The following is a 127,298-nucleotide window of genomic DNA, read 5'->3' as shown; positions in this document are numbered from 1 at the left end:
GCCCTCGCTATCCCTCACTCTCCAAATGGCGTAACAGAAGAAAGGGCCTCAGAAGCACGAGGCTCTCCCTGCTCCTCGGGCTCTGCCATCGGGGGAAGGGGACGGAGGGACGGCCCCTCGGTGCCTGTGGGGCCGCGCTGGCTGCCGCGGCTGGCGCCGTGTGAGATCCGCGCGGCTCCCCGCCCTCAGAGGTCCCACTGATCGCCGCTGCCCAGTGCGAGCCGGCCTCAAATTCCATCTTCCCATTTCATCCCTCTCCCGGGTCCGCCTTGTGAACCCCAGAAACCAACCCTCCCCTCAGACCCCAGAGCAGGGCTGGAGGTTGTGCAGGCCCCGGCAAGGTGGGGCCCGGGTAGGTGCCTTTGCAGAGCGCTTCACCTGCGGTATTTCGGATTCCTGCCAGGTGAGGATCAGCCCGGATTTGGGACCGAGTTGTACACCTCGTGGATTTTTCTAGTTATCCAGCCAAGGTCTCTAAAGGCAAGGAGGGCTCCTCTCCGTTTCGGTAGTCTGCTGCTGATCTGTCAAAGAGCAAGACTCGCATCCGTGGCAGAGATGTATTCAAGGCACTAAATGGCTTCTGCAATTATTAGATGCCTTTATCAGCTTTGCTTTGGCACTTAATCAGCCGCAAAAGCTATTTATTGCCTCATAAACTCCTCTGCAGCAAACATTATCCTTTAATTAATCCCTGAAAATTACAAAGGCTGATGAGGTAACCCCTTTTTCACACCACCCAGTTAAACTGAGGAGAATTTGTTGCTGTTTTCCCCTTTCATTTTGTTTTTAGACGTTTGTCAGCTGTCTCAGTCAGAGAGCTTGTTAGGACAGGTAGTAGCAATTTAGCAGCATGTTCCAGGTAACAAATACCAGCCAAATCACTGAGCTGTGAGGATTATTCACAGCTGAGAAAGTTAGGAGATGAGTAAAAGTTAAACCTTAATTTAACTCACATTAAAATAGGAAAGGCAATCTGAACAGCATGTGGCTGCAGAGTTAAAGGATGTTACAGACTCATTAAAAGATTGGACTGGTTGCTAATTAGGATTTTTTGAAGCTAAGGACACAATGGCAAAAGTAGATCTCTTGCATATTGAGACTTCAGATGCATTCTTGCTTTGTATATCATTAACTTTTGTATATCAGCACTCAGAGGAATTCAAAGTAACTGAAGAGCATCAAGATCTGTCTGTGTCTGCAACAACTCAATACCTTAAGATTTCCACTAGAATAGAGTTTTGTAATCTGGATACAAGTTTTCTATACATCACAGGCATAAAATTTTGCTATTTCCACTAAACCCAACCCATACCCTCACCAAACTCAGACATTGGTTTTAAAATAAAGCAGTTCACAAAATAACAAAATATGTTAGGCATCACTATTTCAAACTTTTATCTAACCTTATAAGAACTAGAATTAAAATTCAATGCTCTTATGTAAGTGTGTAGATCTACTTTACAGGGGGGTGGAGAGGAACAAGAAACATTCTCCTAAATATTTGGGAGTTGGTAATGCTGAGTCCTATCTCTTTGCTTCTCATGGATGACTGATAATTGTTGTGGAATTACCATTGGCTGCTCAGAAACATGATTTCAAGAGAGAAGGTGTTTTATCCAGGTCAGTTGCTGGGTTGCAAAAAGGTTTTGGGACCATGTACTCAGCCAGTTCTCTGCAGAAGTGCAGAAAATGTTTCATGAACTGTAAATTGTATTTTAGGAAGTACCTAATGATGCAGGTAGTTAAGGTAGAATAAATTTGGTAGGGGACTTGAAGTATAGGAAGGGAGGTTGCTCAAAAAATTATTGCAACAAATTTCCCCATCAGCATTTCCAAAGCAAATTCTGAAAGGGAAAAAAGAAAATCTCTTGTGTTTGGGAAATGGGAAAAGAGAAAGAGAAAACTGGAAAAAAAATTTGTCTTCCATGTCTCTTAAAGCTCTTTATTTTTCCTCATCATTGAAAGAAAAAGCACAATCTAAACCCACAAAAACCTCAACCTTGTTCTAATCCTAGCTCACAGCTGCTAGGGAATTTACATCTCCTGTGGCAGGTGTTAATCATGGTGAGACTAAAGAGCAGTTCCACTTCAGTGAGTCTAACTGTGTGTTAGTAGGTGGTAACATAGTCAGGACTCAAATTATAAGAGATTATGTTTTCAGAGATGTGTTGAAAACCCTAACCCAGCAATTATGTTTTCCAAAGTAGTCCATTTGTTACTGCTGGAGACATCCTGCATTGGTGAGTGGTGTGTTCGTGCTGCCTGAGTTTCTGAGACAAAAATAGGGGGAAAAAGATGAAGTAGGCTGTTGAAGCAAAATTTTGGAAGCTAGAAAGTCTGAGGCTTTACATTCCAGGAGGAGGTGTGGTGAGGTGCAGCTGATGCAGCTTTTTGCAGGGTTAGATGGTCCAACAGCTGCCTTGCTGTACTGCTGGAGAGTGGAGGACGGTGCTCTGCAGCAGCCCAGCAACAGTCCAGTTACCTACTCTGGCCCCAGGAAGTCACACAGGCAGTGGGACACATCCCATGCACAGGAGCACCTCGGTACCTGCAGTCCACAGCTTCTTGAAGTGATAGGAGCCACAGTAACAATCTTGAGTTCATTGGGAGTCGAAGTGTTAGTTCTGACTCAAGATGCTTCTCAATTAACTGTGGTAGTGAGAACACATGCTCAGGAGCAGTGACATTCAAGACTCCCAGGTCTGGATCTTGGCCTTTACCTAAAGACTAGGCCAAAGGTCCAGACCTGTGAGTAACCTCACCTGAGGAAATGCCAGCAGAGGTCCCTCAGTGCAACAGGTTTGGTGTTTCTATGCATTAAGTTGCAGCTTTCTCATACGCTTGTAACTTCCTTTCTGAGTAGTTTGGTATTTTTGTCATGCCTAAACTAAAGGGTTTGGACTCAGGAATAATGTTCCTCATCCTGGTTGCGTAACAGAGCACAAATGCCAGCTGCTGTCCTTATCTTTTAGAGCACAGCTGGAACACCAGGGGGAAATGGAAGTCCCAGTCCTATTTCCATTTTTATGGACTAGAGTGATTGTTCAGTGATGTTAGTGTAAAGGCTTGCAACCCACTAGGATATGAGTGGATTTGTGTGGGATTCCTTTCACCCTGAAACTTTTCCACAATGCAACACAATCTGAAGTATCATGGGGAGTAATGAATGTTACAGTGAATGTGTAAGGATATCAGACTGCTTGCTCTAGTCTGGGTTTTAGGTGCTTCCCTATGGAAGAGAGACTGTGATTGTGTCTCTGCATCACAGACTGTTCATTTTATATATATTAAAGCAAAACTTCCTTTGGCTAAAGTGCAAAAAAAAGTCCTGGTAATGTAATTTCTACTTACCTACACAACTTGAAAAACATCCTCTTGACTCTCTAAGGGATACAGAAAAAAAAAAACCAAAGAGAAGGGATTTTGTTTCCCCCAAATTACATAGCATCACACAATTTCTATTAATCTTCTTTTCAGTGTAAAGAATATCCCTGTCATTTCAAAAAGATGACAGCATGCTGCTCAGTGGGCCCAAGGAATGATAATGCACTCTTAGAGCATGAGGAAATAAGCCTTGTTAGCTCTTCTTCCAAGAAAAAAGCTGAGCAAAAAGGTTACTGCAGGGTTGAATCCTTTAGAGTAATTCATCAGATCTGTTTATGAGAGCACCACTTTGTTATCATTTCTAAAGAAGAGTGGTTGGATCAGAGCAACTTGAAAGTAGAAACAATTTCAGCATATTGACTCTAGGCCTTGGTAAGAGACTCAGAGCTTGCCTTAAGAGTCCTCTGCATCACTGAGCCCAGTCTTGCCCCACCAGAAAATCTACCAGCAGGAAGCTGAAGTTTCTGTGAGTGTCATGGGCAGGGGTGGGGGGGCATTGTCTCCTACAGCTCCAGCAGCAGTGAGGTGCAAGAGGCAGACAAAGGCAGAGCTGCTATTCATGCTTTATTTGGTACTAACAATGCATTTTAACCTGCCTAACAGAAACTGAGCCCGACTGAGTCAGAACGGTTGTGAACTTGGATGCCTGAGTTGTTCCTAATGTCTGAGCAAACCTTTTCTTCCAGCTTCTGCCAATCTGATTTGCAATCCAAAGGGGTTTGTGGAGTTAACCTAAGTGCATTGAATAGGTTTTGACTAATTCAGTCTCAGTTGGAAATGAGTATGTATGTAATGTGATATTGCTGAGAAGCAGCTTCTATTGTGCTCTTTTGAGTACAAGTTTAGTTTGAATGCTGCCACAGTCCCTATTGGACATCACAGCCATGTCTTTGGAACACTGACCTAATAAAATCTACTGCTGGGGATGGAGACCAGTGAAATGTGAAATGTTCATAAGCTCTACACAACACGGTCCTTTCAAACAGACATCAGACTTTCAACCTCAGTGAGAAAGAACCAGCAATTAAAGCTCCTTAGATCCTTGTAGTTGTTAAGCATAGGAATTAAATGATGCCAACATGTGTTCTCTACAATGGAGATGGAGGCAGAAAGAGATCATCATATTAATTAGTTTTTTTCTTTTTGAAAAAAGACTGACTTTATTGAGTATTACAAGTAAGACCAGTGCATTCCTGACTGGCTGTAAGATCTCAGACAAATAATTTCTTTTCAGTCCTTCTGTTACTTTCATGTGCTCATTTTGTTTTTTGTGCTCAGACTGAAAGCACTTCAAGACAGAATCTTACTCTGCCTTATGTAATGTCAGGCCTAACAAAGCTGTGCTTTGCTTTAGACACTGATGAAACATAAGTACTTTAAAAGATGATTAACTACACTGACTTTGAATGGAAAGTTATGGTCTGGTCTGAGAAAGAGGAATCTTTATTGCTCTGCCCTATCTGCTGATGAGTATTCTCTTGGAAAGGAGGAGACTGGAATTTTTTGCAAACATTCTAAATGTTCAAGATGCTTTCAGAGTTGTGGCTGTATCTGAAAGAGATGGAATGTGAGAGGTTAAATTGTATTTGGCTGAAAATCAAATTAGCTTGAAACCTGCATTCTCACTACCACCTAAAGCCTACAAGAGGTTTAGTGAAAATTAAAGAACTCCTTGTCCTAAGCAGACAACTGTGATTGGTTACAAAACTTAACCATCAAATGTCTTAAGGGGCACAGGCTTGACAGTGTGGTAATATTAATGCTGTAAAACAAATCAAATTAAAATAGGCTTGCCTTTGAAGAATTATATAAATTATCCATTCATTCTTTTTTCCCCTATTATTTTTTCATAACAGCACCTGAGAGTCCAGTCAGCATAAAGAGCAAGGCAACATACAAACCCTGCCATAAAATTCTGCTCTTCCTCTGAAGCACAGTTAATCTTAGGGCACAGTGAGAGGGGCAAATTAAGTTGCTTAAGAGATGCTTGGTCTGACTACATTTTATGACCTTTTCTTCTCCAGAAGTTCTTGTCATGTCAGTTCTACCAGCTGATCTACATTATTAATATTTTTCCAACTTGAGTTTTTTGTAGAGTGAGATTGCATTCTGTTGTAATTGGATAGATAAGAGCTGAGATAGCTGGAACTCTGTTGGAGACATAGGATTAAGTGTCCAGGGAGTGGAAACTTCTTAACCATGATAAACAGCAGAAGACACAGCAAATGAACATGTTGATTAGATTAAGTCAGCCCTGGTGGCACAGGTGTGGGAAATAAGTGCAGTCAGAAATTCCTTTTCACTGAGTTAGTACCAGTTCTGATGAGGAGCACCTGCAAAGACAGTTGCTGATGCAATTACTCTGGCCTTTAATTTCTTTGTTTTAAAAGCTAAAGGAAGTCCCCCCAAAAATATTTTAATAAACAGAGTGACTGATGTAATCATAGGACGGCACATTTAAATATAGGTAGAGTATACAATTTGCTTCACCCCACTTCTTCTGTACAAAGCACTTTAAACATAGGAAGTGTCACTAATTAGTCCACAGATGCAACACAAAAATTGTGGTCTGTGTGTTTTTCCTCAGAAGATTTGTGACTGCCAGAATGTCTTCTGTAATCAGAGAAAATACTTCTGTCATGGGAGTGGTCCAGGTTTAGATACTCTGTTGGTATCATCATGTTGGACTATTCTGATTTGCCTTCTAGTTGACTAACAAGCATTCCTAGTAATTTCAAGTTTCTGAGAAGTAACACCAGGTCACTGGACCTGCTAATCCTCAAGGCAGGCTCATAATTCACTTACCTTCACTTACCTTTACTGCATACAGGGGCAGCCAATAATATATCATAAACCCAGTAGGTCAGGCGCATCTTTACAGGCTGTTGGATGCCCATTGGGTGGTTGGGAAATTCTGAACCTGCCTGGTGTTGAGGGCAGTTAATGCTTTCATACTCAGCAATGCAACTTCACCAGCACTAGCTAAGAGGAAGTGGTGTGCACAGCAGCACACCTGAGATCTTGCCCTTCTTTAGCATGTGGGAATGTCACGTGGAATTCATACCTGTGTGTCCTTGCAGTCATCTAATTTTTCTTTCTTCTTTAATATGTTATTGCAACTGAAGTTCTTCTTATGAATTGTGAGAAAAGATGGAGGCTTGGTGGTGGGAAGTGAAAGTGTGCAAGGCAGGTCCGCAAAAGCTCTTGCTCTTCAGATTTTGGTACTCTTCAGGCAGCTACTATACAGTGACCTACTCTGCTTTGCCAGTGCAGGTAGTTCTGGGTCTGTGCAGAGGCACCTTTAGGCAACTCAGCCAGAGCATTCAGACAGCTTCAAGGTCATGCAGCAGTCAAGCAGGAGCTTTCAGGAACAGTTTTGGACTTCAATTTTTAATTACATCCCTTTGTTATTTTTTTCAGTTTGGTTCTACAGTGAAATTTGATTAAGACAGTACTAAAGGCTTTTTTCCACATCAACAATTTCACCTTCAAAGGCATTTGCAGCTGTGACCTCAGATATTGTCACTGTTACATGTATTTCTCCTCTGCTGACAGAAGGAGGAATTCATGTTCACTGTTCATAAATAGGATCATGCCAGAGAACATCCTGACTCTGTGTGCAATCTCTGCCTGCAGTCTGTCTGCTTGATCTGCCAACCCTGAATTTTCAGCTCCCCACCTGATTTGAAAAGGGACAGATATTAGTTTTTCTCTGAAATGAACTGCTGAATTAACAACTCTCTCATCTAAGGGCCACAAATGGAAATGAAGGGCTAATTCCCTGTGCTGTGGTGTTTAGCTCTGAGTTATGTGGCAGGCGCTCTGAGCAATACGCATGATATTCTTAGAAACCATTTTGATGAGGTGTCGTTACATCAGCTGGGAGCAAATGCATATGAAAGGCTCAACAGAGAAATTTCCTTCAGTCTGAGGTTCATGTCCTCACTCAGAAGTGGAATTTGGAATCTGCTTTTCCTGGGTGTCATCAGAGTACATTTTGAAAGCACGCACACAGTTGTCCAGAAATCTGAGAGGATTGCTGGCCAGCTCATTTGTCTTTATAGGTTACATCTGGCTTTGATGAGCTGCACATGCATGCATATTATCTTTGTCCAGGTGGACAAATATCTAGTTTAATGTTTAGCAATAGGTCCTTCATAGCCTTTCAGTCAAGGGCTTCAGTTAGATATTAATGGCACAGGTCTTTGTACAGTTTCAAGAGCAGGAACATTGGTACATGCTGGGGTAGGGAATGTTTTGGCTCACCATGTCAGATATAGCTGTTGGCCCCAGTTTGGCAATTACTTCAGTGTCCATGTAATTTTAAGCACATAAGTAATTCCAGTCAGTCAGGCTTGTGTTTAATTGCTGACTGGGGAATTTCTGGCTTATATAGCTGTTCGAATATTGGCTCCCAGGAGTCTTCCTCCAAATTTAACAACGTTTCTGCTTTACTCTCTCATGGTAGAAAACTGGTAGCCTGCTTTGCTCTGTCAGCACAGACAGCAAATCTGCTTTAGCTTCCATCCTGCAACACTCTGTCATTTATGCATTGGACAGATACCTTGATTGGAATAAATGTGGGATGGTTTACTTGAGAGGCCACACAATGTGGATGGCTGAAGCTGAGATTTGTTATTTAGGTTGCATGAAAGAGGAACACAGACAACTGGCAAAAATTTTACACACACTTTTACAAAGTTGGTGTTTGTTCCACAAAGTTTAGAAGTAGGGCAGTACAGAATAAGAGCCAGGAGATGTATTGGAAACAGAATTGCTTTTGCACCAGGACTGGGAGAGAAATGTGTAAGCTCCTTTGAACTAGTACATGAAGCTACATCAGCTCCATGCTATACATGAGATAAATATTGTTCAGGGCAGTGTGGGGAAGCTATAGAAGCTTAAATCTTGAGGAAGAGGAAGGACTGTTTGGGACATTTGTAAGTAAGAGAAATATATTTAAATCTAAGGTGCTAATCCTTGTCCTGATTTTTTTTTAAAAAAATGATCTTTCACTGTATTGCACCATAACCTGTATGTGAGGGGGTTTCTTCTTTCCTCTGGGCAGTGATTTTTTTTTGTATCTTTTTTTTTTTTATTTATTTACTTGTACTAAGAAATGTCTGCAGGCCATCAGCCATTTCCCCCTTGGCTGTGGAAGAATGAGCCTATAATAGGAAGACAGTGCTGCCCTACAGTGTAGTCCTCTCTCATCCTTTTTAATCACATCTTTTCCTTGAAGAGCAGAGCCTGTCCTGTCTGGCCTAGGTCAAAATGGGAGAAAGGCAAGATTTCCCTTGGAAGCTTTTTTTCCATTTACAGCTAAGTGTGTAACTTCACATCAGAATTGGTCTGGCTAAATGAGTGCCTTGGACACCACCCTCCCCACTGCATCCTAGCTGACTTCCTCCTCTTCAGCTCTTCCTCCAGCTGGAAAAAGCACAAGTAGCTGGGGCCTTCTGTCAGCTGTACTGACAGAACTACGGTCAGCAAATCCACAGCTGTTCCCAGGTGCACCTCAAATATCTCCAAGCAAAGCAGCAAGAAGTGAGGTTCAGTTTATGACACATTTTCCTGGCTACTGTAGAATAAATGGGAGCATGCAGCTCAGTGGGTTGCATCAGACAGCCCAGTGAGGTTTTGCTCTGTCCCTTCCTCAGCTGTGCACTTGAGGCTTATGTTCATACTTCAGAGCAAGGATGGCCTGAGGAGATGTGTGAGGGTCTAGAGTATGTCTAGGACTCTGCTTGTGGGGAGAGGTGGAACTGAAAGAGGGGTGATACCAGCACCTTCTAAAGCCTCAGAAAGGATATAATGTTCTATAGATCTAGAGAGAACCAGCATCTTCCCTGATTGCTTTGTCCCCCTGCCAGGGTGAGGCTATTACAAGTAAATGGCTCGGTAATAGGAGGAGCTGCAGAAGGGCCCCAGGAGCCCAAGCAGGTGGTGCAGCTGGTGATGACAGGCTCGGTCTGTGGGAACAGTATGTGTGCTGGAGTTAGCCAGGGAGAACCCATTTTAGCAAGAGCTGGGTAGACTCACAGTCACATGGGCTCTGGCTCAGCTGTGCAGCCTGAGCTTTAGAAAGCTGAGAGAACCAAGTTTTCAGAATTTGCATATTGCAGCTGAGTGACTCCACTGACTCCATTTCCTGGGGCCAATGAGTTGTTCTCACAGTCCTGTTTCTGCAAGAATCACAAAATGGATGACAACTACCCCCAAAATTGCTAATCTGATAGCACATTTGGAATTGGTGTGGAAATTGGGCAAAGATTCAGCTTGAGTATTTGATATGAAGCGTACACTTCTGGCTAATGCTATTTCTGTTATATCTCTCCTTCAGAGCATGATTTAAGAGGACTGTCTGAGAGAAGGGCACTGCGACTTGCTGACTCTGCGTTACCTCCTGCAGCATTTTGAATGCAGCTTAATTCCCCTGTGAAAAGAACTGATACAACCAATCCCCATGAACTCTTCACACTTGACAGAAACACAAGTGAAGAGGGTGATCCATGATTAGGGAATTGGGATCAAAAGCGGACAGGCTTAGCCCAAACTGTTTTGCTCGGGGGCAATACTGCAGCTTATAATACACAAGTTAATTACTAGAGAACATCCTTTCTGCAAGTGAAGGCAGTTTCCAGAGTGGAAAAGCTGCTATAAATATAGTTCTAAATTCTACTCAAACTAGGTTAGGAGTGCATAAGCTTGAGTAGTACTTAGAAGAGTAAAAGGAGAATGTCATGTAGTGTTGTCCTATTCCTGGCATCACTTCTCAGTGGAATGGCCATTGTCACCTATCTGCCCTCATATGTCATTCAGAAACTACAAAGAAATCAAGCACAAGACAGAAATGATGGTCCTTAAGATCCTTTTCCAAACAAAAGTGGTTGTCCTACTTAAAGGCAGTGGCAGACATCTTCAGCTCAGGGCTTCAGTTGCTCTGTCAAAGGCAGACTGAGCTATGTTTGTGTGAAGAGTCCTTTTGTGTGTCACAGCTACTGTGTTAATAAAAGTCTAAACTGCAGAAGCAGTTCATCCCCACACTTTCCTGCTTTTCCTCTTACTTTATACATGTACTCTACACTCTATAGGCTCTATTCAGTGGAGCAAAGACTCAGAGGATGGAGGTAAATTTAAGGGTTTCTTCTAATAAGTTGTGTAAGAATAGTCTGACAAATGCAGAGGATATCACATATCTTAGCATTCATTTTCCTTTGTCTCATACAACCCCCAGTTTCATTTAGGATTATATGTCAACAACCATTACACAGCAGGGAGTTAATTACAGAAGTTACTGGGTTATATAACAGTGTAAAGATTTCCAGACTCAGTAAGTCATATCTCCTCATGACCAGGTTTTTTTCTGGCCTTCTGGCTATATAGTCTATACTAAACTTTTTATCAGGGCAGTGATTGAAGTAGTTTTACTGAAGGAATTGTAGCACTGAAGTTCCCTGGTATCTGATGGATTTTTCCAGAACAAAACATTAGCAAGAGACCGCCACAGTTTGTCATGTTTATATCCTATTCTGCTCTGAGGGTAGTGCTTTCATTGCATGGCCATAAAGTAATGGTACTTCTCTGTCTCTAAATTTTCTCAACAGAAAAGCGCTAGAACATTTTATTTCTGGATTTGCTTTTTTGTCCTTTGTAGGATTGGGGTGAGGGCATGGAGGGGTGTGAGGGGGTGTGATTGCATTATCAGTTGTTCTATGTTTTGCCTCATATAGTGCAGGTTCTTCAGCACTTCAAGACTAGAGACGTTTTTCTCTGTATGGCAGATAATTTTTTTTCAGTGCTTGTTAATGTATTTTCTGCTGTTTGGCATTAATATTTAGCATCTTTGAATAGAACCTAATATAAGCACCTAATGTACACATTTAAAGAAAAAAAGAACTGAGAAAAGGAAAAACAAATCAAGGTCTCAAAGCTGAATCTACAAATTATGCTGGTGATGGTGAATTTGAGCATCACTGTGTTTAATTGTTTAGCTTGTGGTGGCCACAGCATAATCCTGGTCCTTGAGTTAGGCACCTGTAAGTAAATGTGATGCAGAGATACTCAAGCTGCTTTAACATGGGTGTATTTAGTTGCTTTTCAGGGTGGTTTATCACAGAGAGTGTTTTATACTCATGTTTTCAAACCAAGACAACTCACAACAGTAGTACTTACTTGCATTACTACATGCCTGTGACTGGAGTAAGGCTTTTGCTTTCTGTTCCACTTTATATAAAACAAATCAAGTTTCTCTGGACGAAGAGGGTGGAACATAGGAATTACTTACTAACTGAAAGGCTTGGACACACACTTGGGAGGGAGGAGCTGTTGGTTCTGGTTTCTGTCCTGAGTTCAATGTAATCAAATACTCTTGCTTATTTCTGTCAGTGACTAAAATTTTCCCATTTACAAATGGTAGCATGCAGGTCCAGTCAGAGTAAGAAAGGTAGAGGCAGATTGCTCAGCAGGACATTTCTGGCACATGGATCTATGCTGTGATTCTGTGGGCCCCCAGTACAACAATATGCACAAGGCACGGCTGGAGGTTTTAGCTACATTTTGAACAGGATTTTGCCCATCTCCTAGAATTTCACAGTTGTTATTTGACTCCGACTATATTCTGTAGTCTGAAAATGAGATTAGAGGGGTTTTTGTAACTCTAAAAGGCAAAGATTTTGGAGGACAGAGGAGGTCATATATCTTTGCCATGACTTCTGGCAGTGTTTTCCAGAATTATTTTGCATATGAACTGTACCAGATCTATCTATCTCTCTTTCAGACTTTCATTTCAGTGGATACACATTGAAGCTGGCAAGGAAGTCAGGAAGGTGTATCAGAGGGCACGATCTTGTTATATATAATTTTATGAACAACCACTTTGATTATTTACCTTAATGGTGATGTTTATGCTCTTCCAGAGACCATTCTTCTTCACTTGGTAGATAGAAAAATACGTATCACAAAATAGTTAAGAGTAGTTGCCACAACCATGAGTAAATAGGTTTAGTTCTTGTTCCATAGTGCAGGAAATTTTGAAAAAGAAAATAGTAAAAAATAAAGATATCCCCAAGTGTTTTAACCACTCAGGCTATTGGATAGAGAAGTAGAAATACACCTCTGTTCTCCAGTGTGTCAAATATGATAAATACATTTGCAAGTGCTTTCTGTATTTAGGCCTGCAGGCAAAAAAAAAAAAAAACAACAAAAAAACAGGGAATACCCTGAGAATCTAGGTAGATCTTGGGTTATTGAACAATTGAGAAGTATTATAGCCCAAGTAGTTTTATATATTCCTGTTCACAAAAACATAGGCCCAAGCAATGCTAGGGCAGCAGCTCAAAGGGGATTTCAGGAAGCTGGTAGCAAATAAACATCACTCAAGCTCCTAAATGGAGACCTGGTTTTACTGATTTAGCCCTGGGTGCCTCCCATGGTACTCAAGTAATGGTAGGCATAGACATGGGGAAGCTACTAAGCTCTGGCTGGGACAGCACGAATTCTGTCCCAGCTGTTGCCAAGGGCCTGCCTTTATTGACTTTATACTTGCTGATAGTTTATTTCTCCTTCAAAAACAGGAAAAGGGTGAGGTTTCTGGATATTTATCATGTTTCCTTCTTTAATTGCCGTATGAGCAGTTTGTCGCCCAAAATGAACTGCAAAAACTTGCTTGCCCTGGGGGAGAGGGGACTCATTTGAACAGGCATCGTTTGTGTAGCTGGTGCATCCAACTTCATCCTGTGCTCATAATGCAATTGTGTGCTATAAGGGTTTTGCAAGTAGCTTGTAACATTTTTATGAAAATAGGTTACATAGGTTCCTTGTTTTAAAACCCATTTCTTAGTTCAACCCTGGGAGAGAACATAGCAATTCTCCCCCTGAGTGCATGGTGTTTATCTTTTGGTAAACAGAAGAAAGCAGATTATGGTTTTTAAGAGCTAAGCTACAGCTTTTCTGCAGGTCTGTGTGAGGGGGGGCACATTGCTTTGGTGCTTTGAGTGCAAAAATGTTTAGCTTGTCTAAATAGGCTTAATACACTTCTGTAGTCACATAGGTGACTATTTTAGTTCAGTTTAAGTTTGCCAAAATAATATATATCAAGCAGAAGCAAAAAAGGCCATGCAGCCTTTTGTACTTCAGTCCTCTGGTTTAAATTAAGTCACTGCAGCCTTTTTTTAGTGCAGCCAAAGGCTGAGGTAAATGCTGTTATCAGCTGGAGAAGGGAGTTGTCAGTATCAGTGTACCTTGCCAACAGCAGGGCTGACTTTATCAAGAAGGGAAGGATTGGGGATTAGAAGGTCTAGAGGAGCTGCACTTCTTCTCACAGCTGTCCTCTTTAATTGAGGTGGGGCTAAACTCAGACTGCTTTTTGTCCAGATGGTCTTGGAATATTGTACAGTGAGAGGCTATACTTAATTAAGCAGTTAATTGGAAGGTGTTTTTAAGAACTCCCTTCTCAAATTTAGTTCTGAAGTAAGGAGAAGTTCACAGCTACTCATACATTCATTCAGTCCAGGAATGAATAGTACAGATCACTGCCTTGTAAAAGCACTTCTCCTGGCAGAGCAGGCAGACCATTTTCCTGAAAGTTACCATTATTCAGTACCAGTTTGAAAACAAGTCAGCCTGTAATTTCTAGTGCTGATAGTTTCAGCAGGGCTCTTGAGTTGCATTTATGTAGACATTGAAAGAAAGCAGTGACAGACCATGCACTATTCTTGAGGCCTTCACTTGCCCTGACATAGAATTCACATTTTTTCAAGGAAGTGTCCTGTGGCATTCCAAAGAGCTGTATTGCTGACCTTTAACTGTCTCCTATTCTTAAAAAATAAACTTTTACAAACTTCTATTGCAGTGCTTTTTTTCTTTTTTTTTTTAACTGATCAGTCTAATTTCTGCCTGTAACCATTGTTAAATTGCTAATAAAAGAGTGCAATGTTAGCCAGCAACTTTTCTTTAGCTCAGAGAAAATATTTCAACAATTCCTTTTCCCAAGGCACTTGATTCTACATTCCCAGAAATATTTCTATGATATATGTATTTGTATTTACATTCAGTTTACCATAAATACCTCTTTAAGGTGGCTTTTCCATTTTTGAAAGAACACATAAGTGGACCATATACTTGCATTATTAAGTAACTAGAAAAGACAGTTTGTGTGCATATAAGGTGTGTCTTTGCTTAACCTTATCTAGTAAACAGTTTTCCACTACAAGACTTGGGTCTTTTCTATCTAGTTTACATTCCCATAATGCATATCCCAAGATTTCCTTAGCATGTGCAAAGGATGACAAATATCAGTACTTCATACAACTATATTTAATAAGTTATTACAGAAAAAAATAAAGTCCAAACTACAAAGTTTAAGCAGTTGTAAGCAATAGCAGCATTGAGCTCCATGTTTAGTCACAGTACTGCAGTTCCATACAAGCATTAGTCCAAGCCAAAAAGGAAGAAGCCTTGTTAGAATTACTAGCAAAAAACAATCTAAGAGAACATGTAATAAAAGATACAGTACATTTAAAATTAGTTGAAAAACAAGTACAGAGATCTTAGCTGTGAATGCTCTAAAAGTTATGTCCATTAGTTTGACAGTAAAATTACAAATATCTAATACTTTATACCCCAACAGAACTACATCCAGGAAAGAAAGAAGAGCAAAAATTATCTCTTGTTAGCACCCTGGTTTTCTACTTACTGATGAACTTTTTGTCATGTAAATTTGAGTGTGTCAGAATTATGCGACCAATGTGATTTCTGACCAGCTACCCATTTGGGGTATAGAGTAGTCACTAACATGAATATAAAATACTCCGTGGTATGATAGAACACTATAGCAGCAGAGATTAAGAAGTTTGTCTGTTTAAAAAAAAAAACAAAGAAAGGAAGGAAAAGAAAAAGGGTTTAGCTGACATCATACAAAGTAGCATAAAAGCAACTACATACAAGCCAGATTAAACAAAAGAGACATTTCTACAAATCTGTGACTAATCTTTCACTCATACCTTGCAAGTAGAGATGTCACAATACTGAAATATTAACATGGGAGCTTTTCCCAGTTAAGCGCCTTTTTTTTCTTTTTTTTTTCTTTTTTTTTTTTTTTTTTTTTTTTTACTACTCTAACAGATAGTGAAATCAGCAAAGTTATTTGCTAACTGCATATTTGCAATACAATTTGTTTTAGCCCATGCCTTGCTAGCAGGCTATAAAATACAAGCATGTTGGCAGAAATATAAGCATAAACTTTGTACCACTTAGCAGGAATTTTTTTATTCCCTCTTCATTCCTTAATCTCCTTTGTTTGCAATTTGTGTACATTCCAACCAGTAGTACCTAATTTGAGTCTAAATTTTACTTCACTATTTGATCTAGTCTATACATTACTTACAGAACTGAACACACAGAGGATACACAATAGACCAACTCTGGGCACGTTTCTTCCCACAAGTCACGGACGAGCCACTCTAACACTCGAGCAGAAGTCTAAAAGGTCATCAGCAACTTGTGGAAGCGAGAGTTTTGTCTAGAGAAAGTCATTGTATGCCCTGTTTACGCAACACCAGTTTTAGTCTGGATTGTGTCAGGTGCCAGAACAGAGTCACTGGCTTCAGGAAGGGGTTTCTTCTGGCTGCATAGGGAAACAAAGGTGATGGAAATGGAGGTGAAAAGTGTTTTGATACTGGCCCTTGGTATTGCCAATACAAAAGAAAAAAAGGACAAAGACACAAGAGAGGCAGAGAAGAACGGAGAAAGACAAAGAAGCTGAACAGATGTTCAGACGTGGTGGCAATATGAGTTACTGCATTGCTACCAGGGGATGGACAGAGTATTTTGCATTAACTTGGCAGCTGCCACCCACGTGGGGTGGCTGGGTTAGGAAATGCTGTGGGCATTGACAGTCTGCTCCACGCTGCCACTGAGAAACGCATGCAGAGAGGGACTTGTGCAGGAAAGGGGCAATTTTGTTAAATAAATAACACAGTGGCAAAATACAATGAAGAATATATATTTTAGGAGGTTCAGTCTAAGGCTATCGAAAAGAGAGTTTACTGAGTTCATGACAGGAAAAGTAATGAAGAATTATGCTGAATGGGCAGGGTCAAAAACCCATTGTTCAATAGATTTAGTTCCTTATAACGGCAATAGTATTTCATCAACACTGGTGGTGTATAAATCTAGACAGCGAACTGGTACTGTGACATCCCTATTATCTCCCTAAATCATTTTGATAAAGGAAAAGGCTTTTCAAAATATCACGTTTTTTCTGCTTCATTCTGTCATTTTATTGCCCAATTCTTTGTTACAATTTTCCAATCACTTTACATAACCAACCATTTTCATCATTGCCACACTATTGTAAACCACATCAGCAAGTTAATACATAAAGCTTTGCATTTCAAAAAACTAGACACTTTAGTAACAATATTACAAAGATTTTAGCTTCAAAAATAACTGAAAATGAAAAAAATAAACTTTTAAAGAATCAGCATCATAAAATTAATTTATTCCAAGTAAAAATACAAAATAATATTAATGACATTGACCAGATATGAAAGTCTCTCCCAGAAACAACTATATTAATGGTTGAGAAAGCACTCCTTAAAGAAAATACGAAATAAAAATGAAAAATATGTAAATATGTTTAATTTTTTTCTTAGCAAAAAATCTTTCTAAAAATAACAATGAAAATTTGTCTCAGTACAAAGGCTACATTACTATTGAAAAAATACCAGCATGAAGAAAAGGTACATATTTGACAGTAGAAAAATGATTTTAGTGAATCACAATGTCTAAAGTCTGCAATGAAAATAAATCTGCAATAAAGATTTATGCCTTTTTTCTTTTCATTTTTCTTTTTTTTTATACAAACAGTACAAACAGTATTGCACATAACAACAAATAGTCGAGGTTAGGTTAGCCTTCAAAAAAATCGACTAGTTCAAGTCTCACATCAGAAAAGGCCACAATAGGACCTGTTGTACCCAGGGGCTTCTTAGTCAAGTTGCAGTTCAGAACTCCATATTTTAAAAAATAACTTTTTTTGAAGGACCCTCTTTTAATATAACATATTAACAACTCAGGGGCACACTCATTTACAAAACAAAAGGGAGCATGTCATAATTTAATAAACTAAAAAAAGTTCTCTTTAAAAAAATACAAACAGAAGAACTCTCACAATTCTGGTCAGTCGTGCATAATCACACTTGATTATAAATATACAAATTAAGGGAAAATATTTTTTCACCTTCTATTCACAACTTTCAGCACCAAATGGAGTTTGTGTTTACACCTGTTCTTTATGATGATTTTGTTTCAGATTTTATCCAACATTATGCTATACTGTACATTTTCCAGCTTCTCTCGCTCTCACTCTCTTTCTCTCTGGGAGTATTTTTCTACATGAAAGAGGGGTATTTCTTCAAAAAGTTTTACTTCTTTCACATAATTAGGTAGACTTCTGTAGGTTAGCTATGATCTTTAATATTACAGTTATAAAGCTCTAACTTCTTCATTTTCAAAAAAACTCAAATAAGCATGAAAAAAATAAAGTTACCCATCTGTTAAATCATTTTTCTTGCAGAATTAAATTAATATATATTTTTCTGAATAAACTTACTTAGAAAATATCATTTTCTTTCCTATATTTCAAAATTGAGGTATTGCAAAAGATCATGTCAGTCAGAAAGCATGCCTTTTTCTTTAAAAAAAATCATCAGCCAACTGTTGAAAACTGTCTAGATACAAAAAGTAGTGCATAACAAAATGTCTTGTACAGATGAAAAAAAAACAGAAAAGACACCTGGGCTGGGAAAAGCAATATCACAAAACCGCCCAGAAGTAACTTCAAAAGGGATAATTATAATAAGCATTTTAAACCAGTAAAAAACTATTTTTTCTTTTTTTTTTTCTCCAAAAACAGAAAAAATCCTTTCAAAGCCAATACTTGCAACTAAACATTGGGAAAACCAACTTACTAAATTAGACACAACGAAGGACATCACAACAAACAAAACCCAGAACATTTAAATCTACTATGCGGTGTCATATCCAGTCAGATTGTCCCCAGAACTGCAAAAACAAAGGAGGAAAAAGAAAAAAAAAAATAGTGTACACATTCTCACAATCATTAGTATACCAAGTGTATTTATATTTATATGCTATCTGCAGCCCCATAGCTCATGCTAAAAAAATGTCCACTGTGTTAGCAGGTCTTAATTGTATTCAAGCTTCACAGGATACATCCAGGGATTAGAGAGATAACGCCACGTCCACAGAGCAGACATCTCATGTTACTTTTATATGCAGACATTTCTTTAGCACCACTTTGTTTCCTAACTTTCTTAAATGTGCCTAGGTTATTAGTTTGACAGACTATCTAATTGGTAGTGTATGTACGCCAGCATGAGCTCTTTGGTATTCTGGACAAGGTCTGCAGCTACATAAATGATGCAAGCATTAGGAGAGAGGTTTTAACTAAGAGCTCATTTCTGTTTATGTACCTGTTATGAACTGTCAAAAATGTGTAATGTCAGATACAGAGGCTTTAACAGTTAAGTTTGATCACAGTACTAGACATAATCACTTTACTATATAAAATAAATTGCACGATATATAACAGAGCACCGCAAAGTACTTCATCTACCATCCACAAATTTTTTTTAAGAATATCCTACAGCTAGTTTTTATATTTGTTGTAATATAGGTCATTCTGTAATGGGCTGATCCTAATTTCAGAAGCATTACATTTACTGAGGCATGCCTTCCTCCAGTCAGTAATCAATTTTTTTTTCTTACTGAGCATTTTGTAGCCTACGTAGATTCATAATTTGTGCATTGTGGGCAGGTTTTATATTAGACATATATAAAATTTATTGCATGCAGCAACCTGATTAAGTAAACATGCAGTCAAAAAATATTGACCTTCCTTGGAAGCTTTTCTGTATGCTATACTGATCTCCTTTCAGCAGCCATCACTATTTTAATCACATATTCATTTTTAATTGATACCCTAGCCTGAATAGAGTATTATGGTATTAGTAATACCATTTTAATAGCAGCAAAAGCTATTGCAGCATACATTTACATAACACTAAAAGACCTAACAGAACAAAACAAAAAAACCCAACAAAACAGAACAAACAAACAAAAAAAAACCCTCAGCAAAACAAAAGAAAAACGTCTGATCCAGCTTATGAGGTATCATCCTTACAAGTCAAAATCGAGAGCAACTAAAGGCTTATTTTCTTTAAGGGTTATTACTATTCTAAATGACCCAAACTAATGATTGCTGAATATCTGTTTAAGTTTTTGCTACATCTGCCACCTACTTGTGAATATTACCTTTGGTAAGTCATCTGCTAGGGGCAAGTCTAAATTTCTGAAAATAAGTGCATGCTCCAGTTTAAAAATAAAAATAATTATAATTACAATAAAAAAATCTTCATCACATACACATCAGCCCAGTGAAGACTGATGAGAATGGCAGTCTACATAATGTCACTAGTGACAAGTCTTGTGTAGGAAATTAAGGTACCAAGCAGATGTTTGTGTGAATCAAAGTGCAAAATCAGTACAGTTACACTCTGCCGGTTTGTATTATACTGGACACTGAGTTCAGTAATGTGACTGTAAATAATAATAATAGTAATAAAAAGACCCATCTTCATTTAAGTCGAGGACGAATGCACAGATTTCCAGAACACTAAGCCCTGAGGCAGCGCTCTCTTTTCACTCAATTTTATTGACTCCAGTACTTCTTGCTGGGTGCGGCCAGGGTTCAGCTCCAGCGGAATGGGACGTGGCGGGGCCGGTCACCTCCCTCCTTTACCAGTGGTTTGTGGAACTCCCGCCCAGCACGAGAGTGTATGCTGGCCCAGCAGTATTCACAGTAATACTGCAAGCAGGTAACGTTGGCACAAAAGAATGGAGCAAATTTTCCACCACAGCGAGTGCCCTGGCATTCGTCACACATCTGATCATCCAGCACGTATGGCTTCACTTCCACCTGCACCAGGGACAAGAAAACAACTGTAAAAATATTTACAGTTTTGCTAAGCAGGAACACAAACCCCAATATTTTCATTATTTCTGGCTCTACTGCAGGGTTTCAACTGATGCAGTATAACCCAAGAGGTCGGTAGTTACATTTTCATATCATGCACCTTACCTGTCAGAAAATCTCAAGTAAGAAGGGTGTGCTTTCATAACTATTCAACATTCCTTGGAAAAGTTGGGTGTGGCAAAGTACTAAAATGGAAGTACAGTAATTTTTTTTTTGGCAGAAATCACCATCTAAAGATTATTAGCTCTTGAGGTGCAATAAAATTTCACTGTAGTTCCAACTAGGGCCTTGCTATCAATTACAAAAAGTCTGGAGAGCTGCTGACTTTTGTCCTACACTCATTTGTAAACAACTTGGGGCTGGAATGCCTTTTGTTTTTAAAGCATTTGTGCCAAACACAGCAGGACTGATTCATGATTAGGCATTTGCAATAATGCTATTACAGATGTTGAATATGTTCCTATGAATTGTGCCTACACATTTAAATTGAGTGTTCATTCATTCTAGGGAAATCATGAGTTCATGCATGTCTAATTCTTATGGCTCTATGATGCTGTTTATAAAGTGGTTTAAGTACAGTCAACTGCACTAGAAAAGACAGAAAAACTTGAAGTATACATATATTATAAATAATTTTGCTGTAACTGTACAAGTGCCACTCCGGCACAATTTGTATATTGCAAGGAAAACCTGACTCTAGTAACAACACTTAAATACATAGAGATTTAAAGAAACATAGAATGAGATGTTAAGCTGAAAGATGAAACACATTCTACAAGAAAGCTTTATGCCGAATTTACTTCAGCTTATCCTGATCACACTTCAACAAATGTTACTCCTTTGAAGTAAAGCTTATATAGCGAGTTACATTTCTTGCCTGAAGAACAGCTAGGGCTGCCAATCTATTTTTTTTAATTACACCCTGCTACTAGTATTGCATGGAACAAGGCTGAGTAACTGCCATTTTGAATATCATATGCCATATCACTAAAATTAGAAGCATCATGTAAAATAAAACAGAACTGTCTCAAATGAAATTGGAAGAAAGCAGGTCCAATGTCCAGCACAGCTCTAGATCCCCACCTACTCAGATTTCCCAAGCATGAATTGTGAAATAATTTTAAGAATGTCTGCTGTACAGTTCAGGGATTTCAATTTATTAGATTTAAAAATTACAATTTAAGGATTCATTAAGAGACTTCATACATGTTCTTCAAACTCACACATAAATCTGTTTTTAAAACAGATAAAAGATATTTAAATGACCCTAAATTATCGGTCCACCAAGTGAAAAAAGAACAGATGAAAAAAATTACTAGCTAGTCACCTTTGGTGGCTTTAACCTAAAGCTTAGAAAGTACCCTCTAGCAAGCATGGCTCATTTACAAATCTCAAAGGGTTCAACATGTGGTTGACTCCAAAAGTAATCTTCTCAATATCTCTGTAAGATTTGTCAGAATCTAATGCATAAGGAATGTTTAGGAATAGCCTTGTCTTAGTTAATGTAATATGGTGTAAAGCACCATACACAAATTATTTGAGAACTTACAACTCTATGACCTCCTTGAAACTGAAAAAAGTACAATTCAGACTTGTAAAGACAGTCAAAATAGTTTGAACTTTGCAGCTGTGTGGCTTTATATGCATATTGCACATAACAGACACACCCAATACCTGTTAAACTGACTTCTGAAGAAACCATTTACACACCATTTACACATGGATTAAGGAAAAAACAAGCCATCCCTGTCAGAAAAATACATAGCAGTAGTGTATGCTGTGTGTCCTTTTGAATATTCTAAATGTAGAGCCCTCAAAAATAATGGGTGTTGTTTGTATGTGTAATCAAGAGGTGAAGACAGAAGGTCTAAAGGAAAAAACTAATTTTGGAAAATAAAATAATGCTTTCTTTTAATGTGTTCAAGTCAAATTTCAGTGACTACTGTAACTTTACACTTGAAAAGCCCTTTAGGGTTATCATATGGACTGAACAAAACCATCTCATTTCACCCCCTTCTGCCTACCAAGCATCTCTTGGCATTTGGTTTTAGTTAAATAATTCTCGAGACTTTTGAGGTCAGCATTACCTATTTTACTTACAATAAACCTGTGCTTTAGGGACCTCAACTCCAGACCTACACTACTGACAGAAAATGGCCTAATAGCAAAATTGTCAGAAGCTACACAAGTAGTCACTAAACTAAAAGCCACTGATGCACAATGAGCAAACATCTAAAGGAGGAGAAAGAAGCTGGGAAATGCTATGGAATTTGACATATGGAATTCAAAAGAGAACCAAGGACAAATGAGCTTACAATCAAGTATTTTCTGGGTTTAGCACTATTAAGATGTTTAAAGTATTTTTTCACTCTGCTTTAGATGCTTAAATAAGCTTTTAAAAGACTGACAAATGTCATCTGAGGAACAGAATTTACAGCGCTAATAAGGGTTTTTTTAAATACCTGTACAGTTTGATAACAACCATTCTGCTCCAAGCTATTTTACTTACCCGTTTATCAATGTCATTGTGTTGGAGCTGGACAAAGCGAGCACTGATAGCAGCAATATAGCTCTGCTGATTGGAGAAAGCCACTCTGCCAGCACCTTTTGGGTACTTCAGCTCTGGGTCTGTATCAATGCCAGCATAGCAGACACCTCCATATAAACGGTCCATAATCATTGCCAATTCAACTGCAAGAAGTCAATTGTTAAATATAATAGATTTAACATAAATAACAGTGTTGCATTTGGATTGTTGCATTTAAAAAAGCAACATTTGCCTTATCAGACGTGTCTTCCAAAGTCTAAAATTGCAAAATGAAACGCAGATTGAATCAACCTTATATGAATTATAGTAAAATATAAAGGAAAAAAACCAGAATCTGTAAAAAGCTGATGTGGCTGAAGTATAAAAAAAATGCAGTTATGCTGTTAAAGTAGGTATCAGAGGAACAAGAATTTACAATATTGGATATTAAAACCCTGGTACTTGGTAGCCTTTTTAATGCTAGTTTGCATGTAAGATCACTTAGGGATATTCCTGGTTTTAGAATCTGATATTTTGCCCTAAGTACTAAGGTCCAAAAGATATCAAAGATGTGCCTCACATTTGAAACAAAAATCTGTGAAACATCTGAATTTCCTACAGCTAAAGCAAGCCTGCATTTTAGGTGCAATTTAAATTAGTATTTTGGTAGAACATTATCTTGGTTATGGATCTTTTAAAATGGTTTGTTGCTTTTTATGATATCAACAACTCTACAGAAGTTAAAAATATCATTGATAAAATCAGACAGTGCATGGCTGAGGACACATAGAGAAGGAAAGTTAAGGGAAAGAACTGAAGGAAGTAGTAAAGAGGCTGAAGAAAGCAGGGAAGAGCCATGTAAATTGTGCAAGGTTGTATGGCCACTGAGCCAAGCTCTCTGTAAAACCTCACAGGCCAACAGATTTGTCAGATGGCCAGTGCAAGAACTGAGACCTGTACAGGCCCTGCCAAGTCAGCCATTTTCTAGTGCTAATGTGTGAAAACACTTTCTGTAGCAAGTTACCATTTAACTACCCAAAATAAAATTAAAACCCACAATATACTAAATATTTAACTTCTCATAGTTCTCACAAAATGCTCATTAGTAAATCAAATAGGTATATGTGTTTATATAAATATGTGTGCAGGGAAGACCATATGCTGATTTGTCCATTTCCAACAAGCAAGCAAATGTCTGACTCATTCTACCAAACCAGGTAATACTTTTGCTCCAAAGAGTAAGGAAAAACTACCAGCATAATGTAGTGATTAATAAATTCTTCTGCTTTCTAATGATTTGGAATCATCACTTGGGTAGTGATCTCAAAAACTGATAGTACGGAACAAATGTAATGAACACAATTGCAATAGTAGTCCCACTAAGTTATGCTTGCCAATTGAGAAAAAATATATAGGATTCCAGGGCAAAGAAACCAGGCAGTGTTCAAATATCTTAGGGAAAACTTCTGTATCCAATCTTTAAAGCTGCAAACAAGAAGAAATGGAAACTGTTGGTCTGCTTTGGAGAAATTTCCTATTTAGAGGCATCAGTTTTCAAATGTAATGCATTTCAAATGTGATCTATGACAGGCCAAATGGCATACAGTTTTATAAAGGCTATCATTAGGAATGAGCTAATGTTTAATTACATAATTACCACCTTACAATTGGGCCTTATTTTAAGGTGGTGAGGAAAGTGAAAGCTGCCAAAGGAACCTGGAATAAGAGAAATCTTACTGTCAGCAATGGCTACAGGATGTTGGTACAGCTTCCCAAAATATTTAGGATTAGGCAAAAGATAAAGTGAGGAGCTGAATTCCAGTGGGCTGGAAAGTGGCTGCTGAAGGAAACTGAGGGCTACAAGGGAAGTCTTTCTTCCAGACAGTGACTGAGAGGCCTTGTCTACCACAGTTTCCCAGGATTAGGATTAGGGTTGAGAGGATGAGAAAGACAAACCATGCAGCTGCCTCGGAGTGAGGAGGAAAGGGAGTATAAACAGAAGTGAGGGCTGCCAAAAGATCTAGCTAGGAGAAATGTTTAAAATTGCTTCATGACCTTGTTGTTGGCTCCCCAAGAATGTCAGGATTAGAAGAAAGAAATGAGGGTTGAGCTACGACTGGGAGCAGTGCTCAAATGGGGCCTTCAAAACAAAATGAGGACTGCTAGGAGTCCTGGGCTGGGATAAATCTTTCCTCTGGCCCAAAGTTAAGGAGTCTTGTCTATGGCTCTGCAAATAAAAGTAAAGAAAAAGAGCTAATGGTGAAGGAAAAAAATCGAGAGAAAGAAGCTACATTAGGAGTAAGTCTGAAAAATGTTCTTCCATGTGAGGCCACCATTAGACCTGGGTTGTGAGAAATTTTTCTTCGGGTCAATAGCTGACAAGCCGTGTCCATAGGTCCATGGAAGAATTAACGTAAAGTTGAATAAAAGTGAAACAGCAATCATAGAGCTGAGGTTGGAATTGGTTTGGAAAGGGTCTGGGAGAAGGGTCTGGTCTTTGTCTTCTAGTCAAAGGAAAGGGAAACTTGTCTGCACCTCAACAAACAAATCAGGGTTTGGATTAAGATGGTCTATGTTACAAAAAATCAGCCAAGTTCTAGGATATTATGCAATGTTGGGGAAAACTCTTTCTATTGGCAATCCTAATTAGTAACCTATTTAAAAGGTAAAAAATGTTCACATTGGTATTTTGTAAACAGGAAGAGACTCCTTGTATTGGAAAGCAAGCTGTGGTCTTTGGAAAACACAGGGTCCATTTTCTGATCTTTTACAGGTATTATTTATCTTTCCTCGTCTTTTCTACTTAATCTGTTACATGCCCTACATTTTCCTGCTACTCACCAGCTCGGAGAGGCCGTGGAACTCCTCCAACAAAGATTGTTTTTCTTGGATCCAAAGGCTGAGACCCATCCATCACAAAGTCACTGTCACTTAGGTTCCAAGGTCGAATTTGCACCTGTAATACAGGATCATTTTTAGCAGAGGAACTTGGCCACTTAATTAAAATGAAGAAAAACCTTCCAAATCTTCCTATAATTAAAAACAAAATTTGAACTTTTCAAAAGCATTACGCTTGTTTTATAAGAACCAAGATAATGTGAGAATGTACCTTATCTAAGTATCTGAAAGAAGGGGGACAATTCATTTATCACCTCTAGAGGCCAGGCTTGAGTTAAATCTCCTCATCACAAACTCCTACACTCATTAATTCCCTGCCCCTAATCACCGTCATAGGAAGAAACCTGTAGAATGTGCAATTACAGTTGCAGTTTGGGCTTCTGGCTTTCCTGAAATCACATACAGTGATCCACAAATTTAAAAGAACTCATATGAGCTGATAAAATTAATTTCTGCGCTTGGATACAAAAGGAATTTGTATGTGAATACCTATTTCTATTGAGCAGGCAACACAGCTGATAAGAAATCTTTAGATTACACAGAAAAAACTGCTCAGAAGTTATTGAGGTAAAGCTGTTCATCAATCCATTTTTTTGATCCTAGAAATCACACAAGCCTGCTCACTGTGCTGCAGTCCTGCATTGTTCATTCATCTCAGAAAGATTTTTAATAGTACTTTTAAAAGGCAGCACATTTTTTATCTTATTTGTCTGCAGTTTCCACCTCATTTGTGTATCTCCATAGGCACAAAAACCGACCAGCATTAAAGAATGTTAGAGATGTGAACAATAAAAACAGGCTACTATTCTGCTGCAGTCTTCTATCCTGCTATAGCTGTCTGCAGTAGTTGATTTTACCCCATAGTTTCTGTAAGGTAAATGAGGCTTAAATTATGAATTGATTAGGTATTGAATGCATAAAAAACAGTAATTAAAACCTAATGAAATACAGGCAATACTTGATGCTATCTGGATCTTAATTTGGCAGAGTTAAGTATTCTTCATTTCATCACAATAAGGCTTTCTTTTCTCTTAAAGCAAATAGATGAAAAACTACCATTCCATTGTTTTACAGCTAACGCTGTAAAAGGGTGCACACTCCTGAAGCACAACAGGAGTATCAAATATAAAAGGTAATTGAATATGGCATTTATCAGAAAAAAACAAATGTTAAAGCCATGATATGCTGATACAGGAAGTCAATTCAATATAACAGCAAGGTCAGAAACAGGAAATAACAAATAATTAACTCTAAGTATTTTTTATTTATTTATTAACTGAAAAGAGTAACGGCAAATGGGTTAGCAACCAGAGTGAGTGTCATGGCATAAGCTACTTACTGGTTTATCCTTGATTGTGGGACTTGACACACATAGGTAAAGTTTTCCATCTTCTTCCAGACAGGCATCTATCAGAGCTTGTACAGAGCTTTCTTCCTGGAACAGCAGAAAGGCGTAACCTTGGAAAGGATAGGGGCACAAGAAAGAAAAGTAACAGATTAATTTACAGAGCATTTTTTAAACAAACAAGCTGGAGAATTGGGTAAGGTATACAAATTACAAATAACTGGTAAGGTTGGTAGTTTGTTTTCATAAATTAAATTCATTGAACATATCCCCTCATTACAGATCCCCACAGTACTGATTTCAGAATAGAGACAAGAGTATTTGCTGCAATCTGAGGATGTTTATTTGATTAATTAATGATTCTGAGCAGTGAGAATATAGGCTGGTGAATCAGGGCTTCTATTATCCAACAACTGTATTTGAGCTATTTATCAGTGGTATCTGCTGGTATCAGTGATTAACATCTTACAATTGAGGCACAAAATGTCTGCTTACTATATAAAATTAATAAATTCTAGGAGAGAGGGCTAAGAAGATGGATAGGTAAACAGAAAAATATTCTATGCATACACACTTAAATACAAAAAAGTTCACTAAAAATAGTAAGCCCAGTGAAAAAGAACAATATGCTTTTTGCTTTATTATTAATAAAAGACCTGCTGTTGTTACTTAGATTTAAATAAAGCAGTTCAAAAGAAAGAAGAAAGTCTACTGAAATTGTTTCATGTGATTCAGAATTTTAGGACTTGAAATTAGCCAGTAAAGCTAAGTGTGTATACTCAGTGCTCTGCTGAATGCAGCTGCCAAGCTATTTCTTGAGTTCTATTTAATGTTGTTAAATCTGTATGAAGACTTGACCCAAGCAGCCCATGCTGCTTCTACCTGAGAAGTGAAAATAATACAGCACTCTCTGCACTCAGCACAGCCAGGTAACACCAGGCTGCTGGATCACTGGAGCTGCCTGGTCGAGAGGACTCCCTTGGAGCAGGCACTGCTCGTCTGCTCCACAGTCACTACAGCAGTTTTCTCAACGTGAACATGTTGGGCAACCTGTGTAATTGGCCACTTGTGTCTCTTTTTTGGAGGGGTTTCTAGGTCACAGTGAGAGGTTACATCTGTGGTAGTTGGAGGTGACCACCCTTTGAGGGTACAGTAAATGGTATGATCATAATTTCCCCAAACAGTTAAAATTAACCAAACAGATACTTGTCATTTTTCTCTGGTTGCTAGATTAGAAGAGTAGTCCAAGTTGGTGAGGTTTCAGTTTTGTAACCTGGGGCTAGTGCCTGCCATGAAGTTCAGTGAGGTAAAAGCTCCTCACTTCTCTAGACCTCTGTGAATAAACCATTCTCCTGCTGCGGGGTTCACAAGCATCCACCAAAGACATGGAGACTGTTTACAGAGCAGCCTTGTGCTAACCTAGAAAAGGAGGAGGCTGGACTAGATGGACATGATGGAGGCTGGACATGATGTCCAGCACTACTTCAAAGCCTGGTAACTGCACATCTATTCCAATCATTCAAGGACTTCTGGTACTGAAGAGTAACAAAGATTACATGAAAATGAAAAATGAAGAACAGAAAGAACTTCAGATAATATTAGGATCATAGAAGCTGATAAGGTCAAGAAAGATATCTGCCAAAGTTAAAGGTATTTCTACTCATTTTCTAGAGGCACATAGGGATGCAAAACCCTTAAATTCAGAAAGGTACACCTTTTCCCCATGAGCAGCTCTACTAACTAACCCATGAGCATTGCTACTACTGAAGACTTACCCTGGTCATCATAATGCCACTGTTTAGAGCTGCATCTAGTGTTCATCCATGAAAACATGTGCTTCCATGGATGCACTTCAGTTGATTGGAACTCTATAGCAGAAGATACACTTTGAATTCAGGTCCCAGTATGAAAAAATTAAATTGGAAAATACCCGTGCCAAAACTGAATAAAGAATTATCACACGCTAGGTGCAATTTAGCAACGCTAAAAGTTGCTTCAAATTCCCCAGCATCGTGTGCTTCAGCATATTCTCCTATCTGTGCTTCACAAATATTGTATCACTTTAAAAAATATCATTTTTTTCCCAAGAAGTAAACCTCCAAATTTTAATACTCTTTGGCAGAATTTTGGTAGCACACTGTGATAGTAGGTTGCAACCAAACTTTAGCAGTGCTCCTTTCTTATCTGACCACACACTCTAAAAGGTTTGAGGGCTCAAGGGGCTGTTCTTGACCCACATTCCATAAAGTAAAAGAGGCAAGATATTTGAGGCCTCAAAAAACAGCAACCTGACTACAGCTATTCTCTATCCACAGATATTTGGATTCTTGGCAGAGCAGAAGCAATCCTACTCCTCCTCTGCTGTTGGTGCAACACATCACTGCAGTACTGCCAATAAACATTGCAATTCTCTGGGAAAAGGCTACAATTTATTTTGGCAAAAGAAAAGTCATTACAACTTTTCAAAGGGTACAGCAGAGGGAGGATGAGGAGAAAATTAATTTCCCTAGTTTATGAAGCCAGCCTAGGAAATCTTCGACCCGGAGTTCCAAGATCCATTACTTTACAGAAAGCAGTATAAGAACTAAGCTCCTTTGTACATGTCCTATTCTGACATCTAAACAGTGACACAATTTCCATATGAAAGGGTAATTTAGTCCAGTTGGTCTAATTTCAGTTAACCTTGCTGAGAATAAACTGGAAAATCTGGCAAATACACTGTCTCCCACAAGCTTGAAACAAGTTTGCCACTTAAAATGCAAGATACACTTGGAACTAAATAAAGTTGTTACAGTCTCATAAAAGCATTTTTGCCAGCCTAAACGGCCATGAAAAAAATAAAATCTCTATTTCAATTAATACCAACATTGGCCTATCTTCTCTAATGATGGGAATCTTTCTGTATTAATGAAAGCATGGGTTGTAATAAGGTGTCAGTGACCTCTTTATTCAAAACAATATGCTAGATGGAAAGTGTATTAAGGTGCCTACTCGGCCTTTCTTATAAAAGAAGATCGTGGTATTCATACTTTTATGTTAAAAACTGGCACATTGGTACAAATTACAGGCAGTCATACTGGAGTTTTAGCCAGTAGTGCATGTACCCTGCTCATCCCTCCTCAACGTTATTAACTGAAAAGAACTACTCATGTACCTTTATAGGGCAGAACATGCATTACATGTATTAGGCATATGAGAGAAAATAAACTTACTGGCCCTGTGGACAACCATTTAACTTAACAAGCCTCAGCTGGTAGAGTTTATGAGAAAAGACCTAAAGCAAAATATTTCTCAAGAGTTAAAGATTATCCAGCTTCATGCCTGCCATGGCTCACCAGAAAAAGCCTGACTGCACTTCACAGCATTTGTGAAAAGAGCATGTTTAAAAAAGAAAAGGTTTTCTTTTATTCTTCTAAATCTGGTAACACCTTCCTTTTACAGCTCCATGGTTAGGCACAGTTTGGTGGAGTAAAAGGAAATCACTGACTGTGTTTTGTAACCCATGGGGAAAGGTAGGGATGAAGTTTGTTATATTAGAAATTTTATACTCTGTTCAGTTTAAGTGATTAATTACAAACATTATGAAAATACAGGTTGTCTGGACAGTCTCTAGTTATGAAGTGATTATTTCAGAAAGGATTGTTTCTGAATTATTCCTGACTAAAAATTATTTAGGATTATTTCAGAAAGGTACTAATGGAGTAACAGCACAGGTCTCTCACCTAATGAAGTCCAGAGTAGATTGAGTTCTATCAAGTTGTTCTTTGGAATTTCAGTTAATTGTGAATTAGTTAAATTTTATTATAACAACTGAAGGGTACCATTTTATGCTCAACTTGTGAAGACTCATAGTAATTAATAATTTAAGTTCTTGCATTTGAGAGCAACAGTAAATAAATTGTTGTTCAAATGCATAAACCATGTGCTGAATCTTCTGGTACAAAGCCAGCATTTTGGCACGCAAATGTTATATAGCCAACAGGGAAGGATTAACCTATTTCTGGTTCTTAGAATCTGGGATCTTTTCAAACAAAGTGAAATACTGTAATGAAGAGCTATATATGAGGTCAAAGAGTATTTGAATCTCCAAGTCACATGTCTGCATATCATCTGTCGATTTCATATGTAATTGATCTGAAATCCCTACTTCCCAAAATTCAGCCGACTTGCAAAATTAGATACAGGAATCGTAATCGAAGGGTCACATGTTTCCAGCTTTATAACACTGAGGTTGGGTGGCAGAATTAAGAGAATGAAGAGAAGAATTTCCTCTCTACATTCTGCATAGCAAGTTAGAAGAGCTTTTGGGTAGTCACATGCATTGATTTCACCAGCAAAAGGGAAGGACCACTTCTGATGAAACAAGCTGAACTACCTTCAAAGCACATCTTTCGTCCATTTAGACAGTGTCTTTTCTGATGCTTTTATAAGCTTCAGGATTACAGTAAAATCTAGCATTGACCTCAGATTTCTTATAAAAGTATTTCAATATATAAATCTACCTCATGTTAGGTAAAAAAAAAGGATGGAGTTAAAATGGCAAAGAAAATTAATGTTCTAGTCTCATTTCTTTAGGGTTATTTTTAGATGGCTAAGATGGCTGCCTCAAAGAAGTTGATTTAAATAGACTTTTTCATGAAATATATATTTCACTTTCTTTTCTTCTTTTTTTTACTAGATTTTAAAAAATAGTTTTGAACTGAATTATGGTTTTATTTACTAGAACTTTTAGAATAAAGTTGTTTTAAAAACCCACAGGAAAGGAACATTTAGAAACAGTGCGAACCAAATTTCTAAATCGGTTAATGTGATGACAAGGGTCATTGCTCAAAGTCACCTTAGTAATCTTATTAGAAGATGCTTTAAACATGAATAAAACACATTTCTAAATCCAAAGATGAAACGACTATTAAAAATTAAACTAATTTTTGAAAAATAAAAATCCGAGGTGTTAAAAAAACTGCAGACTTTCCTTTAAACATTGCAGTGACATGACTGCATTTTTAAAAAACTTCAAAGACTTTAAATACTTAAGAAACCTCAAAATAGAAAAGGCTGTAATCTCACTTAGCTACTGCAGAAGAGTGAAATTATGTATTAGTCAGGGCTGCAAAGATTAATTTCTTTTAGTCGGTCTAATTTTATATGGCAGTGTTTGACCCTGTCAGCTGATTCTTTTCTCTAAAAAACAAAGGTGTATAAGAAATAGGAACAGTCTAGAATCTTACAGTGACTCTTCTATTTCTGTACATTTACATTTTTACATGTTTTTCATGAATACCAGACTAAGCCTGGCTGGTATGATACAAAAGAAATTCCTCATATGCCACATTACAGACAGGTACTGGGGAAGGGTTTGTTTGATTTTAATTAAAGGATTGTACTCTACATCCTCAGTTACTCTGAAAAATAATTGGATCCTGAATCTTAATAGCAATAAAATGAAGCGTACATGTCAAATGGAAGATAGGAGACATAACAAGAAAAGGCAGCAATGGAGTGGATCATAGAGGAGAGCTGAATGAAAACTGAGGCTCTTTATCAGTAGCTTCTGTAAAATAAATTGCATGTCTTCATAATTCCAGTCTTAGCACTAAATAGCCCACATCATGAGATCACTAACAGAATTGAAACTAACACTTAACGCTTACTAATAATGATCTTACCATACCATAAATAACAGAGAAAAACAGAAACCTTCTATTTTGTCTCAAATATTATGGAGCATTTTTCTCCACATCTTCAATTTCAGTGGAAGAAGAAACCAAATCCACCCACAGAACCTCTGCTTTCTGGACATGCATTATTTGTGGGACATATGGGAGGTGCCCCAATGTTTCCTCAGTCGAAAGGACATTTCTATAGTGCTGTAGTAAATACATACAGCTAAAGATTTATGAAGTCTTTTCAGTTCCAAAACATGTCAAGAAGCAGAAAGGATTTTCTAGCCATCACTACTTTACTTTCCCCACTTATGGATTAAAAATCCCCAAAAGAAGAGTATACATATGCCATTTCAGTTTGTCCTGTAGTAAAAATACTTCCACCCACCTGTATTAAAAAAGACTGAAATAAATTACTTGGATTTTTTTGTGGTTTGTTAAACAAAAGAATATTCTACAGGCATACTAAAGCCTCTCTTTATCTGGTAATTTACTTCTAAACTAGTATAAAACATTGCAACAGCAAATTTATAGTGTTGTCTCCTCTTTCAAAGGTCACAGCCATTTTCAACATCAGACTTCAGACTGCAACATGATCTATAGCAGCTATAAATCAGAATTAAAGGATATAAAAACATAAAAGAAAGGCTCTAACATACAATTTGGTTACTGTAGTTATATAAGTAGTTACATGAATTTCATATGACAAAGACTAAATATTTGATGAAGTGGAAGCTATCTTTGTGAAATTTACTGAGTCAGCAGCATGGAAAAAAACAAGCATTCACACTTGTAAATATAAAAAACCCAACTAAATTCAGAATTGAATTTCTTAAGGTTTGATTTTCAAGGGCAATAAGCAATGGTGAATGCTCTGGGCAGAGCAGCCCATGGTCATCATCTGGAGTGGGTCAGGTCTGCTGCTGCTGCTTTTACTCTGAACAGATGGCTCAAGAGAGATCAGTTTCCAAGTCTGAACAAAACTTGTTACTCTTCTTTGCAAAAAAAGCATTTTCCAGTCCTATTCCAACCAACATTAACATGGAAAAATTCTACAGAAATATAAATGCTTGATTTCAGCTTCTATTTTAAGCACAATATCAGCATGAGGTAAATTTTCAGAGGAAGAAAGCACTGGTCCAAAAATCCAGGCTAGCTAGATTTCAGTTTTTTTAAATTAAATTTGATATTGGGTTTTACAATAAAAATAGTTTTCACTTTAAATTACATGTTTTTCTTAAGATTTGTTTTTAAAGAAGAAAGCAAACAGCACTTACTAGAGCTGTGATACACAAAATATTTGGGATTGTTGTCAAGAGCTTCAAAGTAAAGTACTTCAATCAAAAAGAAATGACACCCCAAGTCATCTGCACAGATGAAGCTGGTAACATATTTCTGATTTTTGTATGATTGTAACTCTCCTGTGAGCTGTAAAACATTTCTAAAGGCAGAATGCAGAGCTTCAGCACTAAGCTTTGGCTTCCCTTCTTTTAATCAAGTAATCAATTTGTCACTTGCTGCTGTGGTGCTGCTAATAACTGGTTTGAATGTTCACTCACATGTGGATTGTTTTCAGGTTCTGGTTTATTAAAATTTCTTGTCTTTGTAAGAAAAAGATGTGGCTTGTAAAACCCTCCTTAATAACAGAAGGGTTTTTTTTCCAAAATTGGATTATGTTGAACAACAAATTCCTCTCAAAACCAAACAAAACCCAAAACTGCTTCTGGTGAGTAAGAGAATGCATGTCCCTGGGAGATCAGAATAGTATATTAAAAAACAATAATAAAAATACTGGACTTACAAAATCCTCTAAAAAAATTATGTGTTTATTAATAAAACTGCCCAGCCTCCGCTGGCATATAGCTAACTTCTTGTTACACCTTGGTATAAATCGGTAGTCAGACACATTGTAGGTCCCAAAACCTGTAGGATTTGCATGGTATGGAGTAGACACAATCTGCCAAGCACAACACTGAGACAGCTGAGGGAAACACCAGCTCTGAGCTGCTCCAAGCCTTTGAGATCGGCCTTGGGCAGAGGCACCCACAGCATATCCAGCACATGAAATACTCACACTGCCAGTCCTAACCTCTGATTAGAGAGCACACAAGTATAATTAGGGGTATTACCTTTGATAAACTTACGATGTTTGTATTCCAATGACCTTACATCAGTTTTAGACTACTGCATCATTATTTTAGGGGTAGAATCACTGAAGTGATCCTAGGAGCTGAATACATAAATTTACAAATATAATTCCTGTAGGACTTCATGAAGAGAGCACAAGTTTTTAATGCATTAAATAATTACAAATGATTGAGGGTGGGAGTAGGGAACAACTTACTTTTTAGATGACCATCAGAACAATGAATATGCTGTAGTTCTAATACAGAATCTGTCTCTGCACCACCTGCAACAACTTCACCTGCAACCCCTTCAACATACTTCAATGATTTGAAATTATAATTTAGTGCTTCACAAATCATTAGCAAAACAAGATGCACAAGCTACTACAAAGCACAATTAATATTAAGTCCTCAACAGCACTATTCAAAGGACAGCTTTTATCCTGAAGCCCATAATACTTACAGATCAATTCATGTATTTCCATTTATAAAACAAAAGGCAATGTTTAATAACAATAGTATTGGGGAGGGATGAGACGTACAACCCACAGTAAAATCTGGTTGGGTTTTAGGAGAGGTTAATGAGAATAAGACAACTATTTAACTCCTTCCATTTGACAAAAGTGGTCTGTTTACCTGTACAGATAAACATGGATAACTCTTTATGTACTTAGATATGTACAAATTATTGAAAAAGGGTCAAATGCTTGCTAAAAATTTTGGTTTCTTCTACAGCAACCTAGCAATTCTGAAAGAAATTAGGATCTGTTGAAAGCAACATGAAAGCTGGGAGAGAATAATCTTGCAATGCTACTTCAGAATCAGATTTGTTCTGCCTAGGCTTGGATGGCTCAAAAATACTTCCGTGTTTTGCCTCACCAGATTCTTGTTTTCCCCTAGAAAAAGAAGCTGCAAATGGCATCATTTTAGAGACAGAAATTCTTGTACATGAAGCAAGCTCCTTGAATGCTCTTAGATACCTGGCACAGCAGTCCCAAAGACAGATATTTAAAAATCATCACTACCAGTACACCACCAAGAATCCTCAAGCATTTAGGACAAGACAGGAAATAGTGTTAAGAGCTTAAAAAATGAAGGCTCAAACAAAAGCCACCAAAAAACCTCAAAGAAAATTCTCTGCAAAATCAAGTAAAGTCACACAGCTACAGAAGAACACATAGTGTGTACTGCATTTTGTCACCACACATTTTGTGACTTGCATTGATTTGGGATTATGCTGCCATGCTGTGGGAAGACACAGGGACTACAAATTACAGAAATGGCCTTAGATGTCAGTGGGTAAATGACTGACACTGCACACGTGTTGGAACACACATAAGCAACATCTAAAAACCCTCCCAGAATCACTCTCTGCCATACAATGTCATTCTGGATAGGGAATGTCAGTTTCCATTCTAACAAATATTACAATCTCTAAATTCAGTATTTTAAATACAAAAATTGGCTTGGCATTGGACTGTGGTGGTATCATATTTGATCAGTTAAGCCAGGCAGTTTTCTTGAACAGCCTGCTGTATTTGGACAAACCAGATACCTTCTTGTGAATATAACTAATGAAACTGGAATTATGACTCCATACTTTCTCCTTGCAACTGTTCACTCTTGTTCCTCTGGCAGAAACTACAATTGCTACTGCAGTGGCAATGGAATTAACCACGGAAATGGTCTTCATCCATGAAATCAAGATCAGTCAAAAGACTACAACAACAGTGTTCCCATCTAAACAGTACTTTGGAGAGAATTAGAGAGGCTCATTCTGTCTGTCCTACCAACTGTTTTTAAATTAAAGCATGAGAATCATTTTGTGTTACTTTGTGCAACTTTGCTTACACTGTTTTGTTTTGTTTTTCATGAGATCTCCGTTACCCTGGTGTCCCATATGGAGCAGTAGGGACAAATGTGCTTAATTTTATCAGATAACAGGATAATGAACTGAAAAATAGGGAAAACATAAAAGGATCGGACTGCTGCATCACACAACTAAATCAACTGTAAAGCCAAAGCATTCCTCCCATTCCAAACTCATACTATCTTCAAGCTCTGCCATGATTCATTTTCTAGCTCTAATGCTCCTCTCTATCCAAACACCAGTCCTTCTAAACAAACAAAAAAAAAAAAAAACAAAAAAAAAAAGGAAAATTTTGGCATACTTTTTGACATTTTAAAACACATGGTGCAGTTCTTTAGTGATTACTAGAAAAATCATAGTTATCACAAGGAAAAAAAAACAGTAAGTGTTTTTAAAAAGTTGTTTTAAAGCTAGCAATCTGTTAAAGAAAAAACAACTGAAAAAAATGTTTTTGAAACAGTTGGCACCATCTGTTTAATAAAAAAAAAGGAAAGGAAAAATTACTGTAGTTAGCATAAGCATTGCTTAACTCAGCACACCAGCAAATAAGTGAAAACCCCATCAATTTCTATTTAAATAAAACATGAATTATCTGGATTTTGCCAGAGATAAATAGACTGTGAAATGGTAATGTGCAACTACTTTCATTAGCATCCTTTAATACATATTTCCTTATTTCTCAATGTCTCATAGGTACTCAGAAGATACTTTAACACAAACCACATTTAATTCCCAAACTCTGGGGTGAAAGCCAAGTAAACACATTATGAGCTGGGCATCTGCTTACCCAAGACCAACACATGGCATTTATAATATTGCCAGTTCGGTTAGTAACATATCCAAACAGATGCCAAAGGAAGTAATCCAAAGACTTCTCAGGCAACGGGAATGAATTAGCCTTATTCAGAGGCAAAGCATTAAAAACTACCTCATGCATGACACAAACATAAAAACATGGTGCTAAGCTTTACAATGCACAGGAGGGGTAAAAAGAAACGTTAAGGCAACAATGCAGATGTTCAGAACTAGGAATTGGAGCCTCTTACACGCATTGTCAGCTGTTGGCAGTTTCTCTTGTCCAAGTGCACAATATTCACTTGCAGTGACAAGAGCGTCCCTGATCTCTCGGCAACATAAATATGGAACTCACTGGCAACCAAGGTAAAGTGTGCTTGATCTACAGAATGATTTTGGGCTTGCTGTTACAATGTTCAAAACTCAACCGCTGACAAAGCCAGACTGCTGTAACAAACAGTGGTCAGTGTATTCTGTGCTGTCAGGCAAGATTCAGTAAGGGTAACAACCCCCTAGAATATCCAGGAAAACAGGAAAACCTGGAATATGTTGCAGATACATCTGTGTTGCTGTGTCATCCTCCAGGGTCCAAATTGCACTGCTGACACCACACTGGTATAAGCCTGGTGTTACTCGTCATGCTGGAGATCCCAGCTGAGCATAATTTCACATACAAACGTTTATGTCCAGGAGGCCCAGCACTAAATATGAGATAACATGCCTAAGCAGACCTGTGGTGACACCATCCTGCTCAGGATGCCAAATCCAGGAAAACCTTCTTTGCTCAAGCTCAGTGCTGCAGGAATGTTTCTTGACTCCAACTGGTCCCAATGATAGCTGACATGCCACTGCAGCTAAGCTAATCAACCCCACCAACTAATAAATTAGCTAATAAGGTTTGCTGGAACTGACTACACATCTACGGCCTGACTCGCTCACTAAACTAACCAGATAAAGCCCTCAGGGGGGCTGGTGGGTGGTGGTGGAGGTCACTAGACTGTAAGCAACATTTTAATCTTTCCGATTTCATGCTTGATCAGATTAGCCATGGCTAATGGTTTCTGCAGCCTTCTCTTCCTAGCCCTAAGAATATCTACGGAGTGCTCCTAATACACGGAGACTACAGGGAATTAATGTATTGCACCAGCATAGCAAACATTCCAAAATTCAATAAATTATACCAACAAGTAGATACTGGAAATCTGTATTGATTCACTTCGGACTGCAGGGAATGTTGCATCACCTGGATGTAGCTGAAGACAGAAAACCATGGTGTGAAGCAGCTCCAGCATAAAACTTCACTGACTGTGCTGAGCCATGGCATCACCTACTGATGCTGTCTGCCCCAAACCTCTTCAGTGAACACTTATCAAAGCAAACAGACAAAAATCCTGAACCTTACTGAAACACCAGACACTGCCCAATGGTCTGACCCTCCAGTAATGGAACAGGCTATCCATCAAAAGGACACTGAAGTCCATCTGGAGGTGATGACATATGTTCAGAAAGAGCAGGGCTCAATTTTACTACCTCTGGGGAACATTCAAGGAGGTGGGAGAAGCCTTGAAGGTCAGGCTTTATCAATGTGCGAATAGCCTCTGCATCGTCCCTGCTTCATTCCAACAATTCATTTTTCTTACTTTCTTTCAAGATTGCTAGCATACAAACCCGAGCTCGTTCTCTCCTCTATAATTTCAATTGTCCTTTGTTTTTTTGGACATATTTTCCATTTGAAAGACTCATATTCAAAATGTCAGAGAATTTACAAACTAGCAATGCAACATGAAATGCAACAAGAAATCTAGAAAAATGAAGGGAGAAAACATTTGAATTCATGAGACTTGATAGCTGAATAAGTCTCAGTGAATTTTGCACAAAGCATAATTTCAAATATCTCTTTTTGCATTTTTTAAGGAAACATCCAATAATGCACCAAAACAGCTTAAAATAAGAAAGTAAAACAAAAAAAATCCAAAATCAAAGCCCACCAACTTAAATTTTAGGTCTAAAGGAACTTCTGATCAAAACCAGCATTGGAGACATTTTATTGTGGTGCTTATGAAAATGATTCCATAATAAGTTTGAAAAGTAAATACTCTTTATTGGAAAAAAAAAAAAAAAAGACAAAAAAATCTGTGAAAAAATTAGAACAGACATACAAACTTTACCCTTTGACTCCTGGAAATAATATTCTGTCTTCTGGGTAGGTGCTGCCTGTACAGGATCATAGTAAATCAAGTACATTTGACCTATGGAGCTCACCATGACTGTAAAGCGAATGTCAGAGGCAGGCATGCAGGATGTCTGATGCTGCAGCCCTGACTGATAACTAAGAAGGCAGATATAAATAAATGTGGAACAGTTGGGATTGACTGTTGTTTAGCACTTTCAGACAGACGTTCAGGGCAACTGGCAGGGGCTTTGAAAGCTGTTTCCTATATTAGAATCATGACAAAAATAGAAGTGAGGCTGCATTCCCTTGTCTTCTGCTAAAATAGATCTTACTCAAAAATATTTTACAAGTTTGTCAAGGCATAACTAGTACACAATCAGATACAGAAAAATCAAAATTGGAAGTCCCATGTTAATTTAACAAATAGTTACTTACTGAATTAATAAGAGGAAAAAAATAATAAAAGGGAAAACAAGTAGAGAATACTGAGAGATAATAAGGACAAGGAGAAGCTGGCTTTTCTAATTTTTTTTTAAAAAACCTTATGAGTGAAGGCACAATTAGAATTCATTAACCATAAAGGCCCCTAACATCTTTAAAAATAACATAAAAAGGGAAAAGCATACATTTTACCAACTGTCCTTGGGAATATTGCAGTGTGGTTGAGGTTTGGGGTGGTTTTTTGCTGGTTTTGAGGCTGCTTGCTTTTAAATTCAAGAACAGATATTGCATAACTGCTGACAGCAAGGCTGAGTGGTGAGAATGGAACAGGAAAGAGGAAGCATGTATAGGTTCCTCTTCTGATTTTAAGTGTCCCAAGTACTGTTTACAGGGCAAGTATTTGTCACAGTGTTATCTCGCCTCCAGCAATTAAGCTACCAAATAATTTAAGTTGGCTTTTATTTGTGTGTTTTTTCGTCAAAATATATCTATCAAAATATTGCAGGATTAGCTAGTTCACTGACTGAACAGCCCACTGTTCTGCCAAAATAATCAGTGGCCTTAATGAGCAATTAAGGGCTTCCAGGGTCAACGAGAAATTAAAATCTTTGCGTATAGACCAGAAATTTTGTGTACAAGTTCCTTCTACTGTTTCAGATCATGAGCAAACTCAGGAACAACATGCAAGAGGCAGATGTGAAAGAGAGCAGAATGTATTGTACAAAATCAGAGAGACCAGGGAACAGTAAGAGCAGTTTGATTTAGCCAAGTAACCCTCCCAAAGAGATTTCCCATAAACTGTTCTTTCTCAGCCAGAACAGGTCTGCATACCGTTGTGCTGACCGATAAGAGGTTGCCCCACCTGCACACACTCTGGCCCATCCCTGTGGCCCTGGTGCTCTCTGAGCAGAGCCCGCTCTGTGCTCCAGTGCCCGGGGAGCCCTGGCACGGAGCTCGTGCTTCTGAGCAGGATCGCGGCTCCTGGGTCACAGCACTCACTGGAGTCACTTCCCTGTGAAGCACTGGGCACCCAACCCAGGGACCCAATCCAAGTCACTTCCAGCTCTTATTCCCATGGGTTTTGCAATGTGCAAACCACAACAGAATCAACTAGGAAACACCTGCAACTTGCATTCTACCTACTGCTGGTACAAATTAAGGCATCATTCAAGGGTTCAAGGTGTCCCGAAGAAGTGCACACTGAGGAGCACATTTCAATAAGCAAATTGTGAACTTTTTTCCCTTCATGACAGTTTCTGAAAAGATGCTTGATGAAAGATAGAAAATTCACCATAGAGTCAAAACTTTGCTTTACAGTGGATTGCCACATTGCAGATGTAATTTCCTTTTACCAGAACAGCCTTCTTAAGTGTATTTTAAACTAATTACCTTTAGGTGGAAAATATGACTTGCTTTCAGCTTTGTGAGGCCAGTCCACCACAAGAGGTCCAAACCTACGAAAGCTGGCAGTGATCTCATCTGCAAAAAAACAAATGAGGCACCTTAGAGAGAACACAAAAACTGACAGTGGCAAGGCAAAAAGGTCTTACTTAAAAAACAAAACAAGAACAGTGAAAATTGCAATAATGTCCATAGAGGACGCCTAAATATTCTTTCATCTCTGTGCTGTACATGGCTGCTTAAAAAAGTGATTTTACATTCCACTAATGGAAGTCTGCAGCAGGATTAAATGCAAACATGATCTATCAGAAGTGAATATGCTTCAGCTGTGGTCTGTTTCTAATTATAGCCACAAAGCAGGGTCAGATGCAGCCACATGGGACTGACGGAGGAGCTTCATGTCAGCACGGCTGCTCCTTGCAGCCTGCCCTAGAAAGAGGCTGCAGCAGGTCATGCCACTGTGGGCATTTCACCTTCCTCAGGCCCCTCAGGAAATCTGCCTTGAATTACCAAGTTTTTTCTTCACTTTTTAAGCATCAATTTGGAACTACCATGTAACACACATCATGAGCTATCCTATAGTTTTACACATAAATCCTTCAGAAAAGAAGTATTTTAAATAATTTTTGAAAAAAAAATCTTATTTTCTTGATACATTTTTAAATGTACTTTAAAGAAAGAATTAGTTTAAAACTGTGTCTAATGTGATGTTAGATAGATCAGAGTAACAAGCCATCAGGAGAAAAGGCAGGAGGGATTTCCAGTTTCTGGACTGCTGTTTGAGATGTGTCCAGTTTCTCTGACCCCATCAACTGCACGCCAGATTTTTCAAGCGTCTGGAGACAGAATACACATGTTGTGTACCTGAAGAGCTGAAGAAGAAAGGGCTACTGAAGGAGACCTCTCAGGAAAGAGCGTGACCACGTTACTTCCTCACAGGACAGACTGGGCATGTATTTTGATTCTGAGTGACCCAGCAATGTTCACATCAGCTGTCCCTGTTGGGCTGCTGCTTCTTATAGCTGCAAACCCAGATTACCCATCAGACCACATACAACAGCCCTGCCACTCTTGGTGTGACATGGCAACTGCATTTGAGGTGTCTGTAAACATAGATTGGCAACTCATACAATTTCTTCATTAAAACTGTACATAGTTTAGGCTTCAGATTAGTAGATCAGACATCTCCCTCTTTTCATTATATGGCATTCTCAGATTCCCTGTGTATGCCCATTGAAGCTAAACAGTGGTAGATTCCAGCTATATTCTAGCTCTGAACCAAAAATGGTCATGATTTTAGTTTGGGAGTAAGGGTTAGGGGGGGGCACACACAAGTAGAGCAGATAATAATTGAGAAAACTCTGACCACCCTTGCTAAGCAGGTTATTACTTTGTAACCATATTATTACCCTATATTTATCATCTGAACCCTGCATACATGCTGGGTGTAAGAGCTGGTTATTTAAAGCCCACGGTATTTTGGTAGGGACTGCATTAAGAAAGTCTTTAAAGTCAACCACATCCAAGAATAGAAAAAGACTATGGAGAAGAGACAGTACCCACCAAGTTCCCTTTTTAAGCTTTCCCACTTTACAGTCGTGGGAAGACATGCAGATCAGAAGACCTGCTATGCAGCCACTTGTGTCTCCATCTCTTTGGATCTACAGTACCCAAGAACATCAAGTAAATTCTCAGGTGTTGCAGAGGGTGGTAGTGTGTGTTTGTTCTAAGTAAGACCACGAGCACTGTAAGAGACACGCCTGAGAAAATCCATTTGATTCTATGAAAATCTGACCTTTTTAATAGCAATTGTATGAAAGCCAATTCCCACATCTCAGCAATGCAAGTGATTCACAGTACCTTCATCAATGTCAGGAGGAAGACCTCCAACAAACACCTTTCTAGAATAGCGTTCCACTCTTTCCCCATTTTGACAGCGTGTTGGAGAGCTGAGACCCGAGGATAACGACTGATCACCATGGCTGTCGTCTAGGAAGCCGTCTTCAAAAGGAAAGAGTGAAGAGCGACCTGCAACAGATTTTGTAGGATCTGTAGTTAACGCTATTTCCCGGAGAATTAAATATTTCAGTAAAAAACTTTTACTGATTTACTTTAATAGAACTTGCATTAAAGAACCCAACTAGGTGGTCCAGCTCTCCAATTCACGTTCATTAGTATTCTTTCTATTTTTCCAAGAGTGTATAACCCTTACAAGACAATAAACCTAATTTAGCTTTAAAGCAAACCCATGTGAATGGATAGAAACAAAAAATAAGTTGTCTGATGAAGTTATGTGTCATAGCTATAGAAATAACATTTGCAAGATTTATATTTCAAACCAATTCTTAGAGATTTACACCTTCCATAACAGATCGTGAAGGAATGATCTCAAGATCGCTCAAGCCACTGCACTGCAGAGCAGGACAGTCCTTTGAGTGCTGTACAGGATCCTGACAAGGGCTGCAGCACTTCCACCTCCATGGAACACTGGCCCATGCTCAGTAGGGGGGGGAAAGCAGCAAAATAAACATGGAAAAGCATTGGATTGTGGACATTAAACACAAAGTGAAGAAGCTTAGTGAACAAGAAAAAAAAAATCTTGTTAAATAAACCACAAAGAACTTGCACTTGAAGGAAAATATTGTTAGTTAGAACAGTTAGAACTTTGTTACTCAGAGTTAAAATATCCTTTTAGTAATGAATGAGCAAAATCAACTTGAATGGCCGCTCCTCAGTTTGGTAATGAAAAGGAAAGAATTTATTTGTAACCATCTGATGTGATTAATTTGTTGCTATTACTAACAAAGTATACACACATTACCTTAAGAACAGATTTATTAATAAGGAAGATAAAGTATTCAAAGACTGCATATAAGCAACCCTTGCCAACTTTGGAATTTAGCACTTCCCTATACCTGAGTTGAAAAATACATCCTGCAATAGTAGAGAGATGTATTAAATAGGAACCACACCTCAACTCTGAAAAAGCTACTTGTACCCTAATACCATGGAGGATGGCTCCCAGAGATAGAATTATAATTGATACAAACAGTTTATAGGGGGGTTGATTACAAATATAAATGTATTTATACTTTTGTAAGTGCTCATAATTAAATTGAAAGGTAATGGATCACATGAAATTGACATAGCAAGACCTAAGTATTAATACCATACTGGTATTAACACCACTGGGAAGTGAAGGAAATAAAAACAGGGGCAATGAGTAAAATCAAGACAGAGGGACAGCAGTCAGAAAAACATATACACTGAAAATATCAGTAATTGTTTCCAGTAGCAAAGGACAGATTACAAAAAGAAGCAGTAATCCTGTATATGGAAAACAAGCTAACAAACTCAGGAAGGATGCTCTCACTGATACACAACACAAACCTGATTTTTTTTTTACAAACATCAGGCACTAGAAAAGTGTTGATTAAAAAGAATATATTGAATGTTAAACACTGACAGAGATCACAGACACAAAAATCCACTGAAGCAAAAATCCTACCATTTATTTACACATCAACATAAAAAAACAGGTAAATGCCACAATCAGAGAAGGATGTAGAGATGCTACCAAAGACTTGCAGTCAGTAATGGTGGGTTTAGAGCAAAAAGCAGGAAAGACTTTTGATGAATATTCCATTAATGGACAAACAGGTCATGCACATGTATAAACATATGCATTTCAATATGAAAGAAAACATTTGCATGAGAGAAAAAATAATTGAGAATACTACAACCGTGTAAAAATACCCAGTCAGAACACTCATTGAAAAGCAGGAAATCTGAAAATATCTCAGAGATTGACATTACTGAAGAGATAAATCATCTTTTAATTCCTGCCCATCAACCTACCTTCTTGTAAACAAATAAGTAAACAAACAACAAACATGAACCATTAGTGGAAGATGACATATCAAATGAATAACAAGGTGTTCAACTAAAATGCAGAAGAGACTGATTTCTGAAGGAAGTAATAAAAATTCACAGCAACTTCGAAAGCAAGGTATCACCTCTAAGCACCATGCCAGACACTTGGCAGTCTATAAGCACTGCACTCATCTTAAATCAATGCAAAAGATATTCTATAAGTTTATAGCTAAGTATAGAGCTAAATGTAAGAATAAATTTAAAATCATGGAAAGTATAAAGACAAGGGAATAGGGAATGACTGTTCACGGTCTCCCCTCCAGTAAGGCAAAAATAAACTGCATTGAACACAATCAGTACATGCCAAGGCAGAAAGCAAGGCAAACTTTGGAAATCCTTGCTACAGACTTTTTGGGATGTTGAAAAATTTATGTAGGCTTACAAAAGGGAATGAGTAAGAACAGGAGAAAATGCAATCGAAAGCAATAAATATTAAAACACCACCTCAAGAGACCCCCCAGGGCAAATTTCAGGGAAAGCGTTATGGGAAAGCAGGAAAGCATCACTAAATGCACTTTTTTTGTAAAATACTCCTGTACCCCTGCCTGGGCATCTCTGAGCTGTCAGTGTAGCAGAATAGTTTGGGCTGATTATCACAGCGGTGCTTACATCTGTACCTGAAAAACTGGTTGTAAAAGTTAAAAAACAAGGTACCAAGAACATGATTCAACAGCTCCAGACGTAATACCTACAAAGACATGCTTATCTCTTAAATAAAACAGAGAATCAAGTAGAGAACTGAGAGTTTATAGCAAGCCTCAAGAAATGTCCGACAAAACCTCTTCTCACTGAAGATGCTTAGTCACAGTGACAAAATCAAACACTAATTAAAATATCCAAGTATAACAAACATAAAATAGTTTTTGCACAGACTTGCCTGTGGTTACTCTGCATATTATCCCAATGCAAATGGTAAAAGCAATATAGAGAAGGATATATGAGAATATTTTATATCCAACACATTTTTTAACAGACTGTTGTAGAATTTCATGCTTAAGAAAGCTCAGAACCAACATTATAAAAGTCAAGGTAATGATAAAGCATGAACATCACAGACTTTAATATGAATGAGGCAAGTCAAAATCCCTAACATTAATGGTATTAATGGTAGACACACAAACACACAAATCTACTTGTTAATATGGAAAAGCCTGCATTTCACAGAGGAAACAAGTCTTGTGGAATGAAACATGCTTCTTGGTAGTGAGGAAAAAAAAATAAATATGAAAAGCCAGCACATTCAGAACTTGTTTGCCTGTTTTGTCTCTGCTAAAATTTGTATAAAACAGCCTAAATAACATTCATCACAACTACTTCTGCATTACTGTATTTTGCTTCTACAAGTAAACACAAATTGCAAGTAATGTATAGTATCCTACTGATTCCTACCTCCTTTCCTACTTTTGTGCCTTTTGATCAATCTGGAAACACCTCAATCTTAAAATAAAATTAAACAGTGTTCATGTGCACAGAGGGTATACCTTACTGTATACTCCACATACTTCCTGTTTTCATTCAGTATGAAGAAAGCACTGAAAAAATCTAAGTATTAGAATGCTTTCAACATCTGTTAACAGTAGCCTGATCTCTTCAGGTGGGAAAAAACAGGAAGGTAAGTTTGTGAGGAAAATTTGAATATTTTGTTTCAGATTTAGCTATCAAATAAACACTAAAATGAGTCAGCTTGGAACAAAATCAGAGCAAATTCTTTATTACAAGCTGTGTTAGTATGGTCTGTACAGCCTACCACCTCAATCCATACAAATTACAAGCCCTTAGACACTATTGGTCTGGGTAATGGATACATCTGCCTCTAAGGTTCTTCACAAACATGATGCAAATTATACATTTGGAAAAGGAGGCAATGTCACCTGCATAACTGGCAGAGAACTTCATGGAAAGGAAGATAAAATTAAGTTTAATGCTAAAGTACTCCATGCAAGTGACACTGCCTAAAATGTAATTGTTAAAAGCTGCTATTTTCACTGTTATCTTCTCAATAACAACCAGTCTGTGTAAGGTACAGCACAGGACATAATTGTAAGCTCCATTAGTGGCTTGCTTGGTACAGCTATTGGATTTGCTATTGTCCTTGTTCATTTGTCTCTCAGAATAAACTGATATGCAGCACTGAACATTTATCAATGTTGCTTTTGCTTTGAGAGTTGTCTATGATGAAATGCTGTTAAAATGTGCTCAAATACTGTATCTTTTCAAAATTATTGTCAATGTTCACTGTTGAGGACAGTTACTAGTATTGGTATTTACGTGTACTATCTGAGGCAATTCAATGTCATGAAGTCTAATATTCAGCAAAAGCTGTTTCATGTAAGAAAAAAAGTAATTTTCAAATGTTCAATGCAGCAGTTAAACACTGCACTACAATACAAAACAAACAAACACCAAACAAACCCAAAACTGATCTTTTTTTGTACACTGCACTTCAAGTCACAAATATGTGTCATGAGAGTCTTTACATTCAGTCATCCTCCAGTTCTCAAGTAACAGCAACACGAAATTATCAGCTCAGGATCATCATTGCTTTAAGATGCTGTTAGAAGGGAGCTGTTTTGCAAGGGAAGAATATGAGACTGATTTATACAAAGCAATTGATCAACTAAATACTGTTAAAATTGGTAACATCATCTTATCACAAAAAAACTAAATATTTATTTCTCTCACTATTCAGCAAACAAAACATTTAGTAAATACTTTTACCTCTTCTCCGCCCATAGCTCCTGGCTGCATGTAAACACAGAAGAAAATTGTCGGTACAGCTGTCATTAGATTTAGCTCCAAAAGCAATGAAAATGTAGCTTCTGCTTCTTCTCTTTTTCCCCTCCCACCATAAAGAAGGAAAAGACATTTAAAAGTGCAAGATGAAATTCAAACAAGACAAGAAAAAAGAGTTGAAGATGATACAGCCAGGAAAGAAAAAAAAAAAAAACAAAAATAGGAACATACCTGCTGTGAAAGTTTTCTACATAGTAAAGGGCAAAGGTATTAAAAAATCAGGCATATAGGACAGTATTATAAAATAATAATTTAGGATCATGGTTTTAAGTGGCATTAAACATCTAATTTTGCATTTTATTAAACAGCTGTGGAGAATATATTTTCCAGTTATGTTTCAAATTTAATACTTAATATTTAAATAAATAACCATATCTTAAATACTAAAATCGTACTAAAACAATATGAACTCAATAGCCAGTACGTTTAGATGAATAAAAGTAGATTGACAAAATGCCTTCATAACTACCAGAATTAACACAGCATTTCAATGAGACATGCATCAATGGCAAATCCACAATGCTGGACACTTCTAGAACTGCATTTTGTGATGTAGTGGCAAATGCAAAAACCAACATTTTTGAGCTGAAATTTTAGAAAAACAGAAAATAATCTGGAAAACACATGTCTTCTACACAGGATCTCCAATCTATCACAAAAGCTGTCTATCCTTCCAAGGTAATCAAATGTGGAAGGCTGGGGATCATGCAGGGTTTTTCAACAGAAGTGACCTTAGCTAAGGGGTAACAGAGGTTTATTTTCTTTCTTTCTCTCCTCATTGTAACACTATCAGTACTCCTGCTCCTTCCCAATCCCATCTCTTATTTCCAAAACTAACACAGTGCCTTCCAGTCCTGCCCTACACACCCAGGTATCCCACCAGAACCCTCAGCATTCCCTGGCTACTTTGCTTTTGACCAAGGGACCTGGGGCTACCCAGAGCAAGGCTCGCCCTCCTTCAGCACAGGCACCTCTCTTCTACTCAAGCAGCTTCTTCCTCAAGCCCTGAAGAAATACCATACCCCTACATCTTTTTTCTTCCACTATCAGTGAGGTCACAAAAAGGCAACTACGTGAGTATGTCATTGGGGGGATTAAAAAATTTCAAGGGCTACAATGAACTGCTCTGCAATTTATGTTTAACATGAAGACAAGCAGGAGCTGTTTGTGTGAACAGCTACTCAGCCACAGTGCGGTGGTTGGTAAGCCCTGAGAGAGACTCTGCTTCTTGCATAGCAGGCAATAGTGAGAATTAACACTAAGGTTGGCTTTGTAGCAAAAATTAAATTTGTCTTCCTGCTTTCTAGTTATTGCCCTATTTTATTAGTTATTACGATGGCAAGGAATCATTGTCAGATCTCTTGTAGCAAGTTGTTGTCTTGATGAACGCCCACATTCCCCCAAAGAAGCATGTTTCAAGGTATAGTTATGGACACATTCTGAGAACAATTTATCTGAAGGAGGTTTCTAAGATTGTTACCAATCTAAAAATTAAATAAAGAAGCATTATTTCAGTACAAGATGAAAGAGATTCTTGTGTTTCTTCTGAAGAAAACAAAGCTTTATATGCTTAATGTAAACTTTTAGGCTCTGATCAAGGTTAGTACAAGATGGCAGAAACCTTACACAGGCTTCTGTAAATTTTAGAATACCCTATTGCTACTCATGAATTACAACACTTATATGCAATACTGCACTGCAGAATACTTTTAACATATATTTGCATTCACACACAATCTTTATGTCCATAAAAGTTAATGAAACTCACTAAAGGTAGATTTGTGTGTAAATTCCAGGGACAAAATAGTGCAATTCACTTAAACAGATAGACAAGCAAGTCAGTTTTTGCTGATTTAAAAACATTGCATTACATTTAAATACTCAAAGCAGGTGAAGTTTCACCATTGCTATTTATATTTTGTATACATATACACACATATTTTGAAAATGATCTCAGTTTTAACTAGTATTTGTATTAAAATGTTACTTTTTTCCAAGAAGTTGAGTTATTCAGCATGACAACTTCAGAATGTCAATGCACACTTTATTATGTTGTTTTCTCATGATGTGAAGTTAGAATGTGTCATTTGAAAGAAGTTAATTAAAAAATACCCATCTTGCTCACAAGTCAAAATTCACAGCACAACAGATTAAATAGCAGGAATAGCTCATCGGGTAAATGCCTCCAGTTTGAGTAAATACTTTAGAAAGTAAACAATTTAGAAATTATTCTTGAATGAAGACATTTGGGAGAAAATAAGAAGATTACTGCATTATTACAAACAATGAAATTACTATTACATATACTATGTATATGGAGTTACTTTCTCTCTTTGGCAATTCCAACAGAAGACAAAAAGCAACTGGGAGCTCCTTAAACTGTACCCCCATCAATGCATCTGATCCCCATGTACCGGTTTTGGTGCCATATATAAATGTCTTTTTGCACAGAAAACCATCTCCTGAAATTCAACAGAAATGATTCTTCCCTAGGTACCTCCTAGATCATTACAGTGTTAAGGCAAACCCAGGTGTTTTAAGAGGGGATGAGCACATTTTCCCATGTAAAAAGAGGCTGATGGACTGTGCAACTCACAGCAGAATCATCCCTGCATTGGTATTTGTCCATCCTTAGCAATGTTCTGTAACTGTCAGGTCCAAAATTACCTAACTGCTGTGTCCCAAATTGCATGGCCTCAAACGCAAAGGAACAACAGATTCTTTTTCACCTGCTGATAACTCTCCTGAAACTATTAATTCACTTCATCCCAGAAGCCAAGTGAGTTTTTATGAAACTGTATCATGAAGGACAGAACTTTAACAAGCTTTTAACAAACCAGCAGAGCAAATCCCCAAGCCTCAAATCTTACAATGAAATTAAGGAAACTCAGTGTTAATGCTTTGGAATTCCCCAAAGCCTGCAGCTAAGATTGCCCATTGTGGCAATAAATCAAAACTCACTCAAATTAACTGCTCATATTTTAACTGCATCTCAAAGCTACACAAAACTGATGGAAAAGAACTTTCCTGGGGTTTTCTGACTGTTTTATTATAATATGGGACTGAAACTGCACCTTGTATTTGTATCAAATAATTAGCAGTCCTAGGAAACAATAAATTTGTGAATTCGTAAAACATTAACTCAAAAGGACTAGAGCTACACACTCTCCATATTATAACTCGGAATAAATTTGATCATGTAATTTCAAATTTAGAAATAGGCAGCAAAATTAATTTGTATTCTCACCTTTTATGGAAGACTTAATAGAAAGTATTTTGAGATTTTTAAGAACATTCTTTCTTCACTTCTGGTATTTATCTTGTTCATGCAATTATGTGGCCATGATATCAAAGATGCACACTTCAAGGAAATTTTGAAGACACATCTTAAATTGATGTAAAACAGCACTACCTCTATGAAAAAAAGAGGTCAACTTTCCAGACTAGAAATTTTGGAGCTATACTCACTAAAGAAAAGTTTATTTGACAAGACTGGGAACCTCCTTGATTTATAAGGTACCAGAATCTTATTTCTAGCTTGGAACACTCATTTGTATTCTTGAAGCAGTCAGCAGTTCAGAACAATACTTGCTTTAGGACATTATGAGTTATGCAATGATTTTCTAAGATCAGAAAGGAAAATATGTCAAGCTTTTGCTTTTGAACAGAGGGTGTCTGAAGTTCTTAAGGATCTGGAAGTTTACAAGTGAATTAAAATACCAGGGAAAACGCATTCATGAACTGAGGGAAGGTGACAGAATCAAGTATAATTATGCAATGTGTTTTTCCGCAACAGAGAGCTCATCCAGAAGAATTGGAAAGATGGACACACTTTGAGTGGTTCAAAAGGTGGTTCTCAACTTCCACTGATAGATGGGCTGGATGTGCAGATGGGCACTATAATAATTTGGTTATATGAACCTCAACAGTCCCTTTTGGTTGATTTTTTCCTACTACTAACAATGCAAGTGTTGCAGCAACCTCCCTGCTAACATATGCTCACATACAGATACAACTGAATCCCATCACCAGAAAAATACCATCTACATGTAAGCTGTATGCAGCTAAGTCCCACACACTGGGCCTCAAACACTTGATCAAACACATGAACTGCATTCAATACCCAAAACCAGCTTAGGTGTCCCTTCCTGAGGCACACAAACAGCCAAACAACAGTGCAAGAGGGAAGGCTTATCTATGTTCATCTTTTCATCATAGTTTAAAAAATCTGTTAACAATAAAACATTTTTAACAGGCAGGCTGCTTCATGTCTTCCAGCATAATATATAATGCTCTTGGAGTAGCTTGGCAAATCTTAAAATTCAGAGGAAACAGATGGCACTAACCCACAATAGAGAGGATCACAAAGATGAAAGGAAAGCACATTGGTAGGGTTGTGAGGCAGGAAACGTGGTGAGGAAAATAAACAAACAAACAAAAAGATATTAAAGAGCTGAAGTTGGATTAAGAGGAAGATGATTTAAGAAATCTTCCTCTGCTAGAAAAAGCATTAAGCAGCCACTGATAAGAGATACTGCCTTCAGTAACAGCCAAATCAGATTTCTGGAAGTGCAGATGCCAATATAAAAAACTGAAAGGAAGAAAGAAAAAAAAGCATGTACTTACTATTGCTCCCTTGCTTTCCCCTTCACCCTTTTTAAAATTTAAATAGGTATAGAAAGGACTTTGAGATATCAGCAAGCCCACCTCACAAGGCAGCATCAATACCAACTGCTTGTACAGCTGGTTCTGAAAAACCTAACAAGGTGATGTGCAAAGAGACAGCTCCCACACTCCAGGACTCCTCTGAACCTCACTGCCTTTGCTCTCTCACACTTCACATCAGTAATTTTTTCCCCTCCAGTTATATTAACTCAGATCTCTTCACAGCTACATCAGGTCTAGTTTTGCAAACCTTTAATTCTCTCAGTGTTTTTTATTCCTTTCTGCTATTCCATATATGCTATTAAGATGGTGACACATTAGTAACCCAACCTGGCAACTGGGCTAAAGAGGTCAGCAAATTCCTATGGGCAAGAACTAAACTATTAGATGAGATGGATGCCTCTTGGAATTTAGTTACACATTTGCCCAGAATATTATCAATACAAAAAGAAAGCTTTTATTAGCTATTAAACTAAGCCAAGCCATGATCTTGCAAGACAAAAGTAATTGAACAAGCTTTCTATTTGGAGCAGTTTATTTCAGGGTATAACAGCAGCACTGGAAAAACTTGTAAATATAAAATGCTACTTCAGCAGCTTTTATATCTAAATACTATATGTGTTTGAAAACAACACATCAGGAAGAGCCAAGTACAATAGCTCTTTAGGAGACAAGGCAATTTTAAAAACATCACAAACATGCAAATAAAAAATAAAATAATTTTGTTGTTGTTACATTTCCTGTCATGGCATGACAACTTCCTCACATAAACAGGGTTAATAAAACAAAACCAAAATCTCAACACAGACATCTAAAAAGGTGCCCCAAATCCTTAATGTCTTTTTCAAATTATTTTACTCTGAATAAATGGAACTAAATTACACTAATGAAAAGACAGTCAGATGGAGAGCAAATAGTACCAGACCTCAGAGATGACACATTTTTGTATGAGACAAGAATGAACAGTGGAAGCAGATGGAACATTTGTAGCCCAACAGGACTGCAAAGTCACTGTACAAAGAAGCTTTACAAAAAACAGAATTCCAGCATTTCACAAAGGGGTTTTCCTCATGTGTTCATTTAACTACCTTTAGACTACATTTATTTTACAGAAGATTGTTTGGGATCCCAGCATAACACTTCAGTGTTTCCTTATAGAGATCACACACCCTCATTTATTCCCATCTCCATTTTTCACCTGCCACACTTCCCTTCCACTGAAGTTACTGTGGCTTTCTGGAGTTCCCAAGAAGCCCTAAAGACAGCTCACCACCTACCATGTAGGTGACTATGCATTCATGCTGATCACTCAGTCCTAGTTATTCAGCTAATTAGAAAGGAGCATTCAGTCAAGAGAAGCAATGGCTGCAGAATGGCTACAAATGGTATTGAATATTAGCAAGAAAAAGGATGGAGGACACCTTTGAGTTAAATTTATGCCACATTTCCTCCACAAATTACAGTAGCAATTATTTTAATAAGGTGTTGTAGATGAAAGTTTATAAAAATTCTTGTAGTATGTAGCTCAGTATTTAAAAATTACCTTGTGTCACTAATTGATTCAATTCAACTAGAACTATTTCAACTAGAGAAATTTTATTTAGCTCTAGCACAGACAAAAGCCATACTATTTCCCCTTCAAAAATGCTTCCAGTCTAATATTTGCAACTTGCTTTTTTTTTAGATGCTCTTTAGGATTATGCTCAGCTCTCTCTGAATATTAGAACACTGAGCTCCTCAACAGAAGCTTAATTCTGAACTTCAAGAGCGTTTATAATTTAAACATGTTTATACACATATGCAACTCTTTATGTACACAAGCATAATGCCACTAATGACACGAAGAGATTCATAATAATTATGCATTTAAAAGTAATCTCTTTTACCCCACGAATTTCATTATTTCAGAACTAAGTGTTTTAAGATGGTGATGATTCATCTTGCACAATGATGAACAGAACAGTGGTAGCACACTCCCTCTGTGCTGCCAGCTAAGCAACACCTTCCCTCAAACCAAACAATGCCCTCCAACATTGAAGACAGCAGCTCAAGACAGGCAGGCAGGAAAATCCCCGGTTTCAAAAGGCTGTAATGAGTAAACAGGAATAACAGCTGAAGTACAATTGAAAGTGCTGCCACAGAGGATGACAAGGAGCTAGAGACAAACATCCCCCAGAAAACTTCCCCTCTCCCTACAGTATGTGAAGTTTTGCATTGCTGTTGGCATGAGCATATGTTGTCTTCCAACTTCAAAAGATTGCCTACATTGTCAGTGTGAAATTGAGCTTTGAGTAATAAATCTTAAAGATTATTACTATGTCTTCACAGGAAAAGGGAAAAATGCTTATGAAGCAATGACTTTAAATAGAATGTGAAGGTTGGATTTGCAGACTCAGCAGAGAGTGTCTGGTTTCACAGAAATTGAACATAGATATGACAAGTATTATGATTTAAAGACATTACATAAGTTCTCAAAATTATTCCAAAAAATACTGTGATGAAGTATCTTTTGGGATTTTTTATTTAACTTATTTTATTTTTTAAACCTAAATCACAGCCATTCCAGCACAGAAAAGAATATTTCTTCTTGAACTAATTTTCCTTGGTATATTTCTCCACAACAGGGAAAAGGCAATGAATAACATGGGAATTACCTAGCTCGAAATTTTTCAAGTTTAGCTGCATACAGAAAGGATTTCTATCACAGAAAGTGATTTTTAGGCTTCTGTACTTGAATATTTGCTTTTATCCTTAGCTCTTCAAAGATTTAAAAGCAAAACCCAACAGGTTTCACAGTGGCCTTCCCTGGCAAAGAAAGGAAAGTAGAAGAGTTGCAGAAGAGGAAAAATATATGGGATCTTATTCAGATTTTGGATTTGTGCTTAATTTCATTTTCCATAAATTGCATATTTATGATTCCACCTTCATTAAAGTCTTTAAACAGTTAATATTTGAATAAACCCATAATATTTTAAATAGTGCAAATGCATAAATATATATAGTTTTGGTCCCTCAGTTAGCTATGCTAATATTTTAACCATGTACCAGGAAAATAGCTACAAAATGTGTTCGTTTTTTTATAAACTATTAGAGTATATAGCTGCTGTAAAAATGTCAAAGAAATTAGACAGGTAAAAAGTTTTTTTCATTATTTTCATGAAAAAGAAATCAGACTAAAACACATCATTCATTTAAGATAAAAGCAAGTTGTCCCAAAATAGTATAACTTTTTGTATCAGGTTTTCATTCCCATCTTTCAAAAATCTTTAGACTTTAAAAGAAATACTACTGTATATTTCATCATAACTGTCAATTTTTAAAGGTTACTCAAAATTCAGTCATAGTATCCCATCTTCATAAATATATTTCTATTGCAGTTAGCTTGTTGAAATGCACACTTTAGAACAACAAATAGATTCTGAGACCAGAATTCATGTCAAACACCTGACAACTGTGCTGTGGAGACCTTATTTACACAGAGAGGAATGAATAGCTTCCTCTTTTAATAAAGTCTTTAATTAAACAAAACACTTCTCCTAGTGAATTACCTGATTTCTCATAATTTCAGGGGTCATAAGAAAATGGGGTTTATATGCTACCTGTGACAACAAAAACTCCCCAAAATATCACCTCACCATTAACAGTGTAAAACTAAGAAGAACACAAGTAAAGTCTTACAGGTTTCAAGACCTGCCCTTTAAAGCCAAATGTTGAACACCTTGCAGCTTGTCTATTAAAAATTTTTGGTTATTCACATCTATAAATTATTCTTTGTTTAGTACTACACAAAAAACCCCTGCAGTTTTCAGCTATACACAGTCTAACTTATACAGACAGCTCAAAGGCAAAAAATTTTAGAGAAGTTTGTAAATAATCCTAAAATGTCTAATACAACATTGTAAACAAAAACGGACATTTCAAAACAGCATTTCTCAGGATTAGACAGACAAACACTCTGCTTTGATTTGCATAGTTCAGTTCAGCATTATGCTGGTGCTGCCTGACACCCTGGCCCCCATCCTCCCCACACAGGAACTGTCTTCCAGATCCATTCTGCCAGGTTTTTTGAGTCTGCATGTTCATGACTGGACTTTTAATTTTACTTTTATTTCCTGACACAAAAAAAGCAACAATCTCCCAGTGAAGTGCAGTTTTCCCTCATTATTTAGATGTCTAAACATTCTCCCAATTCCTGTCTACATAATGGAAACCAACAAAGCCGTCAGTCCATGTAATTGTATGCAAAACTTGTAACAGCTCATCCCAACAGGAAGAAATATGTCTGGAGAGATACCAGAAATTAAAGTTACAGCTTTAACACACATACACACCCACAAAAGAAGGAACAAGAGAGACTGTTCTGTAATATTTTCCACAGCAGGCATTATGAAGCTTCCAGTGAAACACAAAGCCTTTACAAAGCTAATATAAAGAATCAGAGGTGATTGATTTATGAAAAACATTTTCAGAGAATGAATATGAACTTCTGTGCAAACATTACACATATTTATGTCTGACTGTGCAGCTACACACACAATAGATGTAAGAAATAAAATTCAACATGGCAATATAAATCACTAGACATTAACTACTTACTATTAAGAGCCATAATATTGTCTGTTCCTGGATGATGGAAATTTATTCCCATACGCCCTGCAATGTAAGCAAAAGCTATTTTTAATGTTTTTATTTCAAAACTGAAATAAATTCATTAATATGAAGAATTTCTAAGGAAATATGAACAGTCAGGGCAGTTGAATCTTCCACCTATTGAAGACAACTTCCCAAGAATACACGTTTAAAATATTTAACACCACAGTACAGTCAGTACTGTATTATGTACTTAAAATACTGAAAATCACAAAATAAACAACAAAACAATTATTTTAATACATTCTCTTACTTTGCACTAAGAAAGCATTATGCTTACCCTTTCAAAACAAGGCCTCAAGTTCAACTTTGCTGCAGTTATGCCATTTATAGTTTGCTTCCAACAGTGAGTACAGCATTACAAAACTTCATTTAATTAGTAAAAATAAATCACTCTTTTTCATACTACATGCAGCACCAGAAGCTTTCAAGTTAATAGATAGTTGGAGAGAGAGTTCTTACTCTGGTTTTGCATTCTTCCCTAAGAATCTCCCATCACCGACCATTTGAGATCAGACACTGGGCTGAAAGGAATATTGTTCTCAAGCAGTACATTCATATGTACTTTGAAAAATAGATTTTCTTAACCTAAAGGAGACTTAGTCCAGAGAAACATACTTACTGTTAAAGCAAGAAATGAGGCAACAGCAGCATTGCTGTTCAGATTAGCTTTGGATACTTTTTAACTGAGTTGAAGTATTAAACCTTACCCTGAAGACACTTTGTCATAGGACTTTTTAAATTAAAGCACCCAAGAAAATCTGCAAGCTGTAATTTGTCTTAGTCCTTACTTAGAAAAAGATATAAAAGGATAATTATAACCATGTAAAAATGTATTTCAATTAAGTAACATAAGTACATTTATGTATATAATATAATTCCATTTCATAGGCTTTTCCTATCTCTACGTCTGTGTCCAAGTTTAGGAGCTAAGGAAGAGGTCACTTTACATTTCCTCACTACACAGACACTCAAATATGGGAGCTCAGGATCCACTCACTACACTGAAAAACCAATACAATGGTTATTTTCCTGCACTTCTGCAAACCCAAGTTTTAACAAACGAACTCTAGGAAAGCAGAACTTAAGCCAATCCTCTCCAACATTTTTAACTCCTATTGATAATTAAAGCCTTCTATTTCCAGTCACCGAAACTGCTGTGTTGGAATGAACATTCTGAACAGATGCAGCATGAAGTTTCAATACACTTCTGAAACTAAGTCATAAGCAGGTTAAGAAAAGTAAATAAATCTTTTCTTCACATTGAAATTTTCTCCTTTTAGAAAAGAATGCCACCACAATAAGACTGTGAAGCAAAGAGTACCTCCAGAAAGAAGTGGGGACAGAAGGTAAACAGAATTTCCATTTTTACTTTCCAACTCCTTGAGCAAATCTTCTTGAAGAGATGATTTCCATTAACCACTTCACATTTCCTAATTAGACATAATTCTCCTATACATATTTTCACATTAATCTGGCACTGCAGAAACATTAAAGCTTGCTATTATTACATTTAGTATAACCTTTGCTAAAATACTTCAGACATCTCTCCAGATGGACATTAATTCCCTTTTCCTGAACAGTGTTATTAATGAGTGTGAGGTTATAGGTATTACTTGTAAAGAGAAAAGGTGTCTGTACTAATTTGTACTTTAAAATTAATACTCAGAATAGAAGAAAAAAAAAAGGAAACTACTATAAAAAATAGAGTAAAATTTGAATGCATAATGCTTGGATGGGTCCTTCTCTTTTCCTCTGCTGAAGCTGAAATTCTCCTGTTTGACCAGCTTCAGAAATAGAATCCTATCTGTGACATCTGGGTTTGGTTTTTTTTCCTCCCTCCAGGCTGTCACTGGACCAGGTGCTGCTTGTGTGACATTTTGTCACCTGCCCTTGGCCTGCTATTTTTAAACAGTTCTTGTCAGCTATCTTTTAAGAGGAGTAGAAAATACAGAGCAGCACAAGCAGAAGGACGTGTTCTCCCACTGAGCTAAGCCAGTGTGCAAGATAATTCTGTACATCTTCAGAGGCTCCTTGTGCAACTCTATAGAAACAGATTAATGGAATCCTTTCAAAGCACACCTGTATTGAAAGCGTTCAAAAGAGACTAGCAATATACCAATTTTAAGACAACAAATTAATTATGAACAATTATATAGTCATTCATATAGGTTATAATGTTTTAATATTTTTTTGCTTGAAGCAAATTATTCGATTAAAAAAAGAGGCCATCTGCAGATTAGAAAACTGCATAATTATCTAAGGAACAACAAAAGAGCACAGAAAGGAAATTATAATTTTTTAATTTAAAGGTGAAATGTAGAACTGTGAAATGTAATTAAGAATATGTACCTTCAAAGACCTATTTAGGTCACATAAATGACTACTGGAAAGCAATCAATTTTAGGAAAAACACATGCATGTTACCTGAATATTTACAAAATCTATATAAGCACATATTTCTAATTATAGTTATAAAACAAAACCTCTAGATAAAGGGTTTACTTTTTAAGAATATTAAGCACACTAAACAGAAATGTAGAGAAGTTAAGAACACAGAAGTTATGGACTTCAGCAGTTCAGTGAAGTCATAAATAGGAACCCTTCCAGTAACAACATCTCCACTACTTGTATTCAGTGTACATCTGCCATTTTCAGTCTGCCTGTCTTGGTTTCATAACTATTTACTGAGGATATTTTCAATTATGTCCTTTTATAACATACACTTAGAGTACTGCAGTTAGGTTACAACAATAATCACTCCTTTATGTCTTTTCAATTCTTAGTTTAGAAAGAAAAAAATCTAGTTGTATACTTCTTGCTCTTGAAATACTTTAGAGCATAAATGTAGGCTTGATTCTTGTATAGCCTAGGCTGTACTGCTGCTTATCTTACATTGTTAAATTTCTTAAATTATCTCTCCTAAGAACATTTGGAGAGACTTTTCTGGCTGGACCGCTGGGATGCTCTGCTGCATGTGCAATATCATACTTGTCATGGCTGAGAGCCCAATTCCGCTTTAGAGCACACCAAGTCTGTGCATCTTCTCTTCTGTATTATACTGGAAATGAGATGGTAAATGGAATTTAACTTGTTATTTGTAAAGGAGAGTAATGAACTTGAATGAATTCTGAAATCTTTCTAACAACTTAAGGAAGTACACCTTTCCCACATATATCATTGATTCTTTCGCAAATAAATTTTTTTTATTGTCTAGATAATTTGAGTTACATGATCAGCTTTGAGAAATAATGCTGTAACAGAAATAGTAAACATGAGTATAAGCCACAGTTTTACCACTACTGCATTTCTTCCTCTATTCATTTACTCTTCCTAAGTGCTTTATGGTTTTTTGAACTTGTGCAATCCTCATCAGTACCTAGATATGAGCACTCACATAGTGAAGGACCTTTAAGTCCTTTACAATTACCTATTCCAACCTTTTTTATGTTACAATCAACATTCCAATAAACAATGTTCATTGCTTCTATATGATTAAAACTTCTTGCACTATTATACCTCACAATTTGCACCAAGATTGACCACTTATACCAATTCAGCAATCAGTATTTGGCATAAGATTTGCTAGAAAATAGCAAAGTTGGTCTTCTTTTGACCTGTCCTGAACTTTCTCGGAATGCAAACTTCTTGGAATGAGAACTTCCTCTCACATAATTCTTAAGATCACTGTTGATATCAATTACAATTTATGACTACATAATGACCGTGGCAAGGTCAAATGAAACTGGCAACAGGCCTAGGTCTGCTCTGTTTCTTTAGTAATAATACCTCCTTTATCACTCCTACCTTTTCTATGATTTCCAAGTTAGTACCAATAAAAAACATTAGAAACCAGCAAAACTTATTTGGATAAACACATAGTGAGTGGGGTAGGGTAAAGTTTAGACACAGAAGAGTGCAAAAACCAAAGCAAAACCAGAATATTACCCCAAACATGTGAAATAAGATTATTCATCTGACTCATGTGTGTTCAGGAGCCCAGTGTACAGCACAACCTATGACTCCACAAAGCCTCCTTCATCTCCCCATACCCCCAGCTAAGCCCTGAGTGCATGCTCCAGGATTCACAAATGGCCAAAGCATGAAGCAAGTGTGCATATACAAGAATTTTAATAATTTTTACCTGAGCGGATAGACCTTAGACCATTCTCTCTACTTTTCCCCAAAATTACAGGCATGTGAAACTATGCTACATTTAACTCAACATACATGCCCAAGACAATTTCAACACCAAGAATGTTGTAAGCAAGGGTCCACATAAAAAAATATAAAAATAAGATGTAGCTCTCTGAAGAAGTTTATTGACTTTTTTCTCCCCCCTCTTTTTTTTATGTATATTTGCCATTTGTTCACACCCATAATTTAAACACCCACACTTACAGATCTTTAAAAATATTAAAATACTGAGCAGAACCAAAGTACAATTGTTTGCCAGAGGGGAAATATGAAGAACTATTACTGTGTTCACATGTATATACTTTAACTGCACAAAAACATATTGTGGCTATGTGAAGAAAAGTGTATAATTATCAGCTATGAATATCAGTAATAAAACTTCTTCCTATCACTGACTAAGCACATATATCCTATCAGTACAGAAAGTAACCTATAAAATAAAACAGCATATACATTACAGTTAAATGTAGACTTTATAAGTAAATTACATTGCTCCAATAAAACACAGAAGTCTTGCATATATTTAAGTAGTGCAAACATTTTTAGCTTGAAAACAGCTATATTTTCAAGATAATAGTACTTTGAAAGCAAGACTTGAACTTAGAGTTAAATTTGGCTTTACTTGTAAGTGGTAGACAAGTATTTGTACACATATGCTCGTTCTACATGAAGTTCTAGAAATGTATTCAAAAGAGTGACATTGGTATTTTTCATTACATGTTTGGGGGGACTAAAATAAAACAGTATCAAAGCAGACTTTTCCAACAGCAATCTATACTAAAATATACAAAACCCTCAAAACAGTAGCAAAGTGATAAAGAAAAAAAGCAAAACAGCTTTAGGTCTTTGTGAGGTCAGTCTTCAATAGCACAATGAAAAAAAAGGGAAATAAAGGAAGATTTGCTATCTCTATAACCACTTCTTAAACTAAACAAAGCAAACAAAAAAACCCCACCACTCAGATTCAGCAGGTCAAAGACAAGGACATGCTGGTTGCCAGCAGCAAATTAGGAAGTATGATCATACTACAGGATCGTTCCAAAAGGCATTTATTTAATTTAAGTAATATGAATCATTTAATGACCATATTCTGTCCTGAAAAAAATATTAAAGAAGATTTTCTTAAATAAGCAGAGTTTAAATGGAAAGGCAACATACCCTCCTCCAAAAGGATTAGCATGAGGGGCCAAATTTAAACACAAATACACATGCAAACACATCTGTCTGCTCACTCTGTTTTCCATGAGCATTTACAGAAAGGGGTCTGGCAAGCATTGAGATTTTGGGAAATGCTGGTACACTGCACTTTTTTCTAATGAAAATGTTGCAAAAAGCTCCAACAGTGTAGCACCATTTCTAGGACTGAGATGACAACATTTGTTCTATTTGCATGACCTTTGTGTTCAGCTGCTGACTGCAAACACAAATATGATACATTCACCTTCACTTTTCTTAGGTCATGTGGCAAACTTAGTGCTTTGCTTACAAAAAGCTTAGAAACACTTACAGCTGAACAAAACCAGGTGGCAGGTACTGAAATTAATGCAAATCAGAGTGGAAACAGAGTGCAAAGGTCCATTCTGTGTTTATTACAACAGTCTTAAGTTGCATGTAATCTTCCAACACTTGGCTGTCAAAAATGTGGTTAATTTAAATGTAAACAAGAAATATTAAATTTTACTTAGTTTTCATATGACCTGATAGTCTTTAAAAAAGTTATGAAGCAGTAACCCAGTAACTTCAGTTTTGTATTTCACAAATAAATAGGTGACACTAAGTACTGAAAATCAAGATAAAGTTTCTCCACAGATGCTTTTTCTGCCTCTGAACTGTTGTACATTTATATTCAACATCTTGATCTCTACTGAAATATTATGACATAATCAACACATGCTTTATGTATCTTTCTACAGAATGATATCCATTAAAATTAGGTATAATAAAGCTTACTCTTGAAATCTCCCTGCACATATGTTGTCTTCAATTATTTATATTTGAAGTTGTGTCACACTGATACATTAAAAAACACCCAGAATTTTTGTTAGGTGGGGATTTGTAAATTGCAAAGTTTGTTTCTGTTCTGTTTAGAATAAAAACCAAGTATTACTGTTATCCAGTGTAATAGTAAATTTTAAATAAATGCTTTGAATGACATGCTTTCTCTCCTCAGTCTTATACTTAGTTTCACGACCTGTCAGTAGCACATGTGCACAACATATGATCTAACACAGCTGAAATATTTTATTTAATTATTTAAAAATAGAACAAAGGCAGCTGCTAGTTACTACTGATCAAAATATTTTTTATAGATCAGAATGCCTCTGTTTGTGTTGTAATGCAATAGTTTGACACGGATAAACATATTGCAACAGTGACATATTACACCATGGACAGGAGACACTTTTATGTAGAAAAGAAATGTTCTGGTCAGTGATAAGCGGCATCTACCCATAGTCATTCTGATAATTCACTTTTGCCCTACACCTTTAGGTCAAAGCAGAATGTAAATAAAAAAGGTTATAAAATACTGCAAATACAACCTTTCCTTTTTAAAGCAAAACTGTCCCTCATATTTTTTTAGTGTGTAATACATTTTATTGGCCACTCAGAAAATAAGTAAGACTGCTGAGGAAAAACATCTTAGGAGATACTGCACATTTTTGTCAGAGGCCTCTCTATGACTGACATGAGGAGCAGATACCTTGGGTCATCCACTGTAATTTGTCATTAACCAAGCTTAAAAATTCCTTTACTCAACTTTTTTCCCTTTTTCCCTCCTTTTGAAAGAAGAAAAGTGTTTACGAGTATCGACTGAAAGGAAAGAAAAACGTTGAAGCTAGTCTTGATGGTAGAGACATCAGGTAGGTAAGTCTGCCAAAGTGTTGGGACAAACGAAAAAGAGAATTCCTTTTCCATTAATTTACACTCCTTAAATCTCAAAGCATGAAGATGACAAATGACTTGTAAAGTTACACAGTTCCCAGACTATGAGGACAGAAAGACAGGGACATACAGAAGGGTTCCCCTATCTAGCAGAAAAAGCTGAGAAAAAGAAATCAGTTTTAGAAACAAAACAAGAGCCAACACGGAGCACTTTCTCCCAAGACTAGGCTCATGATAAAATTAAACTTAGATGGATATGCTGACAATTTAGGTCCAGAAACCTCAGATCTAGATTTCAAATCTCTTTTACAGCAAGAAACGCACAAAAAGAACTGAGTGACCCTGGCTCTCCTCACTGGAGAGCACCAAGCCAGCCTGCCAATCAGACTGGCTTAACGTAAGTAACTCAGCATTGCAAGAGTGAGGATCAGATAATTTCTGTTGCACTAACAATCTGTCAGACTTGCTCTGCTCCACACATGAAAGCAATAAAAAAGTCCCTCCCCCAGAAATATCACTTAATCACATGCCCTCTCAAGGCCAAGTGGATCACGCTTTAAAAGAAGCAATCTGCTTTGGTGACCTTGAAATAAACTCAATTCCATAGCCTACAGGACAAAGCCTGACCATAGCTCAGACTGAGAGAAAGGTATGAAGCTTGAACTAGTACAAACAAGAGGATAGACTCTCTCACCTCGGGCCTCTCCACTATCTCCTCTGAACCAAACAGAGCACAAGGAACTCTGACCCCAAAACAAGAACAAAATATCCCAGAAGCATTTCAATTTGGTCTTCCCATCAGAATCTTTCATGGTTAATCCTCCCACCCACAATCTAATCGGGAACTCTTGTTTCATACCTAAGAGAATTTTTTTTGTTCCAGGTATCTGCTGGGATATGAAGCATACATATACCAAGAAGGATGATGTTCCAAGCAAAGTTTCAAACTTCAGATAAGCCGCTTGCAATATTTTACTCATGAACACATATACAGACAGTACTTCTAAAAATAAGTATTTGCTGGCAGCAGCAGGTTGAAATGATCCTGAAACAGCTCCACTGGCAACATTGCAACATTGGAGGCTCCAAGAAACATACAGTTTTTCTAGAATCAAGTCCTCCTGTATTTTCAAAATCAGAGCATTTTGGTACTCAACCTTTTCACTTAAAAATTTGGATAGTAAATGTATGGCAAACTGACCTGCAAGCACTGCTAGCTGTGATCGTTTGATTGATTGTTTGAGAAAAAAGGGCTCACCAAAAGAAGAACAATTTTAAAGTTATTTGAAAGCCATCTCATTGCTTTTATTTTAAATTACAATTTTTGTGGCTGCTTTATGAGAGGACAATCACATGCAAGAGGAAGTAAAGATTTAAAGGGAATAAACAGTTTAATATGAAAGACAGAGGTGGTAAAATGAAGAGGAACTAACTCAGAGAGTTGGTTAAGTTAATAATATTCCAGAAATTTCACACAGGAGGCACTCACATGGGTTTCTCTACAAGGAATTGAAAAAAATTAAGCTGAAGTACATAACCAATATGCTCAAAAAGCTTCAAGGTGAAAATAAATGAAAATTTGGCAATGACTTAAAAGCAAGCCAAAGCAAGCAGAATTGATCACTTACTTTCTGAATGTAGTAACAGACTAAAATGTCCTGCTACCTTAACGGGGAGAGTCAGAGGAGAGCGGATTAAATAAGAAAAAGCAAGTGAGTTTAGAAGACAACGAAGTGAAATGTGAGGAAGGTGTGGAAAAGGACAGCAGAGAAAACCTTCTGGACCTTTGTACAGAAAAAGAAGTGGGATGTACAGGAAAACAGTCAAGACCAATTTTCACAGAAAAAGAAACAGCAAAAATGCAGTAATAAATTTGATTTGAGGATTGAATCAATTTTTGCGGAAGAATGGTTTTCAGGAAAAGGATTCAGCTAAGATAGTAACACAGATCTGTTTAGCACAGAGGAAGGCAACACCTCTTGCAAGGGAGAATGAATGTGTCCTGAATGAACCGCTCCTACAAATATTCCCAGTCATGCTGCAGTGTGAAAACAGGAACAGGGAAAGTGCACATGAGGCCAGGGCAAGGCTGGGGGCTGGCAAAGTCAGCCCTGTACTTAGATGGAGAAGAAAGAAACACAGCAAAAGCAGCTGTATCATTGGGGAAAAAAACCCCATCAACCAAGTAGGCAGAGACACAGGGAGGTAACTGATAGAGAAGCAGACTTCTCCAACAGCGGCTGACTGGAAGTGAGCTCACTGGCAAAGCAGGAAGGCCAAAACAGGCAAGAAACACCAAATGAGAAAATGAAATAGAGCATATCCAGTCTGAGACAGAAGCCTTTGTTAGAGCAAAAGTAAAGCTAATGGTCCCACTGTCAAATGGAAAAGATCAGTTTAAACTTCATGTAATATCCAACTTTAACTATTAATATCTGATCCCATTTCTAACTCCATCTTTTTCATTTTTTTCCACACAGATTCATATGGAAATTCGTTCTAAAAAAATTAGTCTCTATTTTTATATGTAAATAAATACTGAAAAAACCCATAAAGAGCATGGGAGTTTTAGCTAAATTACAGTGTATCTAACAGGACACAATAAATACTGAACTGTATTTTTTTTGAATCTTATTTAATGTTCTAATGACAGCCAGAGGTTTATGATCAGAATAGACATGCGACTGTATTCCTTGCCATTTTAGATAGATGAATAATGGTTAAAGACACATGAAGGCTGTGGCACAGCAAATTTCAAGATAACAGTGGAAAGCACAGGTTAGCAGATGGTACAGAAGCCAATTTGGTTGGGTTGTGAAAAAAGTCTGTACCCAAAAAGATGGCAAAAAAAGGCACAATACTTCTGACCAAGAAAAAATACTTTTACAAATGGAGAGGAGAGTAACTGAGGTAGTCATGACATCAAAAAATATGTATACAAGCATTAGCATAGAAAGTGCTACACACAAGTGAATTTCTTCTTTGCATTCTGACTTCTTAGTCTTTGGGAACAATAATTTCTTGTTCAATACTTCCTTGGTATATGGCTTACAACTATCTTCAGTCTTAAAAGTCAGCAAGAATGTGTACCTATTTTTAAACTTAACCAATGAAAGATAAAGACAAAGGAGGGTGCAGGCTGATCAGGAATTCAGTGAAATGCTGCCACACCTTTTACTATACTATCAGCCAAGTATTAGAAATGGTTTCATCTCTAATGCAACACCTGGTAGAACAAACACAGTTTAACAGCATAAATAATCAAAACTTTCCCAGCACTTAACAATATGTAATCTCTTTTGGCTCTCTGTAATGATTTGAAATCCAAATTAAGATAAATTTATTTAAAGGAAACCTGAAGTAACTATAAAGAGTAACCTTGATACAGTGGTTGGTTTAGGGCCAGTGTATCCTGGCTGATAATCCACACATCAGTGAAGTATAACCTTTGAAATCTTTGAAAAAGATGTTGAACACAACAGCTGGACTCCAGTTGCATGAAACATTTTTTGAAGTGACTGCAGCAAGAGATCTTGCTCTACAATTTGCTGATACAAAATCCCATGTTTCAGATATGCCAGTCAGATAATACTATGACTGTACACTTAGAATAAATGGATACACATTTCATCTTCCTAGTAGAGAAGTTTATCTTAAGATGGGAAAACAGAAATTTCACATAACTGGAAACTCATTCATTAACAAAAAGTTTATAGAAATACTGAAAAGCTGATTTTTGTTTAAACACCAAGCAAGCATGGACATATGAATATTCCTAACCTGTAAAATGATTCCTCCACATTATATCAGCGAAACTCATTGGTGGGCCACTGGGAGGGTAGTGTTTACCTTTCAGAGGCTCATGATCAGTCCTTATCATATCCATTAAGGAATTTTCCAAAGAGTGCAAGTTAAAAGTGTCATAGGGCCTATTCCGGTCCTAGAAGAAAGAAAAAAAAAGATGAAAAGACAAGTTTTATTGAAAAACTTAATTTTCTAACATAGGTTCATTTCTTGTTATATAAATTCCAGCATCCAATTCTACATTTCTTCTTGATAGAACTTTTTATAAGAAAAAAAAATAAAATTTATAAATATGCCTACAGTTGTTTAAAATTATACCCTTCACTTTGCAACTGCTGTTTTCACTAGTACAGCTATGCAAAGAGGCTTTCAAATATTTTTAAAAATATACATACAAGCAATAGCTAATTTTAAACATTATCACTTAAATAAGAACTTAGAAATAAAGAGGCATTAATGCTTACACTGGAATAACGAAATGGTTTCAGAGATTTTTGGTTTACAGTTTCATCATCTGTTTTCTGTCACTGTGCTACCTTAATATCAGAAGAGAAGCAAGCAATGCTCAAGACACCAGCAGGCACCTTTGTGCCAGAAAGTACCAATTAATTCTTCAAATGTCTAACATTAACCTGACAGGTTTAAATAAAATACACTAGGCAAAAGAAAAAAATAAAAGGCAAGCTAGGATAACACTTCCACTGTAGGGCACTCAAAAACCTGAGCAAGGGCTAGTCTGTATTGTTTGTATTGAATTGTTTGAATCTTCCATTTCTAATTCACTGTAGTTCTGTTTCTGCTTTTGGTAAGTAAAAGGGAAAAAGAAAAGGAAAACAAAACCCAGAATCAGTGTTTAGCAGGCCTACTAGAACAATCAGTTTCAAAATTCAGGAACAGTTCCATAGAGGAAACAATCTACCAATGCCCTTGTGTCCAGATTACTGTAGACCATAAAGCAGGATAACAGAATGGCCTCTTGTACTTATCCTGTTGCTAAAAAAATTTTTTTTCCTACTCTCATCACTATCATTAAAAAAAAGTGGGATGTTGTATATCATATTATGCTACAGTTGATAAAGAATGGTATAACATTCCACCCTGCAAACTGAAACCTTTGTTGTAATATGCTCCCACAATTCCTGGAACAATGTTTTTCACATACTGATACTAGAAGATTTTTTTGCTTGAAAATCTAGTATTTAAAATCCTCTGAGAAAAAGCAGTATCCATAGAAAAGGTAATTAAATTCTGTCTTAATAAATATTATTTCTCTTAAACCATCTTGTTCTTAGGTTGTCTTTAAATAAAACTAAAGGAGAGAATGGAGTTCACTGGTTTAAATTAATTTTTCTTTTAATATTCCTGTTCTGGAATTAAAATAAATACACATCATTAAAAGCTTGCTGTTACAGAAAACTCTGAAATACAGACAATCTTACTGTTAAAACTCTCATGTTCCCACAGTACCTACACCAAACTGAAGATCCAGCTTCCCTTATCCAATGTGCTAATGTTGTATTTTCTAGAAGTGGACTACCATTATTTTCTATACACATTTCATCTATAGAGCATTTTTGGCAGTCAAACATGATGTTCAAAGAATAATACTTGATTTCTGTTAGAAGCTATGCTAAGTACTGAAGTTCAAATGAGCTCACTGATTTTCAATTCTCATCGTTGACGACTCTTGTCTTCTACAGCTGCTTAGAATTCCAACATTTGTATACTGTTTTTAAAAGAATAGTTGTTCACCTATTCAAGTAGATCAATACATTGGAACATAAAATAAAATGTATGTCCAGCAAATCCAAAGTAGATCCTAGGGTAAAAAATAACCCCAAATCAAACAAAAACATACAAAATGCTGAGGTTGGGTTTTTTTTTCCAAAAAGAAAACTTCATTTGGTTAAAACAACCTACTTCTTACTAATATGCCCTAGGAGAGAAGAGTTTGTTTTGTTCCATAATCACTTCCTTAAAATACAAAAATACAAGGCTAAATTGAAAAGAAAAAGCATTAACTTTGATTAAAACAAAAAATCCATTTAAGTGATATATTAGTAAATTGATTAAACAGAATCCATATCATTCCTTCAAAGCAAGAATTTTGTTGTTTTTTTCTATTTGCATCTTTTAGATAAGTGAAGAGGTCAGATGCTTCAATACCCAACTAATGTTTTTGAAAAGAAAATATGAATGCAAAAATACAGCTTATATCCTAAATAGGAGTAAGGAAGTATTTTTCCATCAGATGTGTGCCATGATCTGGTTCACTATACAGCCATAGCAGAGCTGAGCTGGCAAAACCAACACTGGCAGGCAAGCAAAAGAGCAGGACCACAATGGTAGTTTATTTGAGCCTCAAACATTCCTGAGATTACAGTCTTAGAGGTCAGAAGGTGTGAGTTCAGAAGAGGACACAGCCTACAAACTGAATTTAATTGCCCTTTATTAACATATGTATGTTATATTTTAACTATGCTACTACAGCAGCAAATCCCTGGGAGGTCCTACTTTGTTTTGTAACCTGCCAAGGAGCTGTGCACATGGACACAAGTGGAAAAAGGGAGAAAAAGATTTTAGAGTGGCAGCAAGGCTATGCAGGGCAGACTTGTTAGAATGCTGCATCCTCCTAACCTTTGAAGGGGCACACAAACCTGCAATATATTTTCAAGATTAAAACAGACCTACATTAGACACAGGAAGATCAATTTAATCAAAACCCTTTACCAGGCAATTATAACACTTCCCATTATAGCACTTGAGCAAGATAAATCTAGAAAAAGAAATTTTAGACGCCACAGATTTTATGAGTATGTCGTGGCAGTGCATAACGCATGCTGACTACAAACTTTGCAATGTGGGTGATAAAACACAAGCAAGGGCTAACATTCTAGCTCCCAAATAAAAGGGCTATTACCATTTTTCTCACTAGCTTTCTTTTCAGTAGTAACTCATTTGTACTCAGCAGATTCGAAAACTATTTTCTAAATTCAGCAATTTCTTCCAAGACAACTGGTGCTTCTGCACACACACACACAATTATGTTTCCTCATTTCTCAGCATGAACACGTTCTCCTCTGAGGTTCTCTTTTGTGAGCCGATACTGCTCCATCTCCTGGATTTGCCTTTTGCATTGCTTCCATAGGCCACCAAGCGATTGCCAAACAATCCCGACAACATAAACCATTCATAAATGTCCTTAGCAGCATATGAGAACTTTGCAAGAAAGTTCTGGGACTAGGACCATAAATTAAAATTAAAATATATACAAAATACAGAGTGATAAAGCATAATAAATAACTTGGAAAGGAAGTTTAAAAATTCAGCAAGTCTGGAAGATTTGCTGGGATATCTTCACAAAGAAGACAAAGCTCCTAAGACCTACTTAGATAAATTGTATTATGGACAAAAGAGAAATCTCCAGCTACCAGGCACTGCCTTTGGCTACAGAATAATCATTAAGTCAGCAAAAGATTAAGTTCAGCCTGCCCATGCTGGATTTTACTGCTGCTGTGTGCAGACAGCAGCTCCTTCCTTGTTAGCTGCTGGTGTGTATGGCAGCATATTTCAGTTCTTAGAATTCTTCAGTCTTGAAAGAAAGAAACACAGTTAAGTAATAAGAGTTTTTAGAGAATAGATGGGTCCCAAAACTTTAAATCCCAGCTGTTCATGGCTGTTATCTATACATTCATCCATGCCATGGACTTTCTCAAAGTGGACATGTTAAGCATAGTGAAAAATAACAAATGCATATCAGGATCGGATTTTGAAGGATCACAAGGTGAAACAGACCTTTTAGCTGGAGTTGGGTCTCAACTTTCTACCTCTAAACATCTTACTTGTAAGTCTGATAAAAAATGTTACATAATGCACTGTCAATAATATTTTAATAAAAACCAGATTTTTTTAAATAAAAAAATCAAAACCAAATAGTAACTGCCAAAAATAACTGCAGAGTCAATACACTAAAATAAAATGAGAAAATACAATGTGCATTTTACCTGAATCTCACGCTTTTGTGCATATGTATTATGCTAATCTTTAATTACATAACCATGATAATTATTCAGACTCCAGTCTCCATCCAACACACAAAATGAACAAGCTCTAGGAATGAATCAAAACAGTGCTTTGAAGAGGACTGTTTATCTCTAGGACAGAGGCCTGTGTCACTTACTCCAGGAGATGGCCAAGTTGTAATAAGTGCATCAGCAAATTCCAGGAAAGCAAAAGTAATCTTGAAAGTTATCTTATTTATTAAATAAATATTACTTAGCAGTACCTGAAGTATTGACACATTTGTAACATTTGAAATAAAAATAACTTTTCCCCATTTTTTGTACTCCATAACGTGATAGGCTTTGTTCTGCCCCTTTCAGACTCACAGCAAGGGCATGTAAGGGCAGGGCATACCCAGCACTACTTCAGGTCCCTCCCAGTAGATACACAAAATGTCTTTACTGCTGAGAGGGCAAGATAAAGAATGAGGAAAAAAATATATTACTACATCACGGATGACAATGTCAAGATCAAATCTATAGCTAGGACAATAACAGGTGAGAAGTGGATCTTAATACAGCCTGATTTCCTCACTAACTCTCTCAGCTTGAACAGGTAGCCCAAAGCAAGTGGAACTAATGAACTAAAACATGAAACGACTGACCTATCCCATGGCAGAGACATGGAGAACATGCATCTTGCTCCAAAACCTGATGTTGTATCATTTTCTTCTGTCTCTGCAGAGGATTATGGCAGAAAAGACACTTGACCGTTAATTATTAGAGTACAGTTAAAAAGTGACAAGTACTACCCTAAGAATGCATGTCAGCAATCTAACACACAGTGCCCAAGTCCAGCTATCATCCATCAGAATCCTTAACCACGAAACACACGGTTGCATGTGTTAAATCCTTGCTGGCATTGTTCTCTACATCTATAGCATGAAAAACATTTGGAGTTGAGAGATGCCCCTCATCTACATACTTTTTATTGTGCAAGCAACAAATCCTCAGGTATCTAGACACTCCCAAAGACCCACTTCCCTAGGTTCACTGACTTCCTACTAAGCTTCCTATATTCTGAACACTATCTCAGTTTCAGTAATTTATTTCAGTGTCCTACATTTTCATGCTGCCCTAGATTTTTCAGTTTTCTGCACCAGTATGTGGCACAACACGACCCAACTCTGCTGAGCAACAAGACTGCTTTGACTCACTGAAATATGAACTGTTTCCAGAATACCACATCTCCAGTGAGGCTCACAGGAGTCATCAGAGCCTGCAACATTACATGTAATATTTTGATGAGAACAATGAGATCTAGGGAACAGCTAAAATTCTTATGGCTTAAACAACTTTCCTATCAATGCAAACTTCTCCACAAGGGTCACTGCTGTGTTTTTTCTGTGCCCAACATAAACCTGGATTTGGCTAGACAGGATCGCTAAGCATTGCCAACAAAAGCTGAAGTCAATGGAAGCAGGGCTTTGAATAATTACAGGGTAGAGTGCCAGCACTGTTTCAAACAGGGCTCCCTCACTCTGTTCTAGCACCTGCAGCACAGGTTATTACTAAGAACACAAGGAAAACAAGTTTGTCTTGTTTCAGTATCTCAATTCAAAATAGCAAAACCAACAACTGCAGGAAAAAAAAAGTATTCTGAAGCTTAGCTTGGGACATGCTCAACATGCCATGATTGTGCACATGAATGATCACATACAGCACGCTTTAAATGCTTGCTGGGCATTCCTTCACTTCTCGCAGCTTCAGCAGGGATGCAATCCCACTGCATTCTCAGGGAAGCTAAAAAAAAGTCTTTCAAAATACAGGAAATCTGAGGAATTCAGTGACATGGTAAAGTAAAATTATCACTGTACAAAAGAATAAAAAAATTGTAAATAGCAAGTGTTACTTCCTTTGCAGCTTGGTGCTGGAATGCTGCCAATAATGACATGACTGACAACCCAAATTCACGCAGAACCAGAACAACAAGAAATTACAGTAATTCTTCCTTATATTTGATTTAATAAAAAATTAAATAAACCAAACCAAATAAGAAGACATAAAATGTAGGTAGGGTAAGTTTGTCTATGTCCATAATGAGGCATAGCTACTAACAGCAAGTCTTAATGGAATTTTATTTTAATTCCATTTTCTTTTTTATCTTTCCAGTTAATTTTCGCTAGTAGTAAACTAAGGTGGATTTATTGTGTTCCTTTACTGGAACAAATTGGGGAATGTTTTCTTATATTATTGTTGCTCTTGGAATGTGCACAGAACACATCAACTTCTCATATATTTGTCTTTTCTCAACATTACCAACTGTAGCACATTTTATTTTCATAGGTGTTCGGAAGTTCACTGGGAAAAAGGTGAATTTTTTAAAGCCTATTTAGAAGGTTTCTAAGAAAAATAAGGAAGTCTAATACACATATAAAACAATATCTAACTGTATAAAGACTGCGGAAACATTTCCATGTAATTTGAAAAATAACATTTCAAAACTCTAGTTAATATTTAGTCACCTTCTCTGTTATATAAACTTTTATAGTTAACATGCAAGAACTAGGACTGAATCCAAAAGCCTTGAAAACTTGACCTACTCAAGCAATTTTTTCACAAAGAAAGGTGAAATTGTATTCAAACTTTAACCCCTTATAAATTCTGAGTTCTAAAACCTTTAAGTGAAATGTATGTAATTTTTATTTTCAGATTAACTAAAAGCACAGAAATCGGAATAGGTACAATCAGCATTATACAGAATTACAAAAACTAATAAAAATTATATTATTTGGTTCAAATGTCCCTTTACTTTGCAGTTGAGATTCCCTTTTCGCACACTCCAAATACATGTTCAAAACATACATAAGAAAGTTCAGTCTTTATAGCTATAAGACTTGGCATCATATTCACTGAACAGAATAGCCTGTCAAGGTCCTGAATATTCAATATTTGCTTGTGAAGAGGGGGAAGAAAGTAATTTAATTTACCCTGCACTTTCCTAAACAGAGCTGGTAACTTAGCTGTTCTTCCAATACATATATTCATAATATGTCAAGCATGTAATTTACATGATCAATAGTGTTATTTCTCCATTTAATGACAGTCAAGCACAGAGTCAAATGCTTCAATGGGGAACACCATCTTTTAACTTGCTACCATCTTTGCAAAAAGAAGTATGATAATATAATACAATTAATACTTCTAGCATCATCTTTTGCCATGAAAACGATTGAAAAACATATTTTAGAAGCCCAAACAAAAACCCCATAAATAAAAATTCAGAAGAATCAACAAAACATCTATTATTTTTACAGCCATTACACTACTGTAGGGAATGATCTGCAGACAGTACAACTGACTGAGCACTCAGTGACAGGATTTATGTTTAGTCATATTTTGTTCACTGTGATACTTTAGATAAAAATCTGCTCATCAGTCCTGCTGCTGAATGCATGTCAAAAAGCTGATGCATCCACTTTCTATTATAGTTACTGATTCCAGTAACAAACAGTTTTAACACTTGTAAAATATAGGATTAAAATAGTTACACCCAAGACGACCATCAATTCACAAAAACAAGCAAGTGGAAAAAAAAAAATGTCAGCAATAGAATTTACAAGCCCATTCATTATACCCCTGAGCTATTAAAATGACATCATTTAACTGGTTCATTGGCCTGCTGTGCAAGAGTTCAGCACTGATAAGTTACCTTTGGGCTTCTACCACTCTGTTCAGTAGAATGTTGCCTGTGTCCTATAGCAAGAAAAAAGTAACATTGACCTCCTTGCCAGATGAATCAGCACAAGTGCAAACCTCAGATCACAAAATGAAAGCACTGCAGAGATGCAAAGGAGGAGGGAGTACTGGGGATGCTACAACGTGAAAGGATCTGAATAATCCCACTTTGCAAGCTGGACCACAGAATGTAAAACACAGAAGAGACATGTTGTATAAGGAAGCTATTGTCTCAAAGATTTACAGTCTGCCTCGTGGTATGATAGCATAATGAGACAAAATGGGAGATAGAAAAGAATACAAGTAATCACTGTCAAACAGATGTCTGAGCACCATTGCCCAGCAGCTTCATTTACTATGGCCACCAAGCAAAGAGTCTCAAGGATTTCTCTGAAACGGTGGTTTTGTCTACAGTTACTGATCATCAATGACAAGGAATATATTGGTAAGAGGAAAACAAAAAAGTGTCACTGAAATGTTTAAGCCTGATGACAAATAAAATATTGTCTCTCACCCTAACCCATTGTGCTTATAAGAAAAATGTGACTAACACAACATCTAACTGGCACATTCCATGTCATGCTCCTGTTCTATTTCTGCTGCGCTCAGGAAATAGTACCTCCTGACAAAAATCTTGTGTCTGAACTCCAGTAGCTATTTCAACAAAAGAGAGGTACTACATTTCATCTGCTCACACAAGACAAGATCCTCAGCTACAGGTGTGGAGAACTGTCCAAACTTACCAGTTACTCATGTAAACTACCCAAGTCTTAACTTTATACTATTATAGCACAATTAATATGCATGATAAATTGAGGCACACAACAATTGACCCTGTCACCTTCTTCCTAAGGTGATTGAGAATAGTTAGGCAGCAAATCTTGTCCATCCTGGGACTTTATCAAGGACATAATCAACCACAGAATCCCAAGCTGCCTCGGACACCTCCATGTAAGGGAAACAGAGCTACAGGCTTTCTCAAGCTGCACACCTACTTCTAAACATGAGTTGAAGACTCCTGTATAGCCAGTGAGATACCAGGCAAAGCTTTTCCTGAGTGTCATTATGTTAGAAACTGTAATTTAAAAATATTTGCTGTTACATATTTGATTATCTGCAAAATTACCAAACTGCGTATATGCAACTGAACAGGCAGGAAACAGCAGACAGTAGCAATCCAAAGACCACTTGTAACGTCAAGCTCACTTAGAGGAAGGAAGGGCAGAAGCAGAGCAAAAAAATCCCAAACCAAAATTATGTTTTAATCAGAAGCAGCTCTTTAGATCAATTATAAGTAAGCAATTCCATTTCAGCTTAAATTCTATAAACAAAGGAATTTTTCAAGTGGCAAGTTCTGAATCATCCCATGTACAAAAAAAAAAAGCTCAATTTAATAACAAATTCGGAATTAATTTATTAAATATATTACCTTCATATGATAATATATTAAAATAGTAACTGAATCAACTATGCATGCTTCCATCTTTTATTGCCTAAGGGGCTTAAAGGCAGAGGATATGAGGAAAAGAATAACTAACCGTATGATGTATAAAATGCCTGAACACTTACATTAAAATTCTTTAAAAAAAACAGAATAAAAAATTCTTCCTCTTAGATAAGAGGCCATGAGCAGTTGTGTTGTCAAGTAGGTGTTACACATTCAAATTACTGCTGAACATTTGGATTTAATTAAAATAATTCAGAAATCACAAGACACAAGTGTGAGCAACCAATTAACCAAAAGGAAACCTTCTTTATGCAGAAATTGAAAACCATATTCATAGGAGCAGGAAAAGCACTTTCCTTTTACAGCATAAGAGCTAAACTGATTAGCACATGGCAAATTTAGTAAAGATTGCTCCAGACAGGAAAAATGTCTTGAGATAAAAGCCTGCCTGACTTGCAACAGAATTCTCCTTTTTTTTTTTTTCCATAGGGTAATAAAAACTGACAGGCACCTTAAGAAAATGTTGCGACAAGGAAAGAACTGGGATGTTCATCCACTTACATATATTCAGGGAAACTGTAGGAAAGTCAGCATGAATACCTTCGACAACCAATGTCTAAAAAAAGTCTAGCAAGACTGAGAAAAAAAAATTTAAAAACACCAGAAGAAGTCAGGAGAAAATAATGTAGCCACCATAACTGTTCTTCACATTCACAGAGGAAACTCAGGTAAAGAAGAGTAAACAGAGAAGACAGATAAATAGTAAGAGAAAGCAATGTCATCTATCCAGCTCAGTAACTGATGAGGTGCATGGCAACATCGTAACCAAAAGGAGCCAGAGTCAGTAAGGCCCACAATGGAACTACTAACACTAGACTAACACTGTCATTACTTTGTATATCTGACCAGCAAAATAAAAATTAAAGAAATGCAAAAACTGATGCAGGATATGAAACTAGAGATGACAAACACTTTTTCTAGTCTTTATGACTGAAATTCAAGGATTTTGTCCCTTAGGAAGAACAAAGCAGAAATAATGTAGCATTATGCGTTACTGAAGCAATACCCTGGAAAAGATGATTCCTGCTTCTTGAAAGATTAGGACATGGCTGATCTAACCAGGATCTCCACAGAACATTTCACATGGTGCTACAGGCAAAGTGACCATATAAATGGAGACAAAAAAGTAACCAGTGCAATTGACATAAGAAAGAAAATGGCAAAACAGGAAAGAACTGCTAGTGCTCAACAGAATCTGCTAAAGAAAAGTGAATAATGCAGTTTCTTAAGGGCAAATCTTAAGACCAGTTTTGTTGAGATCACTTGAGATACTTGGAGTGAGTAGTCGGTTATTAAAGTAGAAACACAATAATAATATTTACAAGACATCATCAACCCAGAGGAGATAAGCTCATCATACAAAAAGAGCTGAAGAACTGCAGCAAAACAGACTAATATTTAATCGCACTAACTACAAGGTCACAACCTCAAGGACTCAGTCTTCACCCTAAAGTGGACCTCATCAACCAGTAAGAATGAGACAGAAAGGAGAAATACAGGAATTTTTCAGTCAATTTCTGGACAAATAGAAACCACAAATATAAATGTTATGTGTGAAAAAGTAAACAAAATTGTAGGTTGTATGAAAAACTATGTATCTCATATGGTTGCCTTTTGCATCTATGTATGCCTGTATTCATAAAAATAGCTATTTTCACTGTGTTTGTTCTTTTAAATTAATTCTCCTTTCTCTACATGTCCAGTGGAGCCAAGGACTGAGCTGTATTTTGAGACATTCACCAGTTCAAGTTTATATTCAAACAAAGCTACTGTGCAAGCAAAATAATTTGCAAGAAAACTTTCCAGTTTCTGTACAAAGTGAAGCCTTTCAAAAAACATGTAAAATTTACTACAATCAATTTTCAAGCAGTTTTGAATGGCATACACAACAGCAGGTACTTCTCCCTTGCCTAGCAAGAAAAAATTGTTATATAAGTCATCTACTACTTAGTAAAACCATGTCAGAAGAGTGTGCTCCTGTTTAGACAAGGGAGGTAAGACTGTCTGCAGAAAGTTGCATCAAAACCTCACCTGTAAAATCTGCTGACAATTATGGCAGATTTTTTTACTCAAAAGTCACAGGTACAGCTTTACTTATTAGCAGCCAAAAGTAGCAGAGGCCACCCACCTGAGGACTCTTATCACTAAATGTTGAATCTGGTCCAAACTTTTCAAGATTCTATTTGCAGAAATTCTTATCCACAGAAAGTGAACGGGTATATTGTCATGTTGGATTGCCATATTTGAAAATGCCACAGCTTCCCTTCCATTCTGTACTACAAAAGTCCTACTTTTTCTTGTTCCTGACTTTTGTTTCCTCTACTCTCTTGTTCTCTCTTAGTCTTCCTGCTGCACAGTCAGCTGCTACTTCAGGCTTTGTGAGTTTTAAGAAAAACCCTTTCAGTTACTGTGAGAGGTCTCACTGTTCTCAATTTTTTTTTCAATTGTCACAGGAAGAAACAATATGATCCTGGAGAGAATGCATGAGCAAGAGAATTATTTAGCAAGGTGGATTAATCAGGTCAGACTGTTGTAGGCATCATGACTTTAAGACTAAAAGTTATCTTTATAAGTAGTTAAAAAAATTCCAAACCCACAAAGTGTGCTATAAACATTTTACATGCTTGGTTATTACACACCTTAATGCTTACTAAGCACATCAATAGATGATACTAGATTTGCTTATAAGCCATCTGTTAACATGCTAATAATCACTTAATTAAAAAATTGTTAACCATTTACAAATGTAAAGGTCATGTAGTAAAAGGGAGTAACACTAGCTAACTCCACGTTAATTCATTAATGCTTTTAACACACCTTCTCAAAGCAAGATACTTCAGCAGAATGAAGCAGTTACTTTCAACAAGAAATCAGGAATTTTCATTTAATCCAAAACAGTATTTAATCATTCAAGTGTTTTAAAACAAAATATTTACCCTGTTTATTTCAGCAATTTTCAGAAGAAGCTACAATTCCAAAGACTTTCTTTAGGAAATGAGTCTTACCTGCAAAATAGAGCCTCACTCGGAGAATAAAACCCAGAGAGCTTAGGTGGGTGAATTTCTTTGTTGTCTGACATTTCTCATTAAAAGATTGGCTTTAACTTGCCTACAGTGTTGCCAAAAATAACTTTTTAGGATGAATCTTTTTAAGCTGAGTAAGTAATTTTTCCATGTAAGAAACGTGAATTTCACCAGAACATCCATTTATGACTCTGACAGAAAACAAAATCAAATATAACTGGTCCACGATAAAGCCATAATGAATGCTTTTCTCATTTAAGTCAGATGTGGGGTTTTTTGTCAATTTTGTGAAAATCCATCCCTAGTCATACATTTTGGAAGCTCAGTTTGGGCATGAGGAAAGAAAATCAGTTCTGCATGTTCAGACTAATTTATCACTTGGTTAAAATATCTAAATTTCTAGAATTTGGAACTTCTAACCAGTATTTCTGAAAATTACATTCTCCCTGAATTTGATTAAACCTACTTAAAACCCCTCATACTAATAATTATGCACAGGACTAAGTGACTATGATTCAGCTTACGACTACAGGCATTTATTGGGCCTTCCTCTGTAACCTGAAGCTTTGCCACAGAAAGGGGAATAGGCCAATTCAAATGAGAAACCTCACTGAAAAAAAAAAAAAAGATCAAAATTCAGGAACAGGAAGAAATAGATGTTTGAAAGCAGCCAAATAGTTCAAGGGTGGATAGAATAAAGCAAAGTAGCCATGCCCACTAAAACCTATTGACAGTGCTCTGTACACATAACTTTCATTAACTTTGTTAAACCAAGAGACCAGAACTGTAGAGCTGATCAAAAGCTTCCTAACTTGGGTGATGAATCATGTACAGTTTACCATCCTGACATACAACAGAATCTGTGTTTTTGCTTAAGTAGTTATTTAAAATCTAGGAATTTAAAAGAAAACTGTTGCAAATTTCTACAAATTTTGCAAAGCCATCCAGGAAAAAAAAAATAGAAAGGGCAGGAGTAAGACCTGGAAGGAGTAAGAATCTGGAAGATTTATGGATAACGATATACACAGTTGAAGGAAAAGTGGGTATCAAAGAAATTAAATATTTTGCTTCTTTTCTCTTCCCTGATGAAATTCCTAATTCCTGACTAATTTGTATGTAGCATAAACTAAAAGTTTTCACAGGAACCAATTTGCTGTCTTCACTTTTTCACACCTAATTTAAGATTCACACAAACAGCAAACTTAAGAGACTGCAGTGGATGTTCTGTTTTCAAAGACCTACTTTCTAAATATTTTAGAAAAAATCTACAATTTTTCAGTCTTCTCAGATTGAACATTGAGAAGAAAATGAATTTCCCAAACTCTGTGCCTCCTATTTACCTCTGTAGAATGCACTTCACATCATCTCTTCTAACACTGTTGTGACAAAGCAGATCAATATCTATCTTGATTGGCACAATGCTTCTCTCCTGTAAGATCTTAAAAAAATTGACAACTTTATCTCTGGAATGTGTTTGAGAAACATGCAATAAAGGGACAAAGTCACTTGTCCACAACAAGGAGGAAAAGGAAGACATCAATTAATTGTGATTTACAAATTCTACTTCTGGCTTGTAGGAAAAGAAAGAATCATCTAACTGAAACTTACGAAAATGAAAACATTGACCAAGTCTGACCAAACACAAGCAACATTTCTGTGACCTATCACAGCTTGCATTTTTAAAATTCTAAAATTTACACATAATAATAAAATGATTACACAAATGAAGATCTAATTCTATATACAAAAAATTTACACTCTTCTAATTACTGAGACAACTGCTTAGTACCAGTACGTACAGCATTCTAAGAATTGCTTAAAAACAATGCTTTTTTAAAACATGGAAAAATTAGATTTAAAAAAATAATGGAACAAAATATGGCAATACTATCCTAAATTTAGGTACAGAATGTATAAGATAGCCTAAAAACCATAAAGTCTAGAATAGAAGCAAAATTCAGATGTGTACTGTTCAAGATCACTTTCAAACTTTAAACTAAACAGCGCTATATTTTAGCTCCCCCTTAGTATAGGTCTGCTAGGAATTACTCGAGTGAACTTAATGTAAGGAGAGCTATTTTCCCAACTGCTAACAAATTGAAATATTCATCATTCACTCAGCAAACTCTTTTTTTTTTCTCCTTGAAAACCACCAGAACCTGAAAACACTACTTTTCGAGGTCTCTCTTCCTCTTACATTCCATTCACAAAAGCAGTCTAGGCAAAAAGATGAAAACTGGGAGAGATGACCCAAGAAGGGAAATAGCAAAACGAACTCCATGCCCTTCACCTTCCCTTCTACGGTTGCTCCCAAAGAAAGAAAAATCTTTTATCAAATCTTTAAGACAGAATTACTGATTCACTGTTCGATATTAATACCTTTAATGTTTTTTAAGGAAGTCCTGTCTGTATATGGAGTTGATCAGAATATCAGCTGATTACTGAACTCAGACCTTTCCTCTACCTTCACTAACTCTGACAGCTTAACTATGACTGGTTACTCTAAATCAAAACTCTGATCAATAAGCAATTAGTGCTCAATCATCACACTTTGAATATGAAACAGCCATGTGCTTTTTTTCCTGTACCATTACTATGTTTTAGTTAATTTGAAAATGCAGACATTTACAATTCAATCAAATTTAAAATCTAGCAAAAAATTGTAAAATACTTCACAACTGGTTAGCTAGTACATCATGTGTTACTTGTATCTGTTACACTGGAAGACTACTGAGATGCCACAATACGTGTTTCCACATTTTAGTATTCAGAATCTGGCTACAAACAGTGCTAGCTAACAGTACCAACAGAAGCATGTAAGAAAGGTGGAGGGGAAAATAAAAGCAGACCTAAGTACTTTCCCCTTTTTCTTTTCTTTTTGTACATAAAATTGCAGGCTGTCAGTACTTGTGCGTCATCAAGCAAGAAAAATTAAGACTGGACTACATGTTAAGAAATAGTTTTTAAGGTGACAGAAACACTACTGTGATTACCTATAAAACTATCAAGAAGCTAGAGCCCAGAATGACAAATTTAGACTAAAGAAATACAGTGTTTTAAAAATTCATCTTTAAATAGACTTATTACATAGTTGCATACAACTATTTCTGACTGAAAAAAACCCTCTAGATTTAGAAAAGGTTTTTTAAATTACTCAGCAGTGTATTAGCTGGTAAAACTCCTTTACTCATAAACACAAAACTTTAATTGTTACACTCATAAACGTTTCAACACTTGAACTCTATATTTATACATATATACACACATAGTTAAACACAAACTCACTGCATATTAGAATTGGCATTTTGTTTAAGTATGAAATATTGAAATCATAAAAATTTTCTAAATTAAGCTTATAATTTTATCTGGTCCAGATTAATTCCAATAGAAAACAATGAGGAAAAGAACACCACAACAAAAGACTTGCCCAAAAGTCCTTTCTCAGACTCCATGCAAAAGATAGCATATTAAAACTATCTTTATACACAATAAACACCACCTTATTTATTTCTGCTAGGAAAATATTTATCAGTAAAGCTGCCAAGAATGGTTTGATGCATGCCAGAATCTTCAGAGCACAAACTGCAATGCTTTTTTTGTTTCTAAACAACATTACTTGGAAAATGGCAAAACTCAGCACAGTTTCTGTTAAAGTTGCAGTGTTGCTATAACTAAAAATCCACAAGGTAGAAATACTTAATTAGAATACTGGTCTGCAAACATTTAACTCTTTCTCTATCTTCCCTGCAAAGAGAATGTCTTATCCTTCCCTCCATGGATCTATTTCAGGCACTATCAATCCTCCTAACCCCACAAGCCGTGTCCCAATATCTTCACATGGTCAAAAGCTGAAAGAATACACTATTTACCTGAGATGAGTGAAGGGAAAGAGAATAGTGGAAGCAGCTCAGAAGCAGGAGATGACAACAGTTCTGTACAAGCCCCACCACTCTGCTGGAAAATGGAACTGAGCCAGTGCCAGGAGAATGGTGATCCAGGGAGAATGCCAGCCTCAAATGCCAGAGCTGAGGATCACCTAACATAATAGCACAACCTGACCACTTGCCACACGACAGTCAGAGACCCTTCACCTGAACCACTCAGAAGCCAAAGAATATTCAGAAGAACAAGCTGGCCATGTTTTTGTATTTCCTATCTGGCCTAGTTCCACATCTGCTCCATGATCTCGTCTCCAGCTCTTACTTGCTGTGTTACATTTCACTCCAGACTGATCACTTCCTCTCTTTTTCCTTTCAGCTATCAGCTTTGTATCTCTGGGGTTTTTTTATACATTGCAGTCGATTTTTCCCAATAAGTATATGAATATGGTTTCCTTCAAAGCATTTTTAATGGCCTTTCCAACCAATCACAAGGCAAACACCAGGATAATTCCTACCAAGTAGTATTTTAAAACTTCTGCAGCACAACTCCTTGGGACAGACACCAATTGGTTTTAATGTACAAGATGCACTAAAGTATTACTCAAATAAAGGGATGAAAATATCTAGCATATTGCTTTATATACATGTTTTAAGAGAAACATTTTCAAACTGACATTTTTTCCTAGAACAACACATATTAATAGCTGAGTATCAACTGCCTTCAAATATTATAGACTCAGAACACAAATCTCGGTTATAGATCATTTCTGATGAAAATTTGTGATCACTGCAAAGACCTGAACTAAAAAACAGCTCTCCCCGATTATTATATAACAGTATCACTGTTATTTCAAACAGTGAACATAATAGTTTTCTTCTTTCTTAAAAGACTCATAATCTTAACATAAAGTAACAGGTTAACACAAAGAACTTGCTAATGTGCATAAGTGCGTTGCTAGAAAGTTTACTGGAAGGTGTTTCTAAAGTAGCTCAAAACCACACAGTTCTGGAGGGTGGAAGATGTAAATGGACTGCCAGAACTACTTGATAGTGCTGACAAGCAGAACTTACTGTGTCAACATATTGCCCAATTTAGGGGGGAGAAGAAGAGAAAAGACAACCAGAACCTTGGCAGCAAATATTAAACTCTTAGACTGAATTGAATTTCATTTTTATCAGCGTAACTAAACAGCTGCCTCCTACCAATAGTATGGTTTCAAGATGTCTGGCATTTCATTAAGTATAGCAGCAATCAACATTAACCCAGATTACTATTTTTAATAAGCAAAATTCAGCAGCTTGTATTAAAAAAAAAAAAAAAAAAAAAAAAAGGAACCTAATAGGAAAAAAAAATTACAAGTGTTCTGAGTCTCAGAAATCAAACTGTTATACCAGCTGGTACTGAGAATAGCCTAAGCATTTGCTTTCAGTTGAACATGAAAATACCAGGTTAAATTCACAAAGAAGAAAACAAGTTTCCAATTTTACATATTGGCTAATACTTTAGTTTTTTTAAACATTAATTTCCAAATCAAAAGAACTTTTCTTTAAAAACAGTTAGCTATTTTTCTTCCTCGTGATGAGTCAATAGCTGCCAGTTTAATTTGTGACAATATACAGTCACAGTAATAAAGTTCTGTATTCATTAAAGATGTATCTCACTAACCAAACCACAGAAATAAGATCATTTACTGTTGTTTTCACAACTAATTCAAACATACCAAAATTTGTAATGTTTTACATGTAGACAATTAAGAATACTTGTAAACTGAAACACATTTCCCACTCCTAAGAAATGACTGGGAGCTATTAGCTTTTGTGGTGCTGTGCTCTGTGCAACATAGTATTTACACCAGGCGTATTGTGTCTAAAGTGTAACCTTCCTCCAGCCTTAAGTGCTTCAGAGACATTAACCAGCAGCTCACCAGAAGCCACTCCACCTTCATTTAGGGCAGCCAATAAAAAAATTGCAACTCTCCCTTTAAATAGAATGAAGCAGCAAAATGAAATTTCAGGGCTGACTATAAGATGTCCTCTTTGAATAGGACTGGAAAGTGCATATATTTTACTTCAACAGTCTCCTAAAGTAATGGGGGTGCAGGTGCATTTGTTTGATTTTTTTTTTTTTTTACTGTGTTTCTAAAACTAAGTGACAATCTGAATGCTATTCTTACCAAACTGGTAAGTTAAAAATTTTTGAGAGATCATACTTCCTTGAGAAAACAACTACCTAAAGAGCAAGCACATATGAATGATTTAACTGTATTTCAAAGCACAAAATTTTGACTTGTCTGACACCAAAACAGCTAAGCTAGGAAAAGTCCAGGATTCATTTCACCTAGTATAGATATAACTGCAAGCTCTGCTTTTTTCCAACCTAAAATGGATTTCACACCATGACAGGTTTCATTCTGCATTAAAATTGCAAATCTTCCATTTGGCCCAGTTTCAGCTGCAATTGATCTGCTTTGTCGTCATAGATTTAAAAAAAACATTGAAGGGCACTGCAGCTTTAAATATTTCAGAGCTATGTAGCTAGTAAATAGACTCCATTGCAATATGGCTCTGAAGGTCGTGTCCTATTGTCTCTTTTCTCTGCAAATATTCTGAACAGCATAAAATGGTTTATTTCGTACAATACCTCCCTGCCATTTCAAAATCATGTCAATTGTATTAGGCATTTCCTTACTGGAAAGGACAGATACGCCACTCTTTCCATACACACCCACGCTGCTTCGAGATGTATTCAAAACGTCCACTGTGAATATAACAGCAGGGTGTACGTATTAGATGTACACAGCTTTTCATATGGATGCCTTATGCAAACAGACTCCCTGTTAAATCCCACCACAACATAAGGACAATTAGTTATTGCAATGGTGATAAAATAATCAACTGAATTTCAGGTCAAGAAGCATCTTTGGTTAAAATTAACAGCCCAGCTAGAAAACTGAAGCCAGCAATTTCAACATCTCAGCTTTCTCACATATGGAAGAATATGAAAAGAAATTCTAACACAGCTCCAAGGGAACGTAGTCTGCTGAACCTGTTTTTCATGAAGGCTACTACCTTTCAGATGCTAAAGAAAGAGCAAAAAACAACAATAAAAAACCTCCATGCGCCACATTTAACAATAAGTTACAAGAAAAATAAGATTTTAAACCTTAAGCTAGAATTGGAAATCTTTGTGTATGCACTCTCTAGGTTCAACCCCACTTCTTTCATGTAAGGTGACTATTTGATGAAAATATGAGTTATGGAGAGGCCACTCAGACAGAACAGTAACATGAAACACAAGCCTACAAAAAATACAAATTTGTGATAGCTGTCATCATGCAGAAGGTGCGTGTAGTCATTTACCTGAAAAGGCAACAGATTGTTGCCATTGTCCGTCCTGAACGCGTTGTCTTCCATCCAGGATTTGGGGGTTAAGGGTGCAGCTCGTGGGAACTTCGGAGGGGCAATGACATTGCTGGAGAAGGGTTTTTTAAGGGGTGAAATGGGATTGAGGGGGGAGGGCACGCCGACTCCCACTCCCACACCAACCCCCACTCCAACTGCCCTTCGAGGGTCCCTACCAGCCTGCAGCCCACCCCAAGGGTTGGAAGGTGTACTCCAAGCTGCGTTTTGATGGTTATTCCAGCTGGAGGAGGAAGAAGAAGAAGCAGAGGAGGAAGACGGTTTGCTGGTCATGATGGGCTGATGGCTGTAAGCAGCATTTCTCTGGGCGAAAGGTGCCTGATTAGGACTCACAGGTGACCTCCGCTGCTGCTGCTGCTGCTGAGCTTGCTGCTGCTGCTGCTGATGTTGGTGGTGTTGAGTCTGAGCTAGGCCAATCTGAGGTGAGAAAGTGCCACCAAATACAGGGTTGACGTGGTGTGGAAAATTCTGGAAAAGCATTGTCCCGTTGACTGGAGTAATCCCTTGGAAAAAGCTATCATCCACCGTGTTTGTGGTCCCTGTAGACCAGGTGCTGCCAAACGAGGGAGACAAGGAGGTGCCAGCTGCAGGTTCTTGTTGAGGCTGGTGAAAGCTCAAGCCAGGCAAAATGGGAGACTCCATCTGCATCTTCTCCTTGCTATTTTGGGAAGGAGCTGATGTGCCGATACTAGTCACTGAACTGTTGTCTTCTGGTTTGGGTGTCTCCGATGAGATGGGTGTAGAGGGGGCTTCTGCTGAGTTTGGATCTTGCTGCTGCTGCTGCTGCCGCTGCTGCTGGGGCTGGGCTTTGCTTTTGTCCATCAGTAAATCATCCTGCATGGTTTGCGCAGCTGAAACAGTAGGGGAAAAAACCACAAAGACAGATTATTAACATTGTCATTCATACCACAAGCCAGTCTGTTTTAATCATTTGCCAGCCAAAAATCTCATCCTATGTACTATGCTACAGCATATTGCAAGGCAAACCCGTAATCTTCCCCCTCCCCCATTTAGGAATATGTAACCTTTGATCGTGCTAGATTGCCTTTAAAATATTTTTTAAGATGCTTCACCCTTTTTGATGCCTTGTTTCCCTTCAATCTAAATGAGAGATGTGCTTATAGGGCAGAGATATACAGCAATTTCGCCACGTCTCTTTTCTCTTACACCGGAACTCAGAGCTCTCACCCTGCAATGAGAAACTGATTCTGGTTCCTGTTTTTCCAAGCACCCTCCTCCTCCACCTCCTCCCCCTGGTTATTTGCATACGTCAATAAATACTGCTGCGTCCTTCAGCAAGGTTAAAAAGACACCAGTCTTCGCTCTTCTCCACCCCCTTTTCTATTAGGGGACCTTTAAAGGAGCCGGGTACCGATTTTCCTTAATTAACAAGCAAGCTTGCAGTGACTGAGGTTTATCGGAGCGAGAGCGCCCAGGGACGCTGGCGCTGATACGGGAGCGGCTCCTCGCCGCACAATCGCTTCCTGCCCGCTCCTGCCCCAGCCCGCGCCGGCTCCGGGCAGCGGAGGCGATGGCACAGCCGGGAAGGGGGGCCGCGGGGCGGAGACACTTCGTGTACAAAGCCACCGATGGGTGTTAGATTTGCCTTTCGTGACCTTACGATCTCTCCGCGTAAAATGCTATTTTACATCAAAGCAGTCCTTTACTTGAAGGTATAGCTGTCTACTCGCTCTATTTATATACATACCCGCTCTATTTATACACATACATATGAAATCATCGGTGATTTGTCCATTAGAAAAACATAAGGTCAAAATTACCAGACCTGGGAGGTATTATTAGACTGTGATCTTTCTAATGCTTTCAAATGAAATATAAAACCAGGGAAGATCGAAATATTTACAATATAGACATGCTGCATGTTAAAAATCATCTTTATATGTACAAGACAAAGACTAGTGATGCAAATTATTTGCTAAACGAATACATATGTTTAAATTTTAGAAAGGAAATGTATGTGGAATGGGTGAGGCTTATACCTGCTAGAAAAGGTGCTCTATAGGACAGATCATATAATTTTATTATTATTTTGAGACCCAATACAATACAATACAGACATCAATGAACAGCGATTGTATGAAATCACAGCAGGAACCTCCATATTTTGCAGGGCTTTAGTCAATTGAGGAGATCATTCCAAATCTCAAAAGTATTTTAAATGAGCCCAAATCACTTACTTTAATTGAGTAACTATGTCAAAGATGGTCATTGCTGAATACCTAACTGCATTGCTATTGAGTTAATCACATGCCATTTACATGCCTAAGACTGCGTTTTTCAGGATTGTTTTTGTAATGCAACAATGTAACGCCAAATCAATTAACTGTTTAAAAAAGGTGGCAAAGTGTGAAACTGTCGACACTGTCCTTTCTGACATCACATAGTCCAGGTGTATCTTACATTTTTTGTTCTTTCCTTTAAATATCTTCTGAGGCACATTTAACACATTTTAGTTAAAATGAATGTCAGGAGAGGTTTCTGGTACCTAGTAAGTTACTGCTTATGCTCCCCCTGATTTACCAGTTCAATATGTAAAGCGAGCAGCAAGGCTTCCTGAGCAGACTATGCTGTGAGACAACATTAAGCTCCTAAGGACAGGGTAAACCATTGCATCTGTTCCAGGCAGCGCTGCTGCTGCTGCTGGGAGTGCAGAAAACCTTGCAAGGCATTTTAAAGCAATACTGCAGTAAACCACAATATACCAAGCTCTGTATGTGTAACTTTCCATTAACTTCACTTCTATCCACATCACTATTACTCCTAAGGCTACTTAAAACTACTGATGATTCCACATTAGAGGGAGAAAAGGATTATGTGTATCCCTCTCCCCTGGGTCTGAGCTATCAGTATAAAAATACACTTAGAGAGAAAAACACAGCAGCTGAAATGTTAAAATTCTGTCGTCAATAAAGTTATATTTAAATTAGTTAGTCACTAGGTTATCTATAGTGGCTAGTACAGCAGTTGCTTCAAATCTGTACCCTGACTTAGCTAGCTGGTTATGAACTTTATCCTAAGGACTGTGGTTCATATTCCCTTCCATATTGCTTCTTAAAGGCAAAAATCACTGCACAGTTCAACCCTCCTGTCAAGGTCAAGACCTTACTTTAATGAATGAAGCCAGTCCAAATGAAAAAATACTGGTTAATAAATGACTTTGAAAGACAGGCCAGTCAATGTCTAATGTTGGACTAGTATGCAGTACTCTTGATTATTTGCTAGTGTAAGTATTTGTACAAATTTACAATCCAGTACAGGAAATCTATATCCCCACACCAATACCAGCTCCATTTGCATGCAGAAACCCACGCAGCCAACACAGAAATGTTTAAGGAACAGTTACCTTTGAATTTTCTGTATTTAAAGATCAACAAAACGACAGTATATTTATTTTCTTCTTTCAGGTTTGGTATATGACAAACAGTCGACCAGTCTGGCAAGTGCACTTTGACAACTGGAAGCTTTCAGCGCATGCTCTCCCAAGGAATCATGGGGTTTGAAGTCTTACCTACAGAGCATTCCACTGCTGCTTCCCGAAAGGAAGAGAGCTCGAAAGGAAAAACAAAAATATGTGCACACTCCCTCTTCCTAGGGAAAACTGCTGCAATCTGAATCATCAGCTCTGAGAAAATATCTGACAGACCGAGCTGAAAGTGACTAACTAAATATGAGCTTTTAAACAGTCTGATTTAGAAGCCCAGATCAAATAGCCACCTATTCAGAACAACTGCTAGACAAAGAAATAATTCCAGTATTTCCAAATTTACCTTACAAACTCCTAGCATAAAAAATAAATTATAAGCTCATACCAGCTATAAAATTTACAGCTATTACAAAGGAAATCGTGTCATGTTGCTTAGCTGAAGAATATATTAAATAATAATGTGTCATAATATAATTTCTAATTAAATTCTGAAACACAAATAGGTCAAGTATGAAAATTTAAAAACAAATCAAAATCAGTACACAGGTGAAAAGCTGTACTATTTGAACAATTTCCAATTTTCAAGTTACAGCTTTTTCATTACTGAGTTGTTACTACACTGAAAAGTCTACCAAAAAAATAATCTGCTCAGAAGAAAATCAAGGTGTGAATGTTACAATTTAACATTCCATCTATTCTGTACATGGTGGTGCCATACTTCACCTTCCTCCCTTTCACTACCCACCACCTACATATCCCAGCCTCTACATCAATACACAGCTTGACAGGAGTTCTTCTCATAAGATATTAATATTGTTATCATTAATGTAGGTCAGGAAAAATTTTCAGAATTTCATTCACTGGCACTTGGTGTTCTGTTTTTCACTAGTCCATGAATTATTCTGCATATTTATACTGGGTAATTCATAATACTACTTATTCAGACCAAATAGTAATGCTCATAAGGAAATACAGAGTTGAAATCAGAAGTGTGAAAATACCTAAAAGTGCAGGCTGATTTTCCAAGGATGAAATATGCATAGCTTTGTGCATGAAAGAGAAATGACTAAAGCTGAGAAAGATAAATTAGGGCAGTTGAAAGTGAGTTGTTCTAACACTTATGTCTCTGCTTTCTGCACCCTGTTTATGTTGGACTGTATGGTCTGCCTGCCCTACATCAACACTGTAATTAAGAGTTTCTCAACAGTTGCTCTAACCTGTTTGTGCTACTCTGAATCATTAAAGGCAGCAAAACTGCTTTCTTACTGCAAGTGAAAATACTTAGCTTTATGAACTATCCCACCTCTCATAGGGCTGGCTCTTGGCATCCTATGCCCCTCCTTTATGTCCTCATTTACTTGTGGGTTATTGCTTTTCAGATGATTTGAGGATTCACATGCAAGGGACCACACTGTTTCTGTCAGTTCTTCCCACGAGACAGTTTCACTTGATAGATCAATCATTAGGATAAGAAAAAGCACTCCAGAACCAAAGAAAATCAAGATGTAAAGACAGTTTTTGATCAACTAGCCACTAGAAGAAAACAATTTTTTTTTGTTTCTAGCAACCAACTCCCTCATAACTGGAAGTTAAAAGATAGTAATGACTGCTGAATCAGACCACAAGAGCTGAATTCAATCTGGTATATGAATTACTTGACCTGGGCCAGTTCCAAAGAAACAAATGTAAGAAAGGCCCAAATAAGCCAAGTGAATTCAATTAGCATTGTATAAAGTGTATTTTTATTTTAAGCAATTCATTATGATGCAACTTAAGCCTCTTTAAGCCTCCTGTGACTAACAAACCATGCTAGTCTTTTTGACAGAAAGTGACTATTCCAACTAGCTTGAAGGTTAAAATGAAGTATTATGGTACTGAAAAAAAGCCGAGTTTTATTGTAGAAACACATTTTTCAACTTAGATTAGTTTCACTTTAGATTAATTGAGGGCTACTAATATTTTAAAAAATTGAACCAAGAAGATGAAACGTGCCTAACTGACCTTGTAATTTAATTTTACATATTGCTATCATAGCAGTTAACATTTTGCCAAAATAGAATACTCCTACATTGCCAGGTTACTTAGTTTTTTTGTAAACAGTGAATAATTTCCACACTTTTAGTACTGCCAGGTCAGAAGAACCATGTTAAGGTACAGGTCCTTATACCTACAGGACAAATACAAGAATATTTGTCCTTTTTTCCTCTTTTTCAGGCCTCACTGAAATAGTCATACATACATATACATTTAATCTACCTCTATGTCATTCTTTCAGTAATTGCTTGTCAACTTATTTATTAAGCTTAAATCTGTTAAAATTTGTTATCAAACCATTTAGTATTTTTAAAAGTTGGTATTTTGCAGTAACTCCAATAGCCAATTTGAGGGCTCAATTTTAAGCCCTAAAGAGCTTATATTTTGGTGATTTTCATAAGTTCTATACTTGCCTTAAAATGTGCAGTTTTACTGAATTTACTTAAAATGGCTGCAACCTCCAGTCAGTGTCTGGGAGCTGAGCTCTGGCAAAGCTCCAGGAAGAGCAGCCACTTTCCCTCACTCTGCTCTGGTCAAACAGAGCCTGTTCCCAGGAGAGTCCTCTCGGCTCAAATGTAGCCACACACAGCCAGGTGCAGGTAAGAGCTGACAGAGTGAGGCAGAGTGAACAGCAGAGAAACGGAAGGAAGAAACAAAGGATCTATTAAGGCATGATATAAGAAGCAATAGTTTAAAAATGAAAAAAAATAAAAAATGCAAGAGGCAATCTGAGATTTACAGTGGAAATTACCAATGCAAAGAAGGAAGCATAAAGAACAAAATGTGGAAAGAAAATTAAGAGAAAATGGGGATGAGGGAGAGTGAAGGAGGAGATTGTGGGGGAGAATAAAGCAAGCATTTTAATAGAGCAGCTGCATATCCAGTCTTGCTAAGGAGAACAGAGAAAGGTAAAATGACAACTCTTGCTCTGTCTGGGAGTAAGGAAGTGGTTTTTTATGATTTTAAAACCAGTTGGTTATATAAGTATTTTAGGATCATACTTTGATTCTGGAAAGAGTAGACAAAGAATATAAAGCCCAAGCTGGCCAACAGTTTCCACAAATTGGTTTTGGGATTTCAGAATCTTCAGGCTATTCATGGGATGTTAAGGGGTCTGCCATAATAGAATGTGTTGGGTTGTAAGGGTCCTTTAAAGCTCCTCTAGTCCAACCTCCCTGCAATGAGTAGGGATGTCTTCAACCAGATCAGGTTGCTTAACCTGACCTTTAATGTTTCCAGGGATAAGGAATCCGGCCTCTTTCTGGGCAACCTGTGCCAGTGCTTTACCACCCTCATCGAAAAAGATTTGTTCCTTATGTTCAATGTAAATCTACCGTATTTTAGTTTAAAACCACTAAAAAGCTTGTCCAATTTTACTTTCACTTTTATCCTATTAAGATTTTATTTTTCACATTTGGAAAAAAACAATAGAATTTATAAGGAAAAAAAAATATGTCCAAGCCTACTGAGTACTCATTATTTGACCTGATATTCAAGTTTTGTCCAGCCCAGTCTTGTAATATGTTCCCATGCCAGTGGTAAAGCAAAGCAGCCACCCTTGTCACAGACAGTTCCTTAGCCTCAAATGGTAGCCAAGTGATCCTGGGTTCTGGTTCCATTTCTTCAGGTAAATATTCTTCACAGCTATTATTAGCCACTATGACCTTTATCATAAATGGCAGGCAACCAGCATATCCTTTCAACTTCAAAGCAAACATACAGAAACTGCACAAACCACATACTCCTAGAGATAAAACCAGCTTCCCTATTTCCATTTGTAACACTTGACAATAAATATAAAAAAAACTAAGCTAGGCTAGCCTAGCTACTCAATGTTCTGGCCAATAGACAATGAGCTTATTCCAGACCAAGAATAGGAACCAGAAACTCTTGATATCCAATATTGCTCTTACATGCCGCGGACAGCTGTAATTGGGACAGTGTGTATTAGGATCTCTTCCAGGAGGAGGTCATGGCTATGTGGTTTACTCAGGCCACTGTACAGTCAACACTCCTCAGCAGTGGTAGCAACACTGAATTTTATGGTCCCAAGAATAAGTACAAAATAAATTTTCTGGGACAGGATGCCGATGCCTTCCTCCTACCTGTTTCTATACCTCCTGTGAGGAACATTTACATCTCTGTAAATACTTCAGTGTTCCTCTTTATGATATTTTTAGCAATTAGAAAATTAACAACACCCTTACTATTATGCACATAATACTACTTACAAGTCCAAGTCCAGGTGTTTTACACAGAGTTTGACAACACTTTTCTCTCTCCAGAGACTCTCAAAACCAGACTGATTTGTCCCTAGCTAAGGCAGCACAATCAAAGAATCCAGTTTTAATATTCCCTAAACTTGCCCTCCTATTCCACCTGATGTCTGCTGTCATGTACAAACATGCAAAAGCTTGATCTCAGCCAAGAACAGCTGTAGGCTGATGCAGCTGCACAGTTGCACCCCGGGTTTGGCCCTGAAAATTACAACCTTGAACAGCAACTGCAGTGTAATTTACACAAGATATAGAGACTAGTTCCATACAGTAAAACTTAATATTAAGAGCTATTCTTGAAAAATAAAATCTGAAAAGGAAATTTAAAAGTTGATTTTTACTAATTAATCTTTCCAAGAATCTGTCATGTCACAACACCCTCTGAATCCAAACAGGCTATTGCCTTTGCTTCGGGAGCATGACGTGGAGGCAGGAAACAAACACCGATGGTGGAGATAATTGGAAAGGCAACTTCTTTCCAGTTACTATCCACCTCTTTGCTCTATAAAGGCCTTTCAGCTTCTAATATTCCAGTTTTTCAGATTGTGACAGTCTAAGTTGATTTATGAACATACAACAAATTTTAAAAGCACCTTAGAAGGACTTTTCCCCCTTGGAAGCACACCAACAAACTCAAAAGAGAGCGCTGCCATTGCCACCGGCCGGGCCATCCCTCACCCCACTTGCACACAGAAGCCAGGAGTCACCGGGCCTCCATCGAGCACCAAGTGCCACTTACAAGGACGCTTGTCCTTGTCATCGACAACACCACCACTGAAACGGATTAATTTCCCTTCTACCGTTCCAACCACCGCCCTTCTGGGCAGCGCGGACGGGACTGGTACCTGGCAGGGTCCCCTCCCTGAGGGCAAGTCGCAGGGCCCGGCGGCCAAGCAGAGGCGGGGGCCGCCTGCACCTGTTCGGCGACGGCGGGGGAGGGGGCGGGGAACGGGGGATGCTCCCGCCCGAGGGGGCCCCTACGGGAGCGGGGAGGGGGCAGAGCAGACGGCTCAGCCTCTCCCTCCCTCCCTCCCTCCCTCCTTCCTTCCCTCCTTCCCTCCTTCCCTCCTTCCCTCCCTCCTTCCTTCCTTCCCTCCCTCCCTCCCTCCACCCGTGAGGGGTCCCGGCCGGCGGCGGGGAGCGTCAGGAGGGGCGGCAGCCGCCGGGCGCGGACCTTCCCCCCGCAGACCCCGCTCGGCCACCCCGCCGCGCTCCCGTACCTGCCCCGCGCGCGGAGCCAGGCAGCGACTGCGCGACGGCGGCGGCGAGGAGAGACATGGGCAGGGCAGGGGGAGCGCCCGCCGGACCTTTAAACCCGCGCCGGCGGCGGGACTACAGCTCCCAGCGGCGGCAAGACTGCGGCGGGACTACGGCAGGACTACAACAGGACTACAGCTCCCGGCGTTCCGGGCCGGGGCTCGCGCTCGCCCTTAGCGCAGGCGCGCTGGGGGGCCGGGCGCCCGTGACGGGCGGCGCGGCTGCGCCCAGCGCTCGCCGCCTCTCCCCGCGGCGGCCCGGGCGCCCCGTCCTGCTCCTGCCACCGGCCCTGCGCCGCGTCCCGCCTGCCGAAGGAGGGGCCGCCTCGGTCGTCCTTCGGAAGGGCGGATTTGCCGCCGTCCCCTTTGCTTCCCTTTCTCCGCCGCCGCACGCCTTTGTCAGGCTCCGGGCCCTCGGCCGGGCCCGCTCCTCCGCCCGGGGCCATGGCCGAGCAGACGGGCTTGGCGCTGCCGCAGACCATGGACAGGTACGGAGAGGGAACGTTCCGGCTGGGCCTGTTAGCCCCCCGCGGCGGGTTTGGGCCCAGTGTCGCGGGTCCGGTTTCCTTTTTTGCCTTCTGAAATCCTTAGTGGTCTGCCAGAGGTTGTGCGAGCGCTGTCGTAAAGCAGCGCAAGGTACCGCGGGCAGCTGAGGGGCGAGGAGGGATCGCTGCCGCAGGCCTCGGCCACGGGAGGGGTGTGTGTGCCTGGGCCGGACGGGCTCTGGGGCAGCTGGGCGGCTGCAGGAGCTGTCCCTGGGTCTAGGAGAGCCTCTGGGTAGGGAACGCACTGACGTGCACGTAAAGTAAGGCACCAAAAGATGACCTAAGCTTAGCCGGCCTTGTATGTTTTGTTGCTGGTTTTATGATCTGAAGAAAGCCTACAATTGTTTTCTGGAGCGTTCTTAAAAATTACAACCTTAGACTTATTATGACTTAAGCATCTTTCCTCGTCTATAATTACTAACTTGTAAAATCTATTTATTTTATTTGTTTTCTCTTTATGCTTTTATTTGAATGTGTAGTACTTTCACCCTGTTCCACCGAGCACTTAAGATTCCTTAAGTGTAATTTTGACTGATCCAGGAGGCCCTTGCAACCTATCCCTACAAACAGTAAACCACATTCACAGCCTGTTTTTGCAGAAGTTGTAATAGCCTGGTATCTCAGAAGGTGGGGATCCAGAAGCAACCAGGCTTCTGTTGGTGAGCATGTCAAGTTTTCATAAAAAGGAATCAAAAAGAACCCTGGTGGTTTTCTCCTTTCCAGGTCACCTCTAAGGAAAGTGTAATGAAATACAGCCCCTGTCATCAGGCAGGTGATGGAGATACAAACTATGGGAGGCAGGGGGATAACTTGGGCAGCCTGCAAGGGGAGAATGAGAAGTTCCAGTCTGATATAGAAAGAGGATAAAAGTGATTTGGGGAGGGAAAGTTTGTGTTCTAGAAAAACTGAAAAAGTAAAGAGATGACAAAGGGATGATTTATGTTATAAGAGTATTGCTGAATCAGCTCCTCTTAAACTAAAAAAAACCAAAAAACCAGTCAAACAAAACAACAAACTTTCATCTACATTCTGAATTTTGTAGCCCAGTAATATATAATATTTTGTGTTTTGGAGGTCTAGGAAAGCATAATACTCAGAGTGGATGCCCTGATGCCCATGGCTATTGTATCACACTCTGAAGTCCTAGCTTACCCTTTTGGGAAATGGTTGTGAGGTGGCATTTGTAATAGTTGTTGTGACCAACTGTTAAATTAAACAGTTAATTAAAAAAAAAAAAAAAAAGGAAAATTAGTTACCTGGTTGCCAAACCAGTTTACTGTTCTTCAGTTGTTACCTGTAATAGAGATGTGGGTTTTGATGTACATTTAATATTCTTGTATCCTTTCAAGTTTGTGAAATTATAATTTGTGTCTCTGGCTTTTTTCAAAGACTTTTTCTAGTATACTTGGAGCAGCTAGATATGTAAAACAATTGGACAGTGTCTCTGATTTCCTTAATAACAAGGACAGCAGGGAAAGAATTTGAAGTACCTAAGCAGCATAAAAGGAGGTTTGAAGAAAGGCTGTAGCTTTCATATAATAATTCCTTGGGGTTATTATTAGGAAACTTTAGAAACATGAGTGTGACAAGTGGTGAATGTAGTAGTAAGAAGGAATCAAGTATTTAGGATTTTAATTTAATTCAGAGTGTAGCATAACATCAGTAGAAGGATTTTGGACTAACCAAGACCTCCAAATACAGTCAGTGTGAACATTTTTTTCTGGTAAATATTTTTCTGGAGCAGGGTTACATTTGAATAAAAGACTTTTATGCATCTGATGTTTCTGAAAGTTGTACATAACTGTTTTCATGTTTGCAGTGATGGTCAAGATAAACTTTAAGTATTTCATCTTAAGGGACAATACTCCCTTAAGTTATATATGGAGATTCTGAGGAATGGAAGTCCTTCTATACTGTCATCTTTTTTGACAGATACTTGTTTTCCTCAGTAAGAAAAAAAAATAGATATGCAAAATCTTAAGAGTAATTGCTAATGATTATAGCTTAATACAAAGTGCATACTTTTAAATAAAATACAGATTTTTTAGTGAAGGATGCAGAAAACAGCTTTCCAGTGAAGCTGACTTTTATTTGGATTCTAATAGTTAAGGAGGGGAAAAAGAAGGGTTTTCTTCTGTTGCCAGTACCTAGATCACCACGAAGAGTGGTTTCATGCTGTTGTATCAGGAATTAGGTGTTGCTGTAGATCTGAATGCATGCACTGCTTTGTATGCAAGGGTCAGAGCTCTCAGAGCAAGTTTTTCAATTCTCTGTTTTTGAGAGGGAACAGTTGGATTCTTCTCTTGACTTTAGATTCTATACCTGTATGACTACAGGTTTTATTTCCTTAATAAAGTTGGATTTCTCCAGTGCAAGGACTGACTTGATAGCATCACCACATTGTTGCCTGGAATTCATCTTTCTCTTATGTGTTTTGTGCTCCATCCTTTCTTTGCCTGCATGATTTCAGTCTAGAAGCAACCCATGGATTTATATTGAAGAAGGTAAATAGCTGTTACGATGTAAGGAGTTAGTTACTCAAAATTTCTAGCTAAGGATTTTATACATATCTGAAGGATTGGTTGTAGCATAAATACAAGAAGCATGACCGTGAAGTGACATTACATTGTGGATTGTCTCATCTGCAGCATTTAGGAAACTAAACCATATGATTGGCATCATCTTTTCTAGCCTCAGAATTGGAATTTCCATCCCTCTTGTAATTTTTTTCTTCTCTTTCATGTTTAAATAATAGTTCCAGATAATAATTCTTAAAATACTACCCTTTCTGCGAGCAGAAATCTTTTCAATCTATGGTAAAAAGCCATATTTCTGGACTAATGTGTACACTTGAAGGCAGGGATTAGTAATCTGGCTAAATGGTGAGATTTTATTATTTCATTATTTTTAATGCCTTTGTTCTTGTTAGTTTAATGCATAAATTACAGAATTATAGTAATCTTCATTAAAACTTGATATTTTGTGGCAATGGGTTTTTTATGTGCTGTTAATGTGAGCTATAGTGCTAAAGTATACTCATATTAAGCTTTATTCTCTTGACTTCAGTTTAATTATGTGTGGATTGCTCTTGCAATTGATTATGCCAAGGCTTCAAACACTGGGGTTCTGTTTTTCAGAGCATGTCCCGTAGTAGTGATTTGTGGTATTTCATGTACTATCTGAATTAAAGACAACTGCTCCCTTTTTTCCATATATTTGCCACCTGGTCAGAACATGGTTATCATTGCTTTCTGTTACTTCAGCGTTCATAGATGTTAGTCAGTGTCTTATGGATCATCGGTTGAAGGCTTGTGGAGGTACACGCTGAACAATCAACATAGTGATAATTTTAGCATGGTTTAGTTTTTGAATTAGCATTCTTAATTTTCTGATTGCATGATAGTTGCTCAGTTGTGGTCAATATCCTTGATAAAAACTAGAGCAACATGATGTGACTTTAAGTCTCTACCCTTGCCATTCCCTATCAAAAGGAGACAAGAGAGCTGAAATTGCAGGTAGACTTTAAAAGCGATTAAACCATAAATTGTAGTTTGCTTAAGAGATTACTCTTACTATCAAGAGACGAATACTCTTCTGTTGCAATTAAATTTCTCTTTGCCAGATCACTGATCTCTTGGAAAAATGCTGGCAATTGTAGTTCTAAAATTGCAAAATAGTATTGGATTTTCTATTTCAGTTTTTTTAACTGTCATCTGATTCCATGGGAATTTTCTTTTTTTTTTTCTTCCCAAGAGAAAATATGCAATGGTTTTGTACATAATTTTCAGTTTGTCTTTCTTTGTCTTTCCATTCCAGTCACCATTTATGGTGGTGTTTGTGTTGAGATCAGTCATTTCCTTCCTTCTTTGAAAGTGCAGACATTAATTTAATTTTATTTGCACAACTAACTGTTGATACTTTAGTAACCTAATACACGGTTTTGGATTAAGACCCTAATGCTACAGCCTTGATGGTGTAATTAGTGCAATTTGGTACTTGATTGAAGGAGTTTATTCGGAACATTTTACACTTGTATTGTATGTTGTGCTCTGATTTCTCTCACTGAGGGAAGTTACATGAGTAACTCTTTGTAGGAGGGGAGTTCAACTAGAAAAGATAGGCATATGCAGAGTAATAAGCAACATAAAACACAATACAGGATTTATGTATTATCTTTATTATTCACAGAATGCCATCTCTGCAGTTAGTCTGTCTGTTCTACTTGTACTGATTAAGCATGTCTTTCTTCCTTGTCCTGCCTCAAGTAATTATTTTCTTTCTTCACAACAATTAAACTCTTTTGAGAGAGGTCTTACTAACTTCTGGTTGAAGTCTGTCAGTGTCTAGAAGTACCTGGTTTTCTGTTCTTCCTTGAGAGTAGGTTATTCATGCTTAGTAGGAAAGGGTGTGTAAGAGTAGAGAATGGACTGTGCTAGGTTAGTCTTTATCAAGAAGGAAACAAGGGGTTTGTTTTTACCTGTCCTTACCCCAACTGTTTGGAAGTTGATGTTCATACATCATATAAAAGTCTTCTGACTCTGTAATAGTGCTTGAAGCTCTAATGGTTTCCTTTGTCATGGAAAGGTGTCTTAAAGTGCTCACTGAAGTTAAAACTTCTGACAGTTAATGTAAATATATTGAATAAATATATAATAATTTACAGACAAGCATCAAAAGGTTAAGGTATGAATCTTGGAACAACTTTTTTAAAGTAATACTTAAAGTGGTAATGAATGTACCAGCTGTTTTAGGCTTGTTTGGTGCTTTTGACATCTTAACCTGCTTATGTTTATGCCTTTCTGCATAGCACAGAGGGTGGAAAATTCCTGGTGTGAAAATAAGTGCTTTCTGATGCATGTTTTTTTTTCCTCTCCGCAGCAGAATGGGCTGAGTACTAGATTTTTATAGGACGTAATACCTACCTTAATCAAAAGAGTGTGTGACTTGCTCATGCTTTTACTGGCGTTTGTTACCACAAGTAGCAAATTCATCACCAGTGCAAAAGAATAAGAGGACTCAATCTGAAGTGGTTAAAGCAAACTGCTTCTGGCTGATGTTTCTAAATGAAACTGTTGAGATTACATAAATTGGTCAAGGGGCTGGAGCACATGACTTACTAGAAAAAGCTAGAGGGAACTAGGCCTGTCTGAAGAAGGGATAGGTTGGGAGATCTGATAACCTTCTACCTACTAAGGAGGTTGTTCAGAAAACTGACTGTGGAGGTTCCTGGCAGGATGATGAGAATCAACTGCAAATTTGAACAGAGAAGTTTTCAGCATGTGAGGATGGGAGTGATGCAGTTGAGCTTGGGAACAAGTTGCCCAGTGCAGATGTGGGTCTCTGCCCATGGGGAGATCAGGACTCAGCTGGATAATGCTCTGCTGTCTGGTCTGAATTTGGTGTTGCTTCTGTCTTGGGCAGGAGGTCTGACAAGATCTCCTGAGATCCCTTCCAAGCTGTAATTCTGTGATACCGAGTCTAGATGCAGTCCCAGTTTAAGTGGGTAAACAGCACAGTGGGAAAATCTGTACTGCATAACTTAAGCATACTATGCTGGATGTGCCAAAAGGGAGGTGCAGTCCACTGACACCTTCTAGCAGATCTGCACTTGGCCTCTTTTAGCATCAGCTCTGAAATTTGTACATAAAAGTTAACTTCTGGTGTAGTTGGACTGGGAATTTCTTTTTTTTTTCCTCGTAAGAATTTTTGTTCCTGTCATGTTAATGTTAATATGAGTGCTTTTTGCCAAAAATTTCTAAAACTTAATGGAAGTGCTTATGATCAGGATTTTTATGTCAGTGATTCTGGGGGAAGGATTAGATACTTCCTGCCTAGCACTACTGTAGAATAAGAAAACTTACAATCAAAATGTCCATTTTTAAATGCTGCTTAAAAACATTGCACTGAAGTTGTATTAAATCAGGGACTAGCTGTTCATTTGTTTCTAAGTTAACATAAAAATTAAACTGGCCTGCTATATAATAGTTTCCCCTATAAAAACTAAATACCAGTAAATCAGTAAATACTGATTTAAGGGCTAACCAGAGAATCCCTTTATATGCTTGTGTTTGGAAACAACTTTCACAGAAACAAACTTTTTGGATAAGTGTTGTTAGTGTTTCTAGATTTTCAGGTGATCGCTGATGAGTAGTATGGACTATTTAGTGTTCTCAGTTATGTATCTCTGTCTGCTTCCTCCTGTGGCCATGCAGCTCTTCTTCAACGTGTACATAGTAAAAGAAACTGCTAACACAGTGGGAAGGTGGTAAATAATAGAGTTGTCATGGACAAGAGGGGCTGGTATTCAGTGGTATTTTTTTTAAAGCCATGTTAATATAATTAATTATTTCTTCACAATCTTTCTAGAAAAAAGACAAGACCCTTTATTTCAAACCTGCAATGTGGTCATTATATACCTTCCAGATCTCTTCTCATTTGTTTCCTGTAAGTGCCTCCTGGAATGTGAATATTTTTGTTTAGAAGTGTATTTTTTTATTGGGTTAAAATGTGCCGACATAAGTTAGCTTTCTGTGAGGGATGTAATTACAGAAGACCATGTGCAGGGTGCTTGTGACTGTTCTACTGGTGAGTCATGCAGTCAGTTCCACAGCTTGTTGAAGAGAGTTAATTAATGTTATGATCAGACTCCTTGCTATTTTGTTCACATTTATTCAGAGTAAAGACATTTCCAAATTTTCAATGTCTGCCACATTTGATAGGTAGTTTTTGTTGTTCTTGAGGTATTAATATCCCAAGAATCTATTTTGTTAGCATTTAAAATTTTTTGGCAATTTTTAGGTCAGAAATTGTTCCAATTTTTATTATTAGGATTATATAAGATGACTGACTTAAGTAGAGCTTTTTGGTTTGTTCTTTTATACTGTAAACTTTCTGGTAAAAAATAGAAATTATAAACTGGAATAACTTGATATAATAGTATCTGAATAATCAAGAATAACTTGATTAATAATAGTATCTGTCATAAACTCATGTGTTCAAAGCAATTTGCTTGCTTTTGAGTCTTCCACTTTTGCAGTTGGAAGACTACACTTCATTTTTTTTTTCCTTCTCTTCTCTTTGGAAGAACATAACAGGAAGGTTGCTTACTCTGTATGTTTAACCATGAAACTCTCTAGGAGTACATTAAAAAATTCAAACTTTTATTTCACAAGTACTTTCACTAAAAATTGAAGGTAAAGCAAGGAACTATGTTTGGTTTGTAACAGATGTCTATGCTAATGTATTTACTTTGTAACTAAAGCTACTGTGCCTAAAGATTCATTTGTACTTCTACATTAACTGTGTGACACTGGAAAATGGCTGCAGGAGATTGAGCTCACATGATACAGACTCTGTGAATAACTTTGCATTTCTTATCCTTTTCTTATCACAGCAAGAGTTTAATGTCAAGATGGTTGCAGTTTTAGGCAGGTCAGACTTGGTCTATTCTGTATGTAGGTCGCTCCTGATATTTGTAGCATCTGTCATCTACTGTGTACATGCACCACGAATACCAGTATTGGTATTTTTCTGATGCAACTCCCTTCCCCTTTCTCCCAGTGCAAAATAGCATTGTTGGTTAATATAAACTATATAGTTTTGTCTTCATTTGGAGTCTGGGCATCTTAGAGGTAATTAATAAGTAATTAAGATGTTTAAAATCACATTCAAGGAAGTAAATTTAAATAGCCTCTACTACGTAATTTCCTAGTTGCTTCACATCTGTTACTTCCTGTGTTTGTGATTGTTGACAGATTTGTCAAACAATGTATGAGAAAATGTTTTCCTATATTGTATTATATGCTATCTGCATTATAAAAAAATCCATTAAAATTTTAAAGCATTAACTTAGTGCTATTAGAATTCTTTACTGTTTTCTATGTATGTACTTGGCCACATGTCAACTTTCTGTTCAAAGCATGTTTCAGTTTTGGAAGGAAATTATTTTTTGTGTGCGTATGGGGTTCTTTGTTTTGGTTTTGTTGGTTTGGTTTTTCTTTTTCCACTTAGTCACTTTTGTTTTGCTTCCTAAGATGGTAAGAATCAGTGTTACCCACCCCCAGCAGGCACTGAGTAGCTTAAGTTGTTAGTTGTAGGCCAAGCTGCTAATATAGGATAGTAAGAGTTCAGTTAGCAAAATGTATAATGTTTTAGTAATAAAGCGCTTCTGGTGTGAGTAGTAGTTTTTCCTGATTTGTTTGTATACATCTAGAAGGGCCCTATTCTCACTCTCTCACTTAGGAAATAAAACAAAGGTTTCTAACATCAAAATCCATTGCATATTTAAAGGCTGATAGCAAGGCCACCGGGCTTTGGTGATATGTCAGTTTTTCCTTTTGAAAGAGTATGGTAATACTAAAGCTTTTAAGGTAACTGAATTTTGAGGACTTTGTGAAAGCAATATGTCTACATAACTGATTGCAAAAGTTTAGTTTATCCAGAATGAAAGCTAATTTTTTTACTGGCAAACTAGAACCCAAACCCAAACTAAAACCCAGCAAGATAGATAGACCTGAGGAGGGATTCTTTATTCTAAGCTGGCTAGAAGCAAAGACCATATAAACTTCCTAAGGCCCAATTTAAACACAATAGGTGATGCCTGGCAGTCAAAGTTTAATTTTATCCACAAGCAGCAGGATTTGGTGAACAATCCTTTACTCGTATCTCTGCCTTTATATAGTGCAATGAACTCAAGTATTAAATATTTCTCCTTGATTTAAGCTATAATTGAGAGAATAATAAAGCTTGAACTGAACTTCTGATAATCAGTAGATCTTTCTGGTGCTTATTCTGTGGGGTTTTAATGTGTTTGTTTACTGGGTTTTAGTTATCCACATGCTTCTATTAAAAGCTTTTTAAAGTCTAGTTTATACAGTGTCATCCTGAGGTTAGAGGAAGTCAGAACCTATATGTGAATACCACTTGTGTGACCATATGTTCTCACCAACATTATCTTGATATCCTGCACTTGAGCTCTCTTCATTGAAAGCATTGCTTTTTGCAGTAGTTACTGCTTTGTATAGATTCTTAGCAATGTCTCCTTTACCCAGCATTGCCCACTATCCTTGATGACTAGGCAGAGCAGAATTGAGTATAAGGTCAAGTGACTTTCAGGACTATCTTTGAAAATTCTAGACTTTGTTTCAAGGTGATGACATGATTTCTAGCTGAGTGATGCAGGCTGGCATATGGCTGCTGTGCCATGCTGCCTTAAAAGCATGGGCTAAAGTCACAGTGGAGCATCTAAGATGGCTATTTTTGCACTGGTATCTGTTCTTCACTCAGTGTATTTCCCTTGTGTGTTTTTCCCCCTTGGATAGTGTAAGGGTGTTTTGAGTTTGATAGGCGGGTTTTGGATTGAAGATAAAAGTATTTTCCACTTTGTTTGATGGCCAGGAAAATATTAGGGAAAGAGCAGTGTTCCATCTATAATCCTGCAAGTGGGTTCATCTCTTCTGGCACTTCATCTCTTCTGTGAATCATGACATAACCTAACATTTCTCGGGTTAATGGTATTCCTCTCTTTGTAGCCTTTATCCAGGGTTTGTAGGCTAGGCTTGCATTGTCTCATGGCCAGGCAGTGGCCCTCTAGCACAAGATCTTATTGGTGCTGGTTCTTCACACTCAGGAAAAGGAAATGCTTAGTGGTAGCATTTGCAATAAGGTGTTTCTCTTGCCTTTTGAGAGAACAGTTTGCTGTCCCCCTACTGAAATTCCAGCCAGCTCCAAAGCAGCCCAATGCTACCAGGTAACTCCGTTTTTCTGACAACCTGGTCTTCCAACTTAAACATGATCTTGTAGTACTTAGAGTGTAGTTGGAAAGTTTAGTGTAAAGCTTATCACTGTTTATCATCAAAGATACTTTATCTGTTGACATGGACTATGCATAAAAAATTGCTATAGAAGCTCATGAAAATTGCCCCAAATGGCAGACTTGTGGGTGGTCATCCTTTAGAACAGTGCTTTTTTATGGCTAGTTATTGGAATGCTTTCAGTCATTTCTTTCAAGGTATGTTTTCAACCCTCACTGACTTGGCTCTCTGTACTATTGTTGCTATCAGTTATGTTCCAGCCTTTTCACTTTCTTCTTTTTGAATGTGAAATTCAATTGCAATAAGCTGCTCAGACACTTCACGCTTAGCAGGGCAAGGATGCTTTATTCTTGCAGCAAGACATCAGCAAATTCCTGCCACTTTAAGGAAAAGAGCTATGCTTTATGATGTGGGAGAAATGCAGAAAATTTCTTCTTTCATGAAGGAACTATAATGAGAGGGAAAATGTGTTTTTAGCTTATGATTCTAGAGTGTGTCATGCATGTTCACATTTGCATTTCTCACAGTAAGAGTTAGATCTAAAAGTCTGGTAGCACTTTATTTTCTGAGATGCTTTCTGGTTTTGCTGACCATTCATATCTGTATGCCACTGAACATAAGGGAAAAAATTCCAAGATATTTCTATTCCCGCTTGCAGTACTGAATATTTGAAAGCAGATCATAAAACAGCTGTGCTGTCCCAGTCTAGCAAGTCATCTTCCATTAAGTGTTGTGGATAGAAGGATATCTGCTGGGCTTATGAGGATTTAGAAATTTTTTGCAAATCTTTTACTCTAATGTGTATAGATAATCAACATACTGCTTTTAAATTACTTTTTCGTATTGCTCTACGCAGTCACGCCTGCTTGAAAACAAAGCTGTTTCATGATGAATTCAGCTTTCACAAATTGAGTCAGATGTGATTTAAATAACAAGAATTAGATACGGTCTTCCCTCCCATTGAACACTGTTTTTATAAAAAGAAACCTTTAGAAGGGGTATAGCTTAATAAAAAGGACTGCAGTCTAGGTATGTCTGATATTGGAGGTCTTATGGATGTGTTGGAGCTGTAGCTCCAACCAGGTACCAGAGAGAGTGGGCTTCTTACTGGTAAGAAATTTGTGGTTTGGAGGAACCCAGTTTTAGGCAGGCCTTAGTTTCTTAGATTAGTCATGTAACATTTGGAGTATAGGATCTCTAATCTTCAATACAACTTCCTCCCCATCTGCTTTGCTCTTGACACAAGCAGTGCCCTGAAAAGAGTTTGTCTTTGCTAGAGAAAAAAACAGATGCAAAAAATGCGTTATCCACAGAGTCAGAATAGAATTTTTGAGACTGGAAATCTTCATCTGCTGGGGAGCTGAATCTAAAAGGCGTTTGTAACCTTATATTCAGAGCTGCAATAGTGATACTGGTCTGGGGTTTTGTAGGTTTTGTTTTGATTTTTTTAAATTTTTTTTGAGCCAAGGAAGTGTGGAAAAATACATTAGTGTTATTGATTTGGCTATGTAGAAAGTCATCAAGGAAAAAGGCTTGAGTTTCTATCAGAAACAATTCTTTGTTCCACCTTTTCAGCCCTTTCTATTTCAGGTTATCTGAGTAGCAACCTGATTCAGTGGGAAGAATCAAGGTCATATTTTATTCAGTACAAGAAAATGGAAAATCTGGCAAGGGCCTAGATACCTGTTTTGAAATGGTTTTATTTAGTCCTTTCTGCTACAGCTGCTGTCAATGGAAAGAGATAAAGCTGATGACAGTATACAGGGAATTTACTGTTCATTATTCATGACTTGCTAAAGGTTTTAAGTCTGTAAAGGATTTTGTTATTCCTTTCATGGGTCTTTCAGGTTTTCAGGTATGATTGGCTGGCAAGAAATTGGATGAAGCAATTAAAGAAAAGATGGATATTTTTCTTGACTTACTAAACTTGACAGAGAACTTGAGAACAGAATTTAATCTATAACCATTGTCATGGACAAATTTACTAGTTAGAACTGCAGTGTAGCAAGATTATGTTCATGCTGTCATTATTTGAATAAACTTTAGACTTGTGTTTTGTGATGGTGTCCTCAGACTTAACAAGCTCTGTTGTGAAGCCTTTAATTTTTAAATAAAAATCTGAATTACAAGTTTAGAGCAGTTGTAAATAGGATGTGGTATGAATGAGTAAATGTTTACCTTTAATGCAGAAAAAAATGCTTAAGAGTAAGAATTATCAGTAGTATTTTATGGTATTCTTAAAGTAAATTTGGGGATTATTAATGTAAATAAAAATCAATGAACAATGCAAGAACTTTTATTTCATAAGAATTTGATATTGAGTGCAATGAACCAAAATGTCAGCCATGCTCTGTAATCCTTACAAATCTTGGTTGTGGTCTCAGCATTTTCGTCTAAATTCTAACTTGTGGCTTGTCTGTCTTTCCTCCTCCTGCTTAGGAAGGTTAATGTGTCCTTTCATTTGGGACTGCAGTAATGGGACAGTGCATATTGGGAGCATGAAGGCAAAAAGAAGGGTGGTGTTACAGGAGTGACACCTGTCACAGCTTGACAATTTTGATACAAACCAGTGTGGGGAAGGACAGAAAAAAGCCAAGTCAGACTTTGATTTTACTTCCCCATTAAGATGATTGGAAGAAACTACAGTTCTGATTCAAGATGAATCTGAATCTGAATCTCAAATTGTATTCCCTTTTACAAGTATGCCAGTAATATATTGCTTCAGGTTGCCTTCTGCTCTGATGCTCTCGCAACTTTTTCAATATATTTCTACCACTATAGATGTTACAAAGATTCAGTGCTTTAATGAATGTCTTGCAAGTATTTCATAGGCACAGTCATTTCTATTAAAAAAACATGGCTATTCTTCTGTAAAGAAATGCTTTAAATTTACAAATAGAATATTACCCAAAATAGTGAGGTCTTAAAAGCAAAGCTGTTAGACAATAATATTTTTAATTTCTTGAAGTTGGAACCAGACAAAATTGGATTTCCCATTCCAGATTCTCCCTTCTTTTTCCTTAAAGAGAAGTTAAAAACAAACAAAAGTGAGAGGAAAAACATTGTGAACCACTGTAACGTCATGGCATAGATTCCACAATCCTTCTTCTCAAATAATAAAGTCATTTATTTACGAATGCCAGAGTATTTCTCAATTTCTTCTTCCTCAATTGTTACCTGTTACTTGTTACACGTAAGAAACCTTTTAGTGTTTCATCTTAGTGATGTTACTCGAGTTGTTAAGAGGACAAAACTTCATAATCAAAATTGTGATGTAAAACTTCAGTTAGGTCACAATGTCTAATTAGATTGTAATTACATTGTCTCAGTAGTTAAATTATAGGGATGCTGTTGCTGTGCTCCTTTTCAAGGGTTTAACACTGATTGCAATGGCTTGCATAAAATATTTTTAAAAAATCAAACCATTATATATATATATATATTTATATGTATATTCTTATTTTGATAGATTGATTTATTACGTAAACTTCAATATCTTCAGTATGAGAATTAGCAAACTGTTTCACAGTAAAAATTACTGGCTGAACATACCCTGTATTTTCCTAATTTAGATCCATAGTTTGCTTTCCCTTGTAAGTTGGCCAAAAGTCTGGCCTAATCATCTGACCAGATATCTGGGAGTTGGTAGGTTCTGTGCTCACTTCAGGTAGTATAGACTGTTGGTCTTGTGTTCTTTCCTTACAGAATTAATATATTTGAATTTTCATGTCCACATAATTCTCCAAAGCAGAAATTTCCTCCTCTACTGGTACAATAGTATTCTTGAAGTACTTTGTAACTTAATTTATATTGTACAAAGTCAACTTGTTTGAACTAAATACTTCATCTTTTCAAAGAGAGCACTTGAATTTGATATAATTGTTTAGAGGTTTCTGTGATATATTCTATAATTTGCGTTGTTTTATCATTAAATGGATTAGACTTAGTTTCCCAAGTAACAGACTACAGTATTGATCTTACATTTTTAAAATTTAAAAAAACTTACCAAAGTATTGTAGGAGATGATAAAACATTAAAAAAATATTGATTTTTCATATGTTGAATTATTCAAAGGTTGGACTACAGTCTCAATGCTCTTTAATCATAAATTATCTAAAAGTTTAATTAATAATTCAGAATGTATAAAGCAGTTCTTTAGCTATCTGTAAAATTATGTTTATTATGTTGACTTTATAGCAAAACTGTGGTACAAAATGCTTACACTTCTGGTGATTAAGAATGAATTAACAACCATCATCTAATGTAGGTGCATATTTTCTAAAGCTGCATGCTTTCACATGTGAATGTTTATTTTAAGTATGTAAAAGTAGCAGAAAATATTTTTTTTTTTTTTCATTCCTGTGATTACAGAAGCTGCTGGGTTTGTTTTGCTACCGATGAGGATGATCGGACAGCAGAGTGGGTGAGACCCTGCAGGTGCAGGGGCTCCACCAAATGGGTGCATCAGACCTGTCTGCAGCGCTGGGTGGATGAAAAGCAAAGAGGAAACAGTACTGCTAGAGTTGCTTGTCCTCAGTGCAATGCAGAATATTTAATAGTATTTCCAAAGCTAGGTAAGATATGGATTATTTAAATTGTTGTTTATTTATTTGTTCTTGCTTTCTTTTTTTTTTCCCTTTCTTGTCCTCAGAGCACCAGTTCTGTTGGAAACTTATCTATTCCCTTTTCCAGACAGAAAGAAATAACTTCATATTTTGCTTGCATCCTCTTTGGTGGCTTACTTAAATACCTTGTAAAAAATTTGGATGTATTCCTCTTAGGTATATAGATAAATCTCGTGATTGACCTGTAATTATTTCCTGGCTAATGGGATTATTTTTCTTGTTGAGCAGGAGGTGACTTCTTTCAGCAATTGACACACAGCACATAAACACATCCTTTTTTTGACTCATCTTGCAGAGACACTTATCAGAGGAAATTCAGAGGAGAATTTCTTAAGCAGCACATGGTATTACTGGAAAAACATACTTTCACTTTGGTCAGGTGGTGTTTCTGAGTCAGTATTACCCTGTAATCAAGAGGCAGAATAATTATGATAGCTGGATACTGCTCTAGCTCTGTTTGTCAAGGTGAAAAAAAGAGTTAGACATGGGTTTGTCAAGGTGAAAAAAAGAGTTAGACATGGTCTTCCAGAGTCTCTTATTTGAGTAGCCAAGTAGGATAATGCACAGTAAGTTGCATGTATTTAAATTAGCAGTGCTTGCTGTTATTTCAGCCCTCGTTTGCCCATGTGTTCTATGGGATATATTAAGCAAATCAAGAAAATGAAATGTTGCCATGGAAACTTAAATCTTGTTTAAAAGTAAAACTGCTTGTTAAAGAAATGGTGATGTAGCAATTGAGTGCAGGCATTTAGAGTTTTTTAAAGAAGGGTTTTTTTCAAGTATCTTATTTCTGTAATGAAAGAGCTGAAAATGACTCACTGCCAGTTCTTTGGGACAGGACCCCTTTCTTATTAGCTTAAGGGCTGATGAAATTAAGGTGTCAAGGGAATTTTGAATGATGACATTGATTACCAAGTTAGAACACTCAGTAATGGGAAGGAGTATATACACAACAATACTGTGTTGTTGATATAAAAGTAATATAAACCAGTATGAAACTTACTACAGGTTATTCATATAACAACTACAATTCAACTTTGCTGAATAGGGTAAGTCTCCATCATAAAGAAAGCATCAAACAATGTTTAGCATTGGCTTTGGGAAGAAGATTTGGTTTCTCTCTGGACGCAGAATGCACCACAAAATTTGACACTGTTTAAAATTCTTATTTGTATCTTGACTGATGAAACTGTAATGTGAGCTGCATTTGCGTTTTATTTTGACAATGGCAAAAAGGGGAAGCAACTATAATTTGGACAGGATATATTAACATAACTGGCATTTTAATTTGTTCCTGCAATTTGTGGCATATTGTATCTGAAAGCTTAGATTCCAACATTCCTGGATTCTGAAGCTGGCCTAAAATTCTTGCATGAGGTTGTTAGCTCTTGCATGCATGTATGTGAGACTTCCTTCCTGTATTTTGATATATTTTCCCTCACAATACCTTTTTTTCCCTTTTTTAAAGATAAGGGCATAAAAATTCAGACTTGTGTAAGAGTACACAAGACATCAGTTAGCAGAGCAGAGAAATTTGGGTCCATGGAACATCAGTCGCGACTTTGAAGTGTCTTAAAAAAGTGAGCCAGTCTTGTGCTTTTGTAACTCTTTCTAGTAACCCAAAGCTGTTGTAGCACAGTTCAACTACAAGCCAATCAAGGTCATCCTAGGCAGGGTAAGGACAGTAAGAATTTTCCAAGAAGCCTTGCTAGTGGCCCTGTTTTTTCTGCAGAGGTGTCTTTTGAAGACAGTTCAGTCATACTGTTCCCTGAGGCATATTAGTTCAGAAACTTATTTAAGACTTCCCTAATGTACTTTTTTCCTAAAAATTCTGTGAAAGGACACCCCCAACACAAATTTTAATTCATGATTAGAATCATAGTTTAGAAGTAGTATCAACTTGAGGAGACATCAGTGAATATAAGGAACAGTTGGTGGTTTTTTATGTATTTACTAGTTCAAAACAACTTCTCATGATATATCTTAAAATCATAATTCCATTTTTGATTTGATAGTACCTATCAGTTCTGGTGATTGGTGGTAATTATGTTCTTATGAACTGTTTTCTGCTCTTCTGAGAACTTTTACTAAATAGGAAAATGTTATTAACACTTCAAAAGAAACCAAAATATCTTTTAGATAATTACTTCAACTTAATAAATAGAAAACAGTTTGGCTGAAAAAACTCTTTAAAACATGATGTATTTTTAAAAACAAAATTTTTTTTTTGTTTCATGTTTCCTTTAATTTGGGTATCATTGATATTTATTTTCCTGTTTCTTCTTAAAAAGCAAAACCAGTTTTGTCCTCCTTTCTCACTACATCCTTCCTAAGGATGAATTAAAAGATCGTTTCAATAATTTTTTTCTAGTATTTTCTCAAGATTCTGTACCCAATTCTCTAGCCAGGTTTCTCTTAATGATTAGTATCAGTAGGTGTAATTCGTTAGGACTTGTGTTATAAAGCAACCTTCAGTGTCATTTGAGTCTCCTGTCTTCAAACATAAGTTTGAAGATAGATGAAACAACTTTTTTCAGTGACTCTGGGAAACAGTCAAGATGTGTAAACTACTGTGCATTTAGTACTTGCACGTATGACCTTGTTGCTACTTCCAGCATACTGATAGGCGTCCCAGCACCTTCTTAAGTGTGTTCTGGAAAGTCAAACACAGCTGTTAAGAGTTGAACTGGATGTTCCTGTTGTTTTTTTTCACCAGCTGACTTGAGCTGAGTAGAACCAAGGTTTTTGAAATCATTCACAATAGAGTTGTTCTCTAGAAAAAGAACTAAGTCATGAAACAGGAGTCACAATTTTGTCACTGTGGGTAAATTTTGAGAGACATGAAGGATTAGTTACTTGAGGAATGCCTGCAGGCTGTTTCTGAGAATTGTCACTGATTTTGGTAGGAAAAAATAGGGAGCTCACAGGGACTGTTCATGTGCGTGCTGTGGGAGGACAGTCTATATGTAGAATTTGTTGACAAATACAAAAGTAATGTGGATTATGGTGACAGTGTTCTTCACTTCCATATATACATTTCAGCGTTCTGGCTTTTGCTACACTCGTGCTCTTGTAGTCTCCTCAAAGAAAAGATGCAGGCATTGCACTTGTTTACCTCACCAAAGGTAGTCAGGGTATTTATTGTCTTGCCCTGTGTAAGTCTGGAAAGTGCAGTTGTGCATAGACAGAACAGTGAACCTATTCATGTGTTGTCAAAGGCACTGAATAACCTGAATAGGAGTATTTTTTCTTCCAGTGTTTTGAGAGGTGATCCTCTAAACATATTGAATGCAGCCTCTTCCAGTGGAAGGAATCTTTTGTATTATCTGCACTACTTTTTGCTGCATAGCATGGTAGTTTAGTGACAGAATTTTCAGGTGAAGCTGTCAAAGATGAGGACATGAAGTACATTACAAAAAATCGCTATTTTTTCCTTTAGAAAACTAAAATATCTAACAATTAGAAAAGGCATAAGCCTAAAGTGGTTTCTACAAAAGAACAATTCTTATTCAACACAAAGGAAGCTAATCGGTGGGTAAATTAGTGCTTTAAGCAGTGTATCAATCTCCTGGAAAGATTATGTGGTAAATGAAATGGTAGGTAGAAAGAACTTACAAGTTTAGCTTAATAGCTTTTTAATTATATATTCTCACTTAAATGGCACGTGTAGTATGTCAGACTTGTATTTTGCCTTATTTGTTCTTTCTTATTGGTGATAGATGCTGACCTTTCTACAGTATGCTTTTATGTGTGTGTATCTATATATATCTATCTTGAAACCTTACTTTTCCTTTATCTTAGGTCCAGTTGTTTACGTTTTGGATCTTGCAGATCGACTGATCTCAAAGGCATGTCCCTTTGCTGCAGCTGGAATAATGGTGGGCTCTATCTACTGGACAGCTGTTACCTACGGAGCGGTGACGGTCATGCAGGTACACACGTCTTCCCTCCTCTTGCCAGCTTTGAAAGCAAAAGTCAATTCAGACTCCTCTTTCCTTGGCTTAAAACATGCTTAGCTGCTTTCAGTATACTTAGCAGTGAATTCAAGATTGTTTTTCACATTTAACTGGTCATAGTTTATAATGCAAGTATGCCTGTTTGGGCATGGTTCAGTCTGCAGCTAACAAAACCCACTACTGCTCTAGCTGGCTGCCTTGTGTATGGCAGACTGGTGAGCCCAATTCTGTTCTCGTGAAAAAGGTACCGTTATCATCTAGCTACCAATAATGAGTAATTCTTCAGAAAAGGCATGAAATATAATTTTTTTTCTTACCTGGAGAAAAACTTCGCTAGTAATATTCAAAGGGTTGAGATTGAAACATGGTAAATTATTTTCTGGGTAATGTGATTTTTTTTTTAATTGTATAAAGGAAAATTCATAAACAAAAAATGCAAAACACTGCAAATTAATAATGTTTTAATTACTTCAGACTGTATGATTAGTTGAAAGGGGAAAAATACTTTTTCTGCTTCTGTTTTTGTGAACTTGCTATTTAAATAGAAAAGTAATGTTGACAGGTGGTAGACTATTAGCCGTGGAAAGACTTGTTCATGGCAATCCTAGTTCAACCACAAGAGCAGAGTTTTCAGAGATTGTACAATCAGAACCACTTTCATTACACTTTTAGTTTTTGATTCCTATATCAAGTCCATAACCTGTGTTTTGCCAGAAAGCATCAAAGTATTTCTGATGCTAATTCAGCTGTAGATAGAATTAACAAACCTCTATGTTAATAAATACTCCTCTACACAGCTTAATTTTAAACATACAACCTGGTTCTTTTCCCTTTAAGTCATTTGGCACTAGTTCTTGGGATGTGTGGTACTGCAGTTGTGCAGGTCACTCCCTCTGAAGATCGTGTGCTGTTTTGGTTCAGTTTCTATGTGATCTGAGAACAGAAATGGAGCCCAAATGAGTGGTTGTGGTTTCCCTGTACCAGTGGCTGAGTGGCAGGCAGCTGCATAGGTGATGTGTAATGGCTTTCAATACCACTTCCACTCCAGTGGATAAGTCTGTGTATTACAGAGTGGTGCACTTAGACATTTTTTTCATTGGATATTTTATTCTTGTGACTCCAACAGGAACATTACAACCATCTGTAATACTACAACCAGACTTTGGAAATGCATCAGTCCTTTTCTCCTTGCTCACTGCTACACTGAGCTCTCTTTCTGAAGGAAATTGTGACCTTTTTAGCTGCCCTAGAACTCCATAGCCAAATGGAAAAATAAATGCTTTGTTCTGCAGTTGTTTTGCTTTTGAAGTGAGGATCTGTCTAAACGTTAGTTTAGGCAGCTGGTCAAATCCCAGGTATGAGGAATTTGCTATTTTCATGATTGAATGTTTTGATTGTATGGATGGCAAGCTGGGCAAGGCAATAATTTAGTTTTGCTTGTAGATGAAGAGATTGAATGGGTAGTAGAGGGAAACAGTTCCACCCCTTTTGCCACCCCAACCTTGCTAGGTTTAATACAGCTTGTCTCCTAATGCATTTCAGACTCCTTTCCTTTAGCTGAAGTGCTAGAGAGAAGCACAAAAGCTATTTTTAGACTTCAGGAGCAGAAAAATAAATACAGAATTGACATTGTGGTAGCTAAGTCAGTAACAAGTCAAATGGAGTTACTGAAAGCAGAGAAATACAGTAATCTAAAGCAGAAAGAGACAAGATACTGAGGCTTTTTTAGATGGGCAATGACTATAAGGAGAAAAAGGATAGTGTCAGACTTCACAGCTTGAGTAGAAGATACTGAAGAAGCTGGAAGACAAATGCTGAATGTTTTTTCAGGAATAATCTTTTGGCAGCAACAATATTGGTTATGCCTATTTTTAGAGTAACATAGCTTCCTGTTCTAGAGGCATAACATGGAATGCTTTTCAGAGCAAGGCAAAAAGGTACAGTTTGAAGATACTATTACCATAGCTTCTTCTCCTTGTGTTCTACCTATTCCAAAAGTACTGGATTTGTTGTTTTCCTTACTTTAAATTTTGCTGTTGTTTCATGTTCTTATCTCCTAATTCTAATTTTCATGCATTGAAGACTTGATAAGTTATTGTACTTAAGGAGAAAATGAGAAGTCAGTGAAAATACATCAGAAAATCCAGTGCCTGACAAACACAATCATTATTTTAGTGTTTTTAGTCCTCACAGATTATTACAGAAAAAGTCATGAAGGAGCCTGTTCTTCCTGGAAGCAGTTCAAGGACTGTATTAGCATTTATACTGCTTAAATTGAGACAACTCTAGAGGATATCTACCACTCTTAATGTAATTTTTTTATCCTTAATCCTATTAGATTTATTTAAAATTAAAACAATGTACTTTTTAGAAGACATAAGGCATCATTCTATTACAGTTTTAATATGTGCATTTTATAAACGGAAGTCTGATTAATTTTTTTTATGTGTCAGTAGAAAAGCGTAGACACAGCAGTAGTAATGATCCTTTAAAATCCTTGAACTAACTACATTTGAAAATAAGGTACATGTGAAGATTTTACATGCTGCTATTTCCACTAAAGTTGAAAATAATGTTAATCTTCCTGCATTGTCCAGAGAAACAATAGTTAAATACTGTGATCTGTTATGTAAGGTATTCCTAAAAAACATAAAATTTTGATAAAAAGATCCTGAGGTATCTACTATCAGTTTATCTTTAGAACAGTAGTATCTGATTAGAATTAATCATTGTAAAACTGTAAATTCTTAAATGCATTTTGGAAAGCCTGCTGTATTATTAGTGGTTCAGATGTTTAGGCTTTTACTTACACAGAAAGACACTAAACCTTTCTTGAGATGGTAAGGCATTCTGTTACAGCTCTCTACAAGATTAATGATTTACAAACTAGGGCTGGTAGTTCACCTGCATTATGCTTCATAAGCAACAAAGAATACAAAGCGAAATCAGAGTAAATTAGGTTAAACAGTATTCTTTTTTTCTTTGATTTAAAAGGTGGGCAGCTTCAAATAAACTCAACTTTTTAAGTTACATTTTTGTTCTTTTGTACATGGTTAGATTGTTGTAGCCTCTGTTACATTTGACAACTGTATGCATATTTTGCAGGTTGTGGGTCACAAAGAAGGTCTTGATGTGATGGAGAGAGCTGATCCTTTATTCCTTTTGATTGGCCTCCCCACTATCCCAGTCATGCTAATACTGGGCAAGATGATCCGTTGGGAGGACTATGTGCTCAGACTGTGGCGCAAATACTCTAATAAGCTACAAATTTTGAACAGCATATTTCCAGGTAATGAGATTAAATTTAAAAGGAAATGCCAAGATTGAATTTGATTGAATAAGATTGACTGATTGAATAGGAGATGGGGATAGGCAAGTAGTTTTTGCTATTTTTAAGCAGAGGTGATTAACACCATCCCTCTATTTCACATTCATTCTGTTTAGATTGTGTTTGTATAGTATGTCCTGAGAAGGGTGGGGCAGGAGTAGCAGGAGCATGGTTTCAGTTCAGGCTTTAGAACCAAAACAAGTGACTAAAATTCATGGGTCTTACTTGGAAGTAAAAATTACTGCAGTCATTTAATGGAAGCAGAATATTCACTGAAAAGAGGGATAGTTCTCGAAAAGAAGTTGGGCTGTAGATTTGTAGTGGAGTGGGGAATGGGTAGTAATGTACTTTCTGTATTCTTTTTGAGGCAGTGGCTATGTGACCTTTTCTTCCCCCATTCTTATCCCTTTAGGCATTGGATGTCCTGTTCCTCGTATCCCAGCAGAGGCCAACCCTTTGGCAGATCACGTCTCTGCCACACGTATTTTGTGTGGAGCTCTAGTTTTCCCTACTATTGCCACAATAGTTGGCAAGCTGATGTTCAGCAGTGTTAACTCAAATTTACAAAGGACAATCTTGGTAAGGTTCAATATTATTTGTTTCATAAATTATTATGATACAGGAATATGAAGTGTTGTGAAGGAAGGAGGCAAAGGAAAAAGGAACATAAACTGATCCAGAATTTTAAGAGCATTTGATTAAAGGAAGGGGTTTTTTTAAGGTTGCCTGTCTTAGCAGTGGACAAACATCATGTGTGTGAAAGACTGTCTTTATGACTGAAACTAAGCTCATGACAAGGCTGAAACTTTTACCTGGCACTGAAGTAGGCAGGCATTAGCAGTAATTAAGGCTGACAATGAAGATGAGGAGCCAGCATCTTCTAAGAACAGTCTCTGTAAGGGAAGACTGAGGTTTATATTATAAACCTTTCTGTATTAACTTTTGTTTATTGATTTTGAAAGAAACCCTTCATTTCTTGTTTTAATAAGGAGAGGAAAATTAGCTCTCCATAGAATTCAAATGGAGGGGGAATGACAGTCTCTTCCTTTGTGAAAACCTCTCTGGTTGCAGCCTTTCAAGGGCAAGTACACTGAGTTTGGTAATATGGAATCCCTGCTCTGACTGTCACTTCAGCCCATTTTGAATTCCTGCATGTTTATGCACCCCTCTCTTTTATATGGAACAAACAGTGATATTGCAAATGTTCATACAGACTAAAAGTTTCTTGGTGTCTCATTTTGAAGATTTGAGATAAACATATTGTAAAGCTTTCTAGAGGGCAAAAAAAGTTTGTTTTACAAAAATAGATTTTATTTTAGTCCACTTTTGGCAAGTGCCATTTTTCATAGTCTAGTTACAGAATGGTTATCAATACTATTTTGTGACATGTATAGTATATATTCAGAAAAGGGTGAAAAGCAAATACATATCTGCCTATTCTTTGTTCTTGAAATAAGATTTTGATTTTTAAATTTAGGATACTGGTGAGACTTCCAAGGAAATAAAAGCTTTTATAAATTCAGTCTGTAATCCCTTTAAGTAACATTAACCTCTGTAATATGCATTGTGACAGAAAACTTTGAGATACTCATTTGGAACGCTACTAACTAGTTAATCTCTAGAAGAAAATACCATATGTTTAGAAAAAAATCTCTGACTGGAAATTTTTGAGAACATTTGCAATGATATGACACTGAACTGTGCAGGTTTTCAAAATATCTTTTTTTTTTCAGGGTGGAATTGCTTTTGTTGCTATAAAAGGAGCTTTTAAGGTTTACTTCAAGCAGCAGCAATATTTGCGCCAAGCTCACCGCAAAATTTTAAATTATCCTGAGCAAGAAGGAGCATAAGGCTGTAACCTCCAGATGTCACAGAATCTCACCTAACAGGTTTCCATGTTGTATTGGTTCCATTGTTATTGCACAGTAGTGGAAAATCGTGATAAGTTGCTGCTCCTCTATTTTTTTTTTCTTTAAATACAATAAAGCACTGTCTTGTGGCAGGGTAAATCCTTTCAGCAACCACTGAGCCTAAGAATGTTCTTTGGCTTTTGTTATTTTTTTGGTATTTCTGTTGGGCAATAGGCTTTTGAATTATTTTCTTTGAGCCAATATATGGAATGGAAAAGAAAAAAAGATTCTACTACAGAACATTTTAAGTGTAGCTATGTAGGCTATATCCAAATGCCTTTTCTATAGGTGTTTTCATACCCACGCTGTCATTCAGTTTAGCATTTCACACAATGAAGGGAGATTGCTTTAGAAGGGGAATGTGAGTCATTACCAAGGAGAAGTAATTTTCCATGGGTTTTGCTGGTATCAAACAGGGAGTGTGAAATACCCAAATGACAGAGAAAGCAGAAGATAGATCCCTCTCTACAGGACTTATATGTCAGCTTTAACCACCTAACTATTAGGTGTTAAAATTAGCATGGCTTTCAGGTGACTGTTTTATTACTGGTAATTTTCAGTGTCCTGTTGTATCTTCTGCAGTGCCTAGTGTCATTTTCTCATGGCTTTACTGGTTTGTAACTGGTGTTGGATAGCATTTTTTTCCTCCAGTAAAATAATTACAAGAGGGAAGTAAATTTCAGTTGCTTATTTTGTAGTTAAGTATTTGAGCACTTGTTTGGTTTCCATATTCCTTTATGTTGTGTAAATACCTGTAGAAAACCTGTGAGAAAACAGCATTGAACACTAAACCTTCATTTAAACTGACAGAGCAAGGCATCCCCTGAAGCATCCAGACCTGAGTAACTCAGCTGTGTTCAGGACTAGGCTCTCCTGCCCTAGTGGAAGTGCTGCCTGCAGGGGGCTGACACTACACCTTGGGTACCTGAGCTGAGCATCCTGCCTGCAGGGTAGGTGCTCTTAAGGTAACTTGGCTCCATTTTGTAAAGGGCTAGAGGAAAAATCTTAAATGTGTAATAAAGTCTATACAGTAAGCTTTACTGTTCCCATATGTCTAAAGTAGTCAGCTGAGGGAGATGTTAGCACTTCCATTATTTGATGTATTTCTAAACCTAATTTCAACAGAAGTTGACTGTTTTGTGAAGTTAAATTCTGACAAACATAATTTGGCCGTTGCATATTCATACCAGACCTAATCTAGATTTCATTTGTGAAGTTCTTTCTTAACAGCAATTTCTTTGTTTTTCTCCAAGTTTTTTCTTGTTCATATTAGTATGTCAAATGCATGAAGAATGGCTTAAAAAACCTTCTAGTGGAATTATTCATAAGTAAATGTTTCTTTTCACCAGAAATGAAGTAAAGGCAGAATGGACTTCCTATTTGACTGCAATAATGTATGTTAGGAGAAATTCAAAGTAAGGTACCTTTTCTATAGTATGTTTATCTTAATTACCAAGATGTAATATTTTAAAACTGTACAAAAGTGTATATAAGGCCAATTAGTATTAAAAACCTATACAGGTGTTAAGAATTATACATTCAATCAGTATCAAATACTTTTGAGGCTCTTGCTGTAATTGAAGAATTACTATGACCTTGTAAGTCTGCTGATTATATTTGTCTTAGTGGGCTCACTTTTGTATAAAATCTAAACTGAGTAGCAATCTCTGAAAGTTGCTACACTCTGTAAGATAGTCTTGAAACAATATAATATGTATTTCTTACAGAATTCCTGGTTTCAAGAAAATGGCTTTTCAGTGGTCTTCACTGTATATATTTCCAAGCAATTTATTACTGTTTTTTAAAGTCTCTTGGAGAGAATTGAATGATGCAAATTAGTGGGTTTGAAACTTGTTTCATGGGAAAGCTCATTGTCTCCTCTGGAAGTTAAAGCTGTTGTAAAAATACAATTACAAAATACTGTATGGACTGTAAGATGATTTCACATGAGTGGTTAAAGGTCATTATTCTGTAAATCTTGTTTTTAAGTATTGAAAATTATAGTTATGTTGAATTAGGTTGAATAAATATTTTTTACACTCCTTAGTGTATTTTGTCAGTTGAACAAAAATCCTGTAGCAAAACTTCCGAATGGAAACTGTTTTGTTTAAATGCATACCTAAAGATATATATAATTAATTTTAAGTTGGTAGCCTAAAGAAATATCTTTGTGATGAAGAAAGAATTACTTTAGTCTGACATTGATTTTTTTTTTCCCCTCCTTTTTAGTGATGAATAAATGATGTAGGGGAATGTGTTTCTTAAACATTTAAAGCAAAAGAATTGTTACAATATGGGCAACTTCCAGTAACACAGAACTGGGGCTGGAAATGACTACATACCTTTGACTGGCTGATGTGCAGCATTGATGTGGGCAATACATAGATCCTTCTCCATCAAGAAAGATACTACTGGCTGAAGGAATTGTATTTTTCACTGATAACCAATTTATGTTCCATTACTTTCAGGGACTATGAAGTGTTGTCTGGCATTTTTAGTATACTTTTATCTTTAACATTGTTTCTCTTAGACTTCCATTGCACTTACCTAAGGGCAGAAATTACCTGTGCTGTGATTATGTAAATACACAGAAGATGCTTCTCCCCTTCTCTCTTTTCTTCTGCCTTAAACTCTTAGATTTAGATGGACTCCCTACTTCACTTTTTTTTTAGGTTTTTTCTTTCCTGTAAAACTTTGATGTATATGTGCAGAGATTTGCCAAGCACTCTTTCTGCTTTGCTAAGATAGAGAAGTCCAGATAGGCTTTATTTATTAATTTCAAGCCTTACTCCAGAGTTTGAGTGATACAACTCACTCTCCAGAAGGCCAGCTCCCAGGACATGCAGGAAGAAGTATTGCTGTGAGTGAGAAATGTGCTCTGTAAACAGGGATGAACTACCCATAGGATCATGGCTCCTAGGCTTTCAAATGGTTTGAAGACCTGTGGCCACTTTGTCCATTCTTGCCAGTTAGTTATTCACATGTTCTGGATATGTTATTGTTTTTGCTCCTCTGAACATTGTGAGCATAACGCAGTTATTTCTGGTGTACTGTACAAAGTTGTTCAGTAGAAAAATTCCATTCCAGAACTACTAAAAGCAAACAGGAGACATGACTTGAAACTGCCTCAACCAAACAGCTCAGCAGCACCTGTCAAAACATATCGTGCAGGCATCTCATTTAATGCTGGATGACTAAGCCATGGAAAAGCAATTGCCTAAGCAGTGGTCCTCCATAGGAAGTACTGTGCTTTTAAAATAAAAAACAAAAGCAATTCCGGGCTTCAGACCACTCTGTGGTAGAGGATGCACAGCTTGATGTTTGGGGTGCTTAGTGCTTTTCAATTGCTCCTCTGCCCTGACTCAACTCAGTAACACTTGGCTGCAGTTTAACAGGAGCTGATAAACTGCTCTGAGTATTTTCTGCATGTCTAAGGACGGTTTGTCAGCAGTTGTCATTTCTCTGACATGAATCATTACAAGAAGCTACCTCTGAAAGAGCCTCCCCTTCCTAATTTTCTAGATACTTCTCATGCATAGATATAATACAGAAGAATAGAATTAAAAACATTTCTAGTTTAATGAAAAGCTAGAATGATTTTTTGGGCTTTTTTTCTGCAGCAAAATGGTGCCTGGTTCAGAACTGTTTGACTACCTTGGTGGAAGAAAGTCTCTACTACATTACATCTTTTGCACAGTTCTAGGTTAACCTAGGTCGTTCCATTGGGTAATTCAGAGTTTGTTACTAATCATAGTTTGCTGTATTTCTGTTGCTTTATTATGTTTCAAACAAGACCACAGTGCAGGAGAAATGTCCTGCTTATCCAGTATATTTGTGCTTCAGGTTCAGAGGTTTTATGTCATTTATTTTATTAATCCAAGGCAAATGTTGGTTGGATTTAGTATAGAAAACATATTACAATAACTGCCTCTGGATCAAGAACAGTGCAGTAGCTCTGTGGAACATAAGTTATATGATAAAAGGCATTTGGGGTAGGGTAGATGTGTGTAGGAATAAAAACAGAGATAGAAGAAAATGCCATTTTGACATACAGAATCTGAGACTTGGATTTAATCCCCTTGGCACCAAGCTATGAAGGGCTAGTGGGATTTCTTTGAAACCAAGATAAGAGCAATGCCTTTGGAATTGCAGAGAGGAGCACAGAAAATTGGTACTAACCTATAAAAATATTTCAGTTTGAATTTCATTAAACAAAGATTTCAGCTTTTAAAATTTTTTTGGTACCTTTTAAATGCAAAACAAATTTTTTTTGTGTTCTCATGTTGGTTTCTTTGGAAAAAGTAAATGGCATCTTCTAACAGCAGGGTTTTCTACCCCAGCATGTTTTTAAATTTCAAAATACTGTGAAAAAGAAAGTGCTTTCCACTTAGCATAAATTCTATACTGGGGAATACAACTGACCTTCCCCCATTACCAAGCCCCATCTCCAGCTGCAGACACAGAATTGTGTTATGGATTTATGCTATATAACACCTTATTCATAATTAGGCTGCTTTTCCCATCTCAGTTTAAAGATGAATTAAAATGCAGACAAAGTTAAAGAGTAAATTTACAAGTCATTTCAAAACTATGGATGCTTCTGGGTTTTTTTTCAGTTCTAGATTCTTTTTTAACAGAGATTTTCTATTTTCCTTTCTGAAGGGGCTCAAAAGTGCTAAGACTCATTACATCCATTTATTTTATTTTTTTTAAAGTACAGTTACAACACTTACATAGGGGTAGCGTATGCCAAACGACAGAAAACCTATGTGCATTTACTGAGCCTTGAGGCCAGAAGCTCATTGGGTAGAGTCACAGTAAGGGATCATAGATCGTCTATAACATTCCTCCAGCATTTCAGTTCTTGCTGAGCTAAATGACACACACTGTTGAAATCCCTTTATGTAACACTTAACAGTAGAATTTTTAGCAACCCACAGAAATATTTTGCCCTAATCTACAGATTAGGACCAAGAAAAACTAAAAAAGCTTTACTAGTAGCATCTGGGGAGACATTTTAGAGATGATTCCAGCAACAGATGATGGAAGTTGCCCCACATGTCAGGGAGATCATCTTGTCTTTTCAAAAATCTGAGAAGCACAGGGCATGAGTCGAGTACATCCCCTGCATAGGGCAGCATCATGTGGCTTGTAGCACTGAGCTCTCTGTGCCTCCATCTTTCCAACCAAGATGGGGATAAACCTCTCTCTTGCAGATAGTGTAATTACAGAATGTTCTTAGAAACTGAAACGAGTGCCAGTGCCTCCCAAAACTCTATGAGATGCATGTAGTAACTCATGTTACTGGCTTATTTCAAAATGATGGCCCAGTCCTTATTTATTGCATCTGGCATTCCAATGTTACATAAGTAACTATTTGCAAACCTCCAGCTGACAAGCAGAAGGTGTCTTTCATGGTTATCTTATTTTTTTCTTGTTACCACATTAATTAACTCCCATAAACCTCCCTTAGACTGTCTCATTATTGAGGAGTACATCCATTTGTGGCATACACATATAAAGAGCTTAAAAAATACCAAAAAAAATCATTCCATAATAAGCTGGGCACCTTCAAAAGCCTATTAGACTATCAGCTGTAGGAGTCTCATTACAGGATAATCAGCTGCATCTGGATATTCCTCACAAGCAAATTAAGAAAGCATTTTAAAAAGTAGTGCTTAAGATGAATTCATCCCTTTTGGCAGCTGCATAATCATCTGGGAAGCCATGTAACCCTTTCCTTGCACCTTATGAATGGAATCCACAGAGCCAATGTTAAAACACATTGGCAGACCTACAAATGTGACCAGGAGAAACGGAGTATTTCTGCATCAGCCATGATGTGCAGCTTGGATGGTGGTTTTTAGTTTTGGTTTGGTGCTACTCAGTTTTTAAAAGAACAAGGCCTGTTATATTGCACACCCCAGGAGAGGC

General features: G+C 37.2%; 2 protein-coding genes across 12 annotated transcripts; one reads left to right on the top strand and one right to left on the bottom strand.

Moving 5' to 3' along the window:
* Positions 1–16,639: 16,639 nt before the first annotated feature.
* CPEB3 (cytoplasmic polyadenylation element binding protein 3) lies at positions 16,640–97,297 on the bottom strand. 11 transcript variants are annotated; one of them, XM_088059591.1, is made up of 11 exons: positions 97,240–97,297; positions 88,118–89,028; positions 68,584–68,743; positions 57,670–57,726; positions 48,334–48,357; positions 43,543–43,710; positions 41,671–41,760; positions 27,208–27,326; positions 25,812–25,926; positions 22,953–23,134; positions 16,640–20,386 (listed from the first exon to the last, which is right to left on the bottom strand). In XM_088059591.1, exons 2-11 carry the CDS (start codon positions 89,015–89,017, stop codon positions 20,159–20,161), a joined length of 2,043 nt encoding a protein of 680 aa, XP_087915717.1. In that variant the 5' UTR covers positions 89,018–89,028; positions 97,240–97,297; the 3' UTR covers positions 16,640–20,158. The 11 variants fall into 11 exon arrangements, with proteins under 11 accessions (XP_087915717.1, XP_087915712.1, XP_087915714.1 ...); XM_088059586.1 differs by having other exon boundaries at positions 97,153–97,275; XM_088059588.1 differs by having other exon boundaries at positions 68,653–68,743; positions 97,153–97,275.
* Positions 97,298–97,489: 192 nt separating this feature from the next.
* Positions 97,490–123,406, top strand: MARCHF5 (membrane associated ring-CH-type finger 5). Its single transcript, XM_005520636.3, has 6 exons — positions 97,490–97,676; positions 111,917–112,119; positions 115,972–116,102; positions 119,232–119,415; positions 119,867–120,033; positions 121,188–123,406. Exons 1-6 carry the CDS (start codon positions 97,633–97,635, stop codon positions 121,302–121,304), a joined length of 846 nt encoding a protein of 281 aa, XP_005520693.1. The 5' UTR covers positions 97,490–97,632; the 3' UTR covers positions 121,305–123,406.
* The last annotated feature ends 3,892 nt before the right edge of the window (positions 123,407–127,298 follow it).

This window comes from Pseudopodoces humilis, chromosome 9 (genome assembly GCF_049639895.1).
Source record: "Pseudopodoces humilis isolate 2021_Gansu_Grassland_sample_001 chromosome 9, ASM4963989v1, whole genome shotgun sequence".
Taxonomy (NCBI): Eukaryota; Metazoa; Chordata; class Aves; order Passeriformes; family Paridae; genus Pseudopodoces; species Pseudopodoces humilis.
The sequence above is the reverse complement of the archived record's forward strand: the minus strand, read 5'-3'. Positions and strand labels throughout refer to the sequence as shown.

Bases quoted from the DNA above. Each gene is read 5' to 3' on its own strand.
- CPEB3 (XM_088059585.1), bottom strand. From the start codon at position 89,444: ATGCAAATAACCAGGGGGAGGAGGTGGAGGAGGAGGGTGCTTGGAAAA. The intron at 89,029-89,365 runs GTGAGAGCTCTG...CTACTGTTTCAG, and splicing joins AATCAGTTTCTCATTGCAGG to CTGCGCAAACCATGCAGGAT. The intron at 25,927-27,207 runs GTAAGTAGCTTA...CCTGTATTACAG, and splicing joins CCACAATCAAGGATAAACCA to GTGCAAATTCGACCTTGGAA.
- MARCHF5 (XM_005520636.3), top strand. From the start codon at position 97,633: ATGGCCGAGCAGACGGGCTTGGCGCTGCCGCAGACCATGGACAG. The intron at 119,416-119,866 runs GTAATGAGATTA...TTATCCCTTTAG, and splicing joins TTTGAACAGCATATTTCCAG to GCATTGGATGTCCTGTTCCT. The intron at 120,034-121,187 runs GTAAGGTTCAAT...TTTTTTTTTCAG, and splicing joins ATTTACAAAGGACAATCTTG to GGTGGAATTGCTTTTGTTGC.